The sequence below is a fragment of the Amblyomma mixtum genome, chromosome 6 (genome assembly GCF_055824585.1).
Source record: "Amblyomma mixtum isolate Tamu chromosome 6, ASM5582458v1, whole genome shotgun sequence".
Classification (NCBI taxonomy): domain Eukaryota; kingdom Metazoa; phylum Arthropoda; class Arachnida; order Ixodida; family Ixodidae; genus Amblyomma; species Amblyomma mixtum.
Genome location: NC_143017.1, coordinates 109,071,569 through 109,192,387, shown reverse-complemented (window position 1 = coordinate 109,192,387; position 120,819 = coordinate 109,071,569). Strand labels below are relative to the sequence as shown.

At 47.5% G+C, this 120,819-nt stretch overlaps 3 protein-coding genes across 5 annotated transcripts; 2 read left to right on the top strand and 1 right to left on the bottom strand.

The window, feature by feature from the left end:
• Window positions 1–4,260: 4,260 nt before the first annotated feature.
• LOC149339994 (cytochrome P450 4V2-like) lies at window positions 4,261–34,756 on the top strand. The gene is made up of 11 exons (XM_089548737.1): window positions 4,261–4,751; window positions 8,969–9,078; window positions 9,480–9,568; window positions 11,509–11,708; window positions 13,311–13,380; window positions 15,347–15,473; window positions 19,076–19,255; window positions 20,011–20,184; window positions 21,806–21,872; window positions 21,961–22,140; window positions 33,950–34,756. Exons 1-11 carry the CDS (start codon window positions 4,499–4,501, stop codon window positions 34,117–34,119), a joined length of 1,620 nt encoding a protein of 539 aa, XP_089404863.1. The 5' UTR covers window positions 4,261–4,498; the 3' UTR covers window positions 34,120–34,756.
• Window positions 34,757–50,481: 15,725 nt separating this feature from the next.
• On the bottom strand, window positions 50,482–69,936 carry LOC149339993 (uncharacterized; the record flags this gene model as incomplete). Its single annotated transcript, XM_089551039.1, has 11 exons — window positions 50,482–50,898; window positions 52,535–52,623; window positions 54,186–54,286; window positions 55,167–55,273; window positions 56,170–56,270; window positions 56,995–57,178; window positions 58,629–58,774; window positions 60,478–60,630; window positions 65,285–65,436; window positions 65,551–65,826; window positions 69,893–69,936. Coding segments are annotated over 11 exons (1,530 nt in total), but the record flags the coding sequence as incomplete, so codon positions are not given.
• A 15,066-nt stretch (window positions 69,937–85,002) lies between these two features.
• Window positions 85,003–114,092, top strand: LOC149339992 (uncharacterized). Of its 3 annotated transcripts, none has more exons than XM_089548734.1 (10): window positions 85,003–85,133; window positions 93,637–93,758; window positions 94,687–94,888; window positions 97,660–97,763; window positions 102,538–102,740; window positions 104,826–104,994; window positions 107,425–107,697; window positions 110,000–110,144; window positions 112,368–112,625; window positions 113,934–114,092. In XM_089548734.1, exons 2-10 carry the CDS (start codon window positions 93,639–93,641, stop codon window positions 114,074–114,076), a joined length of 1,617 nt encoding a protein of 538 aa, XP_089404860.1. In that variant the 5' UTR covers window positions 85,003–85,133; window positions 93,637–93,638; the 3' UTR covers window positions 114,077–114,092. The 3 variants fall into 3 exon arrangements, with proteins under 3 accessions (XP_089404860.1, XP_089404859.1, XP_089404861.1); XM_089548733.1 differs by lacking the exon at window positions 85,003–85,133 and adding an exon at window positions 86,008–86,190; XM_089548735.1 differs by lacking the exons at window positions 85,003–85,133; window positions 107,425–107,697 and adding an exon at window positions 86,008–86,190.
• The last annotated feature ends 6,727 nt before the right edge of the window (window positions 114,093–120,819 follow it).

Here is a 120,819-nt window from a genome sequence, read left to right as displayed (position 1 = left end):
AGGAGGAGGTCAAAGAAAACTGCAGAACATCCACAAAAGACTGCACTTAAATACTTCCGGACCACATTTTTTTTGCGTGCAGTAAAGATTTGGTCGTGGGCAATCGAATGATTCAAACCTTCGCCCCATGCTAAAAACATAACACGTACTAGGGATTACACTCTTCGAGCGCCTGCACAAAGGAGTCTAAATTAGATGCTAAATACAAGTCGTCAGGCTCAAGGAAATCCATGTGATTCTGAACAAAGTCCGAGTCTTCGTGCTTCAATGTGTAGTCCTCTATTATGTTCCGACACTGAATACTGTGTACTCATTAATTCAAACTGAATGTAGCAGAGGTTTCTCTACGAATTATATGATGGGTATCGTAATAAGATCTCGCAATAATGAGATTTCCTTTACCGCTATTTATGCATACAAATAGCATTGCCGCAAAGCTTCGTAATGTTTATTTGTTCATGGTCAAGGCCGCCGGCACGCAGCTTTATCACTTTGTGACGTGAGATGCGGCCACATTTTTCTCGAAGGATGGTACCAGTGCGGAGCCATACCATACGCTTTTCGAAGCCGTTTCGAGGCTTTGCACGTCGTATCACGAAAGTTCGCTGTATGCTTCAAATTGAGCATGGCCGAGTTTGAACATTTTTTCTGGGCAAACGTAGCATTTGAACAACAGATAATATGGATGACAGGCACGGATTTGTTTATTCAGCCAGCAGTACTCGACTGCTTGCGCGGTGAAAAAAGAACGAAGTGACCACTGATGGATTGGTTTCTCAGCAAAGTAAAACCCAGCTAAATGGAACTTCAAGGGACTGGAAGAAAATGCCCAAATTATTAAACGTTCAGATTATGAAATGGCCACAAAAAATTCAGATCATATTAAGAAAAAAGACCAGCGAAGCGGAAATCAGCATCCGAAAAAGCGCCCAGCCGAGCTTGGCTGATTGACGCGCGGCTGACAGCCGCTCTCACTATGGAGAAAAGCTCAGAAAACGAAACTATGCGGCGACGGCCGCCCTCCGATCGTCCCGTCGTCCGTGGCGAGCACTTGCGGAGAAACAATGCATGCAGCAAATCAAGTTGGTTGAGTTGCTGCGTTGCTACACTGCTTCGTTTCACGAGTTAAAAAGAGCTGGACTACATAATTATGTACTTCATAACTGCCGTATTTTAGAGGTCGAGAGCTACAGGCATGCTGGAGGAATCCTTACTAACCATTTCAAGCTTTCATGGAATCTTATAGCACTAAAACGAATAGTTCATATACATGCTCCCGCTCCCGAGTGGAGCCTATTGAGTAACTCTATGAACGTTCAGCAACTAGTGGCGTTTGTTAACCGCCAGTAGCGAGCACTGCGTAACTGAATAGATATTCTTGACTTTTACTTCTAAAAAAAAAAAAAAACTGGAAGTCCGGCGAAATTCTCTGAGGTGTTCGACTCTTCCTCCTTGCAACAAAATCTTCCTGCGCTCTCACCAGCTATTTCCGGCTTCCAAGAAAAATAAATGGAATGTACCAAAAATGCGGAATTTCCGCGGTTATTTTGTGCGTTCAGCGGCTCGAGACATGTCGTGGCAGTCGTGCTAACTAGAAACGTTTCCATAGATTTCGTTGGCTTCAAACTTACCGGGTCCTCACATTTGTCTGATATTCGTAGATCGGTTGGGTTGTGCATTGTTAAAACAAAAGTTGGAAACGCTTTCATTACCACGAAGGAGCTGCGTATAATTGTTTCACTACGTCCAGGTTTGAATGTGCCGCACAGGTGTGGGATCCGCATGTTAAAAATGACATCGAAACTGGAGAGCGCTGAGAGAAAACCAGTTTGTTTTATTTATGCTAAATATAGAAGAACTGATACAGCAGCTGCGGTAATATTGCAAAACGATATACAAACTACAGGATTTGGAAGGAAAGTGGGCCGCCTAGTGGTGCTTCACAATCCCGCTTACGAAAATTTTGAAACAAATATACAAACTTGCGCGAAACCGGTAAACAATATGAAAGCGTGACAAGTAAATGACAAAATGTTTGCCCTAATTTTTGCACGGAGAAATGGGTTCATGCGCAGTTTTTTCCAGAAGACCGTCGTGGATTGGAGCCCTCTTTCTTCCACTGCATTTGAATCAAAATATTTTGTGAAGGATGCGGAAGATTTGTTTTATAGCTCCTATAATCGCTGTCATGTTGTTTGATGTACTGATTTGTTCGTTGTCTCTCTTTGTTTGATTACAAAGCCCCTCCACCTTGGGCCGGAGCTATGGCTGGCACTATTTACGAATAATAAATAAATGAATTAATACTTTGTTTTTGTTGACAAAGTTGGCATACCGAGCTGGTCGTGGATGTACTGAAGGCGTTTGTAGCGGTGGTCTTGGGCTGACTTTCTGCTTTCAACAATTGGAAAAATAAAGATGTTCTGAATTTTCAAACATCCCCTGCTGTTTAACGGTTGCCACACGTGTAAGGAATAGGAAGCGAGGTCTGCTAAATTCTTGCTTATCTTCGGCGCATTCTCAGGCTACAAAAAATGTTTCTTATATTTTTTTTTGTCTAAGTTCTGCCTCGGTAAAGTCGTAACACCACACCGGGGCGGAGAGCTCTCTCACGACTGAAACGTCTTGGAGCGAGAGGTTTTCCAGGGCACATGCTTATCAGTGCGTGTGAATAGATGATACTCTGGGCGAAGGGGAATGCTAAATCTGCGAGCGTGAACCAGAAAGGTTTGTATTCCTAACGTGCACTAGTAGACGAATAATTTAAAGAACGTCGCGTAGCGTTACACGGCGCATAAGTTGTTTTTTGCGACGCCCTTGAAACTGAGACTTCAGTAATCTGTTGCGCAGAAAAAGAAACAAAACAAAGGCAGAGAATGTTGTTGTACCAGCCGCTATCAGTGCTGGAACATTGATGGACAGAAGTTTGTCGCCTCTGCATACCACTGTATTGCATCGGCACCAAGACTAGCTTGCGAAAGAGCTGATCGAAGCGATTCTTATCAAAAAGAAAGTTACATGCTGAATGGTACGGCAAAACAGCGCTGACGGACGGGAGGGAAGAAGAAGAGACAGACACATGCGCGGAGCTAAAAACCCGTCCATCAGCGCTGTTTTGCCGTACCATTCAACATGAACGAACCAGCCCGACACAGCCGTCTCCTTAAAGTTACATGCGCGCAGGAGTCAGCTTCTGGTCTCTCTATCAGAGAGAGAAGTGTGTTGATTAGATAGCACATGACCGTTGATTTGAGTCTTTAACTTCGGAGTGCACAAGTCTGTGTTTTATGTTATTTTGTTTTGGATTATGTGCCGTCTCTTCATAACACTTCTCTTTTGTGTTTTGCACGTACCGGATGTTGCGTATTCGTACATCAGATTGTGCGGTTAATATATTAGTCACTTTAGAACCAGCACTCGCCTTTGATTTAATGTTCACATCCCTTGCTGCTTTTCCATGCTGTGTGGCGCATTACTTAACACCCTGATCTCATTTTTCTTTCGTTGGTTAAAAAAAGAAAGCGGCGTTAGACTGCTGGAAGAGGCGTTTATTTTTTGCTTGTTTTCGTTCAGTTACGCAAATAATAGACCGGTGATTCCTAGATAAATAAGGACGAACAGTAGCGAACCTCGTTACGCCCATAGGAGTCGTTGTGAATGCGAAGGCGGCAACTTTGTTATAGAAGTTGTTTAAAGCTCGGCAGTGAATAAACAGGCTATTGTGGACGACTCTGACGTCAAAGCCCCCTGTTTTTTGCAGCTCACTAAAGAGACTGAAGCTTCAGAAGCGTAATCAGTATGCGACACCGTGAACTAGACCGCCGGGACTTCCACGAAGGGAATGTTTTGAGAATAATACACTCTTGCACAAGGGAGAGGGACCGACGCGGCACGTGAAAAGCGGCGCTGTCTTCAGAGCTAATAAGCCGCACCGGCGTAAAAACCAAAGTGTTTACCTTTGGATAGCAAATGAGCCCTTTCTCTTTTATGCTGATCTACTCTCTCCTCCCTTCTCGCGCGGACAGCAGTTGAACAGCGAGGGCGTCGAAATACAGCACTTGACTGCGATGCGTCCAGCAGGTGGGCAGTTCCGTACAGCATATTTTCTGCAGCGCTTATAGTGTTCTGTTGAGAAGGCCTCAGAAAAGAGTGAACGGGAGGGGTATGTTATCGCTGGAAGGTCGGACCCATGGGAAGAGGTTCAAGCGGGCATTCGCAGAGACCCGAGTTCACGAGACTGGTGGCAGTCGCGACTGCATCTCAGTGTGGAAGCATTTTCCGACACGTGCGAGTCGGTGCGTCCTCTTGACAGCTCTTCTCCTTCCATAGCGCAGCACGCACACCGGCTCAGTTTGGTCTGTCCATTGTATTCAAATGCACCGGCGGGGGATTCCCTAGTCGGCCGAGCGCTTAAGGCGTGGAGGCTGCCAACGGTGCGAGTCCAGTCGGCCGCTCTCGCCGCTTGTCCTCTGGTGTTGCGCCCTTCGCGTCCTCAGCCATGTCCGCCGCGGCCGCCGTCAGCTGGAGCTTCTTCGCGCCTTCGCGCTTTGACGCCGCGCTCCTGTCGTCGCTGCCGTGGTTCAGCGTGCTGCTGTCATGCGCCCTGGTCGCCATGCAGTGCCGCCGGTGGTTCCACGCATGGTGTGTTCTGCGCCCCGTGCCGGGACCCGGCACCGATTGGCTGCCCCCGCTCTTCCTGCTGTCAGTGTACTGGAAGTACAGGAGGCACCTCCGCAACAGTGCCACTTCGGGTAAGGCGGTCTTCTCCGACCCATTAATGGACTCCTTCTGCCCTCTAGTAGGGCGCGCATATTGTGTTCCATATAAAGCGGTGCCATATCTTTCTCGACGGCCCGCTCTGCCCTTTTAGGTCGCCAGGCAGTCAAGCATGTTAGTCCCACTTCGCTTACGACCGTTTTCAGCGTTTATCTGCTGCATCTATCGTTTAGCGTAATGCGATTTTTCTGCACTAGCTGGCCCTGGGGAAGCCACATCAACGGCTTATTAGCCCAGAGTTTACAATTGTTAATAGTGAGTTATTCATATTACCGGTTTCACACTTTCCTGTCAAGAACCCTGAAGTAGTGAAGGAATATATCACCAAGAACCAAGTGCATTTCCTGTAAGCAGAGCTGGCCAGGGGCTGCAATCGCTGAAGAGAGAAGGTTCAATTTTCCCTAGTCCCGAACGAATATAGCTAAAGCTAATGTTTTCTCGACAGTCCTTTTATCACTAGCACGCACATCGCAACTTAGGCTTTTTTACAGTTTCTATCACCCTTTGCTTGATTTGAGTTCTGGGGTTTTTTCGTCCCAAAGCGACGCAGGATATGAGGGACGCCGTAGTGAAGGGCTCCGGAAATTTAGTCCACCTGGGGTTCTTTAACGTGCACTGACATCGCACAGAACACGGGCCTCTAGAATTTCGCATCCATCTAAATTCAGCCGCCGCGGCCGCGTCGAACCCGCGTCTTTCGGGTCAGCAGCCGAGCGCTGTAACCACTGAGCCACCGCGGCGGGTTATCACCCCTTACGATGGGACCCCTGCACGCAGTTCAGTTTCGTACATTTAAGTGAACTCGGTAGCAAACAAAGAATGCCTTTTTATAGATAGAATCTTTAAAACTTGCCTGAGATGCACTTGTTTTTGAGGGCGGTTTTCACGACCATGAGGGTGCAGCTCAATTGATCTTACACGGCGGCGCTACAGTGGACTACTTGTGGGTTCAGCTAGTTATAGAATCGCGCTGGTTTAATAATTTTACAATAAACTCGCGCTTTTTCGCCGATAGTGGCAGGCTCCTGTGAGCCAAACAGTCTCGTTTCTTGACTGTGTAAAGGAATAAACGAGAGATAAGGAAAAGTCACTGTCTGGTGTTTGAAGACAGCTAGTGCTAAACCCAGCGCTAGACGGACGACGTGCCTTGAATAGAATTTCAAATCTATGGTATCGGTGACAATACTGGAAGCGTAATGTTTGGATTAAGCATTACATGCAAGAGCAACCCAGTGACTGTCATGCTGAGTGCGCAGAAACAAGCAACGATAGATTGTCAGTAACCTCACTTGAGGTTTGAAGTGATAAAGCTGGGTAAATTACCTTTTTCACTCGTCAATTTTATGAAAGATGTACTAGTTTAAATACGAACATACTTTTCTATACGTGTTTCTAATGAGGTCGCCTTTATAGGTGGGCTCTTTGTACGGAACAGTTAACTGCACCTTGCGCTCTCAGTGTCTTGGCAAGACACGCAATGAATCTAATGCCGTTATAATACAATTCTATTCGTCCGATTCTGCTCATTTGTTACGATCCGCTCGTGTGCCTGATTCCGGCGGCTGCTAGCTAAAGTTAAGTCGCAAAAAAAAAGGAAACAGCAAGGAGGTTGAATTAGAATGAAATCATTACATCAGCCCTAACTCTCGGCAGATAACGATGCACCATATCACCACACACGCATGCTGTAATAAGGCCTAGAATTAAAGGCGCAGTCAGGCACAAATCTCTTCTTTCTTGAACTGTTTGCCCGTTAGTCATGTGTGTTTAGTGGCGTTAACAAATAGCGCTTCGTATTTGCATAAGCACTTGTAGTCCGAGACAATCTTCTTTTATAAGGTCGGTGACTGATGTCAACTGCACGGTCATGAACCTGCTAGCGTTACGCTACAGCGTGGAAGGTTACTATCCTGGTTTTCAGTGCCAATTTCACTGGCCCCAGAAATTTCACAGAAGGACAATTAATAGCTCCTCTCTCTGGTTATAGTGGAAAAATTAATTTAGCAGCCTTCATATTATATATATATATATATATATATATATATATATATATATATATATATATATATATATATATATATATATATATATATATATATATATATATATATATATATATATATATATATATATTTGCAGCGAGACTCTGACAACGATGTCTGAATGTGCTGGCGAACGATTTACTTGACGGAGCATAGAGCGTGGTTCCGCTCGCACCGATCCTTCTTAGATTCGTCCTCTTGAGACTTCCGAGAATTGTCTCGGTATTACAATCAGACGAGTCAGTCTCGTTCTCGGTGTAATAAAGAGTAATCAGCCACCGGTCCTCCTGGTAGAAAGCAGTTTATTTTTTTTCGTAACCATGTACAGTCTTTGTCAAAAGTTTAGAGCTCAGGGGGGTTTGCTTCTAAGCCTCGCAGTGGGACTCCTGTAACATTAGTGGTAGTCCTACCCATTGGAGGAGGTAGGACCAGAAATATTCTTACCTTCAGCAAATTTGGAGCGCTGGAGATGCATTACGAACCAGACAGTGTGCTTCAGAAGCAAATCCCCTGGGCTCCAAACTTTTGACAAAGGCTGTACCAACTGGGCCAACAAACTCCGCCGCCGCCGCCGCAGCATGGCGTCAGTTTTTTCGTGCAAATCGCCAGTATAACAAGTGGCAAGAGCACACACAGTACAGGGGTACCAACAATCACACCAACTTATGTGAGCGGCACTGGAGGTGCAAGATATGTGAAAGTGTTCTATAAGTTCTAGAAGTTCTATAAAATTACTATAGAAAGCTTACATATTCACATAACCATTCTTTACCGAGTTCATTAGAACGAAGGAGGTAAGGACACTAACCTTATTTTTTCTCCTTTCAACGTTTGCAAATTCAGGCATTAAAGCCGAGCTGTATGCGTGTGCATAGACAAACAAAAGAAGAGGCGAATACTTTAGATTCGGTGTCTAAAGACATAGAAGACGCAGAAGTAATATAGTCAAATATCTTTAAATGCAATCTTTGTGACAGTGGATGTTTTAATTCTGTCAAAAACAATGCAATACTGGTTTTATCTGATGTTTTTTTGTTCGTAACAACGAAATCTTTACCGATGCAATCGTGAAAATATCTGCAACAGTCATTAATTATGATATAAGTAGTAAAACATACTTTAGCACACTCTTGATGTTGACTCTCCACAACAACAACAAAAAAAGCCTTAATCTGGAAATCTGTCGTTAAATCCTAACGAGCTACAGAAAATGACATGCCAGAAGAGCATCAGAAAGAATCTGCAAGCTAAAGCAAGCATAATCGTAAGCAGTTTTTTTTTTTGGCCCGTATGTTATATGTGTGGCTTTACGCTACAGCTAGCAGCGCCTATTACACAGCTAAAAAGGCGGCGTGCTGCACTTTAAGCCTCTTACTCGTGCTCTTGAGACCTCCAAGCATTGTCTCGGTAATACAGTCAGGAGAGACAGTCTCGTTCGCGTTGTAATTATCAGCCGCCGCTCTTCCTGGTTGGAGGTAGTTTTCTGTAATGTGGTTCCATCTCGCTGCACCCCTCTACCATGCCCCTTCATTTGTTCCGATCCTCCCGCCATGATTTCGACGGCACCACGATGATTTCGGACTGAAGGAATAAGTACACATGCTAGGTAATCTCGAATACAAAACACAACTAAAAGTAATCGACGCAGCTAGACGGCAGTGAATGGCCTGGCCTCTTGCCGTATGCTCTTTATTTTCCCAACAATTTCACTCCATTCGGTCACTGAGTTGCGAGAACTGGAGAGTGTTAATTCTCTACTCGACGACATGTAGGACTTCCAATCTAACTATTCCATGCATTTGTGGGCTTGGTCACATTGCCAGGGTGTCACAGCTTTTGAGAGACTGTCTTGTCCGCACCATTGCCTCTACATCATGATTACGAAGCCCGCAGTGTCTGAGGAATGAAGACTTTTGAGCTCCTTTGCAGGCGTGCTCGGGTGTTCCTCTAGCGCGTAACCTCCGTTTGAATGATATGGACGCCTAACGCACCGTGGCAAGGAGGGAAGCGGGAGGACGTGGGTGAAATGGTTTTTTTTAAATGCGTCGCGCACGTCGAAACAGAGCACGGACCGCACAGAACAGTATGTGGGAACTGTGTTTTTAGAAATGCAAAACCAAATGAGTTTGGTGGATTTGTTATGTGTGCAGTCGTTCACAGGGTTATAAACAAGGTATCCAGGATGTACGAAGGCAAGACGTTCAAGGTTTACATAGGAATGAGCCCCGTGGTTGTTCTACACACACCGGAGGCAGTTGAGGTAAGCATGGGAGCCAGTAATCAATACAATTTTTTTTTGCCAATTCATAGAACGTCAGAATGAAATGGACAGCATAACGCTAATTCGGAAAGTTTAGAAACATGCGTTGAGTGTGCATACCACTCGAAATATGATTAATTTCTTTGTTTGTAAGAGCTGCGTAACGGGAGTACTGGAGCATGAACACCAGAAGCACCTGAACTGCTTTCGCTGATATCTGTTTCGCTATGCATCGACTTGCACGCAACTCATTACCAAGCCTCAGCCCTATTTTGTGCTAACATTAGTGGTAGTAAATGAAAATTCATGCGTTGACGGAGCACCGCTGTCAGTCAAACAGACCGGAGCTTAGCTCCAGCTGCACGTGTCTATTCAATTTCATTCTTCCGCGCGCTGTCTAGGTTTTGTTGTCTACAAAGGAAAACACAGGAAAGCCAAACTCGTACTCTTTCCTCAAGTCCTGGTTGGGTCCGAAAAACTTGCTAACAAGGTGAGTAACCCTCCTACTGTCACTTTGCCTTAGAAGCAACAATGCTAAAGTCGCACCTCATTCGAAACTTTCTGCAGTTTGCATGATTCCATGCCTTGTACCGACCATCGACCTAAGTTGTCCCTGTGCAGCCTATCTTCACTGCACCCTCTGGACGACATATTGTCAGGACAGTCAGACCAGAACACTTTACTGGTTTGCGGTAAAACGATTCTACGCTACAGGCGTTCCTCCTGCGCTTTACAGAGTTGCCTCCATGAGCGCTTTCACGTTGGTACGCATTAAATATATTCATATAAAGCGCCTGATGAGTGCATACCGCATCAAAAAACGTTGGCTCAGCAATGGAAAAAGCAGAGAGTAGGAAAAGAAATGACAAATTATTCGTGGTATCTGCCCAATTAATCCGTCTTTCTTTTTACCTCGTTTGAGTGAGTGAGGGATTGCACTTTTTTTGATCAAGAAATTCTCAATCCCAGTGCAGGGCGTCAATATGGTACTGCATGCAGCAGCGGGGATTAGTTTTAGCGTAACAGATTGTTTCGCGTAGTTCCGTAAAAACAAATATCTCATTTCCTCTGCGAAACAAGGGCCAAGAAAGACGACAATGAAGCAGCCAATTATCGCTGGAAGGTTTTGCACAGATATGCTGAACGTGCAGCTTAACGATGAGGAGACTGTGTGGTGGGTGCTGCTTTCTGATTTTTGGGCATGTGCCCGTTTCCAGCATTGACGTGGACTGTACAGGTGTACCTTTATAATAAGGGAGTCATTACTCATTGACATTCGCCCAATTTCATACTGCTACAAAGGAATGTCTTACGGCTACAAAGGAAAGCTCCCCCCCCCCCCCCCCCCCCCCCCCTGGACCAGGACGAATTTTTCTTTAACTGCGAAGTTTCTGACAAAGCTGTTTAGCTTTCCTTTGTAGCTGTATGGCTGCGCTTGGGTAGATGTCAATGAGTAATTATTCCCTTATTACAAATCTACTCCACCTTGGGGGAGTACCCTGAACATTTGACCAACAGGTGTACATTTAGCTCAGCAGAAGTACGAAAGAGCCTGGACTGAATAGTTAAAGCAAAAAGGAGCATTTCATAACTTCCCAGAAAAATTTTGACAATCACCGTTCCGAAACCGGATGATGTAGGCGAATTGCAATAAGAGGATCCACCCAATCTCAATGTAATGTAATTAATGCAAATGGGGATATATGTTTGCTGAGAGGATGAGATATGTTCTCTCTTCATTGTATAGACACGGCCTACAGGGAGTACCGCTTGCATCTCACACAGTTTAAAGTGTGCCGCCGATGCGAAAGGTTTAAAAAAATCAGCGAACAATGGCCGCACTTGCTTTAAGGCCAAGCACTCGACCTCTTAAGCGCCTCAGACGCTGCAGAACCCTGCGTTTTTGAGGCAGTAAGGGACCCATTATCTTTTTTGTTGTGTTGGGCGGCGAAGTTCTGGCTAGACTATTTCGGTTCCCCTACACCGGCTGACAGTAACAGTGGCAATGCGCGCAGTTAACCCGTAAACTTTTGTAATGGGCAACAAATCGCGATGACTCAAATAGCGATGTAATTCACCGAACATTGACTTGTCTTAGTTTCCGCGGATCGCCAACGTTCCTTGTTTACGAAGCTAGCTATGGGCAGACTATTTGTTTTTGCCTTTCTCGTTCTGCTATTTTTTGGCGTCTAGACATCAAATAAGCTTGAGGGATTTCGAGCCAAAGGCCTGCTATTGCTGAAACTATTTCATATCTACCTCCGCTTCTTACCGAGCCGGGCGGTATGCAGTTTCACCAGATGGAAGGAACGCTTCGGTTTTCTGAAGTGTTATTTTTGGTCAGTTGAGCCACACATACAAAAAAAAAAGTTTATTCGATGTTGGCTGTGAACGGCACTTTACCATGAGGCTTGGAATTGACCATTGCAGCAAAGGGGAGCCATGGAAAGCAAAAGCAAGGCTGTTTAAGTCTGCCTTCACCTCAGAACATTTGGAAACCTGCATGGGAGTGTTCAATGAAAACGGCGCCATATTTGAGAAACGCATCGAGGAGATGGCTGCAAACTCGCCCGACAAACCGATTGTGTGCTACAACAACATCCAGAAATGTGTCCTCGACATCATCGGCCGTAAGTAAAGCGACATTTTGCATTTCCTACTTAAATCATAGTACAGTAGGTATTGTATGGCATGGTATAGCATGATATGGCATGGTATGTTGTGATATGGTACGGTAGGTATCGTGTAGTGTGGTGGTGTGGTACGGTATGGTACTGTATGGTACGGTATGTGAGGTTTAAACCCGAAAGCCGCAAATGGGCTATGAGAGACACCGTAGCGGAGCGCTCCTGATTTATTTTGACCACACGGGCATTTTTAACGTAACTAACATCACACAGCACAGGGGAATTTTCGTATTTCGCATTCGTCGGAATGAGGCCTCTTTCGATCGGGATTCGATCCTGCTACCTTGGGATAAACAGCCGAACGCCTTAGTCACTCAGCTTACATTACGTGATATTCTATGCAGCTAGAGCTGACCATGCTGGATAGTCAAATAGCCTCTCAAAACATCTTACTTGCTGATACAAAGGCAACAAAGGTGTATTCTAATGACCTTCAATGACTTTACAGTTGCACGTTGGGAAGTTATTCCAGCGCGATTCGTTATCTCTTTCCCTTCTCTTGCTTAAACAAGTACACGTCACCTCTGTGTACAGCCGCCTTGGACTGACAAGTCATACTTTTGCGGAGTTTTAAAGTGTTAGTCAACAACATTGCGTAGCAAATTTCAAGTCAGAGCTCGTGGCTATACGATCAGGAATACTCGTTCAACCAACGCTGATTCTGTAAAATACCGCTATATTATTTCTGCGGTGGCCACTTCAGTTTTATTTACATCTTTACTGCCAATGTCTGTCTGACAGAAGCTAATGTGGATTTATGCGATATGATGCATAGGCGCAAAATCTGACATTCATAGCGTGTCTCGGCGACTGAGGGTGCTCAAGAGTTCTTCCTGGCGAAGCGTGGTCAAAAGTACGCCAGTGTGATTTCCCACACGGGCATCGTTTTTGGAGGGCTGCGAGAATCACTGCTTTCACCGATACTGTTTAGCTGCGACGCAAACCGTAAAGTGCACTTCGCGCGTGAGCTTGCTTTGACTTCAAAACTGTCCACTCTACTGAAGAAAATATATGTAGGAATACAAAAGACGAACACTGAACACGCACGACGGTGCGGGCGTTGAGTGTAAGGTAACGCCGCAATTGTAAGCCTTAATACAATGGAGAACTAACTATAGCGCCGCAACGTGTAATGCTGAACTGTCCACTACTTCCTTTTAGTATTTCGCTGCAGGTGGAAGCGGTCAGAACGCCTCAGTTACTTAACTCATTTCTGGAAAGACTCTGGGAACGACATGGTTTATCCAAGCCGGAGTCGGGCACATTTATTGACGAAATTAAATACCGGATGTTATTTTTTCTACATTTACTTTCTTTGCCACGTACTTTCGGTTTTGCTGATCACAAAAGTGAATGAGGGAATTCATATGAATGCGCATAGCTCATCGCCTTTGCAGGATCGCAGGAAATTAGTAGCGGTTTTGTCTTCGCTTGGTGTATGTAGCTTGAATACTTTTTCCGCTAATCGTTACGACCGCACTCGCAAGCCTTTTCTCCTTTATCTTATCTTCTTGGGATAGACTGCAACATCTTGTTTTATTCCAGGCGCTATGATGGGCATTCACTTGAGGCTGCAGAACGGAGAGAGGCCCGAGTACGCCCGCTGGTTCAACTAGTGAGTACGCCTGGCGCAGTTTGCTGCTTTTACAAGTTTTTACGCCCTCTCTGATTACGAGGGCGACAGCGACCTCGAAAATCCGGACTTGTCAGCTTTAACATATTTCCTGCACTGAGTTTGAAAATGAGGCGTAAAACTTGCAAATTTTTCGATAAATGAGAGGCAAGAAATGTCTTTTGACAAGATCGACTTGCATTAACGCCTCTTTTTGGGCTAGTTGGTGCACACTTGAATTGGTGAAAAATAAATAAAATATATCGCCAAACCATGCAAACCACAAGAAGGAACGAAGACGAAACACAGGCGCGATACACCTAGCACCTGTTTTTCGCCTTCATTCTTTCTTGTCGTTTTCATAGTTTGCTGCTATTTCTTTTTCACCAAGATCGACTTGCCTTAATACCTAATTGCACCGTTCTGTGGAAAAGCTGGAGTTCTATCAGCCCCTAGTGACAGTTTTCGGGCTTCGTTTGCCCGACAATCTGAGTGTTGGTGCACTATGAGCGCTACACTGGATCCATCGCGGCAATAACGTGAAAGCCGGCCGTCTTGGCTACCACACGAGCCGCTGTTATTAAGCACACTATAGTTATTATAGCCGCTGCCCACTACCGCCATCCGCGGCAAACTTCGAGCCGCTGAGAGGCGCTGATCAGGGATTTTGCTTCTGTATGCGCATTCATCCCTACAGTACACACTGACCTCATTCATCACTTTTTATTGCCTTGAAACTACAGCGGCAGCCGGGGTGAATTCTCCCACACGACATTTAACCTCATGTTTATGCTATGTAGTGTGCACCGAGCTCTATACTAAATAACTTCTAAGCAACGAATATTTTTTTTAGACAGATTCTTTTCTATCATAATTGTTCCATCCTGCACAGAAGGCGAGTAACTGTCGTGAGTGGCGTGAGGAAGCCAGCATCTCGCTATTGTGGTTGCAAGACGATCTAATCGCGGTAGACACACGGCTTTTTCGCTAGGGCACAAGTGTAAAGAGACTGGCGGGAAATGCAGAGGTCTAGTCTTCTCGCCGATAAGTTCAACTTATGCTGCCATACAAACGTTATCACAGTCAGAAAGAACCAAAGAATCAATTTTTACTGCGAAAAATAATTGGGTTGAGTTGTCCTCAATGTACATTTGAAGACACAGCGCTTTTATTGACGATATCTTTTGTTTGGTTCAATTGAAAGCTCCTTGTTCTAATAAGCGAGTTCCTGGCTTAGGGGCTGAAAATCATGGTAGAACACTTAAAAAAACATGACTTTTTTTTTTTTACATTGGAATGCCGCTGCCCGTGGTAGCCAGCATCTGCATGCCCTCACATTATAAACGAGGCTAGTCCACCGCCTAAGCAGAGTGCAGTGGCAATACATGGTGGCACTAATGAGAGCAATGTTAACTCAGATGCCTAGATTTTATGAAAAGAGCAGTTTAATGCATTAAGGCGGTTCTAAAAACACTTTCAGTAAAATATGACAGCTGGTATCAAGCATTCATAACAACAAGCATTTTTTGCCGGTGGCAATGCTTTCATTGACAACGTGACTGTCAGTATAGTAGGTCTCTGCATTTTCAAAAGAAGAAAAACAATGAGACATCTGCAATATCTTTCACTGACAGTAACCGCCCGTATGTCTCAGCCCTATTCACTGAGTAGTATAACCATTTCATGCGGCTAAATGGATAGCTGCGAAGTTGTAATGCAGCTTGACGCTACCTTGGGCTCTAATCTGACTTTATTTGTCAAGTTAAAATATGAATTCCCACTAAAATCACGTGTTTTTCCTTCGTCATCCCAAGGAAAAATCTACAAGAAAACGCCGACATTTTTATACTTGTCTCCGACAGTAGACTGTCCTTTTAATATATGCGTTTGATTTGATCACGACCTCACAGATATGACTGACCACAGAAGCCTTTTTTTTTTCATTTCATGTTACCACTTTCTCACGAAGCCTGACGTTCCTGATCACCGTGCGGTATTTCCGGCCCTGGTTGTGGATACAGGCCGTTTACGACATGACCAAAGAGGGAAAAGTATGGAAGAACATAGTGCGAAATCTCGAGAAAACACACCTTGCGGTAAGTGGCTCAGGCAATGCTTTTCTCCTTTCAGTTAGCACAGAACATGTTGGATTGGAACGGAGGGCGTCTGTGGCTGCGGCATTTCTTGTTCTGCCCTCCTCGTAGAACCGGTTAGGGGAATTCCAAAAAAACTTCTTGTCTCGGATAACCATTTACCTTAAATTATTTATTCTTATTTACTCCTTCGTCCTATTTTCACATAAAGTTTCTGCATCTCGCGAGCCACCCGCAGTTCACTATATTATGAACCCATTCTCTCATAAACATCTTCTCCATTAGATCCTTCTTCACACTGTCCTGTCACCCCTTCCTAGGTCGTCCTCTAGACCTCTTCCTACCAACTTGACACATCATTTTCTTTTCAGTGCATTCATTGTACTTTCTGTTTACATCACTAAGCCATTGAAGACTTCGTTTTGTAATTTCAAGATCTCTGACTTTGACCTTGCCTCGTATGTAGTCGTTCCTGACTCAGTCGTTTCTTGTCACTACACATATCCTTTGCATGTTCATTTCTAGTTAAAAAAAATTTTCGTTGCCAGGTAGCTGAAGTCTAGATGTTAAAATGTACAGTGTTGCAAACACGATTCTCGCTTAGTGGGAACGTTTTTCTTCATATTGCGTCGTGACAAATAAGAGGGAACTGATAGGCGAGGTGTTTTTTTCCCTGAGACAGAGACTGCGATGGCAGCGCCTTGAAGAGGACGGGGAGGATGAAGTTAATTAAGGAAGAAATTAACAATGCTCTTAGAGTGTACCAAATCTGCCATCTGTGAGGGAGAGAACGGAAAATTCGAAATGGGAAGGATTCGAGTGACAGAACAGCGCGAGGGACGCTTCTCAGTGGCTTGTTCATTCTATCTAGGGTCTCTATTATCAGTGAGATATATCGTCGCGTTCCAGTTCGGTTGCAGATGTGACTAAGGCGCATGAACAAACGAGTGAAGGAAAGGAAAGAGCAACGAAGGCGTGACAAACCATTCAGTGTCGCATTGTGTATAGACTTGTACTCGTGTCTTTTGCTGTGCTGCTGTAAAGCAGCTGTGTTGCATCAGGAGATGTGGCCTATTCAGTATAGGCAGGGGGGCCTTTTGGTAGCTTCACTGGTCGTGAGACTTCCTTCGGTGAGTCACGTAGGAGCAGATTAAGGCTCTACGAGTGGCGCCAACGTCGATTTGAAGGTAGTGTGCTACGTCTCTGTCGTGACAGAACACGAACGGCGCAGGAGGATGAGGGAAGAGATGAGGTGAAGGCAGTCGTAAAGGTAGTGTGAGTTAAGTAATATTTTGTGTGAGGTGAAATATAATTAGCCACATGCAAAGATTAATTTATTATCAGAAACAAAACGCGTACTTTAAGTAATTTTAAGCTCTCCTGCTGCTTTTATGTGTGTTTCGTAAAACGAGGGTGGTTACGCGGAAGCCTCGTGCACATTGTGAGATGGCAGCCGCTATTCAAATAAAGGCTGTACCGTGCAGTCGACGACGTACCACGTCATAGCCGCTCTAAGACAGCTCTCTCATAGCATTACGCAGAGGTTTTTTTATACTGTAAAAAATATTGAAAGACTCTGATGGAGGTTGAAAAAACAAAAAACTGTGTTTGTATCTCGTGCTGCTTCTTATGCTAAACTGTGTTATACGATCTCAAATACACAAATCACTTATCTAGACAACCTAACAAAGTATTTGTCCAATAGTGCGTGCAAACTAACACTAGGAAAGTGTATTTCCTTGGAAAAGAAGATAAGCTCAGGAAAGCACGAGTACAGTCATCGTTGCGGTTGCAGAAAATCTGTGGTCGAAAGAGTTTCCTCGCCTGCGATAGCAGTAGGCGGTATCGTGCGTCACTCGATGAGAATGGTCGTTTTTGTTAATTTTTTGTATCTTGTTTTCTGTTTTGGGGTGCTCGAGGGAGTAAAGCAAGCATGCAGAAACAAAGAAATGTTTCTCCTTTTAAGAACGAGAAGATTGGACTCGCAACTGCTTCGGAATAGAGCGTTTACGTAACACCATTGTTTTTACGCACACGAGGAAAAGGCAAACAAGCGAGGGCGGCGTCGGAGAAAAAGCCACAATTGAGATGTGACTCACGCGTAGACGCAGGCACTTGGAGAGATAAAAGGATTAGTTTTGGAAAGGCGGCTGGGGGAAAATTACGCAGCAAAAAACCGGCACAATAGAAACTGTTTACTTCTGCGGTCAACGTACACAAGAGAGTCACTGTTGCGAATTTATATGGTTACAAAAAAGGAAACCTGTAATACTTCGTCAGTTTACGTAGCTAACCGACAGAAAGCTTACAAGGCAGCTAAGGAAACTGTGTGGGGCTCCTACTCTCAGCATCGCGTACTCTTCTCACAAATACTCAGAAAGCAGAATAATTAAGCTTTATTACCCCATAAAACTCCGTAATTGAGCTGACGTTAACAAAGGCGAGCAAGATTGCTCCCAACGTACGTGGCTTGTGAGTTCCCACTTCAGCGTCAGAAAATTACCACACATTTAGCCAGTTATTTTGGTAGACGTCGGTGCGATTCGTTCACAGATCAACAACATGGGGTCAAACCAAGGCTCAGTCGGCATCCCCCTGACACTCTCACTTGCTGATGCCCTAGTCCTTGCGCATTTTATTTTCGTGCCTTTCCAATAAATCGCCTGATACATATATGGGAGCATAGGTAAACTTGCTCGTTAAAAGTCATTTTCGGCGGAACAGAGATTAATAAAAGTAGGCCTAAATGTCTTTGAAAGCTCTCACATGCACAGATTCGGTGGCTCAGTGGTTATGGTGCTCGGCTGCTGACTCGAAAGACGCGGGTTCGATCCCGGCCGTGGCGGTTGAATTTCTTTGGAGGAGGAATTTAGAGGCCCGTGTACTGTGCGATGTCAGTGCACGTTAAAGAACTCCAGGTGGTCGAAATTTCTGGAGCCCTCCACTACGGCGTCTCTCATAGCCTTAGTCGCTGTGGGACTTTAAACCCCATAAAACCACAGCAATCATTCATTTGTTTGCTTGTCTTAAACTTCCTAGCACGCACTGCGCGACTACGTAATTCTCGTTTTAATTCGCTAGCTCGACCAAGAGGAAGAAGGGAAGGAAGCGTCAGTTCAATGAACAAAGTATGGACAGAGGAATTAACGTCCCAAACGAAGACAAGTACTCTTGCCGAAGCATTGATGAGTTAGCGGGCGATTTTTCGCTCCATTGTTCAAGTTTGAGCCTCAAGAGCCATCTTATTTCTACCATAGATCTCAGTTTAAGGCGGATGTTCCCGCACAACAGATAAAATGTCCAGTTTTATTTTAAGCAAAAAAAATTGACTGGTGATTACACGCCTGGTAATGCAGATAATCAGCGCTAGCTGTAAGACGCGATCACTTTGTAATTCGTTTTGTTCATTCCTGATAACACCCATTCATTTTTGATGGTGATAACCACGGCGTTATGATCCGAGAAGTGATGCCATCGCCGCCATCGATGCCATTGCAATAGAGTAGTATGCCATCGCCGCAGCCGAAGACCCCACGTGCACGCTTTCGCATTTACAGCCCGCAAGAAGTCTTAAGTGCCCTCCACATATTTTTCTTGGCCTGCAGGTTGTCGAGAGGAGGAAGGCGGCGCTACTGAAGAAGCTCGGCGACGACAAGTGCGTCGATGAGCTGGACGATGAGCTCTCTTTCCCGGCTGCTGTAGATTGCGCCTTGAAGAAACACCTCACTTGTCCGTCGTACACATTGCAGGAAATCGAGAAGGACACCACCTCCGTCATGTTCGCTGTGAGTTGGGAAAACCGGAGGCTGTGCTTCGACGCGAGTCGTAATTTGCCAGTTAACGTCGACACTTGGAGTTAACTAATGAGAATGCTGCTCTATGCTGAAACAAGAAGTAGCCCTAAACGCCCAAATACGTAAAGCAATAAAAAGACTTTCAGTCGGAGCTTGCAAGGAAACATCCACAGTAATAGGGACGTTGTGTTGCAGCATACCTTAAACACAAGTTGTGCCATTGGCATTAAAGGGGCACTGAGGAAAACTTAATATGATTTTGGGCCATTGTAAAAATTGATTCTATGGAACTTGCTGACTATTTTGATGGTTACGCATCATCAAAATATGCATTTATTGCACAGGAATTGGACTTAAAAAAGAACCTTTTATTTCGGCAACTCGATTGAAACTCGTGACCGGAAAAGACGACCACCAGCGCATGGAAGGGAATACCTTGTGTAGCCTAGCGTAAGGGATCCACGCTAAAGAAACCGTCTCGACGTCATTGCAGTGTCCTTACAAAAGCCGCCGGTAGTGGCGACACCTACATTCCATCCCTTGCATTTTCTAGGTTACACAAGTTCAGTTTTCACAGAATGTAGCCTCTTAGTATGTCGATGCAGAGCTGCTTCAGTTTGCCCTCAGCGTCCTTACAAGGGCACTGCAGTGGGCACTAACCACTATTTCGCGTCCTTACGCTTACTCTGGCTGCAAAGGAGGTCGCATGCCGGTACACGTGCAAACGATGCGGTTCTCCGGTGCAGGCTGCCGATTCCACGTCCGCAGCGCTGAGCTGGACGCTGTACCTCCTCGGCCTGAACCTGGACAAGCAGGCCAAGCTGCACAAGGAGCTGGACGACGCATTCGGAAGGGGCGCCGACCACGAGTTCACCCTGAGTGACCTCAAGCAGCTGCCTTACCTCGAGTGCTGCATAAAGGTTAGCTCGTCGCACGGTGTCACATTACCAGCTCGTCCTACCTCCTCCAGTACGCTACCAGGACCATCTACAGTGCCTCGTGTACCTCGGCACAGCACTCTTGTGGCGCACGGTGCCAATGCTGGTTGCATGTCTCGTAGCTTAAACTGATTTTTTCTGTATACCCACAGATGCTTGGTTTCTATGCTTACTTATTGCTACCCAATTAAGCTTTGAGACGATCATATTAAGCGGTGGTTGTAATTTGCCTCGTCAACATCAGTTCAACACGTCTTTCTATTCGCCCACAAACCGAGGGGGAACAACGTAAAGGCGTTACGAAGCAGTGCCTAAAACGAAATGCTCTCACGAAAAAGAAAAAAAAGCTAAAGAAAAATGAAAAGCTTTCTTGAAAGTCTTTGTTATTCAGTGTAGTAGTATAGGGTAGACATTTCCGAGCTCTGAAGGTGCAACGAATAAACTGAAGGCACTGTTTTCAAACATATTCGGCAAACAGGCCTCTGCCCTGCAGTGGGTGTAGTCAGGCTGGTGATGACGATGATGCTGTCATAAGCTAGCGCCAATGGAATCGGTTAAAACCCAACAAAGGCCACAGCTGTGCAATGGTTTCCATTTTTTTTTGGCAGCTGTCGAAGTCGCTATTGTGAAAGTCTCAGGATTATGAAATATATCAGTGCCCGCCAGGCTGTCAGGAAATTCCAGAAGTTGTTCTGACAAATCTCCGGGAATTCATTTCTTCAGCGGCTGCGTAGGAAAAATTGGGTGCGACTATAGATTATTGCGACAGCATTTAGATTGTCGTCTTGCAAAGGCTTCTCCGTTACAAAATACCCTGACTGGTCGAGAGGGCAGAGGTATCATCGGTACCCACAAATTTGAAAATCTGAGGACTAGAATGCTTGAATACCTTCAACACTATTATCATATGAGAGCATACTAAGCCGACCAACTCTCTCACCTCAATCCATCCCTAATCCCAGCTAATTCACCGCAATACTCGCACTAATCTTCACTAATCATATCAATCCATCCACTAATCCCTATAATCCAACTTAATCTAATTTTTTGGGGTAGGCCTACTTTTAAGATTTGGGCGTCTTTGGGAAGATTGGAGGGTGCGCCAACTTTCCAATGCTATCGCATTTTCTTCTTGAGGAATGTGGTTAAGGAAGCCATATATTTTACTCATGTGTCAAATGTTTAGGGGAATCCCCCGGGGTGGAGTAGATTTTGTAATAAGGGAGTAGTTACTGACTGACATCCACCCGAGCGCAGCCAAACGGCTACAAAGGAAAGCTATAAAGCTTTCTCAGAAACTTCGCGGTTAAAAAAAAATGAAATGTGTGGAACTTCGCAGAACTTCGCAGAAATTAGCACTTCGCAGTTAAAGAAAAATAAAGGAAACGTGAGGAAATGTGTTATGCAGAAAAATAAAAAAAAAATGACTTTCAAACAACGTTATTCTTGATACGTGAATTTATCCTCTCAGAGGATTACGATATTATATATTTCTCGCATGTCTTGCATTTATTATTTTGCTATGAAAATGCAGTTCGAAGAATATTTACACAAGATGTAAGCCTTTCGGCATCTTTAATAATGGTGTCGCTGTTACACGCAGGAGTCACTTCGTATGTGCCCACCGTTTCCTATGATCGGTCGCGAGCTTGACGAGGAACTCGTCCTCGGTGAGTAGATCGGTAAATTGTTGCATCAAGGCTCCTATAAGTAAGTCCGTAACATTGACAACACCGTGCACTTGGTTTCTACCGACAGATGGCTACACTGTGCCGGCTGGAACGACGTGCATGATAAACATTCACAGCCTACACAGGAACAAGGCGCAGTACGACGACCCGGAGAGCTACGTCCCCGAGCGCTTCCTTCCGGAGAACTGCACTAAGCTGCACCCGTTCAGCTTCATCCCCTTCTCCGCCGGAGTCAGGATCTGCCTGGGTGAGCGGTGCCGTGCGTTGTGAGACCACGAGCGCGGTTCGGGGATAATGTTCTGCAATGTCATTGGTCATCAACAGAGTGTAAAAGGAACAATCCAGAATGGCAACTTTTCAGAGCTATCCTATCTTTCGCGCCTGCTTTTTTTTTTACGTTGTGCAAGGTTTAGTTCACCAGTGTCAGCCTAATTTAGGAATAGGTTTGTTGAATATACAGGGTCTGTTCTGAAAGTAGTAGGACTGGTTTTTTGCTGGGTGAACGGGCGGATGAGAGGCGGTCTGCGCGTGCAGGATCGTTGAAGGGGGATATTGGGAATGCTGGGGAAAATCGGCAGTCGGCTCTCGGCCGTTGAAGAGAGCAGGTCGCTTGTACTGTGCACCCCTGTCGAAACGCCTCGTTACACATAATCATGGAGCGTTTACTGGATCAGCGATACGCAATCAAATTTTGTGCAAATCTTGGTAAAACGGGCAAAGAGACTCGCGAAATAATTAAGAAGGCCTGCGGTGACGCTGCCATGGGTAGATCAGATGTTCAAAAGAAAACATTCGACAGAAGTCTGTCTGGTTGGGAAATTTAATGTTAGGAGAAGGTAAGTGACGCCAACCAAGTAAAATACAGGAAAAACACACGACGTTTCGGGACCGGCTCGGCCCCTTCTTCACGGTGTGACTACGGGCGAGCGCAGCTTGGCTTTTTAAGCCCCTGTGTGGAGGACCTGCGGGTCAATGGCCGCAGCCCATGGACGTAGGATGAGGGGAGAGTCCCCAGGGAACGATTAACATTCTCTCGTGTTTGCTGTATGTGCCACGACTCGAGTAGAAGCCTCCTGCGTGGGTTAGCTTCCGTTTCCAATACAATGGTGCTGTCGAAGTCAATTGGGTGGTCACACCCTTCACAGTGTTCGGCCACGGCGCTGCGTTGACGATTCATGTGACGGACGTCCGCTTTGTGTTGGTTCATCCTTTCCGCGAAGTTCTTCGTTTCCCCTATGTACGACGCCGGGCAGACGGAACACGGAATTTTGTACACGACGCCCTGGGCCTTTTCTCTGGGCTGCCGGTTTTTTGGGCGGGGGAGAAGGCGACCGATAGTGCTGGTCGGTTTGTGCGTTGTCAGCACCCCTTCTTTTCCGAGAATGCGACCGAGCGTCTCGCTCACGCCTCTCACGTAGGGGATGCAAACACGTTTCCGCTTCTGGCATGCGTCTGAGGAAATAATAGACCGGATTTTGTTTTGCCTTTCTTGTTTCCTGATAATGCGCCGGATGAATGAGCTTGGGTAGCCGTTCTTTTGGAGGTCAGAAATGACTCGGTTCTTCTCCTTCCTTTTATCTTCACTTGAGGAACATATGGAGTCGGCTCTCTTCAGTAATGACGTCACGACAGATGCTTTGTGCGGGATGGGATGGTTCGAATCGAAATGTAGGTACCGTCCTGTGTGGGTTGGCTTCCTGTGCACCGAGGACTGCAGGCCTTTGTCGTGCCTTGTAAGTAGGACATCCAGAAAAGGCAGGCTGCCCTGCTGTTCATGTTCAACAGTAAATTGTATGGCCGGTTCAACTGAATTTAGATGACTCTGGAGGTTTTCTATCTCTGAGGTTTTCACCACACAAAAGCAGTCGTCTACATAACGGAGGAATAACTTTGGCTTGGGATTAAAGGAGGAGAGGGCCCGGCTTTCGACGTCTTCCATGGTTAGGTTAGCCACTGTGACTGAAATTGATGCCCCCATAGCAGTTCCGGTTGTTTGCTTGAAAAATTCTCCGTTGTAGGTGAAAAAGGTACTGCGCAGACAGAGGTCGAGAAGGCGACATACCTCATCGACGTTGAGTGGAGTTCTCTCGTGCAGCGTTTGGTCGTTTTCGAGTGCGCGGCGAGCAACGGACACAGCAAGGGGAACCGGTACGCAGGTAAATAGCGACACCACGTCAAACGAGACTAGGCTTTCGTCTTCCTCCACGGTAAGGTTCGAGACAAGTTGGACGAAATGCCGCGAATTCTGTACATGCGTGGGTGTTCTGCCGGCGAGCGGCGCCAGTACCTTGTGCAGGTAGTCAGAGAGACGTCGCAGAGGAGACAGGGTGAAGTCTACAATTGGCCGAAGGGGGACGCCAGGTTTGTGAGTTTTAGGTAGCCCGTAAAAACCTGGAGCTGAGCCGTTTCTGGAGATGAGGCGGAGGTAAAGCCATTTGAAATCAGGATGCCGCTTGAACATCTCTGCCAGGGTTTTGTTGAGTGTTGCCTGAGTGTTTGAAGTCGGATCCTTGCGAACCTTCTCATACGCCCCACTGCCCAAAAGGGCTGACGCCTTCTCCTCGTAGTCGCGTCGGTCCATCACCACTGTAGAGTTGCCCTTGTCTGCCGGGAGTATGACGATGTCGGTGTCGTCCCTGAGACCGCGTAGGGCTTTTCGTTCCAGTTGAGACAGATTGCTCGGAAATTTGGGGGGTACCTTGGCGATGACACCAATCGCTTTCAGGCGGACCTCTTCCCTGACGTGCGGCTCCAGGTGCTGGATCGCATCTTCAACAGCCGCGACTAGTTTTGGGAGGGCGGGACCAGATGATATGTTGAATCCATGTCCTTTTGCGAGAACAGAGGATTCGGGCGGTGTTAAGCGACGGGAGGAGAGGTTCTTTACAAAGCCAGAGTTATGGGGGTCAGGCTGTTTCTTCTGCCGCTGCTGTAGGGCAAACAACTTCTTGTTTTGACACTCACGATGTTTGTTGGCTGCAGTGGAGGCCGCTTCCATGGCAAAGGCGTCCACCCGCGGGAAGAGCTCAGGCATCCTGTGTTCTAGTTGGCGGCGCGCGAAGAACCGGTCCAGCTCCTTTTTGCGGAGAACGGAATGGCACTCGTGTATCCGCGCACTTAATAACTGTTGCTCCGTTTTGGACACCAGCCGTAGGCCTTCTGCGGTGGTTACAGGGCGCTTTAGGCGAAGGCTCACGGGTATCACATCCTTTTCCTTGCAGGTCTTGTTGAAGTTTAGATGTGTCCGGAAGACAGCAATACTCTTGGAGATGTTGACGTATCGCTTCACTAGCTGCATGGTCTCGATGCCGAAGTCTTGGCGTATAGACTCAAAAGAAAACATTCGACAGAAGTCTGTCTGGTTGGGAAATTTAATGTTAGGAGAAGGTAAGTGACGCCAACCAAGTAAAATACAGGAAAAACACACGACGTTTCGGGACCGGCTCGGCCCCTTCTTCACGGTGTGACTACGGGCGAGCGCAGCTTGGCTTTTTAAGCCCCTGTGTGGAGGACCTGCGGGTCAATGGCCGCAGCCCATGGACGTAGGATGAGGGGAGAGTCCCCAGGGAACGATTAACATTCTCTCGTGTTTGCTGTATGTGCCACGACTCGAGTAGAAGCCTCCTGCGTGGGTTAGCTTCCGTTTCCAATACAATGGTGCTGTCGAAGTCAATTGGGTGGTCACACCCTTCACAGTGTTCGGCCACGGCGCTGCGTTGACGATTCATGTGACGGACGTCCGCTTTGTGTTGGTTCATCCTTTCCGCGAAGTTCTTCGTTTCCCCTATGTACGACGCCGGGCAGACGGAACACGGAATTTTGTACACGACGCCCTGGGCCTTTTCTCTGGGCTGCCGGTTTTTTGGGCGGGGGAGAAGGCGACCGATAGTGCTGGTCGGTTTGTGCGTTGTCAGCACCCCTTCTTTTCCGAGAATGCGACCGAGCGTCTCGCTCACGCCTCTCACGTAGGGGATGCAAACACGTTTCCGCTTCTGGCATGCGTCTGAGGAAATAATAGACCGGATTTTGTTTTGCCTTTCTTGTTTCCTGATAATGCGCCGGATGAATGAGCTTGGGTAGCCGTTCTTTTGGAGGTCAGAAATGACTCGGTTCTTCTCCTTCCTTTTATCTTCACTTGAGGAACATATGGAGTCGGCTCTCTTCAGTAATGACGTCACGACAGATGCTTTGTGCGGGATGGGATGGTTCGAATCGAAATGTAGGTACCGTCCTGTGTGGGTTGGCTTCCTGTGCACCGAGGACTTCAGGCCTTTGTCGTGCCTTGTAAGTAGGACATCCAGAAAAGGCAGGCTGCCCTGCTGTTCATGTTCAACAGTAAATTGTATGGCCGGTTCAACTGAATTTAGATGACTCTGGAGGTTTTCTATCTCTGAGGTTTTCACCACACAAAAGCAGTCGTCTACATAACGGAGGAATAACTTTGGCTTGGGATTAAAGGAGGAGAGGGCCCGGCTTTCGACGTCTTCCATGGTTAGGTTAGCCACTGTGACTGAAATTGATGCCCCCATAGCAGTTCCGGTTGTTTGCTTGAAAAATTCTCCGTTGTAGGTGAAAAAGGTACTGCGCAGACAGAGGTCGAGAAGGCGACATACCTCATCGACGTTGAGTGGAGTTCTCTCGTGCAGCGTTTGGTCGTTTTCGAGTGCGCGGCGAGCAACGGACACAGCAAGGGGAACCGGTACGCAGGTAAATAGCGACACCACGTCAAACGAGACTAGGCTTTCGTCTTCCTCCACGGTAAGGTTCGAGACAAGTTGGACGAAATGCCGCGAATTCTGTACATGCGTGGGTGTTCTGCCGGCGAGCGGCGCCAGTACCTTGTGCAGGTAGTCAGAGAGACGTCGCAGAGGAGACAGGGTGAAGTCTACAATTGGCCGAAGGGGGACGCCAGGTTTGTGAGTTTTAGGTAGCCCGTAAAAACCTGGAGCTGAGCCGTTTCTGGAGATGAGGCGGAGGTAAAGCCATTTGAAATCAGGATGCCGCTTGAACATCTCTGCCAGGGTTTTGTTGAGTGTTGCCTGAGTGTTTGAAGTCGGATCCTTGCGAACCTTCTCATACGCCCCACTGCCCAAAAGGGCTGACGCCTTCTCCTCGTAGTCGCGTCGGTCCATCACCACTGTAGAGTTGCCCTTGTCTGCCGGGAGTATGACGATGTCGGTGTCGTCCCTGAGACCGCGTAGGGCTTTTCGTTCCAGTTGAGACAGATTGCTCGGAAATTTGGGGGGTACCTTGGCGATGACACCAATCGCTTTCAGGCGGACCTCTTCCCTGACGTGCGGCTCCAGGTGCTGGATCGCATCTTCAACAGCCGCGACTAGTTTTGGGAGGGCGGGACCAGATGATATGTTGAATCCATGTCCTTTTGCGAGAACAGAGGATTCGGGCGGTGTTAAGCGACGGGAGGAGAGGTTCTTTACAAAGCCAGAGTTATGGGGGTCAGGCTGTTTCTTCTGCCGCTGCTGTAGGGCAAACAACTTCTTGTTTTGACACTCACGATGTTTGTTGGCTGCAGTGGAGGCCGCTTCCATGGCAAAGGCGTCCACCCGCGGGAAGAGCTCAGGCATCCTGTGTTCTAGTTGGCGGCGCGCGAAGAACCGGTCCAGCTCCTTTTTGCGGAGAACGGAATGGCACTCGTGTATCCGCGCACTTAATAACTGTTGCTCCGTTTTGGACACCAGCCGTAGGCCTTCTGCGGTGGTTACAGGGCGCTTTAGGCGAAGGCTCACGGGTATCACATCCTTTTCCTTGCAGGTCTTGTTGAAGTTTAGATGTGTCCGGAAGACAGCAATACTCTTGGAGATGTTGACGTATCGCTTCACTAGCTGCATGGTCTCGATGCCGAAGTCTTGGCGTATAGACTCAAAAGAAAACATTCGACAGAAGTCTGTCTGGTTGGGAAATTTAATGTTAGGAGAAGGTAAGTGACGCCAACCAAGTAAAATACAGGAAAAACACACGACGTTTCGGGACCGGCTCGGCCCCTTCTTCACGGTGTGACTACGGGCGAGCGCAGCTTGGCTTTTTAAGCCCCTGTGTGGAGGACCTGCGGGTCAATGGCCGCAGCCCATGGACGTAGGATGAGGGGAGAGTCCCCAGGGAACGATTAACATTCTATGGGGGCATCAATTTCAGTCACAGTGGCTAACCTAACCATGGAAGACGTCGAAAGCCGGGCCCTCTCCTCCTTTAATCCCAAGCCAAAGTTATTCCTCCGTTATGTAGACGACTGCTTTTGTGTGGTGAAAACCTCAGAGATAGAAAACCTCCAGAGTCATCTAAATTCAGTTGAACCGGCCATACAATTTACTGTTGAACATGAACAGCAGGGCAGCCTGCCTTTTCTGGATGTCCTACTTACAAGGCACGACAAAGGCCTGCAGTCCTCGGTGCACAGGAAGCCAACCCACACAGGACGGTACCTACATTTCGATTCGAACCATCCCATCCCGCACAAAGCATCTGTCGTGACGTCATTACTGAAGAGAGCCGACTCCATATGTTCCTCAAGTGAAGATAAAAGGAAGGAGAAGAACCGAGTCATTTCTGACCTCCAAAAGAACGGCTACCCAAGCTCATTCATCCGGCGCATTATCAGGAAACAAGAAAGGCAAAACAAAATACGGTCTATTATTTCCTCAGACGCATGCCAGAAGCGGAAAAGTGTTTGCATCCCCTACGTGAGAGGCGTGAGCGAGACGCTCGGTCGCATTCTCGGAAAAGAAGGGGTGCTGACAACGCACAAACCGACCAGCACTATCGGTCGCCTTCTCCCCCGCCCAAAAAACCGGCAGCCCAGAGAAAAGGCCCAGGGCGTCGTGTACAAAATTCCGTGTTCCGTCTGCCCGGCGTCGTACATAGGGGAAACGAAGAACTTCGCGGAAAGGATGAACCAACACAAAGCGGACGTCCGTCACATGAATCGTCAACGCAGCGCCGTGGCCGAACACTGTGAAGGGTGTGACCACCCAATTGACTTCGACAGCACCATTGTATTGGAAACGGAAGCTAACCCACGCAGGAGGCTTCTACTCGAGTCGTGGCACATACAGCAAACACGAGAGAATGTTAATCGTTCCCTGGGGACTCTCCCCTCATCCTACGTCCATGGGCTGCGGCCATTGACCCGCAGGTCCTCCACACAGGGGCTTAAAAAGCCAAGCTGCGCTCGCCCGTAGTCACACCGTGAAGAAGGGGCCGAGCCGGTCCCGAAACGTCGTGTGTTTTTCCTGTATTTTACTTGGTTGGCGTCACTTACCTTCTCCTAACATTAAATTTCCCAACCAGACAGACTTCTGTCGAATGTTTTCTTTTGAGTCTATACGCCAAGACTTCGGCATCGAGACCATGCAGCTAGTGAAGCGATACGTCAACATCTCCAAGAGTATTGCTGTCTTCCGGACACATCTAAACTTCAACAAGACCTGCAAGGAAAAGGATGTGATACCCGTGAGCCTTCGCCTAAAGCGCCCTGTAACCACCGCAGAAGGCCTACGGCTGGTGTCCAAAACGGAGCAACAGTTATTAAGTGCGCGGATACACGAGTGCCATTCCGTTCTCCGCAAAAAGGAGCTGGACCGGTTCTTCGCGCGCCGCCAACTAGAACACAGGATGCCTGAGCTCTTCCCGCGGGTGGACGCCTTTGCCATGGAAGCGGCCTCCACTGCAGCCAACAAACATCGTGAGTGTCAAAACAAGAAGTTGTTTGCCCTACAGCAGCGGCAGAAGAAACAGCCTGACCCCCATAACTCTGGCTTTGTAAAGAACCTCTCCTCCCGTCGCTTAACACCGCCCGAATCCTCTGTTCTCGCAAAAGGACATGGATTCAACATATCATCTGGTCCCGCCCTCCCAAAACTAGTCGCGGCTGTTGAAGATGCGATCCAGCACCTGGAGCCGCACGTCAGGGAAGAGGTCCGCCTGAAAGCGATTGGTGTCATCGCCAAGGTACCCCCCAAATTTCCGAGCAATCTGTCTCAACTGGAACGAAAAGCCCTACGCGGTCTCAGGGACGACACCGACATCGTCATACTCCCGGCAGACAAGGGCAACTCTACAGTGGTGATGGACCGACGCGACTACGAGGAGAAGGCGTCAGCCCTTTTGGGCAGTGGGGCGTATGAGAAGGTTCGCAAGGATCCGACTTCAAACACTCAGGCAACACTCAACAAAACCCTGGCAGAGATGTTCAAGCGGCATCCTGATTTCAAATGGCTTTACCTCCGCCTCATCTCCAGAAACGGCTCAGCTCCAGGTTTTTACGGGCTACCTAAAACTCACAAACCTGGCGTCCCCCTTCGGCCAATTGTAGACTTCACCCTGTCTCCTCTGCGACGTCTCTCTGACTACCTGCACAAGGTACTGGCGCCGCTCGCCGGCAGAACACCCACGCATGTACAGAATTCGCGGCATTTCGTCCAACTTGTCTCGAACCTTACCGTGGAGGAAGACGAAAGCCTAGTCTCGTTTGACGTGGTGTCGCTATTTACCTGCGTACCGGTTCCCCTTGCTGTGTCCGTTGCTCGCCGCGCACTCGAAAACGACCAAACGCTGCACGAGAGAACTCCACTCAACGTCGATGAGGTATGTCGCCTTCTCGGCCTCTGCCTGCGCAGTACCTTTTTCACCTACAACGGAGAATTTTTCAAGCAAACAACCGGAACTGCTATGGGGGCATCAATTTCAGTCACAGTGGCTAACCTAACCATGGAAGACGTCGAAAGCCGGGCCCTCTCCTCCTTTAATCCCAAGCCAAAGTTATTCCTCCGTTATGTAGACGACTGCTTTTGTGTGGTGAAAACCTCAGAGATAGAAAACCTCCAGAGTCATCTAAATTCAGTTGAACCGGCCATACAATTTACTGTTGAACATGAACAGCAGGGCAGCCTGCCTTTTCTGGATGTCCTACTTACAAGGCACGACAAAGGCCTGCAGTCCTCGGTGCACAGGAAGCCAACCCACACAGGACGGTACCTACATTTCGATTCGAACCATCCCATCCCGCACAAAGCATCTGTCGTGACGTCATTACTGAAGAGAGCCGACTCCATATGTTCCTCAAGTGAAGATAAAAGGAAGGAGAAGAACCGAGTCATTTCTGACCTCCAAAAGAACGGCTACCCAAGCTCATTCATCCGGCGCATTATCAGGAAACAAGAAAGGCAAAACAAAATCCGGTCTATTATTTCCTCAGACGCATGCCAGAAGCGGAAACGTGTTTGCATCCCCTACGTGAGAGGCGTGAGCGAGACGCTCGGTCGCATTCTCGGAAAAGAAGGGGTGCTGACAACGCACAAACCGACCAGCACTATCGGTCGCCTTCTCCCCCGCCCAAAAAACCGGCAGCCCAGAGAAAAGGCCCAGGGCGTCGTGTACAAAATTCCGTGTTCCGTCTGCCCGGCGTCGTACATAGGGGAAACGAAGAACTTCGCGGAAAGGATGAACCAACACAAAGCGGACGTCCGTCACATGAATCGTCAACGCAGCGCCGTGGCCGAACACTGTGAAGGGTGTGACCACCCAATTGACTTCGACAGCACCATTGTATTGGAAACGGAAGCTAACCCACGCAGGAGGCTTCTACTCGAGTCGTGGCACATACAGCAAACACGAGAGAATGTTAATCGTTCCCTGGGGACTCTCCCCTCATCCTACGTCCATGGGCTGCGGCCATTGACCCGCAGGTCCTCCACACAGGGGCTTAAAAAGCCAAGCTGCGCTCGCCCGTAGTCACACCGTGAAGAAGGGGCCGAGCCGGTCCCGAAACGTCGTGTGTTTTTCCTGTATTTTACTTGGTTGGCGTCACTTACCTTCTCCTAACAGATCAGATGTTTTTTGGGTAGCACCAGCTGTTCTGAGAAGGTAAGGAAAGAGTGGAAGACGACGACCGCTCCGGATGCCCTTCGACCAGCAGGACCAACGAAAATGTGTAGCGTGTGAAACATTTACTGAACAGTGATCGTAGGATGAGTATCAGAATAATTGCTGATGACATGAGCATTCCTGAAACCCAAGTTTTTGAGAACGTGACAGAAGACATAGGCATGAGGAAAGGGTGCGCGAAGTTGGTGCCGCGAGTGTTGTCAGAGGAGCAGAAGGCCAACCAAAAGCGATCTGCCAAGATCTTCTTCATCATGTGAATGAGGACCCCGATTTTTTGCCCAGCAGAAGGCGGCAACGCTGCCTCAGCTCCCCTACAGCCCCGACTTGGCCCCGCCAGTCTTTTTTTCTATTCCTGAGAATAAAATTGACGCTCAAGGGGAAACATCACGGATCTGTAGAGGCGGTTCAACAGGCCGTGACGAGGGAGCTAAACAGCATTCCGGTCCAGGCGTTCCTGGAGGCGCACGAAAACTAGAAAACTCATTGGCAGCTGCGTGTAGGTGCGGAAGGGTGCTACTTTAAAAATTCTAATCGTTTGTACTATTCTCATGAATAAATTTTATAACAAAAAATGAGTCCTACTACTTTCAGAACTGACCCTGTATGTTGCCAATGTATGTTTTGTTGGTTAATATCACTTGCGGTTTGCTGGTTTCTGCAAGAAGCAGTTGCCGACTATACATTTGTATAGCCACCAAAAGTTTTTCCCGGCTCGTGATGAAAACAGCATCAGGTTTTATTTTCCCATTATATATGGGAAACATGTTCATTTTACTACCGCAAGCGTTCGCATTGGGAAAGCACCGATACATCGCTTTCGTTTGCAGCGCTGCCTAATTGTTTCTAGCACGCTACTGTGGAGGAGTAGGAGGAGGAAGGGGGGGGGGGGTGCTTCAGAAGTAAAAATTAAGTAAAGGCATTGCGACTGCGCAGTGTAGTTTAGATGTGGCCACAGCTAGAAACAGCCGCAAAGTAGGTCGACGACTTGGTGACAAATTTTGTTGAGGGCCGGGAGGACTGGTTTTCGCAGAACGCTTACAAAGCGCGCTTTACAGGAGCAAGCGGATGATCAAATGTGCTCTCAGTGTTTCGATGGTTATGTCTGTAAGTTTCTATGCTAGGTGAAGCGTCGATAGAGATGTGCAGGGCGGGGAGGTTAACCAGGAGAAGGTACTAGTTTGCTTATTGTCCACCGGGGGAAAGATGTGGGGGATATAAAGTGGGACGGGGAAAGGAGATCTAAGTAAAAAATGAAGCAATCAAAGGAAGTAAGGACTTTGCAAACGATAAAGATATAGCCTATCGCGTAGGCGCGACGCGTTTGTGTAAAGGAACAGTGCCTGACGGGGTTTCAGAGCCGACGCCCGCTGTGAACACCGCCCGAGAACCTTCACTTGTGTCAGCGGGCGATGACAATTCGTTGTCAGCATCTGCAAGAGGAGTATGCATCAGCATACTCCTCTGTTCAGGCTCCTCCAGCATACTCAGTCATGTTCAGCCTGCACCTATATGAACACGCGCATTTTTTCTTACTCTGTATGGAAAAGATTGTTTCAGGTTGAGGCGCCGAGAGAAAAAAATTGTTATTTCGGTTTGGTTTGGTTTGGTTTATGGGGTTTGACGTCCCAAAGCGACTCAGGCTATGAGAGTCGCCGTAGTGAAGGGCTCCGGAAATTTCGACCACCTGGGGTTCTTTAACGTGCACTGACATCGCACAGCACACGGGCCTCTAGAATTTCTCCTCCAAAGAAATTCCGCCGCCGCGGCCGGGATCGAACCCGCGTCTTTTGGGTCAGCAGCCGAGCAACATAACCACTGAGCCACCGCGGCGGCTAAATTGCTATTTCCATGCTCTGAACTCCTGCGTCGCAAACGTTAGTCGCCGTTCGTGAGCATTTGTTAAAGCAAGAGTAAGAATCAGTAAGGCATAGTAATTAGGGCGGCGTGCATACCGCATAAACTTGTCTCTTAACCACAGTTAGGCTTATCAGTGGCAACGAAAATTTTTCACTCCTTTAATATACGTCTTCGTTTTAACTACATCTCCATCCGAAAAGGCTTTTGGATGGATTACACACTCATGTTCTTAGCTTTATTTCTGCTATGACAATGTTCGTTCACACAATTCTTTCTAAACAATCTCCTTTCCTCAACAGGACAGAGATTTGTACTGGCGGAAACGAAGGTTTTGTTGGCAAAGCTCCTCTCCAAATACACTGTGGAGTCAACGCAGCCGCTCGATGAGGTCGACACCGCCTACGAAGTTGTTCTTAAGGCGAAAGGAGGACTTCGTGTCTGGTTCAGGAAACGCACGGAGTCCTTGTGATCACTACGACAGCAAGTCAAGTCGCCGCACTGGGAGCATGGACAGCCACCATGGCGTCTCCAACGATTCCACTGTTGTCCCTCCATAGGCATCAGAAGCAGTTAAACGTGCTACTGCGTGGGGCAAAGTTAAATGACACAACACTAGCGTTTGACAGTTCTCACTGATAAAAAAATCAGTGGCACTTCTCTATTCAGGCTGTAACATGCAGGACGGAAAGTGCACTTAATGAAATGCGTTAGTGAGTGGTATTGTGCTTATTTCATTTCAAATGTAATTGGGATTTAGGAACAGTTCTGCGCGATTTTCGTTAAGCAACCTTGTGCTCATAATGAGTGATATCTCTTTTGTTCAGTGTTTTTCCAGTTCATGTAGCATTAATCGATTGAGGGTACGAATCCGCATCTGTCACCCTCAGCAGGGAGTCTTTGAAATGGAAAGTGAAGTGAAGCGGCACTAAACAATGGCCAAGCCTTAGTAATTACATTTGCTAAAGTGTCAAAGTATAAGCACATTTTTCAGTGTGAATCATGGACACCTGGACAACTCTGCGAGCATCGTTTCCATGTTATTCTGTGAATTCAGCTTTCGTCTAATCGCCTTCTAGGGTGCTATCTAACACATCACTGGCTATGGATTTCGCGTAATCCCCCAAGGCATAATATGTTTGTGGGCTGTTTTTCGAGTGAACGCATGAGTATAATTAAATCTTGTTTGAAATGTTCTGCGCTGACGACGTTCCCAGCTACTCCACGCCTATTCAAGGATAAAAAATAGCACGAGCTGAAATTCTTAAAGATGTTTAAGAAAACTGTTGGCATGCCTTCAGCAATGAAGAACTGAGCAGCCCCTCGTGCAATATATCTGCAGTTATATAAAAGTCCATTAATTTCATTGCCTGTGATCTTGACCACGTGAACAGCACAGATGACATAACGATGTCAATCGAAGGGAAACAAATTGCGCATGCAATTAAAAAATGGTCATGGACAATGCGACAGGATGCACATCCTAAGCGAACAAAAGCAGGATACACATGTGCATGATTACGCAGAGAGAGAGAGCAAGTGCAAGACAATGATACTGTAGCGCCACCACATTGAGTCGCGTTTGGAAAAGCAGAGGAGTTGCCAGGAACGCGCCGTGTGGAACGTTGAAGGCACAGCGGCAGAGCGGATGTGTTGTTCGCTGGCCGGCCCCTCATCGGATTTGAAGCCGTCTACAATACACATGGGGCCTCGTCTAGCACCCACAATACACATAAACGGAAGCACATTAATACGAAACCAGGAATCAGTATTTGTACGCAATATGAATGGGAATTTAAAAAGTTATTGAAGCCCACAGTGCCTTCACCTGGCATTGGTAGTCGTTCACCGATCCGAGCAGTTTTCAGTTGTGTGTGGGCACATGTCTAAGCACTTGGGTACTAACCTAAGAACATAACTGTGCGGCTAATAGTTTAAATTTATTATTGCAAACACTGCGAGCCATAGCTTGAGCAAAGCAGGATGGGTGTTATCATTAAATAAAAGAAATCAATAAAACAAGACACCATAACACACCACTAAAATACTAGGAGCCATAACACAAATCTTCCAGCTCCTTCACAAAGTGCTTTGATTCAACTACATTTGAAGAAAGAGAGTTCCTATCCGCCGCAGTCATCGGGAAAAGGCTGTACTTTACATTTCTACAGGAAAAAACTTTGGCTACGGTGACCATTTTTAATTTCATAGCATTTTTGTTGCTCTTTGTGATTCGTACAAGTGATCACCCCGCATTCCCTATATGTCGTTGACCCAAGCCCTTCAGTGACGAGGACGTGGGCCAATCGGAAAGAGAAAAGGAAGAGAGAAAGAAGAAAAGAAAATGGAATGTAACCCAAGTGGGGAATCTCAAGTGAACGAGATCGAACAATTTTTTCTTCATGCGCGCTGGATTTCTTCTAAACGCTTACTTAAGAAAAAAAAAAGTTTCTTCATGGCCAGGATCGAAGGCGGGAATAAGTCCCTTACACCTAAATGTCAAGTTACGAGAACATGGTAAGCAGCGTCAAGGCAGAATCAATGTGTCGACTGGGCAAAAAATGAAGCCAGCGCCCGTAGCAGTTCCCCCGCCTTCCTCCTACGGGGAAACAATGGGCGCTTGTTAAAAACCCAGCGCTGTGGCGGAGGGGCGGAAAAACAGTCGCTCTCCAGGAGGGGAAGGAAGAGGGGAGGGCGAAATTGCGCATTTTTTCCACACCATTTAGCGCCTGGCCCCACGTGCCTCAGTTAATGACGTCATTATGGATTGCTCCGTCTGTTACAGCTCTATTATTGTGTTCATGGGCACGGGAAGAGCCTGTTTTTCACTGCCTCCCGATTCGGGTGCGCTTGAAAAATGCCCCATAGTTGAGAAGAGCAGCTCACTGGTGCCTTTCAAATGGAAAATACACAACTGATGCATGTTGTAGCACCACGTATGGACCTCAGTTTTGCAGGTTAATGAAAGAAATATTTTAGAATCGTAGTAACGAAAACGTAGTGGGCGAAGCCAAAACGGTAGTGAAGCATTAGAGACGGAAAACGAGCAGTGTGGAGTGAGAACAAAGGCGCGCCGAGGATACTCTATATGTAGCTGCAATTAGAAGGAAGAAGCCTACTTGGGCAGGGCATGATAGGGGATAGATAACTGGCGGTTTTCTAGAGGTAAACATGAGGGGTGCTTTATAGATTTTATCTTTGATGTATTTTACTTTGTACTCTGTGACAAAGTGCATAATTTTAACCCTTCCCCGACGGCGCGGCTGAGGTGTCTAACGATAAGTGAGACAGTTACTGCACCTTTCATTTCCGCAAAGCCGAGAAATGGAAATGAAAATTGGCATTGGACAAAGGTAAGGCGCAATTACTCTCGGTGTGCTTTTTACCTTTGCTGCGAGAGAAGGGGAAATTTGGTTTTAGTTAAGGGAAGGCGCTAACTGTAACGCCAACGTTGTCCCGACGTTGTAGCCCTCCTTGCATCACCAGCGACGGCGTGGCCAAATGAACGTTCTCAGCTGCAAAGAAATTTACATGCGCCTTCGATAGCACCAGTGGGAAATCCAGTGAAAGTTGGCTGTGTTTGTTTGAGGGACTTGGGTGCATGTGAAGGATGGTGGTGTACCTTCTCACTGTGTACAACTTGAAAGGTGAGGTCAAAGCGTCCTGCAAGGAGGAGTGGAAGCATGGGTGTTATAAAGAGTAAAGCTACCAGTACAATGAGTACGCATTACTGCAGAGAGCATAACCGAGCACTCAGTTACTGGAAGCCCCAGGTCATACTACGGTTGCAAGCGACGTGATGCGAGGCATCCTGTGTGGGATGGTAGCTAAGTTCTCCTGCGAACTAACCCGTCGTGCCGTAAGCGCTAAGACAGTAATGAATGCAGGCCGGTATGTGATAAATGGCTCAAATTGTTGCCGAAGAAAAAACAACGCGGTTTTAGTGCACATTTAAATCAGCTGGCTAAAGAGTTTTGTTTTCACGTAATAATAAGTCTTTACTGAATGAGGTCTTACATCACGTTCGATTTTTGGGTGTTTGTTATTTCTTTGGTGGTGGGCTTATTGTTACTCCTTTCCCTCGGTCGAAATGAAAGGCTTGGCTGCCGCACGGCAGTACCTTTTACGCGTTCACACAATACGAATGTCTTTTTGTACATTTAGGGTCGTGTCTCGAGGAGGATTTTTCAACGGACAACTGCCCGCTGCTGTCATGTCTTGAGTGGCAGCTACCTTGTCAAGCCGCTGAGTGCCGTAGGTTTTGTGGTTGCATGTCCTTGTAGCAAATAAAAAAAGGGAACACAGGGAAAAGTACTAGTCTGCGGCTTATTTCGAAACTTGACGGGCGTCGCGACCCACCATTCCAAACTTTTTCCTCCTGCTTTTCTGTGTTTTGTTACTATTCAAACGGGTCGTACGTTTACCTCTTCGCTTTCCGTTAGCTTAACGATGGCACTCTTCAGGTCAATTGCGTCATCCAAATGGAGTAATCAGCTAGGACGGAAAACCGGGCTAGTTGGAAAAAAATTCACATTAAAAAAAAACAGCGCAAAAAAAAAACGCGCATCAAAAGACTAGAGGACAAACACGGAGCTGTGTTTGTACTCTATTCTTTTGGTTCATGTTTCTTGCGATGGTTCTTGTTCAGTATAAATCCAAACTGAGTGATTTGTTTTACGTACAGATCTTGCTTACTGCCGCACGTAATTCAAGATATCAGTTATCATGAACTCGGAACATTGGCATGTTTCGTAAAGAGGAAATCCTCAGTTTTAAACATTTAATTTTATTCATTATGCAGCAGAAGGCATGACGCCGTTTATGTGATTGAGGGAAAATAAAAGTAAAATAAAAAGGAAGTCCCCAGCGGAAACTCAAATTATGCACAGAATCCTGCATTAAAAGCCAGTAAAATACACAAATTAATTTATTTCTATTTTCTAGGCTACAGGGCGATGTCTGTGCCTCTTTGAAGGCGTTGCCGTGCGGTTAGAAATTTAAATTATCATCGCGTATTGTCACACTATGTGCTAGAAATACTTGAGACACAATCAGCGCTGCCGATCGGCGAACATACAGAATTGTGCCCGTCGGCGCGTTGTACTTGCACACGCAGAAGTATTGCCAGCGACTCTAGGGCAAGCACTTCGTCACGTTGCTGTACTAATCTTTGAACAAACTCAATCCATTTTCCTGCGCTCCCTATAGCTCCTTAAACTTCGAAGTGCGCATTCGGTGCCATGGCCAGCTTCAGGCGGAACATTACCTTGCCGGCGATATCAGCACCCAGAATCTCTGCGTCATTAAAGGCCGTTAGGGACCACCGCTTGCAGGGCTGCGGAAAGTGTGCCTCGGCTTGTTCGTTGATATACGCCAGGAAAAACTGACCGAGTTCCTCCGCCTGCGCAGAGTTACCCTTCGGCTTTCTAGAGCCGAGCCAGGAGAAGGAGTGTCTCGGCACGAACGCATCAGCGCAGGTCCTCTAGGGCGGCACGCGGCCCAGAAAGCTCAGGCCCTTGCGAGTGCGCCCCGTGCTCAGGGAAGAGAGATCGGCCAAGGAGAGCAGCGTGGCGTGGACGTCGTACGCGGTGATGAGCAGGCGCTCGTTCACCTCCAAGTGCACGATGGCATGGCCCTTGGATGTTGGCGCAGAAACCCCGCTGGAAGCGCTAGGAACGAAAACGGTGTCAGGTCTTCATGGCGGCCGGCTTCAGTTAGTCGAGTGGAGCCGTAGCGGACGCCATGGTCACTGAGGAAGAGCAAAACCGTCTTGTCCAAGATTCCGAGGGGCGCCAACTCGCGAAGGAAGTGCTCCAGGGGATTGTCCAAGGGGGCCAGCTTAGTGTGGTCCTCGTGCTGCATGTCGGTGATCCAGACGTAGGCAAATAATTTCTCCCTTGTGCTGAGCACACCTCAAAAGTAGTCAATCAAGGCAGTCGCTCTCAAAAAGCGATAGAGTGCCTTGTAAGCCTTGACCTCGCGTTCTCGAGGTCCAGTGAGAGGGTGACGGGTCTTGGGTAGTAGTCCGCGGGCGTGTTTCGAAGCCTTAATAATCGAAAAACGAGAAAATACCGGCGTATGCTATTTTTTTGAGGAACAGAGTCATGTATCCTCAGAACTTGAAGGCGTTCCAAAGGTGAGGGAAAGAATCAAAGGAGGTGTCCTGACAAATTGCGAACAGTAGGTCCCGACAGACCGCACAATAACGGCATCTAATTCAGAAACGAGTTTTCCGCGACTTTGTTCCGCTTTATCTTCACGCTCCCCTACTTGAAACTCCAGGCCGGGGAAATCTCCACCCTGGATGCCTTGATACGAACAGCATTTAAGACAGCACACGCAGCCGAGAAATTCAAATGCATTCAGCCCTTTCTCCAAGTACCGTCGCGCCTTCTTCAAGCGACGACAAGAACTTAGCCTCGAAGTGGTATCAAGACCCAGGGCCAAGACACTCAACGGGCCGTGAGATTAAATGGCACTTAAATTCTTTTGACCAAAAATTAAAAAAAAATGTCCTTTGAAAAGGCCGATGGAATTTACTCCACACGAAACCCGCACGTACTCGCCTCTGAGCGCCTCACCAAAACAAACCGAAAGGTGGGGACCTCTACGGTAATTTTTATCCGGATGCATCTTCATTCCTCCCTGAACACCTCGTAGTAGAAACAAACAAGCTGTTCTGGTACGAGACCATATTGTTCAAAGAGCTGTCGCTTGTCCAGCGCGGGGACGCTGCCGTTAAAGTATACGTACGATTGTGGTCCCTCGTACCGACCACGGGGATGTAGCTTGTTGTCAAAAGGATACCAAACGCAGCGTCCGATGGGACGTGCTATAGGAGGGGAATTTGCAACCCCGCAGGTTCAGTAGGAATTCTCTTTCACAGAGGCCAAGATCCTCGGTCCGTGGCCACAACAGTCAACTGCCATCACGGCTTACAAGGCACTCCTTCGCTTTTTGAGAGCGACTGCCTTGATTGACAGACTGTGATTATTTCCCGTTACTTCTCTCTTTCCTCTTTAATTCCCCTCATTCCCTTCCCCTGTGCTGGGTAGCCAACCGGAATCCTTTCTAGTTAACATCCCTGCCTTTCCCTCTCTCTCTCTCTCTCTCTAGTGAAGACCAGTCGGGAAAGGACGCCCCGCAGGTAGGACACCTGCACCTTCAGGATGATGCACATGAAGGCGCAATACGTCAGACGGTATAAAAGAACCCGCACTTTGCGCCCCATATTCTCTTCTGGCAGCCATTACAAGCCACTTATTGCAGGCAACTGCTTGGCTACGACCTGTCTTGGCCACGACTGGTTTTCTTGGCCCCGACTTGTCCCCGACCGTTCTTGTCTGTGTAAGTGCCCACGACAATGACATCTGTGTTCCGCGGGGACAGACCACGTGGTTAAAGGTGAGTGGAGCGTGTGGATGCTTGCGCTGATGCAGATCAAGGACCAAACACGTCAACGAATAAAAAAAGACCCCTACGCTTTATCTCGTTCAACTAAATGCGAGGTAGGTGCGCGAGCACAATATCTCCCAGACACCCTTAGAGAGTGTGGGGGTAGCGGTCTCGGACTCGAAGGAGCTGCCCTCGACTCAGCGTGGCAAACTCAGCGGAGACCAGCTACCAAGTGACAAGAGGTTTTTGGGCGTTCGGTGCCCAGTTTTCGCTGGTCGCAAGCCAGAGAATGGGTCGGAGCCAAAGGTTCACAAACAAAACAAAGTTTATACAGCTAAGAGACGATAAAGAGGATTTCACAATCACTAGTACAAACAGATACAAAGTGATTATCAAAACAATGCAACTCGTGCAAAGTTAAACTCGAGAGAGAATACAATACAATGGCAATATTGCACCTAAAGTGCACTAACACACGAGAGAGAGGTAAACAAACAAAACACAATTTGTTCACCGGGCACTGCGGCAGTCCGATGACCAGAGTTCCACGACGATGCCGTCCCGCAGACTGGCGAACGTTGCCTCGTTGGTCCGATGCTGGCCGAGTGGTGTTTTCCCGGGAGTCGAACGGGCGCGCTTCGATGAAGCTTAAACGGCGGTCCGGACTAATTGACAGTGGTCGACGCCTTCTTTTATAGGCTCGCTCTCCCGTCTGTTTGTTGTACGCGCCAAAGTAGGCGCGCACATACACGCAGTATCTCCCGTGTAGTTTCCCTTCCTTTCTCTCGCCGGCCGCGCGTCCTCATTGGTTAAAGTCAGGAGTCGTTTCGCGAAGGTTCCAGCGTGTTCTAGCGTGGCGCCGTCGTGGCGGCGTAGCCGACGTCCGATTGCAGAGGAGGGGGACGTGACTTAGTGCACGCAAGGCTACGCCCTTTTCCTCCGGTCAGCAGTAGAACCGACTTGCATGTTCGAGAATCTTCGGCGTGGATGACTCATTCATTCGGCGAACGCCGTGGCGGTGGAGAGAGAGGCACGCGCTCGGCGGGGTCTTTCCCTCTCTCCCGTTGGGCTCGCGCCGCGAGACGCCGTGCGCGCGGCGGTTTTTCTTTGTTTGTTTCTAAAATACGCCGAATTTTGTGACACTGCCCCTTCCTTTAAGAATATTGTGTAACAATATTCACAAATCACAAAATTCGCGCGCACATGCATGCGCTCACAAAGTCAGTGGCGAATGCCAAAATACATACATCAATACCTTGATGCTTTCACATACATAACACAGTACAATAGACAGATTGCACTCCAAAACACGCCGCAGTTCGGCGGTACAATTCGCGCGCACATGCATGCGCTCACAAACTATATGTGAAAATATATACATCACTACCATGATGTTTTCACATACACAACACAGTGCAATGTTCACAATGCACATAAGTACACGCCGCGATTGGGCAGTGCATTAACACAAGGCTACAAACATGGAGCACGCAAATACAAGGCACACTTTCGCCTAAACTTCCAAGTTTGGCCTACCGAGCGGGCTCGGAGAATTACTGCTTGCTTCAAGCTTACAGTCGCTCTTTTAATTCCCTTTCGGAAGCGGCTGTGGCTTTTCATCCTGTCGCGGGTTCGACTCTTCTTCCGCCTTATTCTGAGGCTTTTCTTCCGAACGCTGTTTTGGCCCAGCTTCCTGTTCGTACTGCTCTCTGTGCATCGGTTCATGCTTCGAACACTTCCTCTTTTCCTGCGGCTAGCGCGTCTGTTGCGAACAAATTTTACGCCAGTTCGCTCATGACGGCTCCGTTCCTCGTGTTCTCTTTTTCGGTGCGCGCTCTTCTGTTTTCGTTTGCGCCTCCACACTGAGTCCTTGCTGTAGGCTGGGCTCGTTCCTTTGAGCTTCTTTCTGACTTTGCTGCGATGTTCGGGCAGCTCGCTCGCATTCGGCTCGGCTGTCTTCAGCTTGGTTCTATCTCTTCCCGTTTTCTGCCTGAATTTTCTCCAGGACTTCTGTTTTTCGGTTTCACCTGCTTCTGTGGTGCCCGACTCAATTCTCTTTCTTTTTACTTTCTTCCAAGTTCTTTTTCAGGTCAAGCCCGGTTCATTGTCAATTACGTCATCCGAGTTGTTCTCTCGCGATGAATCAATTGGTTCAGCTCCTTTTTGATCTTTAAGGACTGAGCTATCCTCTCCTTCTAAGTCCTTTTTCTTCTTTTTCTTCTTTCTGACTCTTGCTCGAGCGCAGTGCTCGGAGCATGGCTCAGGAGTCATTGGAGAATCATTCCCTTCACTTTTCAGTACTCCTGCCTCCATTCCTTCCGTCAGTTGGTTATTTTCGGTGCAGTCGTAAGCAGACTTTTCCCCAGTCTGTTCCTTTCCTTCCGCTGCCCCTACTCTTTCCTCGGAAGCAAAAATTTCCTCGCCCTCCTCGCTGCTCGAGGGTTCACTCGGAACGGCTTCCGGGTCTTCACTGAGTGCGCTTTCCTCAGGTATTTCTACGTCTGAGCTTTCACACTCAGTGCCATTTAACCACTCTTTCTCGTGGTCTTCACTGCCGGACTCAGAGGTGTAGCACTCGGACTCCTCCATAGAGATCTCAACTGCTTCTTCGTCCTCAGGCGGCTGCTCTAGGGTCCCCTCTGACTGCAGCGTCAGGTCGGCCTTTACCTCAATGCCTACTACCTCGGTAGTAGCTACACAATCAATTTCTAGAGGAAGCGGCACTCCGGTTTGTTCTTCACTCTCTGTGGTTTCAGTTGCAGGGACAGGCTGTTCCACAACCACACTCTCACTAGTGGAGCTAGTTACAACCTCTTCCGTGGTTGTCAGCAAATTAGACTCGTTAGTCTTCCACCCGGCCTCTCCGGGGTTAAGCTCCACTGGATCTCTGACGCTACTCGAACGCCGAATTTCGGCAAGCTTCTTCTGAATGATTGCCATCTCTATTTCAAAAGCTCTTTCGGCTGCTTCTTCTCGCCTTTTCCTTTCTCTCTCTTCTTTTTCGCGTTTCTTTTGCCTTTCTTTCTCAGCGGCTTCTCTAGCACGCTGTCTTTCTTTCTCCCTTCCTTCTGCTTTTCTCTGCCATTCTCTCTCTCGCTCCAAAGAGAGCTTCTCCGCCTCTTCTTGTCTCTTCTGCCATTCTCTTTCTCTCTCTTCTCGAGCTCTCTCTCTTTCTTTCTCGGCTTCTTCCCGAGCCCTCTCTCTTTCTTTCTCGGCCTTCTCTCATTCCTGGTCCACCCATTTACGCAGTTCGGCTCCGGTCATCCCCATCTGGAGACCGGCCTCTACTAGCTCCTTTAGCTCCTTAAAGCTCATATTTGGAGACCGAACTCTACATTTAAGGCAACGAATACTTCTCCACGGTGAACCTCACTAACCGCTTCGGAGCGGCACCTCACAATATCGCTCTGCTGCTACCACTCGTTTACGACCTCTTCGTAAACTCCTTCCGACTCTTTCTCCGTTCCCTGTGCTTGCAAACACCAAACGTCCTGTCGCGGACGCCAGAATATATTGTCACCCACACTTCGCGCACGTTTACGTGGGAAGCTCCCAGACACCCTTAGAGCGTGTGGGGGTAGCGGTCTCGGACTCGAAGGAGCTGCCCTCGAATCAGCGTGGCAAACTCAGCGGACACCAGCCACCAAGTGACAAGAGGTTTTTGGGCGTTCGGTGCCCAGCTTTCGCTGGTCGCAAGCCAGAGAATGGGTCAGAGCCAAAGGTTCACAAACAAAACAAAGTTTATACAGCAAAGAGACGATACAGAGGATTTCACAATCACTAGTACAAACACATACAAAGTGATTAATAAAACAATGCAACGCGTGCAAGTTAAACTTGAGAGAGAATACAATACACAGGCAATATTGCACCTAAAGTGCACTAACACACGAGAGAGAGATAAACAAACAAAACACAATTTGTTCACCGGGCACTGCGGCAGTCCGATGACCAGAGTTCCACGACGATGCCGTCCCGCAGACTGGCGAACGTTGCCTCGTTGGTCCGATGCTGGCCGAGTGGTGTTTTCCCGGGAGTCGAACGGGCGCGCTTCGATGAAGCTTAAACGGCGGTCCGGACTAATTGACAGCGGTCGACGCCTTCTTTTATAGGCTCACTCTCCCGTCTGTTTGTTGTACGCGCCAAAGTAGGCGCGCACATGCACGCAGTATCTCCCGTGTAGTTTCCCTTCCTTTCTCTCGCCGGCCGCGCGTCCTCATTGGTTAAAGTCAGGAGTCGTTTCGCGAAGGTTCCAGCGTGTTCTAGCGTGGCGCCGTCGTGGCGGCGTAGCCGACGTCCGAGTGCAGAGGAGGGGGACGTGACTTAGTGCACGCAAGGCTACGCCCTTTTCCTCCGGTGAGCAGTAGAACCGACTCGCATGTTGGAGAATCTTCGGCGTGGATGACTCATTCCTTCGGCGAACGCCGTGGCGGTGGAGAGAGAGGCACGCGCTCGGCGGGGTCTTTCCCTCTCTCCCGTTGGGCTCGCGCAGCGAGACGCCGTGCGCGCGGCGGTTTTTCTTTGTTTCTAAAATACGCCGAATTTTGTGACACCCTTTGCTTAGATTACTTATAGTATCACGGTTTTAAGGTGAATGTAAGCGGCAGCTGGCGCGATGCGGGTTCTGCTTTCCCACTAGGCGGCAGCTGCCGCGCCGCGAAACTAGTTTGTCGTTTTTCCACTAGGCTGCAGCAGGCGCGGAACCCTTCGTTCCTCTTGGCCGCAGCTGGCATCCACGGGTTTCGTCCTTTCTACGCGGCTGCAGCTGCCCCGAAACCGGATTTTCTCCTTCATCAGGACACATAACGGCTTTTTCTTCAGTATCCCATTACCTCATTACCTTTGATGCCTCAGAAGGGGCAAGGCAGCGACAAGACACGTAACCGACGTACCCTTTCAAACCTGAATACGGCTGAGCGCACAGGTTTGCGTAAAGCGGACAGGATCGTCCTTATTTATCACTGCACCTAGAGAACAGTGCATCCATACACTATGCAGGTCAACAGCAGAACGACGCGCACGTGTTCCTCAGAATTACAGCCTATGAACGACGCATGTTCCACAACAACACAGCGCGCACTGGAGGGAGTGTAGTTCTATCACAGTATACCACTAATAGACGCTGCGGTTTCGGAGCAGGTCACCGATGTTGGACAAGTTGTCCGGCTTTATTTCTTCGGCGATGTAGAGTTTCGGCACTGCTGTCAGAAGAGTAGTGTTCGCGGCGTCTGCACGGCCCGTAGCATCTTCTCTGCGAGTATCGTCGTAATCGTTCAGATCATCTTCACCTATGTCGACCGGCACGAGGCTCTGCTCCCCAAATTCGAGATTAGGCTCAGCACCTCCGACCTCCAGATAAACCACGGGCTGAACCGTCCAGAAGCAGAGGAAAAACGCGCCAATCGTGGCAAGCAGGAGAAACCAAGTCCGGCTCGCTTTGATCGAGAGCGGCGTTCTCGGCGGGGCCTCCACGACCGGCATGACGTTGTCGCCTCTCACCATCATGGCAGCTGAGCTGCTGCCAGTCGCAGGGAGGTCTATTGAGAACGCGCTCGCTTGTGCTTCCTGCGGGCAGGCTGCTCCTTCTTGACCCCATGTCGAGTCGGTATTCTCGGGAGTGGAGAGGAAGCCAGGGAGCGCGGAGCGGGCGATGGAGACCGCACTTCGACCCTCCGCCACCGTATGCTGAGCGCCCGGTTGCGAAGCAAAGAAGGAGCCTGACCCGCCCTCGGCGCAGATTCCTGCCAAGATATCATTCGTTGCATCCGCGTCCGCAGTGTTCTTGCGACGCTTTTTGGATATCGCGGACAAATATTTCGCGCACGTCGATTTGAGCCAAAGCATCCGCGATAGGGTACTAGCCTTGTTTTGATCGGTTTGCATCCTGAACCGTAAATCCTTGATATTCGTGAAGAAACGCTTCTAGCTCGCGTTACTCGCCTGTCGTCGATGCCTGGCAAAGTCCTGTAGACAGTATTCCGGCACCGTGCACCCACCCGTAATCTCTGCGTTCAGTATCGGCGAAGTGCCCAGATGTTGCCAGGAAACGGAGCTGCACGTCTTCTTTTCGCCATACAGTCTCCTTCTTTACTCATAATAGATAATATGTTTCACCAAGTGGGGTGTACTTTTATAGTATGCGGCTGGGATTTTGTGGTTTAAAAACCATGGAAAATTAAAAACACTGCTTGAAGCGGTGCTTGCTTTTTTTTTTCAGCCTCAGAACGCGGATGCCGTACGACGGTCTTAAGTAGCTCTGGGGGCCCGAAGAGGACAAAGAAGAAGAAGAGAGAGAGAGAGAGATGGGAAAGAGAAAAGGTGCGAGGTTAACCAGCTAATCAGATGAGATGAAGGATGTACCAAAAGAAAAAAGATAGGATGTGAAGAGGAAAAAAAGGGTTGATTTTAGGAGTAAGGACGACACTTCAGAACCTGCGTACCGCTGTGTCACAACCAGTAAAGTAAACGCGACGCTCCCAGAAACCGGAACAGCAACAGCGCCTTTCTTGTCCTGAGATGAAGACGTAGCGTTTCACAAAAGTTAGTGGGCAAAACTAATAAAACTGTGCACATCATAGCGTGGACAAAACGCAAGCCCAAAAGTGAAGAAATGTACCCGGTATGAAATGAAAGAATAAAGGAAGAGAGATGAATTAAACCACGCTGCCGCGGCGCAACTTAATACTTTCGTAGGCACCAAAATTCTACCTGCGCACTCTGACCTGACATTTGAGTCGAGTTACATTCGATGTTCGTATCGTAATATTAGAAATCGCGCTTAGTGGCGACCAGCGGTGTTCTGAAATATTGTTGCGGGAAAGAATATATTTACAGTTAGAAAAGAACAGCTGCGAGCGGCACCGAGAACACAGTCCGAACTTCGTTGTCGTCTTCCACTCCTCCCACTCGTGCCATCGCTCATTGTCGTCGTCGTCTACCCGCTTCAATATTTTTCCAGGGAAGCTGAAAGCTTGAAGAATTGATGATGCATCCTGCAGTGGCGCAGCTACCGCCGGGGTGACGTCATTTGAAACCTGTGAAGCATGTAGCTGGACTCCGCAAGAAGTAATTAAAGGCTTTTGAGGAGAAACCCTGGTTCTTCTTCCTTTTTATTGTTACCACACACATGCTACGGCTGAAGGGTTCGCGGTGAGACGTTTCTTTTGTTTGTTCAATCCGGTTTCTCGTCGCTCCCTGTGTAATGGCTCGCCTTGATTGCTCGTCGTCTCTTAAGCTTTGAAAGTGGGGAAACACTACTGGTTTTTGTTCGCCTTTAGAGCGGCTGCCATAATGCTGGTGGACTCCGGAAACGACGCAGAGAATGAGAAGCCAGATACACTGAACTACTGCATTTCTTGTAAGACATCACAACCAGATCCACCACACTGCGTAACCAATTTGGCTACAACACCACCTGGCGATTTTTAACATGCACTGACGTCGCAAAGGCGGCCCGTGTGCTGTGCGATGTCTGTGCACGTTAAAGATCTCCAGGAGGTCGAAATTATTCCGGGGACCTCCACTACGGCACTTCTTCCTTTCTTATCTCACTTCCTCCTTTATCCCTTCCCTTACGGCGCGCTTTTGGGTGTCAACCGCGATGTGAAACAATTGATCATTATCAGCTGCTTGACTACGCCCACAGCAGGGCAAAGGCCTTTCCCAAGTTTCACCAATTATCGCCTTTCTTTGTTAGCTGCGGCCACCGTATCCCCGCCAACTTCTTGATAACCGCCCACCTAACTTCCTGCCGCCCCCTGCCCCGATTGCCTTCTCTTGGAATCCACTCCGTTGCCCTTAACGACCACTGGTTATCCTGCCTTCGCATCATATGCTCTGCCCAAGCCCATTTCTTCCCCTTGATTTCGACAAGGATGTCATTAACCCGCTTTTATTCCCTCACCCACTCTGCCTTCTGGTCTCTTAACGTTACACCTATAATTTTTCTTGCAATAGCTAGCTGTGTTGGCCTGTGTCATTTCCTTTCTTAAAAAGCCAATTTCATGCATGTAGTTTTAAGATCTGACAAAGTCAAGAGCATATTTGCTCCCAAGTTTCCGTTTCTCAATTTTGGCCGTTCCAGAGGTGTCTATTGCCACCTGTTCAAGTCTTCTCCTCCACATGCATAGAAACCCACGCAGCTTTCCAACCTGAATGCCAAATTCTTGAGTGGAGCGACGGTTGTCTTGCAAGAGGTCGGCCCGAATTATTTGGACACAGTAAAATTTTCAGTGACGACAAGCGAAATATTGGTGATGCGTGAAACATAGGTGTATTGGAAGTTGTCCTTTGCGCGAACAGAATGTAGGCTGTAGCTTTTATGTATATCGACATTCGCCCTAGAATTATGCCCAGGAATATTTGGAATATTTTGCGACCCGCATTGCGAGAATAAGCAAGCACTGACGCCTCCTCGGCACTCGTCGCCTCTCTTTGCCCCTTTTTGTAATTTTCTGTTTGTTTTTGTTAATTTAATGAATTATATTATGCCTTAATTAGAGATTTATTCACTCTGATTATACCTTTCGTCTCAATCAACAATTTTAGTTTTTCAAATTTGGCGCTGAGGTTGCTTTCCCGTCATCTTACTATATCCCCGTCCAGCCTTTTCAACCGTCCAATGGTTTTTGCTGATTAGTTAATCTGTCAATGAAGCATTTTGTCTACGGCTGTTTTCCCGTCCACTCACTAAATCGACTTCCACGCTATTTCGGCGTTCTTTCGGCATTTTTGGTTCTAACTAATCATCCTATCATTTTTTTTTTTTTGCACAGCATCCTCACATCCTCTTTCGATTACGACCACTCGTTTGATGCTACCTCTTACGAGAACGTCACAATTGCTGCGGACACGTTTTGCTGACACGTTTTGGTGACAGGACCCAGCCGACATAGCCTAGAAATGCTTCCAAATTAATAACATTTAAACAGCATGACTAGGGTATAGACTATTTTTCTAGCTTAAAATAGCTGTGAGCATACTTTATGAGCCATTCAGTCTGTTGTAACAAAAAAGTTTGATGCGTTGTAAGAGGGAGAAACTTAGAAAAAAAGTTGCGAAAATTGATCCTAGTGCATCTGGAAGGACGAGTTTCGCACCAAATAATGCGCCTGCCGCGACCAAGAACGAAGAATTGAAACAGAAGCCAGGCGTGGGTTTACACGGAAATGGAGCAACGCTGACTATCGCGGTTCTTCATTCGCTAGTACTTCGAATTTTCTATGCACTCGAGCAACTACTTTCCGCGAAATGTAATTGCGCTTTTGCTGCAGCCTGCATGACACGTAAGCAAGACCAATACAGTACCGTTTATTTTTTCCCTAAACTGGCACATCTCGATTGTTCGTTAATTTGCGCTCTGCACATTCCCTAGCGGTTTTCAGTTGCCTGCACTTACTGATTTATATAAAGTGCAATTCTGGCGAGCAACCGAATGACATTTAAAGCTCCGGAATTCAAATGTTCGACATGTACAAATTATCCCAGCAGCAGTTGTAGCCGTAGGTAAGTGAACATCGGTATTTTACTGTCTGTCAGGTCGACCGACCGGGGTTTGAGGGCTTCGATGACCTAGGCACTCAGACGCGTAAAAAAATAATAAATATCTGTGCAAAAACGATAATAAAGTTGAAGGGGCAAGTCATCGCCGCAGGGGGCCCATATGGCGTCGGGTCTGCGGTCAGTTGTCGCCCCGGGAACCGATGCGGCGCAGTGCTGCCGCTGCCAAGCGGCGTCTCCGGGCGGGGCCGTGGCGCCGGTGATCGCCCTGGCCCTGGTTCTCTCGCACGGCGACCGCTTCGGCAGCCAGCTCGTCGGGCTCCACGTCGAGGAAGTTCGCCAGGCCCAAGGCGCGTATCTGCGCCACACCACACGGGCCATTGGCTCGTGTTTCTTGCACCTTGTTTGGTTTATTTTATGGGGTTTAACGTCCCAAAGCGACTCAGGCTATGAGAGACGCCGTAGTGAAGGGCTCCGGAAATTTCGACCACCTGGGGTTATTTAACGTGCACTGACATCGCACAGTACACGGGCCTCTAGAATTTCGTCTCCAAAGAAATTCCAGCCGCCGCGGTCGGGATCGAACCCGCGTCTTTCGGGTCAGCAGCCGAGCACCATAACCACTGAGCCACCGCGGCGGCTCTTGCACTTTGTGCCAGGTTTCCGACAAAAGTTGGGCTGCCAAGACCATTGTGAGCGCGTGCATGCGCGCTTCCCTGTGTGTGTGTCGCTTTTTCTTTCTAAGGAAGGCATAGCCACATGATTCGGCACACAGCTGGACAAATGGTTTTTACTCAATCACAATTCCGCTGTTCAAAAATTACTTTGAATTAACTAAAACAGAATAACACCTTTTTTTTCTGTTGCCCAGAGGAACCTAGGATGAAAACTATGAGCGGCGGATTTGTAGATCACCCTTAATTCAAGGTACTCTGTGTCATTGCTGATCTATACAGTTTCATTGATGTTACCAAATAAGTCGTACAGTAAAGGTATGTAACAAAATGTCTGTGTTGTTCGGCTAAAGCAAACTAAACAACCACGTTATGGCACTAGGGGGTAAGACTAAAGAGGATGCCGCGGGTATTAATAGGGTCAGTTTTCCTTACATGAAAGATTGTGCCACCGCAGTGGTTGCGTCAGTCCGATACTTTCATTAGGGCACACAGTTTATTATAACGTTTCACAACTGTAACCATACGACTGGCGTTCTTTTTGGCCCTTCCCATAAAACACAACCGCTTTTGTTTGAAGCAAAGATTTGTAAGGTTTCTCACCAGCCCATACATACAGCAGGGCCACCACAACTTCTAAGCAGAAGACGTTAACGCCGCATCCTAAATATGCAGGGCGTGCTAATTGCATCTACATGGAGAAGCGCACCGTGTCGCTTTTATGGACACGCTGAAACTATTTTCCTGGCAAAGTAGGTGCCAGGGTGCTTTGCTCGTAAGTGGTGCCGTTATGTCCTTTATGTGCCCTACCCTTAGTTGTGGTGGGTTTGATCACCAAGAGAGACCTGTTTTAATATGTGGAACGAGTCCCTCATTTCGACCAGGCGACATGAAGAAAATAAGAAGCCACAGTAACACCGCATTACCATCCTGTTTCGGGGCACTACAGGCAGTATTCTTTCTTGCATCCGGATGGCGACTGTGCGCCTTTATTTATGGTCCTATATAAATCCGAGCGACGGGAGAAGTAGGCGTTTACAGTTGCGTGCTCGGTCCCCATGAAACGCGGCAACGTTATGGAAGCCATAACGGGTGTCAGCACATCAGAAGGTGGATTCCCTGTTGTAAGAACCGTTCCTGATCGGCTCGCATCAATGGACTTGGAAGCATGATGACATGGCGTTCGATAAGAAGGGCTTCCGATTCTCTTGACTCCAGCTGCAGCTTTTGCATCACTGGCCTATTTCACCGAGACAAAGCATAATATGCTCAGCAATATGCGAATGGAGGCTAATTAATGTTATGTAGAGGGCAACTTACCAGAATAAAACCGATGGTGAGCAGCGCCACCAGGGTGAGTGCTCCGGCCAGCAGGAAGACCACCAGCATCTCCGTGTACAGGAACAGCTCTGCGGTTGAGGGGACAAGGGCCTTCTTGAGTTGGCTATCTGAACAAGTTGTTGTTGGCCCAAACTAAAAGACACAAACGGTCACCTGTACTTTGAGTGCGTCAGAAGATCACCAGTGAAATACGGTGAAACAAACTTCTCTCATATTCTACCTACAACAAACATACAAATGGAATGGTTGTACAAAATGGCTGTCGACTAAGGAGGATTTGAGGCATGCGCGGCAAACCACCAAGAACTCTAGTGTGGAGAAAGCTATGGGGTCGTATTTTGTAACGCTTAAATTTGTTTGTTTCATTTCGTCCTTTGCGTTGGTCGCTGTCTCCTAGTGACGTAGTCCGTGGGAGATGCCCGACAGTAGTAGCAGAAGCTCGCCCATAATGCCATTTGCATAAACTCGCCTTACGCCCATGCTTTACTGGCGCACCGGCGCTGATGAATGACGTACGGAGCACGACGACGCTTTTGACTCGTCTTACGAGCTGACTCACATCTCGGAAAAGAGTTCGCTTTGGTCGCGCGACGAATTAGCGGTGCCTGGCGATGCGGTGGCAGTAAGGTGGTTAGCCACTGGACCAGACGGCCCGTGCATCTTTCGCCCTCCTAGGTTTTGATTTTTTTTCGCGACTGACGTCACGTGCAATGAAACAAAAAGGAAATGATACAAGATGCGGCCCCTGATCTTTTTTGCGCAATTGTTTGGCATCGTCTGGCTGAGAAGGAAAGCAACTCTCGTGCAGATTCACTCGTAAAATGCCAGGGAACCTATAAAGCAACCGAGAAAACTCGTAACCGATTATTGCAAACCGTACCCGATCTTTTCTTGGGCGAGGTTTTTTATGGCTGCATGCTTCGCAACTTTTGGTCCGAAATGTCCCTGGTTGAACGCTTGAACGAAGCATTCATTCATTCATTCATTCATTCATTCATTCATTCATTCATTCATTCATTCATTCATTCATTCATTCATTCATTCATTCATTCATTCATTCATTGAATGCTCTTTCTACGAATGAATGCTCTTTCTTCTTTCTTACATCCCCATGAAAGAAGGGGGAGAGGCTTACCTTGTTCCGTCATCTTCCGTTGACTGAAGTCCATGGTAGAGAGAGGGTGCGGTAGATGGTCCTTGGCGATCACAAAATGAACAAGGGAGGGGAAAACCTCAGGTTGCTAGAGCCAACCTGAGGACTTGTCAAGAGAGGACTTGTCTTCAGACGAAGACAAGTCCCCTTGTCGAAACGTTGGCTCTAGCAACCTGAGGTTTTCCCCTCCCTTGTTCATTTTGTGACCGCCAAGGACCATCTACCACACCCTCTCTCTACCATGGACTTTCTACGAATGGTTGCTTTGAAAACAGCAGTATTGTTGAAGAACCCCGTTAAATAAGGAGGATTTGGTTTTTCGAGCGACCTCAAAGAGAGAACCAGTATTCCGAGCAACTACAAAAGTTGTATAATGTTACCAGCCTGTACAGCAAACATCACCAGCTGCCGAGTTGACCGAGATGTGAAATTCTTGCATAGTGCTGAGAGAAAAATGAGTGCTGCACATTATCTCACCAAAGCTGAGCCGATTTCTGCGGGAGGCCAAGGAAGGCAGGCTGAAGAGCACGTCCGAGCCGTTGGGGTCGCCTCGGTAAGTGCGCAACTTGTACGTGTACCTGCAAGTGGCAAACATAAGTCAAGCACATCTTGATGCCATCAAAGACCTTTGAGTTGTGGTATCGCACAGGTTTCGAGCGCAAAATGCTCTGCTTGGAGCAACCTGCGCAATAAAGAACTCCTCTGTTCTAGTTATATTTCATTCTGATTCTTTCCAGCTTACGCCATTGGCTCAAGTGAGGCAGCATCCCGGCTATAATCGTAATCTGTTTGCCAACGCGGTGGACGACACGATTGGGACAGAATTATCGGGAAATAATCGTACTGCACCGGTCCGGAGATCCTAACAGGAATATAGCTTTGTTATCAGACTGCTCAACATATTCTAAGCCGTTACGAGCACATCGCAGCGATGTTCTATGTGGTAACTGAAAACTTCCTTATTTAAACAACAAAAAAAACCTGCAGCAGCTTAGAAAAGCAAGCTATTTGCAAATACGAGAAAATATGGATTCCTAAAACTCCTCCTAAATTTCCCCAAAAGAGCGGAAATTCCCCAAATGGGACATCACTGGCACATACTTAGTGTCTGCAACGTGTTTCGCTGCCGATCTTGCTTTGGCTGTGGTCTGGCCGCATATATGACCTCTGCTGCTGGTTTTGACACCTTAGTAGTAATCGATAAATGTACAACGGAAGTCTGCCTCCCGTGAGGTCCTAGCGTGGGCTCTAAGTCTGGCTCTTGCGTTTATGAACGGCGCCAGGTTAGTGTGTCTACGGTGGTGAACGCTGGTTCTATTAGTCGGCATAAAATAAGTGGCCGAACAAGTGGCTTGAAAGGAGAGCCGGTTTTTCCTTATTTGGTACTGCAGCTTATAATTGCTCAACGTTCTTCGACACATTCGCAACGTTGCGCGCAGCGCACGACCCCTGCCTCACCTGAGGAAGGGCACGAGTCCCATCAGGACTACGGAGGACACGTTGCGCGGCAGGTACAGCGTGGAGCAGGTGCGCGGGAGCGCGCTGTCGGTGCGGCACCACGTGACCTGTTGTTTCAATGAACGGTGAAAGCAAGGGTACAGCATGAGACACTGCTGTCTTGCAGCCTATCATTTAGGCCGAGCGCCGCAGCCAGAACGAAAAAACTCGCCTGTCGTGACAGCTTAGAAATCAAAGTTAATTAACAAGTGTGTTTTCTATGATTACAGCATGAGCAGCCATTTCAGGTGTGCGAAAACCACGTTTCGTATGGACAAACCTTCTACTCCGGACGAGCAGACGCGAAAACAAAGGCTAGAGAGAAATACTGATGAACAAGAATTTTATTTGTACCAACGGAATAACAACGTGTATAAAAAGTGTATCTGCATCCTATCGTTGCTAACATTTTCAGCAAGTGGACTCCGTGCAGCGCGAACTAATCTTCTAGAGAACTTGGCTGCCGGCGAAGACGAGGCTTCTTCCGGAAACGTCGGTTCGATGCGGGAATGAACCACTGATATCGTTGCTCAGCTAGAAGCATTTGGTAATCTAATCTCGGGAGCCATGCATGCTCGATAGACACAGTGGAAGAGTTTCAAGTATACGTACTATTGGGGAAATCGTTCACCGTCAAGGACTACAGATAGGAAAAAGCTGGCAGCGGCTCGGCGGCCATTTCAGATCGGCTGTTTAGAATATCGACACAGTTTGACGGTGAAAAACGCAATTTAACGATGAACTGGACTATTCGGTGATGTGTATCTGGAAAAGGCTTAGCGTTGATGTTTTCAGTACGATGTTTACCTAGCGAAGCGTCGGACAGGATTTCCGAACTACATTTCCTTCACTTAGTCTTCAAGAACATTATGTGCTTTTCAAGGAACCCCTGACGACATGAAGTTAAGACCAAGCTGCACTGCTTCCTAGAGGGACATCCCGAAGGTAAAGCCAGAAGGAGCACCTGGAAGCCGTCGTGTCTCGAATGTGGCCAGACCTTCCAGTTGAGTCGCACAACCGACCAGCCCAGCGTTCGCACGGTGACGTCGCAGGGAGGGCTCGGCTCTGCATTGGTTGAGAGCACAAAGTGCCAGGGGTGCCTCCTGCCGGTTTCTTTTAAGCATATACTTTAAGCGAAAAAGAGAAAGCACGCGGAATAAGCTTAAAGCTCATGCCGGGACAGTTCATTGTCATCTGGTTCGTTGTTAGCTTTACCGTAAGGCGATCCAACTGATGACAATAGAAAAAAGTGTGTCCAAATGTACTGTTGCTTCTCAGTTGTTTTCGAATGCGAAGCTAAGGAGTTATAACATTTCAAGCTGTTTCAGGGCTGCATTTCAATTGTAATCTAAAAATAGTACGCGTTTTTGCCACTAATGGATGCTCTAGTTGGTTGTTTTCACGACGTCAGGGTATCTTCTTCCGCTACGTCCAGCCTTTGTCCAAAGACAAAAGCTGACTGCACACCTAACCAAATGAAACCAGGTAACGTTGTGGTTCCACTCCGCATCTACCGACTGTCTCAGGTTTAGCAGATTGGGGAGAACAATCCGTGAGATCCTGAAGAAGATCAGGATGTGCGTGTCAAATGAGCTCGAATGCACAGCCAAACGTTGGATCTCATCACGCAGGCTGTTTTAGCTAGGATTGAGCGAGATAGGTCTCTATGGAGTTCCCGATAACTACCGTATACATGGCCAAAACCGGCAGTCTATGCAGTCACTCAGAACTTCATGGCGGCCTTTGTCTCACGGCAGTCGCAGCTCGTAGCGGCTGGACGCTCACGCACCGACTTGCTTCCTGTGAAAGACGGCCCTGAAGACGGCGGCTCCCATGCGCTGTTGGCCCTGGCTTCGCACCCGCAGCTGCACGCTGCCGCTGTACAGATCGGCCGGGACGCTGAACGAGCCCTCGGGTCCGACCAGCGTCACGGGCTCCTCGGGGGCGCACTGAAGCGTGCACGGCTCCTCCCCCTGGGATCAAGCAGCGCAGAGGGCGCCTCATTGCAACACTTCTCAACTAAAGAAGCCCGCCCTTTCGACAACGGTGCACACGAACGAGTGGCTCAAGTCCTCACGCAGTCACGTAATCCTCGCGCCGCACTGTTCTGGTGGTGTTTTCGTCTCGATCACGCATCACCACACCGCAGATCAAGAACATTTGAGATGTCTCAACGCTGATAGGTGCTTTACGCTGCACTTATACTGTCGTTATGTTAGGGTAGGTGACTATGCGAGGTAATGAAATAAAGCCTTCTAGATTTCAGCTGCAATTTGTTAGACGCACTATGAGGCGAGTCGGTTAAAAACACCGGTTTTTGCAAAGGACATTTTTTAAGTGGTTAGTGATGCGCATTTTCAGCAAAAAATAAATTCAGCAATACTATTTTCTGTAGGCGCGTTTCAATGCGAACAAGCGCGTAAGTAGCGTTGTTGGCGCTCGTACCGTAAAGCACGAGACCGTTCCGCCCTTCATATTTTCACTGCTGTGTTACCGACACGGTGCAATCACACCAGCATCACTCAAGTTTACTGTACAAAACGTAGTCATGCTGGTCAATTGCTCTATCCATTTTTCTAGGTCAACCCGACCAATACCTACCATGCCACATGTCGCAGCTACTCGTGCCTGGACACACAGCCGCTCAGTTAATACGAGTTCGCCATCTCTCCACCCTCATGATTTCGCTCTGCTACGCTGGAGTATTTATTTACCCCAGTTTTTCAGGCAAACTGTTTTCATTAATCTTTAGCACCCATCATGCCTGTACAACCGGTTGTTAAGCTTCTTACCCAATCCCACCGCACTTCCAACATCACACGCTCCTCCTCCTCACCAGGGCTACCACCTCGGAGCGAAGGGTCAATTTAACTCTCGCCAATGATGGCCGCCTTTCTCAGAGGAAGAAAAGTCCCCTTGCTGAAACGTTGGCCAAGTATACTGAGGATCCAACCTCAACCCTTGTTCACTTGGTTTTGTGCTGTCGAGAAGCGTCTTCTGGCTTTCTCTCTACCAAGGAAAATTAAATGACAGAGATGAGTCTGGGCATTACTATAGTACAAAGAGGAAAGCAAGGGTTAGGCAAAGGTGCACAGTTTATATTTTAGGTGAGATTATCAGTAGACGTGTAGTAGGGGTAGCGCCTATAATAATGCGTAGATCAGGCGACCTCCGTCTATACAGAGATATATAAACGTTAGGGGAAGGAAAGCCCCTAGTTGGGGGCAGCAAAGAACTGGGCGGAGTGATAAGGCTATGAAACACGTGCAGGAAAAGTAGAGATAATCGGAAAAAGGCTGTTGCACAGCAGTGGACCAAGCTTGGCTAATAGTGACTGTGATGGCAAAACGTTTGTGTTTAGAATGAAGAGTAACCCAACTGCGCAGACTTATCAGCGCCTGCCTCCGTGGCTGCCTTAGTTACCCGCGTCCAACAGGTGGTGACTCCGAGGCGGTATTTGCGCGCGGGGTGCCTTCGGAGCTTCGAGGCGAGCGACGGAACGGCGAGTAAGCGTCGCCATTCGAAGCCCACCAGGAAGGGAGAGTACTCCACGGCTCGCAGAGACACGCCTGCGTGCGGAGCGGAAAGTGCAAGTAATGACACTACCGCTCCGACATAAGCCCGCATTGATTGGCAGGTCCAATCGAAGTTGCATAGCAGGCTCGCAAGGCTGCAGAGGACTCAAAATGTCGAGGCACAAGCGATTCCTCCGTTGTCAGGGGAAGGGGCTACATTCAAGCGTCACAGAAATAGCGGTGTGGCAGAAGTAATGATCGTTAACGCAGTAGGATTAGATTCCGCATTCCGCAAAAATGGCAACGTGTATCACGAAATGTGCTGATTGGTCGAGAGAGGTCGCGAGAGGTCACGAGAGATCATGACATCATCACAACCTGCCCACCGGGGCAGGTGGCAATGGGACCACCAGAATGCGAGCAATTTGCCTAGCATTGGAAGTGGAAGTTAAATCAATGATTGGTAGAAAGAGGTAGCGTGACATGGTGACATCATCACAACCTGCCAGTAGAAGAAAAGGCAGAAAGAGCAAGATAGAGGACAAAGGGCAGAGATGAGAAGCAAGAAAAAGTGGCGGGAAAATCCGGTTAGAATCAGTTATTGGCCTCGGTTAGCGAAGAATGCCCGTCTTTTCTTCCGCTTGCGGAGGAGGCTAACATCATTATTAACCATAACAAAAAAATGAGGAAAAGTGTAATAAAACGAATAAAAGAAATTGAAAGAAGCAAGAAAGAAGAAAGAGACGTAAGAAAAATGGCGGGAAAATCCGGGGATCTCTCCCAAGTTTTTTATATCAGATTTATTAGCTATTGGGAGAGATTGGAAACCGATTACCATATTCAGGCGATGAAGAAATCCCGTATCAGAAGCACACTGAATAAAAAAGATTTGGTGGCGTCACTTGGGGCAGATGCTTTTGTGTTGTGTCGTGTTGGGTGGGGATTCATGGTGCATAAGTGACTAAGACTGCTATCTCATAAACTCTGGGTTAAAACGTATGTATGTCGTGGTAAATGAAATAAAGGTTTTCGAAATTGGCCGGTTCAGACACAGTCTTAAGAGGACTATACCAAACGGTTTAGAAAGAAACCAACAGTCTTTGAATGTTAATGTTAGGCGAGTGTTACTTTTTATACCATTTCTGCTACAGCTTTTCGTTAGTTGAAATTAATTTGGGAATTCGTTTAGATACGGGATAATTGAGAACAAAGTAGAAGAATAAGCAACGACGTGCCGCCGGTGGGATTAGAATTCACGACCTACGCATGTCACGTTTGCGTGGTGCTCTACCAACTGAGCTACGGTGGTAGCTCTCTCGCTGAACTCCGGCCTTCATGAGACAACATAGTCTACAATTAATATGCGACGCCTTAGTCGTGTGCTTTTGAGAAAAGCAGCAATTTCTTAGAGTTGAGAGAACTGCCAGGTAGAAGAAATCATCTCAGCTTGCAAGCTAAAAATGCAATACTAAACACTGTACCCAAGTTACTTCTACCGTGTCACTAAATTCGGCTGGATTCAATGCGAAACGCAAATAATTTCTTCTAAGCAGCAGGTTTACAGGGCGCAATGTAGCCTCGTAACAAAAGCCTTACCGGAGCGGACACCACCGTTCAAAAGGCAAGAAAACATCCACAAATGCACGGCAAATGCGACGTCCAAAGGTAACAGCTCAGCACGTGCGTCCATTGTGCCAGCAAGGGTGCGTCGAAAGCATAGGTATCTTGAGTGCGCCCAAGTGCGAGGACGGGCTCACCGATCCCCGAGCCCGGCTGCACGCGGGCGCAGAAGGCGCACGCTGAGCCACAGGTTCCGAACACGCAGGCCAGGTAGCGCTGCGAAGCGTCCAGCACACGCCAAGGGTCCTCCTCCACTGCTGCTCCGCCGGCACTGCTTCTGCTGTGCACACCTGACGCGCACGCAAAGAATGAAACTGCCTTCAGCGTGCACTGATGGTAACGGTGCGCAGGGTCTTAGGAGCGCCGAAAACTGGAAAACTGAAGATTTCCTCCGTATAATTTAAAGAGTTTATCTCATGACCGTTTTCTCCAAGGATTTAGGTTTCGGTTCCCGCGGGTTCTGACGTGGAAAAACTGCACAGAAGCTCCGCAGGCCATATGTGGGCGCAGCAGACCACGAAGCTGTGAAAGCGTCGCTTTTCTAAGAGTACACGTGAATAGCGAACTGTCCCCTTAAAATCCAACGGATCCTCCCGACCGCACTAGCCATAACGACGTAAGAGCTCACACCGGCTGCGCACAACCAGACTGGCGCTCGCGGCAATGCATTTAGATACTCGTCCCCGATGCTCTTGCAATTGCCGCAAGTTGCATCTTGATTCTACCCTTGAAATCAATGCATTTTGCGACGGTTAAGTTATGTCGACCTCGCCGTATCTTCTGTGGATGTCAGGGGGTACGTGTAGAGTTATAGCTTTGACCCATTTTTCATTCTGGTTCGCTATTTGCGGAGCACTGATTAAGGCACTGACGAATGAGACATGCACGCACGTCTTTATACATATTCTACCCTGCGTTCGCTTCTCGGTGCTTTGTTCGAAGCTTACAGGTCACAAGAATCATTAGCTGTGGTTGACATACTTTGATAAATGAATACAAGGGTTTCTAAATTGTATATTTGCGTTTTGTAATAACTTATACTTATATTGCGAGAGTTCTACAGTCGCCGTTCATGTTATACAAATATCGTTTACTCTTCAGTGAGAATTACCAAAAATCAATGGAATATTGTAGCTGCTTAAAGGGACACTGAGGAGAGCACTATTAATATTTTTTTTATAGTAAAATCCGATAGTTCGGCATGTCATGGCTTTGTTGCCACTTGGCCGGCAGCGAAAGATGCATTTATTTCTAAGAAATTTGGATTAGAAGTTGAAGAAGTTTTTCCCGCCGCTCTGATTCAAACTTGGGATTCGTCTATGACGACAGAGGACTAAGAGACGTGAAACATGACGTTCACATGACGTAACGCAGACTCCGTGATTTCTGGTTGCCAGCAGTGCGGCCTAGCAGCAGCCGAAAAGAAAGCTACCGCCGGCCGCACGTTGAAGGCATCTATCGGCTATTGGGGCCGTCGCTACAGTCGCTTCGATTAAGTTTGCACTGGCGTTTTGCCAGCGTTACGATGGATCTCGTTCTCGAAGTCGTCAGCGAAGTTCTCGCAAATAGACACCTTTAGCATACCGTGTACCTTGTTACCGCTAGCGGAATACCGGGAGCCCGCCTACCGCCGGAAAACAGGCGCTGATTTGTCCCGATGCTTCAGGAGCGCGCGTAGCAGCCGGGCACGTGGCGCCATCTGGCGACGTCAAGGAGATTTGCGCATGCATTGGCTGCGCCTCAGTGATGCATGGTCTCTCGGTTCCTGGTGTTGCTAGAACCATTCGTTCTAGCAACACTGTTTTGTTCTATGATCTCATCACGCTTGTACTTGCGAGTTTGGCCTGTGGCGGCGATACCTGTAGTTTGGTTCTTGCTCTTTTCTACGTTACAAGAGCTTTGTTGTCAGTATGAGTGGCGTTTTTGTAATCAGGAGCTGGTATTCTGTCGATACAAGCCAACTTCAATTTCTCCTCAGTGTCCCTTTAAAACATCAGCACATTGCTAATTTAAAGCCGGTAAACGCTAACTCCAAAACAAAAATGCTTTCCAAACATTTGGGTCATTGACCGGTGGCATTGTGAGGCGTCAATGGCAGCTTGACAGTGGCACATGGCTTAACCGCCGCTGAACTACTGCGCCAGGAGAGGTATGAGGACGGCCAGCAATCTATGAATGTAATCCAGGTATTGACTAATTCCTCATACGGGGTATCAACCCATTAATGGTATCGCGTCATACTCTCAAGGTGGAGATGAAACGTTCCTTACTAGCTTTTGTAGACAATACCCTCCGCACATTCCCCATACCTCTATCGGGAGGTCCCTCTATGTTAGTCAGATTGGACGGTATTTAAATGACCGTCAGTGCGAACATGCCAGCAATGCATGTCAAATGCGTAAAGCCCCTGCGATTAACTGCCGCGACGGTGACATCGTAGGCCGCAACCCCTGTGCTGCAGATTTCTGGAGATCTGTGGTTACTGACAGCCACCCTGCGCAGATCGCACGAGATATATACCATTGGCGTTGAAGATAGATAGGACCTGCAGGCAGCGAACGAAAAGTGTGCCGTCTGCTCTTTCACAAAAACAATGGCTCGCTATCTATGCTCTAACCATGTGAGAGTGTGATCTTTGGTTTTGTGGTTCTGTCTTGTATGCCTTTTTTAGTGTTATTTTTCCTCTTTGATGTTCTCATGCATTTCGACTTTGAAAGATATTTTGAATAAACTTTTTTTGGAAGAAGCGCTTCTCTATAGTCTCCACTCGTCCATGCCTTCCTGGGCGCTTTATGTAAAAAACATGATTCACCCTCTAGGCCAGACTCATAACGTACTAAACCATGAAAGTGCATGTTACAAAGAATGAACAATGACTAAGGTAAGAAATTACCGGAAATACTTTGGAAATTCTAAAGTGTGCTTGGCTAAAGCCTTGTGGTCAACCCACTGCCGCTTCCCCGAACCGCTTGGCGCGGAATCACTGGGCCGCTTCGGAGCCGTGCGTCTCACTAACTCGACTGCAACGAGACGTCTGGCTAAGGAGCGGCGCAGTGATGCCAACTCAGGTCAACGTTTTATCCCTAGATTGAACCCCCAAAAATCTCTAGATTGAACAAAAATCCCTAGCCTATAATGGTTTAATTGTTAATGCGACCATTTGAGCTTCAATAAAGTCTCACCGCAGTTCACTGTTTCGTCCATTAGTTATACATTTTTTCAGACATAAATAAAAGCGTGTTAGCCACAATTGTACCATTTTTTTTCTTTTTTTGTAGATTTACCTTACGTAGAGGGCCCACAGATGGCGTCAGCTTTTACAGAGACGTGTGGTCACTGGAGAGAAAGGCAGTGAGTAACGACGCTCACGAGCAGACGACTCCCGTTTCACCGAATCGGCTTTTGGTTTGTTTGGTTTGTTGGGGTTTAACGTCCCAAAGCAACTCAGGCTATGAGAGACGCCGTAGTGAAGGGCTCCGGAAATTTCGACCACCTGGGGTTCTTTAACGTGCACTGACATCGCACAGCACACGGGCCTCTAGAATTTCACCTTCATCGAAATTCAGCCGCCGCGGCCGGGATCGAACCCACGTCTTTCGTGTCAGCAGCCGAGCGCCGTAACCACTGAGCCACCGCGGCGGGGAATTGGCTTTTGAGCTGCTCCTTCAGCCGGCTTATCTTTACGCGCAAAGAACCTATGCAGCCCTTTGAAAAATAAATGCAGTTGATACCAAGTTGAAAGAGCTGGCAATTTCTGCTAAGCCCCGTCAACATATGAAAGTATTTTATTCAGACACCATTAAGGGTTGTTTTTAGGATTGTTTTAAGAGGCACACAGAAAGACGAAAATGTTTGAATTAATGAAAGACCTCTTCTGGCCTCATAGAGAGCATTCAGAAGCGGTGAAATGGCGTATCTCACCGCACAGTTATTTATTAATCATAGTCGCAATCAAAGACCGTCAAATAGTTTTGGAGCTACTAAGAATTGACGTCCCGAGAAACTGACATAACCAACAATGTAATCTTGTTATAGTTACACAGCAATGATACAGACGTAAGATTGGTAAATACAAAATCAGAAAGTGATTCCATACAACTTTGAATGTGTTTTTTGGTTGAACAGCACGTTTAAATCAAGTGGTCCAGCATACATGGAGAATGCGAACAATTGTGGCACTTTTTGGTAAAGGTAAGCGGTGAGCGTAAACGTAGCGCGTTGATCCAGGCACAACAAGTCAAAATTCAACTTCGTCTTTTGTAGAGGAGCAGTCACTCGAAGCGCCAGAGATGGCACGCACGTTAAACAGTTTGAAATTCACATGGTTTCGTTTTCCTCCCTGTGCAGCAGTCGATAATTTCGCGTTGCAGAACTGCTTCCACCCTCTCTCGGCTCGGCAGAATACTAAAAATAAAGGAGTAGTAAATAGCATTTTTCATAGTTTTTTTCTCTTCCAAGCGCAAAATAATCAGCTACACCTGCCATTAAGCCACTTAGAGTAGCAATTCTACGGCTTCTCAAAATCCCTAGATTTCACAAAAAGACGCTAGATCCCTGAAGCACAGAAAAAACCCCTAGATCTAGGGATAAATCCCTAGGGTTGGCATCACTGGAGCGGCGGTGCAGCTGCCACCGCCGACGAGCGCGCTCTCGTTCTACCGCTATGGTGTGACGTCATGGTTGCTATGCACAGCTACGCCCCCCACCGGCGCGCCGGTTGCTAAGAAGGTTGTGCCGCTGCGCTTAGGAGAGGCCAAAGTTGGCACGATTCCAGAGCACGAACGGGCACCGCGAGCATAAGCCATTAAAGGCTTTCGCCTTAAAATCAGAGAAAGTGCGCTTGGAAAAACTCCGCGCATTAAATCAATGGTGCCTAAGACTTTTTGCTACAGGGGAACCTGATGTAATGGAGTCTTGTCCGCTGTGGGCGCAGTGCACCGTTACCGAAGCAGTGCAGTCCTGGCGGCCGGCGCACCCGTCCGCAAGGCGAGGTACGCCATCGGCAGCGCAGCAGGCCGGGCTCGGCTGCCACGCAGCGCAGGCCACCGCCAGTTCCTGGCTGCGACGACACCACACGCGGGCTGGGCATTCCGGTGCTGCGGAGCAGAGAGGCGCATAGCGGACAATTACTGCCATCACTATCATTGCTTTAGTTGCCGTCACGTCCATTCTGTGAGGTAACCACGCTCAGCTTACAGGTAAGGGCGTACCTGGTCAGCTTGACGAAGCAGATGCAGTGAGTCGCCGAAGTGGGCGACGCCGCTCGGGACAGGGGAAGCAGCTGCAGGAGGCCCAGCCAGACTGCGGCAGCACGCACCTGCGGCAGCAAGCCCGAAGGAGAGCGAGGGCCGGTCCTCATGGCTGCTGTGCACCGCCCTGTGAGGTCCTCTCGCTTCCGTCCTTGCGGGCCCTGGAAGAGCGCTGCGCACTCCTTCATCTTCATCTTCGTCTTCGGCTTTCTGTCCTGCTCTCGCGTGCACGCCTCCCTTCATGAGGAAATAGATCAAGGCGACAAAATAATGTCAGGATTGGATAGAAGCGTGGCACGGAGATTTCTCTTTCAGTCCCAAAATAACGATTTGTTTTTATTGTTGATCTTAAGGTGTTAGTTGCATATACAGGGTGTTAGTTGCATATACAGGGTGTTTCAGCGAACACTTTTTAAAATTCCTGGAAATTGTGTGTTCGAAAAAGAAAACCTGTTCAGAAAACAACTCTTCTTAGCCGCGGCGGAGGTGAAAAATTTATTTAAGAACAAACATGTTAACTACCTGACTAAGTAATTAGGATTTATAAAATCTCGGTTTAATTAGCGCAGTCTGGTCATTATGACCAACAGTGAGTTCGCAGGCTCGAAAGAAAATTACGCCATATCAGTTTTTATAACAGAGGAAAAGTTATTCGTAAAAGTCGTCCAGTGCAAGGAAATCTGGTGCTTTTTTTTTCCTGCGCAGATCAGAAATATAGTGCATGAGGTGCGCAGAAAGTTCGAAGGAAACGCAGCGTCCGCTTGTGATGTGTTGCAATGCCTACAACGCCCTGTTCGAACAGCCAGAGTCATTGTGGTTGCTCTCCTGAAATGCGGCATGTCCACAAAGGACAGTCATCGCTGACTACATGGCCGTCGTTTTCATGGGCAGCGAAGCAAAAGAAATTGCATACAGTGGTGCAGGAGCGCGGTCAGTTCAAAATGGGCGCCGTAGGCATTGCAACACGTCACCAGCGCACGTTGCACTTTCACTGAGCTTCGTCTCCACCTATAATGCTTTACGCTTCAGTTTGTGTGGAAAAGAAGAATTTATTCGCAGTGAAAGGATATAGAAAACAAATTTTTTCTTCATTCGCATCGTATTCCCATGCCGCGGCCGCGATTTAGCCTAGGCCCCAACCACTAGCATCCGCTAATTAAAAGGTAATCAGTAAATTTTTCTCCATTGACACGTGGACAAGCCAGATTTTTAGAGCTTCTGACATCACATATGTCTTAGAGTTTCTTCCCGAAAACAACTTCTTAATTATTCGGCCAGTTTATATTTCGGGAATGTGTTGAATATGTTCGCTGCCACACACGGTAAAAAATATGGCGGTCAGTGTTCGAGAGGTTTGGGCGATGTGTCGGATGACTGGCCAAAGTTTTGGGGAGCGCCCTTAAATTCGAAGAAGGAGAAGAGGCCAAGCAAAGTGGGGAGAAGAAGAAGAAGAAGAAGTTCCCTGCAAGGCGCAAGCATTTTTGCATCACAGGTGTAGGACGTTGCTCTAATTTCGTCAACTTCGCTTCCTCTTCCCATTGCATAAAGGTGAGCACCGTGATGTGTGGAAGAACCTCTAACGACTAGTTTATCATTGCTAACATCGCGGTAATTGTCAGTCACTGGTAATGGAACCCAGTCGCTGAAAGGCTAAACAGCACTGTTTTGGGTAGTCTTAACATTCGACGGGGCACCGTAAGCATTCTAGCGAGGCGAGCATTGCGTCGCTCACCAAGTCAAAAACAGACAAAAATCACTTTTCGGATCCCACACAGAGGCCTTGTTCACATTAAGGTTGCTGCAGATGAAGTCACTTGTACGGCCTTCAGCATCCATCGTAATCCTTTTTCATGGATATGACGAAATGTGCCTTGAGTTTTATTCAGCGTGTAGGCGTTGTCTGGATGATTCGGAACTCTGTATGTCATCTTGTTAAAGCATTCCTTTCTGTTGTCACAATAGCTGCCTCATCCCCCTTTAGGTCACGGCCGGCGGTCAGTTAATTTTTTGTAATCGCATTTATCGATGTGCGGCTGTTCCTGACACAGTTTCTTTGTTCTTTTAAGCGTCGCTTAAAGGTGCCGGTTTCCTCGATATACAGGGTGTTTCACCTAAGACTTTCTGCAATTTTTAAAAATAAGCTATTTGAATTAGATGCGCGCTTTTTCTGGCATAGCATTGTCAGTGGTGCAGTACATCATAATTCAACTAAGACGTGCTAACTAGCAGGCTTGTTAACCAATATTTAATAGTTAACTTTTAAACTATTACCGTTGGGCTCCTTAATTATTGAGAGGCATGCAGCCCACCGTAAGTAATGTCCATATCTGTTTTAGAATTTCGAGAACGCGATTATCCTCGCCGCTGTGGCCCAACAAATTTCGCCTACATCGCGCCAAAATACATGCGGTTTGAGAAGCTTGCAGGCAAAGCAACCTCTCCAGTGAACCTAACTCGTCGAAATAGCCAAAATTTGTTGGGCCACACCGCCGAGGATAATCGCGTTCTCGAAATTCTAAAAACGGATATGGACATTACTTACGGTGGGCTACATGTCTCTCAATAATTAAGGAGCCCAACGGTAATAGTTTAAAAGTTAACTATTAAATATTGGTTAACAAGCCTGCTAGTTAGCACGGCTTAGCTGCCTTATGATGTACTACACCACTGACAATGCTATGCCAGAAAAAGCGCGCATCTAATTCAAATAGCTTATTTTTAAAAATTGCAGAAAATCTTAGGTGAAACACCCTGTAGACGGAAGGGCAGTCGTCCCACTGAATTCTGTAAAATGCGGCAGGGAACCCTGTTTGCGGAAGGTGGATTTTCACCTTTAGTAGTTCAGCTCAGAGCTCACCTGATGGTACGTGTGCGGTGTGAACTACCTGCTTTCAGAAGATCCAGGGATAAGTTGAAGTTCTAGGGACATTCGCCTTATTAGAGCGCTCTTTTTGTGATATGGCAATTCGTAAATCTCTTTGGGTTCACCTTGTTTTGTTGTTGAACGTAGTCCTCTTTTGTTATCAGTAGGATTTCTCTTTAAGGCTTCACTGAAATGAAGTGCACTTGATTTGTCTTTGGGCTGCAACTTCATGTTGGACTGCTTCATTTCTATGAAGCAACACAGCTGCCTTTTTAACCGAAAGTTGCAGGACATCTCAATCCTTCAAGTCACGAGGCAATCATTTGTCGATGCATGAACTAATACACTGATGGAAGACAGCTGTATACGCCTTTTTCTTCATCGCCACGACCTGCTGCGGTCAAGACGACCCAGCACTGTTTCTGTCTGTTGACCATTGTAAGCTGCAGCAGAAAGGTTGACAGGCAAAATTTGCCTGTACTGCCTTTGCCCTCCCTTCACAGAACTTTCTTCAGAGTTATTTAAAAGCAAAACTGTGCTTTAAGAATGCAGAAATTATGCAACCTATGACCTGTGTACATATTGTGGGGCTGATACTGTCAATTTATTCTATGGATCCAGGAAATTTACAGGTCAGTTACATGCATGTTAATGAAAGGAATTAGCAGCAATATTTCACGACATATTCACTCTTACACAGGTGGCACATGATGACTATTTATGTAATATTTCCGAATACTTTTAGCCGTGACGCCTTTACAGAGATTGGACGTAACACGAAGAGTTACACGATTAGTTGTAAAAATCATAAAAATGTACAGATCTCTTAATAACCGATAAAATCACGTTTAATGCAAGGTAATTCATTAAAACACTGTCTGTGTCTGAATGTTTATTTCAGGACTTTTAGTTAATGACTTGATCAATTTGAAACGCAAAAGCAGTTAAATTAAATTTTTTTTCTCTAAATCTGTTTTCTTGGCAATTCGTTTCGAACACTCGAAGCATGTTGCCTGATTTAGGATCGCTTAGGTACAGTCGGGGACAAAAGTCTCCGGACCACGTGTCACTCTAACGAAGCCGATAGCTTTGCTATTAGTCGGCGGCTGGAGACCACACTTGTGGAGGTAAAAGTTAAATTTTTGTTCTTTCATCTCCACAAGTGCGGTCTCCAGCCGCTATCTGATAGTAGCGCTATAAGCTTCGGTTGAGGAACACGTGGTCCGGAGACTTTTGTCCCCGACTGTACAATTCGCTGATTGTCTCCATGGTCTGGACTAAGCACTGACTAATGGGTTGTCGGTGAACAAAAAGGCCCATACATCATAGTATTTTGGTGTGGGGTGAGCGCAGCCTTCAAACAGACGCGTTCTTTTCGTCACTACTGACCACGGCCGACGGGTAGCAGCAGCTAGCATGCAATGCAATCGGGAAACGCACCTGCGGCAGAGCACAGGTTTCTGCTCCTCGCCACAGCAGGTTCTTCATGGCTCCCGCTGTTGCTAAACGGGCTCTCTCCATCACCGTTATGCTGCATCGCATGCATGCGAAAAAGAAAAAAAAAGCCAAACAAAGTGTCAGAATTGCCAGCTTCTTTTGTTTTCACCATTCTGAGAATGCGGGCTCCATTAAAAGTCAAAAAGAAAAAAAAAACGCTTGTTCACGATGTGAAGCAGCTCATTCAAATATGTGTTTAAATGTTAAAACAGACGACTTGTCACCTTGATGGGGGCTCGAGGCAGTAATCTGTGGAGCAGTATTTTAACCCTTTTTCACCCGTGACCGAAGCGTATAAGCACGGCTTCTCAGATATGTGGGTTTCTCAACTTTAGACGTCCTTTTTTCTAGCTTAGCGCTGCGTCAGAGCGTGGTCTATTACGGGCTACACAGAGCTAAAAACTGGCTAACATTTATTAGAAACAGAGCTTTGTTCTCGCCGTTTCTTTTTTATCTTGGCACTTCCTTTCGAGAGACTATTGAAAACTTTTTCGAATGCCTGCTCTTCAAGTTCATCTAATTAGTTTCTTTGATTCGTTCTGTCCCCCACAACAGAACCCAATGAATGCACACCGCTGCTGTCCTCACCACCGCCACCACCACGGCTACCAACAACACGAGCATAAACACGAGGAAGCACCCGAACAACAAGCGCAGGCGGCATCACAGCTGCCTGTGCTGCCTCGCAAGGTGGATGCCGGTCCCGCCGGTACTTCTGTGGCTGTGAAGACACCAGCCGCTGCCACGCTTAAAGCCGAACTTGTGCAGAAGGAAGGCGCAAAAGAGATTGGCGCGAAGAAACCCCTTCTTAATGCTCGTTCTGCCGGCACACCCCAAGGAGCAAAGCCAGCTCCGCCTGTTTCGCTCAAAGACGAGCGACCGCAGGTGGACGCAGCTGGCAAAGGTGGCTCGCCAGTTGCTGCCTCAGGTACTCGCGCTACCGGGGTGCCACCTTCGAAAACTGTCTTGAAACCAGACAAAGCCTCTGCAGCTGATAATCAGAAGAAGCCAGATACAAAAGATGGCATCAAGCTCGCGCCACCGGCTTCGAACAGACCGCCGATCCTCACAGCACCTGCAGGCGGGACAACAGCTGTAGAAGCTTCTTCTAAACGGGATGTAGCCCAGCCGAAAGACGCAGCCAAGTTGGCCGCCGCACCAACTGCAGAGCCGGGCCGTGCTAAGTCCACGGCGGGAAACTTGCCGATTGTGACCCAAGCGGCTTCTACCAAGGTCGGCGCAGCGCTTGCAGCTCCAAAAAAGTCCATACCTGCAACGGAAGTGAACGCTCCTGTGCTGGCTTCTAAGCCCAAAATGTCTACTGCTGAACCACCTGTTACCCCTTCAAAGAAGGATGATGCAGGCGCGAGAGCTCGCATGTTGGCAGCTCCTAGCAAGCGCGTCATTGATGAAGCGCTTCGTGCAACCAATAAGCCCGAGGTGCTTCCGAATTTGCCCGAGAAACGGGCGCTTACTGCGGCACCGAAAGAAGCGGGGTCGGCACCGAAGCCACCAGAGCCTGGAGCCCCTGTCATCGGCAAGACCCAGGAAGAAGGTGAGAGGCTAATTGTTTGATCAAAGTTTTGTTATAAATATCGGAATATAGTTCGCGTAGTTCGCGGCCTACATGTTTAAAAGTTAAAATCTTTTACCTTGAAGGCTATGTACAGGTGCGGTCTACTGCACTTTTTTGTTCTTACAATATTATCCAATATAGCATAAAATAACGAAAGCGATTCCTTGTTCCCGCTGCTAACTATCTATTAAACTTTTTTTTTTCAACCGAACTTGAGCCCTGCCTGATGTGGGCTTTGCCATAAAGTATGGTACATGACAAAACAACACCGACGGCTATCAAGTGCGCTGTGTAGAGCTGAGCTGGTTATTAATTTCGATCAACCATGGTTCGTGTTTCGAAATCTCTACTCCGGAGCCCTCAACAACGGCGTGCCTCATAATACATGTGTCGTTCCGGGACGCCTAACCGACCATATTATTATTATTGCAATACAGGTTGAAAGCCGGAGAGTTGCTTCCCGGTTCATCCCTTTATTTTATATGTCGTAGATTTCTCTCACCGACAGCCTTCGTGCTGCACGGTGGCTAGGATGTTTTGCAGCTTGCTCAGAACGATTAACCTCCATCAGCGGCCGCATACTGCAACATGAAATAAGAAAACCCCTGTTCTCGCATTTCGCCTTCAGTATACGTTGATGACTGGGATGACTGTTTTGTAATTGAAAGAAGTGACGAAAGGCCGTTAATTACAGCGCAGCTTTTGTCGCTGACGTATTTCTGCCCCTCTCGCCACTGTTGGCGGGCTGCAAGCTCGAGGATAGGTCTGTAGACCTGTAGGTCTGTAGACCTGTAGGTCTGTAGACCTGTAGGTCTGTAGGTTTCGTTAGGCGAGGCCGCTTGTTATACTGCTCACAAGTATGGCTGAACGAGCCTAACGATGTCCGTCGTCTCTCATACCCTAGCGGTGCCAGCTAGTACGGCGGATCATTCTTGAGGTCTGATCAGCGGTTGTCTTGATGCGTCATGCTCATCAGCAAGGCAGGTGACAAGCTGGAGCAAAGGCCTTAAAAATGACTAGAAAGAGAACGTGAAGTCATTTAAGTGGACGCTGGGGCCTGCCCCACGCCGGGTAAGTTCTCAATGGCTGAAATTGACCACCAACTAAAAGAGGCTATCCAAGCTTCTATCTATGCAGAAAACGGCCTCCTCTGAAGATGCTCTAGCAGTGGCTGTCACCATCAAACGCAAGGACCGAAAAGAGGCCTCCTACGTTACAGCAAACTCTCAACAGGCCTGCCGGGACTTCATGGCAGGCTTCCTTCAAAAGTAACAGAAATAGTTGGCAATCTAAGCCAAACCCCAAAAATGTCATGAACACTAGGTCACGAAGAACCAGCTGGAAATGAGGGAGCCTACGATCTAGTCCGAGATTTAACCAACCGGCCTGATCCTCATTCCTACCCTACATCCATGCTTAACACCTATTGCGACAGACTATAACACATTAGGCTGGAGCGCAGAAAATACCCACAGCCTCATAAAAAACTTAACTTTTTGCCTAAACTGTTCATCTTAGGACTAGCGCTACCCAATATCAAAACACATGCCCTTGGTGTGGAGCTTGCCTCACGCTCTACCTTATATACTGGTAATGCACAGGCAAAACAAAGCCCTTAACAGTGTCTAACTCAACATGTGATGAGCGAAATCCTGGATCATAAATTAAAATTGGTTGAGCAAGTCCGTTAGTCAGCGATGGTCAGAGGCGTCCTGGGCTAGGGGTGCCACTCAAGTTGCTCGACCATGCAGTCTTCTCGACTTGCAGTAAACGCTTTATCTCCCTCTCTGGAGGGCAAGAGTAAGCCTCGTCCTCATCGCTCTGAAACTTAAAACTTGCAGTGATGCTAAAAAAAAAAGAGCCCCGTTTCATGGTTAAGAAGCAAAACCCTCGGGCTTTTTACTTTTGACACAGGCTTCATGTATCTCAACTGAAATGCAACCCAGTCGAGTTGATTAAGCTAGCTGCGTTGTGGGTTAGTTTTGCTGTTTTGCGAACAGTTAGGACAAATAGAAGTTGACCTTTATCTATATGGTACGATGTTCTAATCAAAAAGAGACCACCCTCGTCGAAAACTGGAGCATTTAGGAGCTATAAAAGGCGCAGAAACGAAATAAACGCTTCGTAGATCCGCTGGAAAACAGAGTTCTGTGACAAATCTAGGTTCGTTGTCGAGGTTATGCACGCATCAAACCCAGTAAACACTTTTTTGGTATTCAAAGTCTATTCTTGGAAGATATGAGTGCACAATATAAGATTTCATGACATAAAGGTCATTCACACAGAGCGTATATTCACCAAAATCAAATCAAATCAAACGTCATATTTCACAAGGAGAAAAGGGGGTGACGGGTAAAAGCCGCATAACTGCGGCTTGACAAAGCCCGGCCCCCTCTACGTACAGTTCGGCAGTAATTCTGGTACAATGCGAGAAACGACATTCTACCGCATTCAGATTTACACGAGTTCGCAGACCCAAATTAGGACTTTATAGAACAAAACACTTCAGATGAAGCGTTAGTCGCATCGCAGTCACAAAGAGACAGGCAGATTACGTTCACTAGTGTTAATAAAGAAACTCTGTCGCACTAACAGCTGTTCAGCTGCCATATATGCTTTGATGTCAAAAAACTGTAAGCTTAAGAACATTTTTCACTATTTTATTTTTGGCAGCTTGATGTGTAAGTGCAACGGGCACAAGTTTTACGTGTTTGATTAGTAGCTAGTGGCCTTCATTGTGATTTCTTGTCACTGTCTCGAAAATACGAACGTGTTTTTGCAGACCTGAAGAAGGGTAGCACCGTGGTACCGCCAGGACCGAGGCCTCAAGGTGCTGTGGACCACGGGAAACTGCCGAGCACAGCGCCGCTTAAGCACGGTGGCCGACTCACAGCACCACAAACCGATGGCAAGAGCGATGCTGAGGCAGCGGTCCCACTTACTAGAGAAGCCCCACGGCGCAAAGGATTAAACGAAGAATTCGAAATTAGGAAGGAACCCAGAAAAATGCCTGGCGCTGAGGAGACAGTGAAGGCTGAGCCGCCAAAAGCAGCTCTCAACAACGTTTATAGGCCTGTCTCCGGCAGGCCTGTAAACAAGGTAGTGAAAGGTGCCAGGTCTAAAACTTCCAAAGCGGCTGACACAGCAAAGGGTCCACCTTTAGAAACAAAGTCGAAAACTGAAAATGTTGCTCGCAAGGATTACGACGACCAAGACTCAAGCGGCGATGAGTCGCGTACACCACCTGTTAAAAAGGTATCTATAGCCGACGTGACTCGAAGCAGAAAGGCTGCAGACAAAAACAAGAAGCCAACTGCTCCGCGCTCCAATGTTCCGGCCCAAGAGAAGGGCAAGCCGGTTGTGAGCAAAATCCACGGCCAGGAAGTCAAGAGGAACAAGGAGATCAAGCAAAAACCTTATAGAGAATACTCAATCGAATCAAGAGAAGCTTCAAAAATGGCGATAAATGAGGAAGCACCCGGGGTCATTAAACATAAATCTGGAGCGCTGAGGGACCACACTGCTCCATCAGATAAGAAGCCCCACGCAGTGCCCACAAAAAGTAGAGGCGCGCCGCTATTTGTACGCGGAGCCAGGAAGGTGGCAGCAAGAAAGCTATCTATTCAATCGGAAAATGAGACAGAAACAGAAGATGTCAGCGCTGCGGAAGAGTCCCCCGAGGAAGTCCACGTCACAAAGAAGGCATCTCAGAAAGCAAGAAAGGTCCACAAGGAAAAGAAGCAGAAAGTAGAGAAGTTACAAACTCATGCCAAAACGAAAGAAGCCGCTGCGAAGAAGGAGAAACCAGTTTACACTCCGGACGATTCCTCAGGTTATAAACAAAGTGCACGCACTAAGAAGGTTCCTAAACAAACTCGCCCAGCAAACTATAAACCGCCCCCCAAAAAAGGGCGGGCCGAGCACTCGGCCATACCTTCGGGGATCCGCACGGCCCATGATTTCAGCACGCGTTCGACCGTAACACAATTGGGAAGCATGTTCAGCCCGAGTAGTACCAAGAGGCATGCCAAGACGACACTCGCTTCGGAGACGGGTACAGGGGCAGCAGGTACCAGTGTTGCAGGCACCACTGCTGCTCCCACCAGCAGGGCCGGCAGCTCCGTTGATACCACGGCGGCCACTACGGCAGCGGTCACCACAGCAGCCACCGGAGCAACGACCACGCAAGGTACCTAAAAGAAGGGCTCAGTGCTCAACCATCAGAGCAGAACGTATACTATGACGGTTGTAGACCATCAGGTGCTAGTTGGCTTTAGAGCTAGAGCTATATGTGGGACTTTGTCGGGTGTGTTGCGTCGTAGTCGAATATTTCCGCATGCGACGGGCAGTGAACTATCCAGAGATAGTCAGAAGAGCGATACTCGCATTTCTTGCACCAATATTCTTGTTTGAGTACAAACCGCCATGAATACAATTGCTCCCAATGTATCTCAAATCAAGAATTCATTCAACTATAAAGAAGAAGGTGGTTTGCGCGTTAGACTTTTGGGGATGCTGGATTGGAACGATAGGTGCATGTCAGACAGTTTTTTAACACTAAAAGACGTGTTGTCGCCGCCGGACTAAGAGACATTCATTCAGCTGAGCTTGGAGTGCGTGGTTACGAAAGTTGCCAGGTGTGGTGCTATGATGCAGAATGGCCTGGTACAGTGAGAGGGCCAAAAGTCGTCAGTCACGTGGACCACAATCACGTCCTGTCTATACTCAGTCTATCATCCATCGCAGAAAGCTGGTGTAGCTTCTGTGTTGAAAGATAACTGTTGTTCTGCGCAGCGCTGGTGCTATGCCGCCTTATTGAGATAATCAAAACTTTTACGGCGAAGGCTGTATTCGTGACAAACCAGGGAACTTTCTGCGAGACCTTCGGACAGCTATCCCGTGCTTCCTGGCTCTTGTCTTTTCTTGAAATATGATCTTCGGTACTGCTTTCTTGGAGGGTGCACAGCGGCTGCCGGTTCCATGCCGCTCCAACGCAGGTGGCAGCGGCGACGGGAGTAGTAGCAGTGGTGGTAGTCCTTCGGACCCGCTGAAGATGATGCGCACCAGAAACCTTCCGCGGCCGCCCCCCGAAGACTCCTCCAGCAAGAGGCGCATGTTTGGTGCGCTGATGGCCGTGGCAGTGTTGGTCGTGGCCCTCACAGTTGCCTGTATCGCCATCGCGATGATCGCGAGGCAGGCACTGGAAGACTGGGGCGAGGTGATCAGCGCATTTGAATCGTAAGCTTGGTGCAGAGCTCCTTGACTCCGCTATTCGGGTGCATTTCGTTGAGACGTCCGCAGAAGAAAACGACGAGTATAAGGATCCGGTCCCGTCCTCTCTGTCTGTTTTTCTTGTGCTTGCCCTTTCTTCTGCTGTGATCTAAAATAAGCTTTCTGTACTGTTGACACGGAGGGAAAACCGTAGGAAGCGTGTGAATAGCTCTGAAAAGCCGGTAAATGGCGAAATTGTTTTGTATGATACATTATACCGAGCTTTGCGCCAGCAATTGCAGACTAGGGCGCGGTAAATGGTCTATAATCTTGCTGCATGCTCCCCACAAATTAAATTTCAGAAAATCGGCGGTTTCTCGGGCACTCGACGCTGTTCCTGACGCTCGCGCTGAGTTGGTATAGTCGCATGTTGCACCTGCGATCCCCTAAATTTTTATGCATTATGTGTAATACTAACACGTTGCGCTCCCTTGTGGTGCTGCTTCTTTTTTCTCGATATTTCACTTGAATGTTATATACACATGTAGCGTACGTTACCTAGACTAAAGATAACATGAGGAATTTTACGAAGAAACAATCAAGAAAAATATAATTCTTTCAACCATTGCCACGACTTGAGTGCATTTTCATCTAGCCTCGCAGACACCTGGCCAGCAATACAAACATATATTCTATATTCTATAGAACGCTTTTCTAAACGCTAGAGCGTTGTGCTGCGGAACACACAAACTAAACTCTTTACTAAGCGCTGTTGGAGTGCAATTTCCCGGACGAATTGCGTGTGTATGCAGCTTCGTTCCAGCACAAGCGCTGTCTTTAGAACCATATACCTACCTAAGATTTCCCTTCCTTTGGGCGACAATGTGGCGTTCGGGCACTATAGACAGGCGTCCTGACGACTGTACGTGCATATCATCACTGTTGTAGTGTCAACAGAACCTTCGGTAAAGTTAAGCCAGCACTTCGCTCCGGCGGAAGCAATAAATCGAGAGCTAAAGGCACCGTTCCCTCCTGCATTCAGAGAACCGCATCAGGACCTGAACAATGTTTTACAGGCGTAAGTAAACCTGATCTGGCTGCCCCTCGTGCGCTGCTCGTAATTCATGCAACACAACTTCACGCTAGCAGTCTAGTTCGTCTGCTGGATAACTACCAGTAGCGTGCAATAAAGAGTTAATTGCAGGTAAAAAGAATGTAAGGATCGAAAGTCGTAGCACTGTATGACTGCTGTGGTGGACACAGAGGTGAACAGTAGGGTGCAGGGTTAACATTGCCTGTGTCCGTTGTCAAAGCAGCACGCCTGTTGCAGCCATGACATGTCTTCGACATTGTGGCATGATGTTGCCTGTTACCCCGTAAATAGAACATCTTCCTTTCCGATGTGCTTGTTCACAACCGCAGGCGCATGTGTAGGTAGACCACAAGTACGCATTTTTTCAACGTTCAGTAGTGGCTGGTGGGAAGTCCACAGATAGCACAACCTATTTCCCCAAATTTCTTTCGTCATGAATCCACGAGCAACACGCAGGTGTTGCTCGTGGGAAAAAAATATCCGCAATACCTGAATCTGGGAGCGCCCGCAAGAGGCTGTGAACGTGAACAAGTACTTGGTTTTTCTTTCAATTTGCCGCAAATATTCTGCCTTGATTTTGCGAATATCGGAATGCGGCAGGAAAATATTTGCTGTTTATTGATATACTATTTTGTAATTTCTTCTCCACTTTTCTATTAGCAAAAAGAAAACCACCCACGAGCATGGTGACATATCTAATGAAAGCAGTCTCAAAGGAGAGCTTTACAAGTGCCCGTCGCTGGCAGACTGAGTAGCTTGACTAAGATTTTTTTTTTTTTTTCAGGTACGAGAACGTAACGTCTGCAGAAATTCACCGTTCCTATGGCGGCAGAAGCGAAGAATTCAGCGTGGCTCAACGGCGCGGAGATTATGACCGAATGGTGTTGATTTCACGCCGTCGGTCGAAATAACTTTTATTCTCTTCAGGGGAAATGTTTATTGGTGAAATTCGTTTTTCGTACTTTCATTGTTGCAAATAGAATGTTATGAGAGCGATCATTTGTCACAGAGAAGCGCGTACTTTTTCACTGTGCGATCTTAGTTTGTAGATTGCTGATATAACAAAACTGCTCAATTACGCACTCCTGGTGTGTTTATACCAGGCGTTTCGAGGAAGCCCACCACTAATTAAAAAAAAAATATATATATATTGAGGTAAAGAGGTGCTTTTTGAGGTATAGTAATACCATTGTTGGCGCACGTTAGAAAACAGGCGAATTATGTTAAAATAAAGTGATAAGCTAAATTCTAAAAGCCAGCTTTTTAACTATTATCGATAGGCGCCTGACAGAGGTTACACATTTGTAGCCGGCCGTTAGTATATTAACCATATTAGTTTTTGGAACTTTGAAAACGTGATTACCGTTGTCGCTGAGGCTCTACAAATTGAGCCATTTCTCGCGCTATTCAAAACCTGAACGCCTGCGCAAAGCGCGGAGCGAAGTCCATCGGAATGCGTGACTCCATGGCGCACGTACCACGTAACAAGTGCCCCTCCCGTGCTGCGGTGCATTCCGCTCCGCGCCACTTCTCTGCTTCAGAGCGGGCGGGGCGGTGGATGTCACGTGACACGTGCGTCAAGGGGTTACGCGATTTGATGGACGTAGCTGTGCGCTCACTGCAGGCGCTCGGTATTCGAATGGCGCTAGCAATGGCCCAAACTTGCTTAGCCGCGGCAGCGAGGGTAATCGCGTTTTCGAAATTCTAAAAATTCGTTGGAGGCACTTAGATATCTCTTAAGTGCGGGAAGGCGAAAACCGTTTGTGACTAATTGCACTGATTTGAATATGCCGCACTTGAATTGAGTTCACGACAGAGAAGAAGAGCGTGGCGAGAGGAAGCGGTGACGTCACGCTTACAGCGGAAAAGATGAGCATTTCTCGTTGGTTGATTTCATTACCTATTTGAAACTATGCGCCAGTTACATCAACATGCAGCGTAAAAAATGAAAGGGAGGTGGGCTTTTTCCTTGACTTGGACAACTGTCTCTAGAGGTGAGGGGAATATCAGTTAACAGGAAGCAGGCAGAAGTCAATCCTTCACAGTGGACAGCAGTTGATTTCTTCGGCTGATTTCTTGAAGTCTTCTTCCTCTCAACTGAAACCTTAACCTATCACGTTGTTATCAGGCTCATTGTTATCACCAGCACAGAAAAAAAGGAACTTAAGGCCCCCATAAAATCAGTACACAGCGGTTGTTTGCAAGATGGTCGAGCTGTCAAAGAGGTCTGCGTGTTCGATAAGGAAATTTCGAACAGCACTCTTCGTAACAAAGCTAATAATTACCTCGAAACATCAAGTTGATTTCTAGGACTATATGACTAGAAGTCTAACTGACCAAACAGGAAAGTGCATTGGTATGCAGCTCTGAAACAGCGCGCGATGTCCATTGGTCACCGACGGCGTATACTTAATGGGCACGTTAAGGAAAGAGTTTACTGAGATTTAGTTAAGAATGCTGCTACGTCTTTAATGCGTAAATAAAGGGCCGGCTTACTACCTAGTCTTGTACTGAGTCATTGAACGAAGGGATGTTTATTTTTACACCCGGCTGGGCCTGCTCTCATCGAGAAAGAACAGCTAGCGGCCCTGTGCTCTGTAAAATGTGAAGCGAGCCGTAAAAAAAAAAAAATGAAGTAAAGTGCCATTCAAGTGCGACTAAAAAATAAGACTGTCAAAACGACGTATTGCAACAGCTGCTCAAAAGTACACGTGCGGCAAGGCGAGATATCGCCGCACTTGCAGGCTTGCGCACTTCATTCGCTATTCATGCGGGATGCCGCCACGGGGGAGAAAAAGGGGTTAAAAAAAAAGAAGAAAAACCCATCTGCGAGCATAAACCACCCTTGCGCAGCGCGGTTTGACTAGATCCGTGCAGTGTTATGGGGGCTTGAACACGCGTCATTCAATGAATGGCCGAGATCTGAAATTCTGTTCGCACCTTCCGTAACTGCAGTGGTTTAATTACGAGCCGGTTTGGTCATGGCAGCCAAGGACACGATGGCGAGTGCGGCCCTAAGTAACAAAAAGTTTACGCGAGTAAGCAGCTTTGTGATTTAGCTGCTAACTTGTTGATTACAGCTCGACATCATACAAAAATGCGGGGTTTCAGAGCGGGGCAACAAGATTAATCTGCTTCCTTTAACACCATCTGCAACGCACATGCCATCGGCTTTAGCCCGATGGCTGCGTATGGAGCTCGGACAGGTGTCCAACGAAGCTCTGTTGCGGCGGGCAGTGCGGGAATCGGAGGCCTCTGTTGGCATTTTTTCGGCAGATGACGACTGACTGCTGTCGCTGCGTACTACAATGACCGTCGCCCTCGTAGTTATATCAACGGCGGTGTTAATGCCTAAAGGGAAAGGTAGGCATAATTATATTTTCTACCATTACTCATTGCACACGGTCAGTATATTCCGGGATGCTGGGCCATGCTGTCAAAAACTTCTTTACTGAATTTTCTCCTTCTAACAAATTTTTAAACCAGGTTTTTAACAACGTTTTTAACTTTTGTTAATATTTAAAAATTTTTAAATTTTCTAATTGCAATTTCCGCCATGTAGAGAAGTTCCAGTTTCCAGTATATGGAATAGCGTGAGCGGCAAAAAGCTAATCTACCATCAACGAGTCCCCTTATTCTATATCGTTGTTTACTGATTGTAAGCGTTCCGGTTTGCAGTTCTCTTTTTGACGAATTTGTGTGCGCATTACTTAGTAAAGTTCCTATCAATAGGCGGAGGTTTTTCTACGGCCACCTGGGCTGCAACTCTTGGCATGTCAGGCTTAGAGCATAGAAAAGGTTGTAAGTGAGCGCACAGTTCTCTACGAGGTTCAGTCAACAGTTTGCTTTAAGCAGTGTGTTGTGCGTTTATTATGCTGAACAAAAAAAAAAAAAACTCACGTGACATCGGCACCCAATATATCTTCCAGCTAGAGCGGAAAAGAACAGTTATCATGTCCGGGATTCTCGCAAAAAAAAAAAACAAAAAACTCACGTGACATGAGCACCCAATATATCTTTTTGCTAGAGCGGAATAGAACAGTTATCATGTCCAGGATTCTCGGACATCGATTTCAATTGTAAGGCAACTGTGGATTACTGTGAGGCACTGTACGGAAATATTGATGGTAACGGTTCGTTCTTTCGATGCGTAGAAAAATATTTTTTTTTTTAAGGTTTGTGCACAGCTTGGGTCGAGCAGCTGAATCTGCCATAGAAAAAAACCGATGGGTAACGTTTCTCACGATTGCAAAAATGTCAATAACAAGAAATTCCAAGTCTGCTGAGTGGAGATTTGCGAATATATTGGTTCTTATAGTAGAATCTTACGATATATGAAAAAACTGCGTTAATAGACAATTTCCAGCTCAGAAATGTGCTCGTCCCGAATTTCTGGGTACGAGGAAGAAGTAAACGCCGTTAAAAAGAGATGCGCACCGGGTTAACGAAGAGAAAGAGGGAATGAAATATGGCCAAAGACAAAAAGGCTCTCGATAACATTGGCGCTTTTTAAAGGCAAATAGAGCATGTTATAGATACTGCAGGTGTGTAGCCGTGCTTAACTTCGTGTTAAATATTTTTAAATTTGCAAGCGCCTGCCTGCGGCAAGTGAAAGACCCAGCTTACGCAGTAGATACGTGACGGTACGAGGAATAGAAGAAAAGACCGAGGTAAGTGGTACTCGGTTTGGTCGCATTCCCACTGTTTCGCAATGCCGATGCCTTGCGTAGGACTCTCTGATGGAACACTCAAACAAAATCGGTTTTCCCCGCGAAGAATTTCGGTTCCATTCGGTTCCATTCCATTTGTAGGAAGCCCCAGCATATAGCTCACCTCTCACCCTTTAACCACATGCGAGGTAGAGCTGGTGCCAACTTAATGGAGATCCCGATATAGGCAGAGCTCCACACCCGATAGCCTGCGTTATAATGTTGAGGCCTTCCAAGGTGGCAGGACATAATTCTCAGGTCAGGCGGCTGCGTTTCTATGGAGGCAGAATGCAAAAACACCTGCATGCGGCGTGGCATGTCGGCGTACGTTAAAGAACGTCAAACGGCATACATTAGTTTGAAGTCCTTTTCAACGGCTCCCTTAATACCTCAGGTGTCACTTCGTAACGCTATACCCCACATACCACCATACCACAATACCGAAGCCATCCGTTACTTACAAACAGTACTAGCATGAGTGCAGCTTACCATTATCGGCCTCTTGTTATAACTGACCCCAGCTTCGTCAGCGCCGCGCCGTGATGTTTTTGTAATGCGAGCGTATGTGTCGGCTGTATCCACCAGCTGCCACTGATGTCCCCGCTGCGTAGGAGTGCCGCGTCTATGCATTGAACGACGTCAGCCTAAATGACTGAGCGCTGACCTGCGTATGAAAGTAGAAATGTCAGTGCACATTCTGCCCAGCTGTGCAGTCTGTGTCTCAGTCTGAAGCGAGCACAGATGTGGAAGATAGGTCTAGGACCAGATAGCCAGGCCTAGAATTCAGAAAGCCTTTTTGGACGTAGCAAAAACCACGGGGATGCCTGGTGCCTTCCGCAGTTGGTTATTGTGAATGGCCAGTGTGACGACTCTCTTTTGCAAACTGTCACCGCTGCTGATTAGGCCCCTAATGGGCTGGTGCCCCTCAACTGAGCTCGTCACGTTGTTCAACCTTAAAGGTGCACTGAAGAGGAATCTGAACTCGTCTTTTTGCGGCGGGAACTCGATCTACACGTTCCGAGCATTCTTAGGAACTGCGATTTATTGCCCTGTGTGGCCGATTTCCCTAATTAAATCGAATTAACGCCCGGCTCCCGCCTTTCTTTTTTTTGTTAATTCTCCCTCGTAAGGTGGGCGGAGTCGACCAACGCGCGGAGTGCCTTTCACCCAGTCCCGTGGCGGCTTGCCGCTCTGCCATCAGCGGAGTAATACGTAGTAGTCCGTAGAAGCAAATAGTCCGCACGTATTTTTATTTCTGCGGGCTTAGTTTGCGGTTATATTATCTGCAAATGAAACTATTTATTCGCGGAAACCTAAAAAACAAAATGAAGCGAAAGCAAAGCCTCCACGGAGCTGGCTGAAAGGCACTCCCCGCGTTGGTCGACTCCGACCAAGTACGAGGGAGAATTAAAGAAAAAAGGCGGGAGCCGGGCGTTAATCCGATTTAATTAGGGAAATCGGCCCCACAGGGCAATAAGACGAAGTTTCTAAGAATGCTAGGAACGTGTAGATCGAGTTCCCGCGGCAAAAAGACGCGTTCAGATTCCTCTTCAGTGCACCTTTAATATGGAAGCCTGCAGTGGATGTTCTTGCGGCGAATCGCAAAATGAGCACTGCACTGCTTTACGGGAGACTCATCGAGTCGTCACTTCCAGAACCAAGCACACTTATTCTCGACGATTGGTTCTATATGAAGAGTTCCAGCACCTGTTTTAGCGTATAACAAAGTGTGACCATGCAGATAATCAGTGGAGAATTCAGACAGCGATGCCAGCGCCATTTGCATGCGTTTACAATGAGCATTCGTTAAAAGCTGTGTGATCAAACGAGCGCAGTTGCCTTCCAAGAATAACGCAAACAGTACCACGACCTCCCGGCGAGTGCTTTCAGAAATGTACAACCAACTTTTGTTCCCATGGAACGGACCTAAACAGAAAGAGGAATCACTGTGGTTTTGATTTTGTGTTCGTCTGTCTCGTGATTCAAGGGTTATAGGAAGTGCAGCTGAGCTTATGAGGATTTATTCAGAACCAATTACCACATCTCCGTGTTCAACGGAGCCGAATTACTGCCTTATGCCTTACTTAACTGCCGCCTCATTTATGATTCCGTCGCCACCCAACACAGAGGCGCCGACCAATCATGAATGAGTCTTCCAGTCTTGTGCTCCACATCGACCCGATTGCGTGAAGGGATAACTCTGCTTCTCTGTTTAGATCTTTGTTGGGAGGCAGCAGCTCACTTCAAGCTGTATTAGCTTCGGCATATTACGCTGCTAAGCGTGGATGCACGCTGCCAGCCTTTAACACCTCACCCTCCGCCGGGTCGCGTATTTCCAAACCATATCCCGTGGGTGCACTCGAGCAGACGATGCAGACACAGGACGGGCATATTGCCAAACCACTGCCGCGTCAAACTGCCGGCGGAAGTGACGTCATGTCACTTGATCGCACTTTAGTGCCTCGTCTGGCCGAGTGCGCCTACGGAATGTGTTCCCGCGAAGTCGGCGCACAAGGGAATGTGACCGCGAAGTGCAGGCGAAACGAACCTCGCAGGCTGCCAGGAATCTCCGAGTGTCGAAACCGTGTTGACTGGGTGAGGCCGCTGTACTATTGTGTTTCACCCGGATGCGCCAGTGAGCGGACTGCCCGTTTTCTGTCTGCATGTGGACACGGGGCGGAAGAGTTGTACAATCAGTTTGCTCTGTGCGCGGACTAGCCGGACGATTCCAGTTTTCCAATTGGAGCGCACGACACTGCCATCCGATTAATCGCGCGCAGTGGCACAGCCATATGTCGTCGCAAAACATGCAGATGTCGTTCGGTATAAATACCGTGACTGTGGCTCAGTCGAGGCATGTATGGCGTCAACGTTGTTTATATATGAGATTTTTCCTGGAAGGTAGAGCCGCAATTGCTTGTGATGGCTATGGATTTCGGCGTGCGCGACCCTGAAGCACGCGAACTTGCGACACTCTTTGCAACGCTGCAGGCCAGCTTGAACATGCGAAGCGGTACACATTTGAGCCATTTCTCTCTCACAGAGTGCAAAACCGTTTCCCATAGCGTTCGCGTACAGCTTCTCGGTGGATCGCTGCTGGTGCCAGTTATAGGAGCCGCGCATTTTTAACCGTTACTGAATTTACTGCAAAACGCCTCCGCCGAAATTTACGCTGTCCGCAAGCACGCAATACCTATTTCTGAACGGCGACGTGATTGATGCTGTGTATTCTTTCAGTCTGCACCAGAACTTAAATCAGCTTATAAACTTAAGTTGCGTGTGAATCTGAAATATGCATACACTTAAAGTTAACCCCAATTTAGCTCCCTCCAGCCCTCCCGTACCGCGCGGCGCTCCGGGGCAGCTTCGCGGGCGTCCCCTCTGCTCCGTCGTCGCCGAGTTGAGAGAAGCGTCTCGATGATGAGGGGAAGGAAAAAAGCGTGCTGGCTTCCGGCCCGTCCGGGCTGCAGGGAGCTGAGGAGTGACGACAGTCGGGAGCAGACAGGCAGTTAAAGAGGTTGGGTGGTGTGTCTGCGGGCGTGGAGGGCCTAGTTACCGCGCCGAGGCACGCGTTCCATCGCACAAGGCCCGCCGCCTTCGAGCAATCGCCGCATCGACAGCCACCCGAACTGGATTCATCGCCTCGGCCCCCGTATGTGACCTGTCCGCCGGACTTTTCCTTTTCCTACCTATGTAACATTGTATATTCCTACCTTGAATGCACCGTACGCCTTATTGTTTGTCTCTATAGTTGGATGAGTTTATTTTCGTGTTGTCCGTCTCCTGCCCATTGCGTTTCGTGTTCTGTATAGTTTCTGCTATTCCCTCTGTTCGTTTTTACCTTTTTTAGAGCGCAGCTCTTTGGCGCCCGTTTCTGCGTTTCGCGGCGTCGCCGTCGCCTTTGTCCGTTTTAACCAGGAGTGGACACCTTAGTCGCGCTTTAAGCCGCGAAACCAATGGAGCGGGATCTTGGAAAGCAGAGGGAAGGCGCATAACTGCCCTCTTGGAACAATGGGCACCTCAGTCGTGCTTTAAGCTACGTGGCGGTAGTGAGAGATGTGCGCTGCATGCGTTGGCATTGACAACGTCGTGCGTTCCATGCGTTGGCGTTGACAACGTCACTGCGTTGTACACAAGGAACGCCTTCGGCGTTTGGTGTGTTCACTTGGCGTTGGCTCTGTCTGTCTGAAAAAAATGGCTGAGGCTTAACTTGGTTAAGCCTGGAGCATGCGAAGCATCATCGTGTCGCGTAATTTGGAGGCGCACAACCACAGCGACGGCGCGAGGTGGGCCCCCTTTCTCCACTGCCGTGACGTCATCGTGTCATGAGGTGTGGCATCATCGTGTCACGTGATTTTGAGGCGCACAACCACAGCGACGGCGCGAGGTGGGCCCCCGTTACTCCACTGTCGTGACGTCATCGTGTCACGTGGTGTGACGTCATGTATCACGTGATTTGGAGGCGCGTAACCACGGTGAAGGGCTGAAGTGGTAGCTAAAGTAGTATGCTTCGCATAAAACTTTATGATTCTTACATAATAGGGAGGAAGTTTGAGGCATCCCGGAAAGGGCCACCTCTCTCAACCACTAGGTGCGCTCCTCAGTACAGGAACCCATTGGAGACCGCTGCGGCTCGGGCGCGCTCGACCAGGGCCTTCTCGCTCATTAGGTCGGAGCAGCCGAGCAGGGCCGCCTCCCAGTCTTTCCGGGTGGGGTTGGGTTTTGGGGCGAGGTTCTGGGTTGACTGACATGCCCATACCATGTGGAAGATGTCCGAAGACTTCTCCGCATGGTACGGACACTTTCCTGCACATGCAGGATCGAAGTGCTTTAAAACTGAGGGCCACAGCAATGTTTTCGTGCAAAGACGGAGGAGTGTGCGTTCCTCCGTCTTTGTAAGGCCCTTACAGGGCTTAGGATAAATTGCGTGGCCGGATTGGTATAATTCAGTAATCTGTCGAAAAGTGTGGGCCGGATTGGGTTCAGGATCCGTTTCGCAAGGGCCTGAAGGCGTTGCCCGGAGAGTGAGCGCGCGGGCGGCAGCATCTGCTGTTTCATTGCTTTTGAGGCCCATGTGAGCAGGAGCCAATATTATCGTTCGAGACGCTGGGGCCCCGAGGTAGTCGCTACTTTGAAGGATGCGATACGCAAAGAAAGGAATGTATCCCTGTTGAATATTTCTGCAGGCCCCTCTCGAGTCGGTAATGATGACTCGCGAGTCCTGGCCTACGGCGGCTAGCGCAATGGCGACCTCCTCCGCATGTGTTATGTCTTGAGGTCGGAACGTTAGGCCGTTTACCATTACGTTTTAGTAGACGACTGCAGCCCTGTACCACCTCCCATGTTGAGGCCGAAGGCGTTCACGTAGAAGATTCCACGTTTGTTTCCATAGTGGACTTTATTGTAGATATAAAGACAAACAAACAGGAATTCCTTGCCACTCATGTGGGAGAACACACCATTCCTCTCACAGCTGTGACAACCTCGCGAAATACTTGCATAGACCTGTTCTTTGAGAACCAGACATTGGTGCAGCAAGTCGAGCATATATTTATCTATTTCTCCGGCCACAAAGCTTCCTTCATGACAATCAAGAACTGTTAGCGAGTGTTTCTTGAAGAAGGAATATATGTGAAAAACAAGTTGTCTGTAATTGTACACACATGTCTTGCTCGAATTATTTGCCTCAGTCTATCGAAAAACTGAAACAGCCGATGTGCTGTGCTCAAATTTCGCATTAGGAAGTAACGTAATTGTAGGCAATTTTTTTTTGTGTTTCTCCCTGCCTGTAAGTAAAGACTTGTTAGTTAGTTTACGGTTTTAGTTTATGGGGTTTAACGTCCCGAAGCGACTAAGGCTATGAGAAACGCAGTAGTGGAGGGCTCCGGAAATTTAGACCACCTGGGGTTCTTTAACGTGCACTGACATCGTACAGTACACGGGCCTCTGGAATTTCTCCTCCAAAGAAATTCGACCGCCGCGGCCGGGTTCGAACCCGCGTCTTTCGGGTCAGCAGCCGAGCACCATAACCACTGAGCCACCACGGCGGCGTAGAGACTTGTTTTAAACCGTCAACCCTTTGAGTTCCTTCTCCATGACCGGCGCACTGACACATGTGCACCACGCACAGGCTGACCGACCTTAATAAATAAATTTTGTTCAACGCTCGCTTTTAGGCCACAGGGAAGCGTGAAGCTGCCCCTGTGCCTCAACGGCTTCCGCCAGGCAGCTGGCTGACGAGCGATAGTTGTGACAAATACGAATACATGAGAAAATGACGACGGCTACATCATTTCGAATATGTAAGAAGAGTTGTGAATGCAGCGGCTCAGTATTTAACAAAAAAGCGAAAATGCAACAATACTGATTTTCTTTGTCATGTTCTTGAGTCCACCTGAAAATCCAAAATGTAAAATAGCCATGTGCTGCAACAAAGGTAGCGAGACGTGTATCACTTGGCGAAGGTGCGCGCGTTTGTTCAGCTCGTTGAAAGCGGGCCGTCAGTTTTCTTTTAGCAGTCAGTCATAAGCCCGTATTGTTATAAAAATTAGCAAATCAGAATGCAGCAGTGCTAACAAGCATTGCAGGCCAATAAATTTCGAAGAAACAAGCCCATTTATACTCTGTAAAGCTCCGAAGCATTTTAAAAGTGCCACTCTAAGTGCAAAAAAGATAGTTGCATGCTTAGTATTGTGTGAACTTCTATACATGTCATCCCCATAATCTAAACGAAATAAGATGTCGGGGTCAGTAACTGGCTTACAGGTAGAGAAAATTCAAGAATCAGTTTGGAAGCTTTTCATGGCGACGGCACCTGGCTGAGGCTGAAAACCAATACTTCTCATAGTCAAGGAAACAGGATAAGTTGACCATAATTTTTGGTTACCTCAAGCAAGCCCTATGATTTCGAGCTGAATTTGTAAAAGTGGGATTCTAGGATGAGAGGTATGACGTCGCAGAGTACAATAAAATAAAATAATGCATCTAGGTATGTGTACGGCATACATGCATATGTTCTCTTGTATAGCTTTAGAGTGGTGTTTAAGATTTATTCTTCCTGACCAGTAAAAACAGAAAAAGTGATTGTAACGGTGATTCTTGTTCCCAAAGCGGCAGGCAAAAGCCAGCATTGTCCACACAACCTGTATATCTAAAATTTTGGGATGTACTGCTAGTTCCACATAGACAAAACGTTCAGAAAAGTATAGCTTTTTTTCACTGCCAAAGTTTCCTTTAAGCGTACTTTAGATAATATTGAGTTTATATCCTTAACTTGAATTACATGGAAATATTTCCCTAGGGTGTGCCTACTTAGATGCTGCATACTAGGGGGAATTTAGATTATGCTGGAATTTCTGCATCTAATTAGGAAGAGAAATGCCTTGGTTTTGTGGCCTCCGCTTGCAAAATTATCCACCAAATGATAATCCTCTTCAAGGCCATCTTCATCATCAGCCTGACCACGCCTACTACTGGCAATGGTGTAGAAGTAGAGGCCCATCTCACTCGCAAAGGAACTTGTGTTATGTTAGTGACCCGGGAACTTAACGCTGCTCGGGTCTGAGGCATGACAGGTAAGAATTCGACTTTCATCATCATCATCATCATCAGCTTAATACGCCCACTGCAGGGCAAATTCTTGTAGGACCCAAGCAGTAAGGGAATTGGTTGAAGTTAAACGCGGTCCGAGCCTTGACAGGTCGTCGGTTTCAGCACTGCATGACTTTTATGAGCGGCTCGACGTCAGCATTGCAGAGCCAACCACCATGCGATAGCGCATAGCAAATGTCGAAGAACTGAAATAAGCCTCGTTTATGTGGTTAAGCAAAGTGAACGATAATGGTCCTGTCGCGAACACAAACAAATGTGAGCAGATAAGAGCCCCAAGAAACTTGATTATCGTGGAAAGTACAAATAAGCCTTTGTGTCTCAGCCACGCGGAAAATGCGAGGGGAACTAAGGAAATCTGGGAAGCGTTCTACTTTGCTGACAAATAAAATGCTCTCACTGGCCCACCGTATAGCCATCACTCATCAGGCAAGTGAGCATATTCATTGCAGGAAGCCACAGGTAAATGAAGGTAGCAGGTAGATATGCGTGTATGCATCAATGACGTCAGCTTCTGAAGGCTGCGAGAAAGTATCCAACAAGCTGGTGCGGCTTATCAACGAAGCGTTGCTTAACGACCGCTCTCCACCGTTTAAGCTTAGTTGGAGAGCAGCTCAGCGACAATAGCGCTGTGAATTCAGCACAGTTCCGTAGTTAAGTGTTACATCCGCGCAATGCCTATATAACACTTGTCATGGCTGACAAGGCACTTCAAGATCACTCCAACTTTTCTGGTGACTATGGCGACCAAAATACAGATATTAATATTGTCAAGCATTTGCCTAATATCTACTTTTTACTGCCATGCAAAAAAAAAAATAATCACAATAATTTCCCGAATTTTTTCTTCCTCTTTAAAGCACGATTTGTTATTGTGGACATTTCTGCTTATGTTCAGTTCTGGTTGGGAACCAGGAGTGTCCATATTCATACCCAAAAATTCTGGACAAAAGCATTTTTGAGCTGTAAACTTTTTATGAACGGAATTTTTTCATATAATGTAAGATTTCACTGTAATAATCAATATATCCGCAGATCATCTGAGGGCAGTCTTGCATTTTTTTTCTAGTAACGTTCTTGCTATCTTCAAAAGCATTCCCCATTGGTTCTCTGTGGCAGTCGTAACTGTTCGAGCGAAACACTTTAAAAGAAAGATTTCGCTACATATCAGAAGAATGGACTCTTGTATACAATAGTCCTATAACAGTATCTTACAATTTTTCAATTTTCAAAACTTTTGTCCGAAAGTATTGGACATGTGCAAGGAACAACTGTATATTGATTGCTCGTTTGGAGCAGCGTACGCTCCTATACTTTTTTTATAGTCACGTCAGGTGAAATGCTCATGAACAAGACTTATTTGAGTTGGCACATATTAGTGATTTGTTCATTGTGAACCAACCTTGACTGAAGTGTGACAATGATCTCTGTTCGTACATGGATTTCCTTATCTCGTGATAACATGGTACATCCCAAGCTGAACAGTGATCCTTTGTCTTCGCACATAATCCCATGTAGAGGAAGTTGTCCTCAGACACCCAATAGGTCCCGCAGATATTTACTGCTGACATGGGTCCGCATAGCTATCAGGAAATAAAAAAAGGCTCTCCGGAAGTTACAGCTTTCATGCAGACAAATGTCTCAACACAAGTTGCATAGGGCCGCCGACAACCGCCAGCATTCGTCATCACAAAATGTACTTTATGGAGCACCATGCGGTAGGCCGGTGGCGACGCTTCTATTGTCGCGGCAGAAAGCAATCCGATGGTAGTGCAGCCAAGATCGTTTCGCGTGCGCAAAACACCGTTTTTGGAAAGGTCACGTCGCAGAAGCATCGCGTCGAGTCGCACACGTAACGAGTGCGGCTAGCCGCACAGCGTAAAGTTTATTTCAGCATCCGGAAAATGCGGAGTTCATAGTGAGCTTTTCAAACCTGGTCATTTCACTGTGTTGACGGAAAAGTACACTTTCCGAACGTAATCACTTTCACACACGAGCACTTCACTGCGTCCTGCAGCTTAATGCGTGCACAGGAAATTCACCGCACGCAGCTGATACTCACTGCTGTCAGTGAAGATCCCCGCGGCATTAGGAACGCTTGCAGCGACCACAAACGGCTCCAAATAAAAACTCTGTGACACCGCCACTACGTAATACTTGCGTCGATTTGGAGGCCACTCTGTAAACTTAGCGTAGGTCGTTACAAAACCCGACCTGAACAAACTGTCGCTAGCCGATGCAGCGCACGGCGAATTTCGCAGTCGTTTTGAACACAACATTCGGCCAATATTATTCTTCGTGGCATTGCCACCACTATCTTGACCTCGCTTCTTGCTTCAACCACAGGCGTCATCTTTGCCTTCGCGAAAACCAGGAGGGAGGGGCCTCGAACGCTTCACACGAAAGCAGCCAATAGCTGCAATCCGGCCGTCGTTCGGACCAACACGCCCGCAACAAAAGTTGAAGTTGAAGCAACAAGGCAAAAATAGCGATCATTCAACGACCCCGACAAGGGCTGAGTCAACACGGGCCACGGGCTGCCATGGGGGCGGAGGCAAAATCGCGCGAATAGATTGTCGGTACGCCGGCGACTCTCAGGCGAAAGGTGCGTCGCGTGAGACCAGGATAGAAGTGCGTGGTATGCATTTGTCACAGAGACTGACTTGACAATCGTCTCTAGCCCGACGGGCGGCTGCTCCGCCAAACAACTTATCAGTGACAGCATCGTCAGAACTGCAAAAGCAGCACGTGGGGAGCGGAGGGGTGGAGGGGCAGTGACCGCATGTCAGAGGCAAGGGCAGCCGGCAGGAAGGTAGATAGGGTGAAATCCGTGCATGGAGAAAGCTATCGAATGTTCTCCAGACTTTTTTCTATTAGTAAAACCGTGGGTCCGAGGTTGTGTAGTACAACCCTCAACTGCTGCGACAACATGATATGAGGATATCTTTTTTTTTTGTCTGCTATAACCCTAAAGCGGGCCTCAGAAATTGAACACCCCTCTTTATACTTTATCTGCGAAAGCTTTGAAATGCAAGACAAGGCGAGATATGGCAGCCCCGATCCGGCCAGTCTACTCTACGTGAGGGCTCTGTACTTGACAACTTGACACACAGTTCTGCACTACGTAGGCTTTAACTAAAACTATTAGTCGATAAGTAAGGTCCTGCAGATTTGTTTCTCTGAGTGAGTTTTTTTTTTTTTAAGTTGTAGTTTGGGCATTTGACTGTGCGTCGGTGTGCCTGTAACTAACTTTGTTTGCCTTGTAAATTTTGTAAAAAAAACATTTCTTCACCTTGCGTATCATCGTTTCTTGCTTCCATCAGCACCGAATCACCGCGTTTAGAGGGATCTGAGTCTTTCCGAAGAGCGGCAACGAATCTGTTTTGAAATTACTTTTTGTTTTTGATACTTTTTGTGCAGAAATTTTTTAAAGAACTTAATGTAACCAAAAAGTGCTTTTCTCTGTTAACTCTTTTGTTTTCTTTTCCAGCAATGTCTCTTGTAAGGGACCGTATTGTGCACTCTCCTTACCCAGACGTCGACATTCCGGAATGCACGCTTTACAATTTTGTTGCACAAGCTCTGAAGAAACATGGAGACAAGACAGCTTACGTGAGTACCTTTGACAGAACTAATACCTGCTGTCGACCTTAGATTCGAGCGTAGCTTTACGTAAAGAGTTTCATTCGCTTAAGTTAAATTGATTTGACAAGTGTAACGGTTGCCGGCTGCCAAATCTTGACGGCAACTTTCTAAGTTCGTATTGAGAAGGATCGTTTCCACGGGCACTTTTGCAGAACAAATGAGGCGTCGCTAATAACAGACCTTGCAGTCGGCACTTTTAATTACGTCGTTCGGAGATAAAACTAATTCCGAGCCTGTCGAGAAGCAAATTTTGAAAAGGTAGCTGCAGCTAGCCCCAGAAAGCATGCGTATATCAGTAAGCCGCACGAAATAAAACAGAAATGCATGCAGCGCAAGTATGACCACAAAAACTACGTAATATTGAGGATCGCATTAGACATAGGCTTTGTAACGGGCGACTTAATAAGCAATACAGGCCACACCTGACGTTTAAATGTATATAATCCCCGGCCATTATTCCGGGAAATGCGGTATACGTTTACGTTGAAACTATACTACTGAATTTTTGTTCTAATTATCCCCTATGTCTATGAATTTAAAGAAGTACTCGTTAGCGGAAGTTCTTACCTTCATTTAGCGCTTCCATTCCATGATTATCTTCCTTTGATTATATTTCATTTTTATAATTCGGCGTGCACACTGGCCCAGCCCAGTAATGAGAACGTGGCGGCGCTTCAGCAGTCACGAGAGATCAGAAGAATAAAAATGAAATAGAGCTGGAATAGAAATGTTACATAATTTAGAATCGGAAATTAGAAAAAAAATCACAAACTATGACATCATAAGTGACGAATCTTTCCTCGAAACAAAATAAAAATAGCTGAGAGTAATCGCCGGTAGTAAGAACATGGCGCTTGATACACATCAGTTCGCCCTGTTTTTGTTGCGCTTGCAGATCGAAGGGACCAAAAGCATTAGTTACGCCGAACTCCTGAAGATGGTGCGTCAGTTTGCTACGGGATTCCAGCAAAACGGGGTCTGCCGCGGCGACCGCGTGATTCTGGCGCTCAACAACACGACGGACGGAATCATCGCCATCCTCTCGCTCATGATGTCCGGCTGCGTTGTGTGTTTCTGCAGCGGACCCAGAACAAAACGTAAGAGGGGGAATTGGGTACACGTTTCACTTTGCTTCGTGTAACAACAGCCTTAATTTATGGCAATGCACAAACCTACCATGAAAGAGCGGGGTAGTGAAGAGGGCGCGCATTAAGCGACGACCGACAGCCACTGATAATTTCTGGTCGACTACATTATAAATACATAAAAGGATGAGCATGCTTATCGCAGGTTACCTGGCGAGGGATTTGCTAACCGCACTGAAGGCTCTTCCACCTGACAGCAGTTGCCCAAGACCATGGTGAACACTAAAGTGGCCTTGTATATCTGACGGCGGGCTGTCTGTGCGAAAATCCCTGTGATGACGTGTATAACAGCAGGATTAACATTGAACAACGTGTTCCGCTCTGCGAGACGGAATTCGTGCCTCGAAAGTCGGTCCGGGCTTTAGTATGTAGCGTGCCGAGTGTCTCCCTGCTCCAGTGAGTGCGCGAGCACACATTCCCTGGCGAATTTTTATAGCAGTTTTAATTTTTAATTACGATGCTCGCATTATAACAGAAGCCAATGTGAGCCAGAACTGTGACATCCGCTGGTTGCGAGACCGTATTGGTCCCGCTTTTACACACGGAAAGAAGAGCAGCGACGTAAACTGACGTGTCGTAACGGTCCCTGTTTAAGGAAACGTGCGATGCCATAGAGCCTTATTCTGACTGAAATGACCATCAGCTCATTGATTCTTTCATTTAGCGCATATTAACCTGGTGCAGTAATTTGTTATAACTGCTTAAACCTGAAGAACGCTAACTATGACCACAAATGGTTTGGTTTGGTTTATGGGGTTTAACGTCCCAAAGCGACTGAGGCTATGAGAGACGCCGTAGTGAAGGGCTCCGGAAATTTCGACCACCTGGGGTTCTTTAACGTGCACTGACATCGCACAGTACACGGGCCTCTAGAATTTCTCCTCCAAAGAAATTCCAGCCGCCGCGGCTGGGATCGAACCCGCGTCTTTCGGGTCAGCAGCCGAGCACCATAACCGCTGAGCCACCGCGGCGGCTGACCACAAATGATCTTAATAATCTTTCCATGCGCGTCACTTGCAACCACCTTCAAATGTCTCCATTTCGAAAATCTCTGCTACGACAAGACATAAATACTTATGCATTCATTTAACCTGAGATTCGATTTCACATGACGCAGGTTATTCAACAAGCTAATCGCGCTCTCAGTTATTTTCGGCAAACACTGAGTCAGTATCTCTATTGGTGAAATTACAAGCCTATTTAACATTTATTAAGTTCACGCTTAAATGTGCATGCTCAGTTTGGGACACCTAGCAAAATAAAATCAAGAACGCAGTGGCAAATACTCTTCAAAGGAGACCCTACAGCCAATGGCATCAACCGATTGCCATGACGTTGCAGTTTCCCGAAGGCATCTGGCGACCACCTGCGATTTGTCGCCAGAGGATTAACCGAAACGTCATAGGGACTGGTCGGTGCCATTGGGCGGAGGACCTCCTTGGAGGGCCATTCGCCGCTGCGTTCTTGACTAGCATCAGACTGCAGAAGCAGTACAAAACCGTGCGGAAATGTTCTATTCCTGTCATGTAAACATCACTTCAAATCAAATCAATTTTATTTCAACATCACAACGTACAGTCCTGAGCAAAAGTGGAGAGATCGGCGCTTCGGCGGCGGGAGCAGTTGCGGGGCCGCCCCACGGCGCTGCTATCTCGCCGCGCTCGCTCGCTGCGAGAGTGCCTCGAGTGACGACAAACTTCCCCCTCGCTCTCGCGCGGGTGTTTATCATGACTGATAAATTCCTAGTGCGGATTTCGGCTACTCTGCTGGTGAACGGTCGCGTCGACGAGGAGTGTGAAAAGAAAAGTGTGTAGTTCCCGAAGGAAAAGTAGCCGAAATCCGCACTAGGAATTTATCAGTCGTGATAAACACCCGCGCGAGAGCGAGGGGGAAGTTTGTCGTCACTAGAGGCACTCTCGCAGCGAGCGAGCGCGGCGAGATAGCAGCGCCGTGGGGCGGCCCCGCAACTGCTCCCGCCGCCGAAGCACCGATCTCTCCACTTTTGCTCACGACTGTACATTGAAATGCTGCGGAAAACGTAATGTTCACCTGACAAGCATAGCAAACTACGTTAAAATTTAAGACGCGTCTCTTTCATCAGAGCTATTATCATCCGCTTCATGAGACTGTTATCAGCTCTGCCTATCGCATCACCAGCTGTACCAACCATGAGACGGCCGTCTACCCTCCCCCGTACGGATTACTGCTGCATCTATATTTTTTTCTCGTACTGCATGGGAATGCGTGCAAGCATGCCTGATGCCATCATGCTTCGCTCCAATTCTACGTCCTTCAAAAACTCGATTGCACAAACCATGTACTGAGAACACCCCCCCCCCCCCCCCCCCCCTTGTAACATCCCTTTAATGAGCTCTTCGAGGTGCTAACAAACAAAAAAGTAGTAGTCGACACATCTTTATTGATTGAAAAGTAAATATCTCCTCCTTGTGCTGCACAGCCAGTCCTTCTGCATATTATTTTTGAATTCGTCAGTGTTATACTCCTCTCAGTTAACTTTTATTTATTTTCTGACCGTATTCTTTGCTTTTCTTTCACTTAATCGCCCTGAACTTGTTCTGTGCATGATAAGGGGTAATTGTGCACTGAACATGTTGCCATGCAGCAGCTCATACTGCCACAGTCGAACGCCCTTTTCCATGAAATTTATGGGGAAACAAATAATTGAAACTAAATACATACATACTCCTTTGCTCCGTCCACAGAGGAGCTGGTGTACCATGTCAAAGACGCCAAAGCAACGTTTTGCCTAACAGACGACGAGAGTTTGGCATCCATCGTTGAACAGCAGTCTCAGTGCGGCTTTAAGGTAAGGTGCACTTTATTATCACGCTGTTATCAGCGCCGTTCATGCAGAAACATACAAGCATGGACTGCGCGGGCTGTAGTCGAATTTTTTTTTATTGCGTAAGCAATATTACGACAGGTTTCAGGCCTTCGCGTCGGGGCGGCCGCGAGGAACGTTACCTTGAAGGGCGGCGCGAGGCGCGGCGCACTACAGCTGTGGCCGCGCCGCTGCCAAGTGGAGGCGCTGCCCTCGCCGCGCTCTCGCCAGCTGCGGAGTGTGGAGAGGAGGCTGGAGAACGGGGGGGGGGGGGGGGGGGGTATAAAATGCGTTCGCTCGCTTGCCGGCTCCGTATGACTTCTGTTCTCGCTTCGGCGAGCGCGGCTTCGGCCGCTTATCTGTTTTTTTGAGCAGCGTCCGCTCCGGCGGACGCAGTTGTTGCTGCGACGCGCGTTTTTCTTTCCTTTTTCTCTCTTTCCTCTGATCTTTTACCTCTCCTCTGTCTGCACGAGGCAGCGGTGGTGGCTCGGCTCGAGCCAGTAAGCAGGCCCGTGCAATTTCCTTTTCATCCTTCTCTCAGTCACAACAACAACAACAACTCCGTATGAGTTCTGAGTATCTGTTCTCGCTTCGGCGAGCGCGGCTTCGGCCGCTTATCTGTTTTTTGAGCAGCGTCCGCTCCGGCGGACGCAGTTGTTGCTGCGACGCGCGTCTTCTCTTTCCTCTCTCTCTTCTTCTGATCTTTTAACTCTCCTCTATCTGCACGTGGCAGCGGTGGTGGCTTGGCTCGAGCCAGTAGCAGGCCCGTGCAATTTCCTTTGCATCCTTCTCTCAGTCACAACAACAACAACAGCCGGCTCCGTCGCTATGCCGCCTGATAAACAGAGAGGGCGACTACGTCTGCTTGACGAAGCCAGGAAGCAACAACGGGCTTCGGAGACAAATGGAGAACGCGAACAGCGCCTTGCTAAGCGGCGCGCTCAAGACGCTGCTAGACGGGCGCATCGCGCCCCTATCGAAACCGAATCGTCTACAACCGGTGATGATCCCGAATGGAACGCTATGGATGCTTACGCAACCCACCAGGTTTAACCAAAGCTAAACCCCAGCACATTTTTTTCTGTAGGTACAGGATTCGTAATCAGTTCATGCCTTTACACGTTGCCTGTCTAGAATGGCCACCCCACGTTGAAGCAGTTTGTGAATGTCTCTCCAGAGTTTACTTCTTGAACACACCCAGTCGACGTGCACGTGTTACGTGAGGGGCGGATTATTGTAAAGATAAAATACGAGTTTGCTGCCAGGATATGCATAAAATCATGCTCGCTTTTTAGAAATATCGACAGCACGGGTACAAACAATGTGATACTGAACTAACTGCAGATAAGCAGCTACAAACTACGAGAAAGAAAACCTGACCATGAAACCAGCAGTGGCTTAGTGCAGCGGGTGATACGCACGGCGCTTGATGTAGAGCGATGTTCAAGCATTACCTGGTGGCAGTGAGAGGGTGCTCATGCGGCGTCGATGAGGCGACTCTAATTCGGAGTTCTTAAGGAAGGGAATGCTGATGTATATATAAATATATGAAGAATGAGCGGACTTTTACGTGAATGTTTAGCATGTGAGTGATTTTATGTGCAGCTAGGCGTGGTAAACTGGGCCTTGAGTAAACACGAAGTGATATGGGAGGTTCTGAGTACTGGTGAATTCTATTGGCAGCACAGGAACGAAGGCAAGAGCAGTGAGGATCAGAGCACTAGCGCAGCGAGAGTGTGACTTCTTTCTCCCTCATTGGAACGCCCCATGCACTCCGAGAGCAGTGCGAAGGCGAAGGTGTATCACTTGGCGTGCCTTCCCAGCATCCTTGCCACAGCCGGCCGAAACCGCCCAAATTTGTTAACATGCAAGTTTAAGCAAAGTGTGATATTTGTCGTCGAACCGCCGACTACGAAACCGCCAGTAATAAGAAGCTTATAAAGCTGTTTGCTTTAACAAATCATTTTGATCTTTCCGTCTTGAAATATGAACTACCAACCACCTGATCCGAGTAGGCAGACATACTTTTCTTGACGCATGCCTCGACATTGCGTCTTTTCTGCGGTGGTGAGGAGAGTTCTTCAAACATTTGAGCGTGCGCTTCAGTGTCTTCATCACTGCTAGAGCTGCTCGAACTCGAGCTAACACAACTGTCCCTGCTGTCGTCGTCCATTTCAACAAGTGAATCGCAATCTGACGACGCTTCGCAACCGCCACTGCTGCCGAAACGAATAAAACACAATCAAAGTAAAAGAATACTAAAAAAAAATTGTATAATTCAATAACATCGACAGTTCATCATGAAAAATGTCATGCAAATGTCGTTCATTTTGCAAAATCATACATTTGTCCTAGAGATCTCATACAATATCATAGAAATTGTATGATATTTTTATGACGAAGTGTGTATGATGCTATTACATAATAGTTTTTTTTTCAGCAGTGTATTACGCGTTTGCGCCATGTGATTTCCTCCCCACTTCGCTTCTCGCGCGGGAGCAGCTCGAACTGCTCTCGACTGTTCTCGGTGTCGTCAAACTGCTCCTGTCCTGCCATTGGATCACAGAATTCTTCTAGGCCCGTGTGCTGTGCGATGTCAGTGCACGCTAAAGAACCCCAGGTGGTCGAAATTTCCGGAGCCCTCCACTACGGCGTCTCTCATAGCCTCAGTCGCTTTGGGACGTTAAACCCCATAAACCAAACCAAACCACAGTGCTCCTACTCTTCTTCGCCCATTGGAACACAACACTTTGCGAGAGAGCACTTTGAACGCTATTAAAAGTGCTCCTTTCGTCCAATGGAAACCGGTATAAGTCGTCAACATAGCCTCGACATAGCAGCATGTTAAATGAACTCTGAGCACAACTCGCCTAATTTTTATTCTAAGGAAAAATTGATTCTGTGGCTCTTTCTGGGTATGTTTACGTCTGTATGGCTGAAAAAGAAGCATTTGTAATTGAGAAAATTGCACGCGAAAATCTTCGCGCTCCTAAGCTCAGACTCTGCGTATACACCAAAACGGACTCATTATCACCGTTTTGAAGTGAACGGCAGTACGGATCCTCTGGGATTCGCACTCAAGATGGGGGCGTTTGATTTTCCAGCAGCGTTTCGCTAGCCTCACTTCAGCAGTACGCCGTCTTTTTTTTTTTTTTTTTGCATCTGCACACGTTGCACTCTGCCAAAGTGAATAATCTAAGATAACACTAATCGAATTTGTCGAGAGCTAGCATTCGCGGTGACTTATCGAACTCTATATACAAAAAAAAGGTTCACAAGCCTGAAGTGTAAGAGGGCGCACTTAATCACATTCACATTATCTGCCGCAGGCACTGTTGCGGTAGCACTCTGCAGTGCGAGCTTGCGCTTTCTTCTGACGCGGCTAAAACATGCTTACTTCTCCATAACTTTGCTTCTTTTTCTGTCATGAAATGACGAAAAATCTAGTGATGTTGACGTTTCGAAAATCAGCAACGCTTTGTGGCATCGGGCGCCATGCAACACATGCAAAACAGCGAGTGGCAGTTTGCAGAGCAGCAGTTATACGAACGCAGACTCCGACGCTGGTGGCGCTGCTACTGCGGTGCGCTGCGTACTCTTTAAGTGTTTCACGGTTTAGATACCCCTCTAGGTGCTTTCCATAGGCCAGGCGCAGCCCGTGTGACTCAGGTTTCCACTCCCGCTACTTACTTTTACAAGATATGGCACTCTTGTATCCTTCACAGTGCTTAATTTTTTCTGTGCGCCAAGACATATCACATCCCACGTACAACTCGCCATCTTAGTCAAGTTATTGAAATGCAGCAGACTCATGTGAGGTTCCGAAAGGCAAGCACCCTGCAACACTTGTAGATGGACTCTGAAGCTGCTCACAAAATCAAGTTCAGTTTTAAGTTTGCTTGTGGAGTCTTATGAAAAGCTGTGGAACATTAGGAAGATGCGAACCTTTCGTATAATGTCTTATGAGACCTACGAAGAAGCCTGTAATGTGTTGTGAGAATGTGGAGCTAAAATGCACAAAAATTTATGCGGCTTCGCTAGGGGTCCACTGCTGCTGTGTTCGCAACGTCTGCTAGAATGTAAAGTGCTGGCTGGTCTCTGAGCATCGGTTTAGTACTGAAATTCGATACATTTAATTCAGGACGCACTTCATGGCGATTGCATCTCTGGGCGTTTCTATCTCATTTTACATGAAAGCGCAGCATTCAAGGCGTCAGGGAGCCCGCCGGCCAACGCACCAAAAGTTTCCACAGAAGTGGCACGCGAACTCAGGCCTTGATCCGTTGTTGGCTGCGTAGATGGTATAGCAAGGTAACGACAGCCTGCCTCGCAGATAACCAGCTCCTGGTTCAGAGCAAACTTCACTTCTGTAGGAATGATGCAAGGAGTGACGGTATGGTGAACACACTGAGCTGCTTATTCTGTGCTCATCTAAAGGAGATGATTGTCTTTACGCTCTCTTGTCTTTTCAGGTGTGCACCCAAAAATGCACTTTTCGATTCAATATGCACTTTGTAGATGAGACAAAGAATGAGACGATCGACACAGGCGCCTGTGTCTGCCGTGTCGTTCTTCGTCTCGTCGGTTCTGCGTCTTTTTATAACTAAGCATACAGCCGCAACCAGCCCCACAGCATAACTTAATGAAGTGCGATTGTAGTGAATGCACGAACCCTTTGCCGCAGGCAAACACACGCGCGCGTGTTTAACCAATTTCAGGGTCGTTGCCCATTCTCCGCTCACTTGTATCTCTTTTGCAGAAAATATTTGTCAGCGTGGATGTGCCCGGCTACACCTCCGTCAGCTCATTCAAGCAGCTCCCAGAGATGGCGTTGGAGACACTGCAGGAAAGCGACACAAAGAAAGCCCTCTGCGCCATCGCTTACACGTCTGGGACAACTGGCGAGCCGAAAGGAGTCATGATCTCGCAGTACAGTTTCGTGGCGTGCATCCAGAACTCGCTGTGAGCTGTCGTCGCTGCGCACATAACTTGCTCAGCCTAAGGGCCGTTTCACATGCATGCGATTCTCGCCTGCGACGCTGCGAATTCTGTCGGTCTGCGACTGGGGAGGGCCGTCGGTCTAGCCGCAGACGGCCTGCGACCAAGTTCCGTCCGGTTGGAATGCAGTCGCAGCGTCGGTGTGTTCGCTCTGCGACTGACCAATGGGCAGCGCCGAGACGTCACGTCCCGCGCCGTCTCTGCGTAGGGTCACGTGGGAGCTGTTCCCGCGACGTAAGCAAAACTGTTTATTCTAATCACAACATACGAAATATTGCGTTGCATCTAAAAACACGCTGGTCATAACATCATCAACACATTCCGTGCAGCGTTTCTGTAGCGTTTAATCACGGGTTGCCTATGCGAACATCGAGCAACCTTGCGTGTCCCTCCGACCGAATTCGCTGGGCGCGCGTTCCATGTGAAAGCACTGTGCGAAAATCGCACTGCGGCGTCACCGACTAGATCGACTATTTTCGTTCTAGTCGCAGCATGTGAAACGGCCCTAACTCTGCGGACACAGACTGACGGACGGACGGACGGACACAAAAGAGCATAAGCTCCTTAAGGGGGGCCGAGCGTCTTAGAGATAAAAAAAAATTATTAATGAAGCCACTGTTATGAAATCTTCTGGGAACATGTATTATGCGCATTGATTCCAAATATCTAATTTAATTTTATGTAAAACACGTCCTTGTGCACTGAAGTAATATGTTCGGCAACTTGCCGAGAGCTTTCAAGAAATTTTGCTGCAGAGAACTTGCTAAATGCGTGCCATTGCTTTCTCTTCACCTCAAGGAGTGAGGAATGCAATAAGTGTAAAATTATTGTCCTGCCAATCATAGCAGTTCACTTATTGGGTTTTGAAGTTGTCGCTACAGAAACAGGAATACTAATTTTTCTTTCCATTTTTGAAGTTGCAACTTCGAAACGCTATAATTGAGCTTCTATAATAGGTAAGATGAAATTTTACCCTTACGAAATTCCTTGGTGTCAGTAGCAACCAATAGCATGCATTTTAGCAAGGTCTCCGGAGGAAAATTTCTTTCAAGTTGTCGGCATAAAGTTACCTAACATGTTACATAAGTGCGCAAGGACTTGTCTCATATAGAATGAAATTGCATATTTCGAATCAGCACGCATAAATACATGTTCCTTGAAGGTTTTATAATTGTGGCTTCATTAAAATTTTTTTTTTCTGTAAGACACTCTGCCCCGTTAAGGAGCTTATGCTCTTTTCTCCCTTCCGAAAATGGCAATCTCCATACGTTTAGAGGCTATCCATCTTATTCTCGTGTTACCTATAAGAACAGCGTTCGATTTATTTATTTCGTATGCAAATTATATGCCCCGTTTTATGAGCCTAGTTTCTGTAATGCTCTTTGCTGCAAAACTTACTTTGTGAAGCCTAGACGCAGTTTGCTGTCATAAAAAAAAAGAAGATATTGGATCCGGGGAACGGCAGTTCTGGCTTATGCTCAAACCAACTTCACTCTTTTTCCAGGTCTTGCAACATCACATACAGTCACTTGCATGCATCTATGATTTCTATAAGCGAACCGAATTTGTGACTTCTTTGCCACGCAATTAAATTTATTCATTATGCTCTCTATCCTGACAATAATGGCATGCCTTTGAAATTATAATGGTTGTTCGAAGCAGGTAATGGAGGCATTGCATTACCTTTAACGCAGGGGTATAGAGAGGGAGAGAGAGCAAAGGAAAAAGAGAAAATATATATGTCTGTTCAACATAATCTAGGCTATAATAAATATGGCAGCAGTACTGTGGACCTCTAGATAGAGATCAAACATTTACTACAGTGCTTCTATGGCAGAGAGCAAATCTATTCCGTTAGTAGTTCTGGCGACCAATGGAAGCAAAAATATTTATTGCGACGCCTTTATTGCGGAATAAAGGAAATTCGCCCTCATCCGGTAACAGCTTTGGTGGTTGATAGAAAGAAATGTTTTCAGCTCTGCTTATGCTCCGAGATGCTGTCGGTGAACTGTGCGCAGTGCAAGTTGAAATGATTTTTTTTTATTTCAGTGGCATCAAATGTGTGGAGAAAAGCGACGTGGCTATAGTCCTGTGGGTTCTCATCTCGATCAGCTCAATCCGGCTCTTCTTGAACTTAATGGTGCTCGGCTGCACCACTGTGGTCGTCAAGCCAAAAAGCGGAAGTAAGAAGCTCATGGAAGAAATCAGGAGACACAACGTGAGACTCTATGCTTGCTTCTTTCGCGCGCAGAAGCGCAAAATACAACGTCAGATAATCATAATAGTAATTAATGCTCTTGGCAATTTGCGTTAAAAAAAGGCAAAAGCTCGTTTTTTTTTTGTGACTTCGTGATGTGGCATTTCAGTCGCACTCAACTGCCACATTAGCCTGCATAACTCGTTAGAGCGGTATCGTAAGTCCTTGACTTACTTTTTGTCGATAAATAGTGCATTTGTCCAAATTAACTACTTTTAGTACAAATCTTTTTTAATTAAACAGCTACTGATATCTCTTGTGCTCGTGGAAGCAGCCGAAGATAATCAGCGTGCACATCCACATTTGGCCATCTTATACTCATGGTCTAAAGAAGGTTGAAATTAATGCAACACTGAAGCTTTTTTATCTATAGCGTTGAGTCTGGTTCTTTCTCAAAAACTGATACATAAAAAGGCCGGGATTTTTCTGATGAATGACACAAGTCGGCGGGGATAAACCAGTCATTTTCAATATTCTGACATGTCACGAAAAGCGAGAACAAATAATTTTTTCCAATTAGAAGTTTTTTAAATGAGGCTAATCAGCAATCCAGTTTCTGTCATGGTCGATTCTAAGAGTAAGGACGTTAAAGGACATCTGAGAATACCCCGAAAAGCCCTCATTACGCTACCATTACTTATGGGAGACCCAAGAAATGTGGCCCATTAAAGAAAACAGATCATACTAACAAGCTTGGTAAAAATATTTACCGAACGTCTGATTGAATTTCTTTATCCTTTTGCTTTCTTGTTAAAGGGCGTTTTGTAAAATATCAGCTGGGCTAAATAGATTTTTATTTTCTTACGCTTTAAACATATACAGATATAAATATCCATTCAGTGTAGTTGCTTTCATACGTTAGTTATTCTTACACTATCTAAATTAGGCCCCACATTGCCCTGTTTGCAAATCTTCCGTCGCGTCTTTAACAATATGAATCCTCGCTGAAGGAAATGCGATGCACGCTCTTTTTGCTTTTTGGGAGGGTAAAGCGAGGCGGGAGGGGGAGATTGACGTCTGATCTTGCTTATCGCTACATTCGCTCTGGACATCCGTGAAAGGTGCAGCTTTGAACCCTTAACTTCCGTAACCACAGTTACTCCAACTGAGAAACCCAACTATGTCAGGAAATTTGTATATATTGTGGTGCAACGTTCACAATGAAAGAAGTACTAAGGACGATAATGGAAGACAGCAGTGGTTTGAGCGTTCGCCTCGAATACGGGAGGTTCGGGGTTTGATACCCGGTGCTGACGGGTACCCACCGATGATAGCACACTTCCAAGCTTTCATCTGGCGTGGTGCTGGGTTTATCCGGGTTGAAATGCCTGGTAAATTGGTCTTTTATTCCACTTTGCATAGACTGAAATACCTTGTGCCATGGAGCTCTTTGGCCAAAGCTACCATTTGTGGGGGTTTTACTAGAGGTCGTCCGACTTACCAGCACGGTTATGAGCGAATGTTCGCCAACTTTAGGGCAAGGTATACTCCGCTACCGGACGGAACGGGATGCGGAAGGGCGTTCCTCTCCACTAGGCTTCGCCCCGCCGGCGAAGAGCGGAGCCTCGCGCCGAACGTTAGAACAAGTCCAGGTTTCCGAGCCGAAGAGGGCCGTATCCCCCCCCCCCTACCCCCCCCTACCCCCCCCCTACCCCCCCCCCCCTCCCTCGCGCGAAGCAATCACGCTATCCATGGCGTTCGTGTCGCTGCGACAGTGCCCTCCCTTGTTAGTTAAGGTAGCTATGCTAGGGAGGGTGCATGGCTGAGAAGCCAACCACAGGGGACCGGCGGGTGCAGGTCCCGCACATTGCACTATCATCATCATTATCAGGACGTGTACGGTCTCCATTATCATTAGTGATTTATGGACTGATTGGACTGGCACCTTTGATTTTCTTAAGTGGTGTGAATTTTTATACCTCTTTGAATCTACAATGAATCACATGCTTAAATGTGTCCCGTTTTACTGACCCTTGTGTATAACCTCAGAGGGGTGGAACTTTTGGCCAGCTGGCCAGATATGTTTAAGGAAGGGAAGCGCGACTTTACACAGCCCGGAACAAAAGGTGAGACGATGAAGCTAGCGCAGAAGCCGCACTGCTGAGCGCTCGTCCTGTCTGCATCTTTCCTCACGTCCTGTCTAAAGTCGCGCTTCCCTTCCTTCAACATGCGTATAATCACGTTTTGTAGCTTCTACACATTCAGCACTGGGGGTTTGCTCTCTTTTCCTATGATAGATGAGCTAGAAGTTTAAAATAAGCCCTCAGGCTTACCGCCCCCTTCCGAGGGTAGAATGTCATAGCTGCAGTAGTGCAGATGCAAATAAACGAGGTTTGTGCACCTGCTATTGCCGGAGCAATTCTGCCGCTGCCACGGGGCCCCTGTCCGCAGGTGTCGATCATTTGTGCCTCGGCGTCGCCGATGACGAACCTTGCCAACGACGCACACAGCCAGGGAGAGAAGCTGCCCAGTGTTCGGCGGACCTGCAGCATCGGCGGTTCGCTGCTGCCGTCTACGGTGGAGAAGATGCGCGACGTCTACCAGCTGGTGTCGCTTGCGCACGTCTACGGGCTCACCGAGGCGGCAGGCAGCGTTTTGGTGCCACCAATCGACGCCCTGGCCGTACCTTTCCTCGGCTTCGCTTGCCCGAACGTTCTCATCAAGGCAAGACATTAAGGGCTTTTCTTTGAAAGTGACAAATCCACAGCAAGCCTGTGCCTACTGTAGGACAAAAGCGCTCCAAGCTCAAAAAATCACTCTTTCTTCTTCGCTGGCACGAAGAAATGACACTGCGCACCCACATACAATGGCGAGCACCCACTCGCACGTCCGCTCAGGCCATCGTCTACTTGCCCCGGATGAGTAGTGCAGTGTTGTTTGTGATGACGGAGATGCAAACCCCATTTTTTCAAGAACAAGCCTGGCCTACAGCTCCGCTGTAGAAAGGAGGGCTTCTTTACGTGCTAGCTATATCTTGAAGTTAAGGATAACGCAGAGAGCTATGGATAGAAAAATAATAGGTGCAATGTTGAGAGATCGGAAGCGGGCGGCGTGGGTGAGGGAACAAACACGGGTTAATGACATCCTTGTCGAAATCAAGAGGAAGAAATGGGCTCGGGCATGGCATGTGATAAGAAGGTAAGATAACCGCTGGTACTTAAGGGTAACGGAGTGGATTCCAAGAGAAGGCAAGCGCTGCAAAGGGCGGCAGAAAGTTAGGTGGGCAGATGAGATTAAGAAGTTTGCGGGGATGCAGTGGCCACAACTGGCGTAGGACAGGGTTAATTGGAGATACATGGGAGAGGCCTTTGCACTGCTGTGGGTGTAGTCAGGCTGGTGATGATGATGATGATGATGACGATGATGACGAAGATATCTCGACGCAAGGAGTTGTCTTGGTCTGTGCGAACACAAACCTTCTTGTCGTAGCATAAGTCTGTTTTCTGGGGGCTTTCCTTGTGCCGCATGTTCAGATTACGCTGTCCGAAATTCCACACTTTCTGCCATCTACCGTTAATAGACACACAAGTATGGGGCAGTTAGACTTTCTGTAGTCGAGAGCTCCGTATCTCTCTGGCATATATACATGGTTGCTTTGCATTTTGCTTGCACCGAAACGGGACTGGCGCCGCAGGGCGGACCCTAGCGATTCGTGCTGACGATCCATTAAAACACTGCGTCTGGGCTGCATGCTCAATACTGACAGCAGCTTGTACTGCAATTAACGAGCGGCAGAGCTAGCACGACAGGATTTCTTTTTAAAACTCCGGCATAGTGTGATAGACCTGGTTCTCCAATTTGATAGCTGGTGGTGGTCAGAAGCTTTTAACAAAAGGCAACAACTGCCATTTTCGTACTCGGCGGGCAAGGCCGCAGAAACTACTCAGGCAATATTGCGGCCGGAAGAACATACCACATTGCGCGCATCCCCCATCGGCCGCCGTCCGGACGGCTATGGAGTCTGGACACTATAGCCGTACAAGACGGTCCCCTGCTCTGGAATATCTCATCGGACATCCTGTAAAACGAAACGAGACGAACTTCAAAATATTGAGCGCGGCAAATGCCTGTTTTTTTCTTCTCAGATTTACGCATGAACTAAGCACTGAGTCAATTCTTCCAGCAAAGGGAGGGGGGGGGGGGGGAAGGGGGGGGGGGGGTATGATTGGCGCTGGCTACTTTCTGACTTGCAAATGCGCTTAGTCTACAAAAGTCGCGAGTTTTTTTTGTTTAGTTCAGTATAAGTGAAATGTGTATTATAAAGATAACGAACACGGGTTCTGGCGAGGATATATGAGCGAAACGAGTGTAGAAATGAGCGTGTCTTCTGCTTAAGGTAGCGGCTTGACAGTCTAAGAATGGCGAAAATCTGCTAAGTGACTTGCTCGCCGCCCAATAACATTCTTTTTTTTTTTTTGGTGAAGCTGCTATAGTCAATCCTTATGAGCACGGACACCCTTTCCGCTTTAGTCGAAATTAAGAGCGCTCTTCGCTTCCTCTTGCTTTCATTTTTCTGGGTGAACCACATTACCAGTACCAGAAACATGCCCGGCCACATTCACACCTGGTGATGTGACAAGGCGTTCGAGAAACAAGTGGAGTACTTTTAGTTCGCAATTAAGAGAGAGGAGGAGGGGGGGGGGGATATGTTCCCAACTTTGGCAGAAACGTCTGGGCAGGTAACGCGAGAATGATTCGATGCCACCAGGCGCATTTGACATTGTCTTCTTCTTTACGACCTATACGAAGTCAAGACATGTACGAAGGCATAAAAACAACTTGCTGATTATGGCTCCAAATGAACGAAATCCTCTGTGCGTTCAATGCACTAGTGATCAGTTGGTCTTTAAGATGTCGTCTGGGCATGTTATAAACGTTAAGCTATGAGGCAGATTTCCGTACGAAGAGACCCTGTAAATATTGCCCCAGTCCCTCCGTTTTCTTTTTTCACACCCTTACTGCGCAGGTGGTAGACACTGAGACCCGAGCTCCACTTCCAGAAGGCAAAGGTGGCGAAATCTGCTGCAAGATTCCGAGCATGATGATGGGCTACTTGAACAAGCCAGAACAGACCCGGAAGGTCCTTGACTCCGAGGGATGGCTTTCGTCGGGTGAGCACATATGCATGACTACGTATTCATTGCGCATCATGTCTGCCATTATCTTGGCGCTTAGTCGCTTAAGGCTTAAGGGGGAATACGGATCACAAACCATTTATTTTATTTATGATGTGAGTCTTATTAAAATCACTCTGTAAGCTTTTTTTATGCTGAGTTCTATTATGCAATCACAGTTCGAATAGCGCAATTAGATTTGTGAGTTTTAAGCAGTTTTGGTAATTTAATTGGGAGACTCATTCCAGACCGCTTGCCAAAAAATGTTAATAAACGTTTCGAAATGTTTACATAACTGAATCACTCAAGATGCACTTTGTGCGGTCATGCTGTTTTTATACTAGCCACAATAAAAAAAAAAACATTGGTAAAAGTGCTGTGAATAGAACTTAGAAAACGGGCTGGCTGGTAATTTAAGGTACAGACTAATTAAATTTATTGGAGAATGTAAAAGCCAGCCAAATATCACCACTAGACACCTCTACTTTGCCAGACAAATATCGCCCTAGACACCTCTACTTTCAATCTCATTTCAATGAGATTCTCTTTTAAGCTCATTTCAATCACCTAAGTTAACCCAGAGAAAAAGCCGGCAAGGGAGAAACTGTATTTGCAAACTCACGAACGGATGTAAAGAGGCTTGAAGTCGGTGGCCGCTTATTGAGTCTCAGGAAATCGAGTCGCGGAAAAACGTCGGTAGCTTTGGCTGTAATAATGCATGTCATCTTGAGAGCTGTTAAAGGAAAGGGCGGAAAACGAGCTTTCGAATGGTAGCACATGGGGCGGCGATGGAAGAGCAGTTTCGAAATGGCGGTCGCGTGAAGTGGAACGTCATTTTGAAGCCCGTGCTTCGTTTTTCATCCGCGCGACTCTCTCAATGTTCATTTTTTTTAAAAATTAAACATCATTTTGACCGTGGATATTCTGCGCAGATAAATTTGCAAGTAAATTTTGTACGAAAGACTGTTTTTCTAAAAATCGACTCTTCCGCAATTTTTTTTTTTTTTTGCGATCTCAAGACCACATTCGCACTTGAGGGTTGGCAACGTCGTAATCAACTGGTCTTATACCATGTAATATGTCTACCCTTTCACTAGCAGCTACTGACAGGTGTTAATCCATTTTTTACTGATGTATAAGCTTTTCTATTAATCAAATTATGATATGAAAAATGGCATTTGACAAGATTCTAGAATTCCATCCTTGACTATTACGATAAAATATCAAAAGTAATATTCCTAGTAGTTAGGCCTAAATGCGTTGTTTCTATACCTTAGAAATTTGTAAACACAGTGCTAAGTGCTGTGTTCGTTGATGTGAAGTGTTGACGAGCTCTGATTTTATGTGAAGCTCGGTGACTATTTCTGCTCTCTGCAGAAAAAGGACGAAGTTCCGGCTTTATTTTTTGGATTTCGCCCGGCGAGGGTTTCGACTAAAGGGTGGAAAACTAAAGCTACAAATTCAAGCACCGCAGTTCAGAAACGTTTTTGCATGTCGCAAGGAGCTGATATATCATGAAACACCGTGAGCATATATGCTGCTTATGGCATGTCACTTCTTGGTGCCAGTACTTATCTTCATTTATCTCTTATTTATTTCAAATTCAGACATTGACAGTTGTCGCGCGGGAGAGGGCGAACACAGGATGCAGTCTGACCGGGCTCTGCGCACCAATAACACAGCAGGTTGGACCAGCGCCTCCTTTAGAGTATAGAGGAGGCGCTGGTTGGACACGCACAATGCAGAATTTAACTTCTTGGAATAATAAGCATACCAAGCCATATCTTAAAACGTCATGGATGCTCATGTAAAAATGGCGCCCGTAGTGACATGGAAAGCCCATTTGACTTGCACATGCCTGTCAATCCGAATGATAGCTTCCTAGAATACAAAAAAGTACAAAAAACGGGAGCGAAAACGTTTTAATTTGGCAACGGAAAAAGATTAGTGCCAAGCGGACCTTTCAAACAATAGCAATACTTATACAAATGATATAATGATTATAGATGTCACTCAAGTCGCATACTGTGTGAAAGTACGTATCCGCTTGCTGGCGAAAGGCGTGCAATGGGAAACAATTTTCGATAACACCAGGTAGGTCAGGGCAGCGATTCCGGACATTAGGAATTTGTCAACTGAGTGCCTGCGTTTTGTTCTTTGTTTGCAACTTGTGTATATAGTTACCAACCGAACTGTTAGCTAATTTTCTGCTCCCGGCAGGAGACTGCGGGTACTACGACGCAGAGGGTCGTATCTTCTACATCGACCGGCTTGTCGACACGGTGAAGTGCATCGGCTACCACGTGCCCACGGCGGAGCTTGAGGACCTCATCGTAACCATGCCTGAAGTGCGCGAGGCGGCTGTGGTGGGGATACAGAACACCGCGTACCAGGACTCTCCGGTCGCGTTCGTCGTGCTCAAGGAGGGCGTGACTGCGGGCCAGCCCATCGCGCAGAGGATCAAGAAGCACGTGGCTGGTGAGTGGCCCTTGTGGCTCAGTTTCCCGCAGATTAGAAAGAAGAATGACAAGACAAATGGTGATGCTGCTTGCCAAGATTTAGACTTGATGTTAACCCCAAAGGCTATTGCGCTGTAGTTGGCACACTGACAACACATTTACACAGTGATAAAAATAAATACTTACACCCCACCCAGAAACTCAGAAACTCTTGCATTGAAGTGCAAGTTGCGAGCTCGAGACGACGGCTTCCCCACACGTGTGATCTCCTGATAAGGACGGCACTCTTTGAAGTCATCGCCTACTAGTCGTAGTTTCGGCATGGTCGATATAGGCAAGTAGTTTCCTCCTTAAGTCTCCGTTTTTCGCGCGTTAGGTTGCCCAAGAGCCTAAAGTTCTATTACTTTAGAAGAAGCTGCTCTTAGGTTCCAAGTCGTTTCGTATACTTGAGTCGACTTGCGATGAGCGGCGACTCTGTCTTGCCGGCTATGACAAACGAACCTTTCCAAGGCGGCCAATACCAAACTAGTTTTCTTGTTATGCTAAAAGTCTTATTTGTTTGCCCCGTTATTTCCAAACTTCAGACCAACAGAACAGGAAAGACTGGCTATCGCTCGTACGCGGGGTATTCATAAACGGATCTCCACTCCGGAAATGCTCCTGGATCTTGTGCTCTTTGGCTCTCGCAACGCGGTATGCTCGAAAGGGAGAAGATTGTATATTATGACAAACAGCTGAAATGTGCAAGTTAGAGCTTTTCCTGAGTTCCAGTTAGAGATTCCAGTAATTACGTTTAATTTAACCTCATGTGAGCAATGTTCCGAACTTGACGATAGCATGCCGAAACATTCGTTAGAACTTATTTTTATCAAGTAGAAGGAGTAGCACAATGGCGTTTTCAAGAATGTCATTAAATGTGATCTGTTCACACGCACAAGCAGCACCCGAGATCCACTGGTAACAGAAGGAGTAAATTACAGCAAAAGCGCGGTTCCTTTCCACCCGGCCTAAAGATGTAAAAGCATTTCAATAGCCCGCAGCAGCACATGTCCTAGAGAGTACCGTAGTGCTTCGTCGTATGCTGGCTCAAAGAAGTGCGTAACTCTGTCAGGCAAAGCCGACTGTCTATAGCGCAGTACCTCGTTTAAGACTTGAGTCGTTGTTCGGGCATTAAAGAGTTTTGTGTGCCTGTGTGTGAGCGTGTATGCGAGCAGCATTATTAAAGCTTGATGGGACCTAACAGCTCCAAAGGCTACGTTCTGCTTATTGGTGTTGATGAATGCGAATACCTGTCACAAATGTTTGTTGCTTTTTGCTTTCACTGCAGAACGTTCTCCCAAGCACATGCATCTCTACGGTGGAGTCGTATTCGTCCAAAGTCTCCCGAAAAACGACTTAGGAAAAGTTCTCAAGAAGGACCTCAGAAAAATGGCCGTGGATGCGAAAACACAGAGGCTGTGCGTGGAGTAAACGTCGTGCAACTTTAGCTCTGTTTGGGCTTGGCTTTCAACGCCTGACTGTCTGAAAATAACAGTGTGCACTCCAAGATATAGTTATTTTCCATGTTCTCTTTGTCCTTTTGCTTTTAGTGGATTTTCATGCGCGTGAAATAGGTAATCTGCATGAAACGCAGTGGCATGAAGAACTACGTACAATCGCAATGCACTTTAATACGAACAACATGGTGGCTACGCGCTCGGTTTTTCGAACTTCTTTTCGACGTGCTTTTACCGGAGCGATAAGAAAATGACGTTATTGTGGTTCTAGAATGTATCATGGACGTCTCTAGCGTCTTCTTGCTACCAAAGTAAAAGCGTATTGAAAAGAAATGCGAATAGCGGAGCGTCTAGGCTCCGCTCTGTTCCAATTTATTTTTATTGCCACTGTACATCGGAGTAGCAACGCCACTAAAATACTGAACATATCGTCAAATCAAATCATAAAATTAAATGTGTGCAATGTAGCGCACGATAATAGTGTGCGATGTCAGTGGTCGAAATTTCCGGAGCCCTTCACTACGGCGTCTCCCATAGTCTGAGCCTTCTTGGGATGTTAAACCTGATAAACCAAACCAAATCAAAAATGGAATGAAATCTGTTTAAGAACGTTGTATTATACCGACGCAGCTTCCCTTCCTGATGCCTTAGACTATTATGGAATGTGCAGACTACGAGACGGGAGAGACAGACAACTGCGCTTAATTTCATAATGACAAAACCTGAGCAGTTAGCCTGGCAACATATTCTGAGCTATTGCCTTAGACTACTTGGACATCGTCGCAGCCTAGTAGCCACGCGCGCGCTGTGATTTGGATATCGTCGTTTTCACCATCTTTCATCCTTTTGTTCTGCGTCAATGTTTGCGATAACTGCTAAAAGAAAAAAAAAATTCTTTCTTCTTTCACTCCCACCTTCCTCCGATCCCTTCCCGATGACATCGGGGGTGGTATTCTGCCGGTGTCGCCTTTTGCGACATGTCGCATATGGGCGGGGCCTAAAAAAGTGCTTACAGATGCTCGAAGAAACGGAAAAAGCCGCCGGCACTTTCGTCTGCGGTGCATTCATTCACTCCGAGAAGCGACAATTTACCACTGCTGATCCACTAGCAGCAGTAGTTTCGTATCTTTTATAGCAAGAATATTTGCCATCACATGCCGTCTAATGTTCAAAAAAACACTTGCAAATTTAATATAAACTCGCTTTACTTCATTTAAGTCTATAAAACACCGCGAAAAAGCTCCAAATCTATTTTTCTTTCGTTCCGGACGGTTGTGCTAGGTTTCGGCTGCGTTTCGGGCAGTTGCAGACGGTAGCAGTGTAGCTGGAGGTCCCATTAGGCTTGCGCGCTCCAGAATCGAGAGCGTATCTAAAAAACTAGGCTGAATTGCAGCTTAAACTTTATCGTCGAAGCAAGGTAAGTCATAGCGAAAAGTAACAACACCAGTAGTTGCCGGTAAACATGCCGACCGGAATCGCAAGGACTGCTGAATTGGCTGAAGCGGGCGGCTCTCGCTTGAAAGGATGTCGCCATGTTTTCACGCCAAGGGCGCAAAAGCCGCAACTGCCGATTGCGTTCGTACGCTAACGGTAGCCCGACGCCCGCTCGAATCGCTTCAGCGCATTCCGTTGTTCGACTAAGCGCAGTAAATTGGGGCGACGTCACGATGACGTAGCAGGAAGGCGGGTCCGTGTCGTCACGCCGCCGTCACCGCGGCTCGAGCCAATCAGTGAAGAGCGAATGCGACATGTCGCAAAAGGCGACACCGGGAGAATACCACCCCGGCAGTGCCTGCATCATCAGGAAAGACGAATAAATTTCATTCCAAGTGGGTTTCGAAACCAGGCCGGCACGAACAGACCAACTTCGCTGGCCACTTCTTTAGAGCCCTATGTACGCCATCACCGCAGCACAACCAGCCTGATAAACTGCCAGTCTCTCGCTGTTGTTGATGCCTCAAAAACGATAGTACACCCCCCGTCAAAAGTATACAGCCCAAGGGGTTTGATTGTGAGGCCTGCAGCATGGCTCGTTATGCATCCTCAGCAACCGTGATCTCTCCGAAAGAGGAAAGGCATTGCGTCCTCAATCCTCCCAAGGTTTGGACTGCTTGATGCGCCAGGGAGCCACGCTAAACAGCTTCGAAGCAAACCCCTTGGGCTGTATACTTTTGACGGGGGCTGTACATACCAGCCCTCGCGTTGGGTTTGGGTACCCTCGCCTTCATCAACTTCCATTCGGGCGGCGCGAATAGACAAGCTTCGCAGCCCAGTCGGATACAACTTAAGTCTGCAGTGAAGCTCCGCCCACATTCAGCCTCCGCGCACAGAATTCCTCCAGGACGAAAAAAAAGTCCGCTGCGTAAACGTTTCTTGTTACGTAAACACGAAGCTTATCGCAAGAAAAAAAACTGTGAGCTTTAGAATTTTGATACATGGTTTGTTTGACATCGCCAAACATTAAAAAGCTGATTTCGTTTACAGTTGCTATTGGCCAGCGAAGTAATACAGAAGGCCACGGACCGCAGCCCAGTGTTAGCAACTGCTGTTTTTTTTTTAAACTTGTATCCTGCTTTAAGAGTAGTACGCCATCGCCGAAGCCGAACACCCCGCGTGCATGCTTTCGCACTCACAGCACGTAAGTAGTCTTTCTGTAGATTTTGCGTTTCGCCTCCATCGAAACGCGGCCAACGTGACGGCCGCGGTCAGGTACCTCTCGGTGGACATCTCAACCGCGCCATGAGGGATATAAAGGATGTGAAAGAAGAAAGAGAGAAGGAGGAGCCTTGCCAGTGAAGAGCTCCGGAGTAATTTAGACCACCAGGGTGTCTCTAACCTGCACTTGCATCGTAGAGCACGCCGGCACCATTTATGCTTTGCCTTGCGGGCTGTTTTCTAAAGGAACGCAATGTGGCCGATATTTGTTGAGCCACAGCGCATAGAATAATCGCGTGTCCGAAATTCTAAAGCCTGATACGGCTAATACAAACGACTAACTGCGAATCTCTAATTGCAACCAACCTCTAAAATGTAATTGTTAAAAAGTAGCTACCAGAGAAACAAATAACCAGCGTATCAGTTAACGTATATTCGCTAACACTGCTATTATGAGGCTGGAGGCATCTGTTTCATCATAGAGCCTATTTTTAAGAATTAATGGCGGATTTCTCCGAGATGCCCGGTGCATAATGAGCAGTAAAATACCCTATCGTACGTTAAAGGAAATGCATGCATTCTGCGTCTTCGATTTTCTCACTGGTGGGCACACTCAATAATAAAGTATAGAGTCCCACTAAGTTCGATCCGCCAATGGCGCGGTCTTGGGCACAGGAAAATGTATTTGGCGCAAATGGCGGGGGGACGACTTCATTAGAAAACTCGGGGCACCTGGCTCAAGACGAGCTTTAATTCCGTGAAAGCGATGGATTTTTGCGGAAACCATCGCCAATTGCAAGAACTGCGGAATCCCCGGCGTTTAGTTTAGTCGAAATTACAGAAATAGTGATGCAAAACAGAGAGAACTTCGGAGAAAAAAAACAATGCGCGTAGTAGACATACCGACAAGAATTCTTCGTACGAAGAATGCTTCGTACGAAAGCTCGATAGCATTTAACTATTAACTTCAAGCTTTTAAGCGCACCTCAGTGCCATGAATGTTCCAAAGCTTTGTGGTTATCGTTCAAAACAATACGCAACATGCGAGCCGCACATTGGATAGCTGCCCCACCTGGTGGTCATTTTCCGAGTCTCAAAAAACAGTGGAGCGCCAGGCTTCCTGCTCTTGCCGCAGGAGTGCGCTTTCGCAGTGAACTCAGCCGATATGTCACGTAGAAACTGGGCAATTCAAATTCAGAATTTAGTTCTGCCTAGCTCTAAATGCAGTAGCCAGGCGGATATTACGCAGGAGGAGGCCCCAGAGGTAAACAAAACAACAAAACAAAACCGTTGTATTGGCATAGGAGGAGCCTTGTACGGGTTTATTTAGAGAACATGGGGCTGCTGCCGTTGGCTGAATTTGCCGTGCGAGCATAGAGGAACCAGCAGCACGACACCGCACTTCGTGGTGTCCAGTAGAATTACTGTACAAGTACCTAGAGTTGAGCGTCTGCTGTCCCTGCGCTGCGCGCCCCTCTACTGGCTGAACACGATCACATGGTTAAAAAGCATCCGTGCATCGCGGAGGAGCCAACTCCCTTGCATGCTTTAGAACTAGACCGTTGCTGACAATCCAATCGTACATCTACTGTTCTCGTGCTTTGCGGCATTTTATTTCGTTCGAGTGCACATGCTCACGGGAAATGGCGTTTTCTTATCCATAGCATGCAATTTTATCACAAGTGTTCGCCGATTGTCAAAAATAAAATTTTGTGATTTGCGGCGTTTACAACAGAAGCCGCTGCACATCAGCCACACGGCGAGTATTTTGTTCTCAACTCATTGAGATAGGCCTTGGTGCAGCCGACGCATTAGTAGCAAGCCCTGATATTCAGTGCAACAGTAATCTGCCTAGAAATAAAGCAAGTTCGGAAGCAAGAATCAAATGGACTGAGCCTGCACTCGCTCTAACCAATTGCACCAAGCCGGTCTCCTGCTTGCAGGAGTTGCGGCTTCCCCTCGGAGCTTGAATGCTTGACGGCTGTCGAATGCTGCTTTCGGAGTATTTACGTGTAGTGTAACCTAACCTTGAGAGTGTTCACCAGCACCAGCCTCGACCATATACCCCCTTGGCCTCGTATCTGGCAGTCTTAATGCCGCAGGTAGCATAAGAGGTTCCTCCATGGTTCTCACGCAGTTTACGTCTTCACCGGTCGACCCCGTTCCTACCTGGAACTCGCGGTAATACAGGATGCACTACGTCCGCCGCAATTGACGAGGGTGGCAATGGTGAACACTCTCAGAGTTAGGTTTTACTACACGTAAATACCCTAAGCAAAGCCGAAAGTTGGGCAAGTTGGGTAACGTTCACGATGTAAAAAATAGCGCACAAGGAACACAAGGAACGGAAAGGAAACGACGCAGACAAGCGCTGTCTGCGTCGTTTCCTTTCAGTTTCTTGTGTTCCTTGTGCGCTATTTTTTACAACATGAACGTAAATGCCCCCTAAAGCAGCAGATTCGACAGGCATGGTCGCAGCTCAGTTAGTAGAGCACCGGACGCGAAATTCGGAGGTCGTGGGTTCGGAACCCACCAGCGGCATGTGGTTGCTTTTTCTTCTGCTTTCATTAATCTTCCATTTTAGGAAAAAAATACAAATGAAAAAAAAAGACACCCCCCATGCTCGTTGGTTCCCGTAACTGTTGGCTTCCGTCATTTATGTACTCGCCGAGTGACGTCTACTGGTTAGAGTGGCAGCATGCGCTTCTCGACTTGCCAGCTTAGGCTTAACGCTCTCGGAAGAAAACAACGGCTCACGTAGCAGGAGAGGGGGAAACGAAATAAATCGTGCGAGTCCATTCTTGCAGACTAGTTGGTACATATTTGGTCGAACTTCCAGCGCAGAAAGACGAGGACAAACAAGCGAAGTGGAGAGGACACCGCGCGACTGTCTTGTTAGTAGCGTTAGTAGTTTGTTCGCCCTCGTATTTCTGCTCTAGAACTGCGGCCAAAAGGAAACGCACATTTTGCAGAAAATAAATACTGGGGTGACTTTCGTAACTACAGATATTTTCTTTCAATGAGGTACGTTAATCTAATAGTTATTCTACAGAATAGATGTTACTTGACTAGAGTATTAGTTAACACATCTAACCTCCTGAAACAACTGCTATTGTGACAAGGAAGTCAAGGACCAGGAAAATGGCCATCCAGTAAGCTAAGTTTATTGAACGCACATCGTGTTTCTTTGCATTGACAAAATATAGAAAAACAAGATTTATAAATAAAGCCCGAAACATATACGTCGCAAGGACTGGAGCTGCCAGATTGAAGAGGTACAGGAGGCGCAAGCACTTTCCGGGCCAAAAATTGAGATTTTGAGACATGTTGCGGGGAATTCACGCCACCCCCGACCCTCAGATCTCTGTAGGGGGTAGGGGTAAGGGGCATTCTCACCTGTTAGAATCTTGGTAGTTTCATAGACGTCTTAAGCGCTACAGTATACTGCTAGGTAGGAAGGTAGAGCAGGTAGGTAGGTAACAACTTTATTGATTCATGACAGAATCAAGTGAAGCGCCCGGAGTGGAGGGCAAAAAGGAAGAAGGACAATGATGGGGTGAGGGGACGCTCATCGTCTTTGTTTGTGGCTGCGGAAGTGGATATGTGCTACACAAATAGGTACAGAATTCACGGCGAAAAGCTTCTTAACTGAGCAAATGTTTCGTCCAGCGTCGTTTTAGTTTTCTAGCACTGAAACCCCCAATCTCAGATTTCGTCCATTTTTTTTTGTCCGAAGCGTCTGGCGTGTGGCAACCTACCCATGCGGTTGTGGGCAAGCTGTCTGAAGGCTTTATGGCCCTGAGAAAGTTTCGAACCAGTGGCGGCGCAAGCAGGTCAGCTTCGCTGTCCACTGCATTAGACCATACGTCATCGCCGCAGCCGCACATCGCGCGTGTTTAATTGCCAATCTCTAGCGTTGTGCTTTGGATGTAAGTTGTCTTCATCAACTTCCATCCGGGCTTAGTGCGAGAACAGACTTAGATGCGGCAGGTCCGGTTGGAAGCCTCGTGATGATAGCAGTCACAGACTCGGATGGCAGTCTCAGGATTAGCACATCAGTCA

Excerpts from the sequence above, each read along its gene's own strand:
- LOC149339994 (XM_089548737.1), top strand. The coding sequence starts at position 4,499 with ATGTCCGCCGCGGCCGCCGTCAGCTGGAGCTTCTTCGCGCCTTCGCGC. Across the intron at positions 9,079-9,479 it reads ACACACCGGAGGCAGTTGAG|GTTTTGTTGTCTACAAAGGA; the intron begins GTAAGCATGGGA and ends CGCGCTGTCTAG. Across the intron at positions 13,381-15,346 it reads TACGCCCGCTGGTTCAACTA|CCTGACGTTCCTGATCACCG; the intron begins GTGAGTACGCCT and ends TTTCTCACGAAG.
- LOC149339992 (XM_089548734.1), top strand. The coding sequence starts at position 93,639 with ATGTCTCTTGTAAGGGACCGTATTGTGCACTCTCCTTACCCAGACGTC. Across the intron at positions 93,759-94,686 it reads ATGGAGACAAGACAGCTTAC|ATCGAAGGGACCAAAAGCAT; the intron begins GTGAGTACCTTT and ends TTGCGCTTGCAG. Across the intron at positions 102,741-104,825 it reads GCGTGCATCCAGAACTCGCT|TGGCATCAAATGTGTGGAGA; the intron begins GTGAGCTGTCGT and ends TTTTTATTTCAG.